We start from the raw sequence: 144,179 nt of genomic DNA on the forward strand, positions 1-144,179 counted from the left end.
TGAAGTCCTTAAATCACAATTAAAATACTTCAAGTTATGGAGTCAACCACTGATACTCTCTTAAACCGGCAAGTGACCCAGGCCCTATGCTGCAGAGGAAGGCAAAAAAACCCATGGTCTCTACTAGTGGAAAATTCCTTCCAGACCCCAAATATGGTGACCAGCTAGACCCTGAGCATGTGGACAAGACCCAGCAGCCAGACACCCAGGAAAGAATTTTCTGTAGTAATTCACAGACATCTTCATCGAGAGTCCCATCACCAGCCTTTGGAGATATTTGCTACTAGCAGTCGCATGCCATTGTCTCATCTACCTGTTATGTCTTATCTTGTAGATTGAACTATTTGGGCCAGGGACTGTCATTTACTATGTGTCTGGTGCGGTAGGGACCCGATTTGGTTAACTTCTAGGCACTCTCTCTTTCTCACTGTAAATAGATACATAGATTAATAGAGTTTAAGGCCAGAAGAAACCCTTAGATCATCTAGTCTGACCTCCTCTTGTTAATTAATAAATTGCAATCTTCAGGAAAAAGCAAATGTTTCTAAAATGTATGTTGCACCATCCTCTGCAGGATGCTGAAGGCTCCCTGAGCAGTTTGTGGAGTCTCACAGCCAATTACTGTATTAATAACCCTGGTGGAAAATATTCTGTGGCACTCTGTCTGCGTAATGCTTTTGTTGCCCCAACCATTCAGAATCTGACCTGCCTGTTTTCACCAGCTCACTGCATGATGGAGCAGACAATAAAGGATTCATGATGTAACATGACGCCTGCCCTGCCTTACTTGAGAACATAGGAACTGCCATCCCGCTAGCCTAATATTCTGTCTGCAATGGGGTCAGTCCCAGATTTTTCAGAGTGACGTGCAACCCTGCCACAAGATACCTGGTTGTACCATATTATGCCATGGGGGCAGGGAAGGGGTGTATGTGTGCAGAATAGCGACTAGTATGGTTGACTACAGAATCTGTCTGTTATTTACAGGCATATGCTGCTGAATGATCAAAATAAGGAAACAGAAGAAGCTGCTTTCTTTTTATTAGAGATGGGGTGAACCAAAGCCCCAGCGCTGAATGCCCACAGGAAACCAGATCCCAATTTGAATTTTGTGCTTAGGCCCCATTTTTGACTTTTAACTTCCAAGACTAAGGGAAGAGCCCATTGAAACAATGCTAATTTTAGGGACAACTCTTGGCTACAAATAAATATGCTCAAGTCTGTTTGCGCCACATTCCTGTTAGCGCTGGAGTGGTTTTACAAACGTCACTGGGAACATGTCTCATGTTCCTCCCAGTATTGCTGCTGCTGCTGGTTTTTAAAGTATTTTAAATATTTGATCATCCTAATTTCTACTCCAAAAGCAATCTGGCTCCACCCTAAGGACCTGGCCATATCTACACATTGTGTTCTTTTTATGATCAGGCCCGACTGACTTTTGCTAGTCAAGCAAGTTTGACAGCAATCCTTAACGGCCATCTCTCAACACCTGTGATCCTCTCCCACATAGACAGAAAGGAAGTCCTGTTGCAAAACCCTGCTTTCAATTGACTCTCCTTTCAATTGATTCTGCTTCTGGGGGGTTGTACAGCCCGGGAATGTGCTCTGAGGTCTGCAGACTCAGAAATCTAGATCCCAACACCCTGAACCTGTGGGAAGTTTGGCTTTAAATCCAGACCCATCCCTGTGTCGGGTTCCTTTCATTGCTATTACTAGGGCTTTGGGTAGCACAAGCTGCTCTTCTTCTTATCCCAGAGGCTATCATCTGTCTGGATTTCCCCCTCATTTTCCAATGAAGCTGCACTTCTCCCCCTATGTGCTGACTATAAGGTGGGAGTGGGGGTGGGAGGGGTAAGAGGTGCTGCTGAGTTTCAAGCCAGCGGGCTTGGGAAGGCAAGATATTTGGCTGCGGACGTAGCACCTCGAGCTGCGCTCTCAGCAGATCTCATACACAAATCACAGCTGGGCTAGGTCCCTACCTGAATGGGAAGTGTTTAGAGAAAACTCAGGAATTAGTGCCTGATGCTCTATCTCCTTGCACCCAGTGAAGATCATTTACATGGGCAAAATCAAAATGCAGTCACCCTGAGCTGGCAGTGTACAGGTGTAAACAATGATACAGCATCGGAGCCAGTACCTAACCAGTGCTCCAGCATGGTGATGGCGCCACCTTCCGGTGGACACGTAAAACCCTATGGTGTCACTAAAGTTCCCACTGCACTATTTTCAGGAATAGGAACATTCACCGCTATGTCCTGGCCAATTTTCAGTCGCATTCTGCTACTCTCAATTCCCTCCTGCAGTTTGAGACAGATACGTTATTCTTCACTTCTCCTAAACACTGTTGCTTTCTGAGGATGGTGAAGAATGGCGGCCAGGGTCCACCCCAGGAGTGGGTGTATTTCCGTCCTAGCATGTTAGGATTCTTTGAGATAGAAGGCTCTGCTCCGCCATCATGTGATTCAAAACACACACTGCAGTGGAAACCCAGCTCTGTGTCTGATGCACAGGAAATGTCATCATTAATTTTGATCTACCTTACCCAGTACCTTTACACACTGAGAGAAGCAGTGTCATGTCTATCTTGTGAGGGCAATTCAAATAAATGACTGTAGCAAATTATTGATTGCATCTCTGCTAAGGCAGATGGCACTATGCCTGCCAACTTGCCTCAAAGTACCAGCACATAGTGGATGTACCTGGCACCACTCCATGAAGTCCACTAGGGACTTTGCAACTGTTATTGATTTTACACAGAAGGCACCCAGATATTACAGTAATGAGTGGCAGTATAAAGCCCTAAGGTTTTATAGATAGAACTTTCAACTGCAGGACAGGTGTCTAATTTCTTGCGTGTTCCAGATAGGAAATATCTTGGATGTTTTATCATTCTTGCCTCCCACAAACTAAGCACTCCATTGTAAATGTGCAAGACACACAGAGACAGAGCAAAGTCCAATGCCCCTGATCTGAACACTCCCGAATTGGAGTGGTTTGGAATCTGGCTCTGAATTTTGCATCTCAACCTCACGTCTAAATACAAATCAATGAAACAATATTCTAGAAACAAGCACTGAATCTCAAATGCCTGATCCGTGAAGAACGAGTGCTGTTGTAGCCATGTCAGTCCCAGGGCATTAGAAACACAAGGTGGGTGAGGTAATATCTTTTAGTGGACCAACTTCTGTTGGTAAGAGAGGCAAGCTTTCAAACTTCAAACACAGAGAGGAGGAGAAGAAGGACCTTTAAAAATCTGCTCCCCATTAAGGGTGCTGTACCCTTTGGGGGGAAGAAAAAAAAAATCTAGCTCCAAGTGTACTTATTCACTGTAAACAACTGCATCTTAGCCTCCTTTTCTCCATGCCGCATAGACCAAAATTGTTTATTAATGACAATTCAAGATGGAGCTGAGTCAAAGCTTGGCTCCAGACCCAGAGGTCACCAATGTGCGCGTGTGGAAGGGGTAGGGGCACCAAATCCAGTCCAGTCTAAGATTAATTAGACTTCATTAATATTTATTTCTTATCTTTACAAAGACCCACTCATCCTGAAGAATTCTGCAGTGCTTTACAATCTTTTATTATTCACTAAGCTCCTGCAATGTGTGGCCTCCACAGTCCATAAAGGAACATGGCCTCTGCCCCCAAAGGCTTGCACTGCAGTCTAACATGCAGCACCACAGGAACGAACCCGTCTAGTCAAAGACCTTCCCCTTGCAGTCAGAAGGAATTTTCAAGGGCCAGGACACTCGTTCTGAAGTCGGTCAGAGCATTGACACAGTCTCTCTCTGCAGTTTTTCACAGCTCCGTTCTGCCAGCTTTGGAGGTGTGCCAGCAGGTGCAGATGATCCCTCATTGCCCCAGGCAGAATTCAGTCAGGGGGCAAAATAGCAGCTTTGTTACTTAAAAACAGCTCATTTCCATCACTGACCTAACAGGCCCCTCCTGACAGAGTCAAGCTCTGACCCTAGAATCTATTACTGTTCACTAGGTCTTTACCCCTGAGGGTGCTCTATCAATAGTAACAACATCCATCCTCTCGTGTCCTTACTAGGCGTGCACAGATTCCCTTTGGTCAGAGGATGGTTTACTGGCACCGGTCAGGGCATTTATGATGCAGTGAAGAGCTCTGGGAAGAAGTGTCTCTTTCTTGGGCCAGAGGGTGGCAGTGTTGTTCCACAATTGAAACTGTCCAAAGGACAACGCTTAGCATGGCTCAAGCAGCCACTTGGAACCCCACAGACCTGTGCAGAACTCGCTTGTACTGATGGACTCCTACATGTGCCTGCAGACCTGTACACATGTGCTGCATCTCTGGCTCGCTGTATTAGGAGTTCCTTGTGGAAACAGGAAGGGAAGGCAAGTGGTCTTCAAACAGCCAGTTCTGGGATCTTCAAAAACAACAAGGAGTCTGGTGGCACCTTAAAGACTAACAGATATTCTGGGATCTTGTCACTTCCTTTGGGAAACTATTCCACACTCCAATAGATATGATTTTTTTCTGCCCACAGTACAATTCAGCCTACATTTGCCTTTGCTCCCGTTATTTCTGCATTTGCTGGCTACACTGACCAAGTTCCGTGTTGTGAGGACGGATCCTTAATTTCAAAGTTCCTGGTTTTGGTCTGTCTCATTCAGACCCAGGGTTACTTCTATGTATTTTTTTGGTATTGGTTACAGATAGTTTAAGCTTTGAATCATGCAGTAAATCTTAGTTAGGAATGTCCTCTAGGCTGGTTGTTCAGCTTCTGTCTAGATGTTTCCAGCTAAACCTTCAACTAAAGATGATCACAGCTAGAGGGGAAAGTGCAGCAAGAGCAGGTAGCCAGCAGAGGACACAAGTCTGCTTTCACCACCTCTTGCTTAGAAACTGCTACTTGATTAAACAAAATGGTGTTGTCTAATCTGAAAACTAAGACATAAAGGCTGATGAGACAGATGATATTTTAGAAGCCAGGGCCCCTGCCCTGTTTTGCATCTGTTGTTCCAAATTGATCATGCCTTGACCCTATTTCTTGGCTCAGGACAAATAAAGTATACCTGCTGGCCACAAGGGTCCCCAGAACAGTGTCCTATATGAATGTAAAAAGCCTATGCTTGGAACAGAGACAGGCCTAGGCTGACTTAGGGAGCACATCCCAAATGGAACATGTGCAGGGCTTTGGCTTACTTGCCAGCAGGGACTGGCAACAGAGCGATACTGATGCTTGATGCTACAGAGATCAGCAAGGGACAGAATCAGATAGAGAAGAGAGAGTCCGGTGCTTTAAATGTTTAAATATTCTCTGACTCGAGTTGTGGGGTGTCAGCCACTCAGAAGTCTTGGAAACCCTAGCTGTGAAGAGGTCAGTTCTGCAAATGGCGTTGCTAGCAGGCCATTTCCAGTTAAACATACAGAGTGAGGGTGGCCTGGGGATAAAAGGAAGGGGCAGTTGGATACTGGCAGTGTCAACCTGTGGAACTCCTTGCCTGAGGAGGTTGTGAAGGCTAGGACTATAACAGGGTTTAAAAGAGAACTAGATACATTCATGGAGGTTAAGTCCATTGATGGCTGTTAGCCAGGATGGGTGAGGAATGGTGTCCCTAGCCTCTGTTTGTCAGAGGGTGGAGATGGATGGCAGGAGAGAGATCACTTGATCATTACCTGTTGTGTTCATTCCCTCTGGGGCACCTGACATTGGCCACTGTCAGTAGACAGGTTACTGGGTTGGAGGGGCCTTTGGTCTGACCCAGTATGGCCATTCTTATGTGAACAGGACTCTCTGCCTGTGCTAAAACCAGCTGCTCAGATGCAGGAGCAGAACCACCACCCAAATCCAGCCAATTACTCCCAAAGCTAATACCAGCCCTATCACCACCTTGTGGAGGGCATTTCCTTTGGAGTTACACCACCAATGAGGACAACAGGCCATTAAGTGAGAGGATGGGAGAAGTGGGGGGTATTGCACCTTTTGAACAGAAACTTCCCTGTTTGCTTCACACAGCTGCAATGAAAAGCCTATGCCCACGTGGAGGCAGCCTGCTTTCCCCTGGCCCATGCTGCACCTGTTCCATGGATGGCGACAGGACGTCACCCCAGCAGCGTTCCAGCTCTAAATTCAGTCCAATCATTTAAGAATGGAGAAGCACTAGAAGGGGAAGCCTGGCTGCTAGTTTGGCATCCCAATGAAAGTGAACTATTAACAGTATCGAAGAAATAATTAGGCTTTGCTTTATTGGAGGCAGTAAGAGAATTATGATAGCAACCTTTGAGCATATCCAATACTCCCCAAGAGGAGTAAATAATAAGGAAAAAGAACAAAGGAGTCCGGTTTGTCAGCAGGTCTCTATGATGTGTCACGGAGGCCAAAGGCTGTTAATTGTAGCTTGGCACTTATCTGTGACATGTACATGCCCCCCGTTTCTGTAATATCTTGCACCTCATGATGGTGAATGTATTCATCCTCACGGCACCCCTGCGAGGTAGAGGAATGCTGTTTATTATGGCCACTTGCACAGGGGGAACTGAAGCACAGAGATGCTACGTGACTTGTCCAAGATCATGCCAGCAGTCTGTGACAGCAGGGAATTGTACCCACATCTCTGGCTAACACCCAACTCACTGCACCATCCCCCCCAGTGTGACTCGTTGGGGGCTCTGGTGAGAATAATGAATTGGTCACAAGTTACAGTCTGTTGAGGGAGCAAACTCACATGTGCTCTGCAGGACAGGCTGGAAACAGGGTGGGACAAGGAAGTTAGAAAGATTTCCCCAGTGGCTCAGTGCCATATGAGGGGTATCATGGGAAGGCTGGAAATGGGACAAAACAACAGGTGTCACAACATGACATCTCTCAGCAACACCAAAAACCAGCTTTCAACTGACTGGGCCTTTGGACACTTCACTCCCATCTCACCACGGGAGCCCATCTCCCCTAGGGGCTATGTTGAGGCACATTAGCAGACATGAGGTAAGCTCCCCCAGCTGTACCCCTTGGGTGGATAAAGACCACAATTCGTGCAGGCACAGAGATGAGGAGCAAATTGTGGCGCCACTACCCTAGGGCCACACTTGGCTGCAAGATGCAATCCTCAAGCGTGCTCTACCCAGGCTGCAGTGGCCTCTAAGGGCCGTCATGAGCATTATTCCTTGTATTTGTATTATCAGAGCTCCCAGGAACCCCAGTCATAGAACAGAACCCTAGTGTGCACGGCGCTGTACACACAGAACAAAAAGACAATTTTGATCCACTTCAGAATATCCAGGGCATAGGAACAACTTCACCCCCACCTCACCCACTCCCCACACCAGCATGCCTCTGGTTCAGGACTGTCAGTCCATTCTTTGGGTTAAGAATTGCTAGGTGCACAAGACAACCATACTCCACCCCTCTCCCTGTTTGCAAGGCCACATTGTTCATTTTAGGCCCAAATTCACCTCCATCCCCACACAGAACTGGTATTATCTGTAAATTATTGACACCAGAAATGCTAAGTCATGAAACTGAAGTGAAAAGGAATCTTTGTGCGTATTAAAGAAAGGAACCACATATTGTCCCCAGCTTCCTCTTCTGCATTGTGCTGTGGGGTCTCATTGGGAGGTTTAATCACATATTTCAGGCTCAGCACTATGACTCCCAACGGCAAAATGCAGAAATGACCCTCAGAAGAAATGAAATCTTTGCATCGGTCTTCACTACAGAAGATATGAGGGAGAATCCCACACCTGAGCCATTCTTTTTAGGTGACAAATTTGAAGAACTGTTCCAGATTGAGGTGTCAGTAGCGGAGGTTTGGGAACAAACTGATAAACTTAATAGTAAAAAGTCACCAGGATCAGCTGGTATTCACCCAAGAGTTATGAAGGAACTCAGATATGAAATTGCAGAACTACGAACTGTGGTATGTAACCTATCATCACTTAAATCAGCCTCTAGTAGCAGGTGACTAGTGGACATAGATAATACAACACTGATTTTTTTTTTTAAAAGGCTCCAAAGGCATTCCTGGCAATTACAGGCCGGTAAGCCTAATTCCAGTATCAGGCAAATTAATCAAAACTCCGATAAAGAACAGAATTATTGGATGTAGATAAACCCAATATGTTGGGGGAGAGTCAACGCAGCTTTTGTAAAGGGAAATCGTGTCTCACTGATCTATTAGAATTCTTTGAAGGGATCAACCAACATGTGGACTAGGGTGAAACAGGGTATATATTGTGCTTGGACTTTCAGTAAGCCTTTGACAAGGTCCATCACCAAAGGCTCTTAATCAAAGTAGGCATGGGATAAGAGGGAAGGTCATCTCATGGGTCAGTAACTGGTTAAAAGATGGGAAACAAAGGGTAGGAATAAGTTATCAGTTTTCAGAATGGAGAGAGGTAAATAGCAGGGTCCCCCAAGGATCTGTACTGGGACCTGTGCTATACAACATATTCATAAATGAACTAGCAAAAGGGGTAAACAGTGAGGTGGCAAAGTTTGCAGATGATACAAAATTACTCAAGCTAGTTAAGTCCAAAGCCGACTGCAAAGAGTTACAAGGGGATCTCACAAAACTGGGTGACTGGGCAACAAAATGGCAGATGAAATTCAATGTTGATAAGTACACAGTAATGCACATTGGAAAATATAATCCCAACTAAGGTAAGTAATGTAATGTAATGGGTTCTAAATTAGCGGTTATCACTCAAGAAAGAGACCCCGGAGTCCTTGTGGATAGTTCACTGAAAACATCAGCTCCTTGTGCAGCATCAATCAAAAAAGCTAACAGAATGTTTGGCACCATTAGGAAAGGGATAGATAATAAGACAGAAAATATCGTAATGCCACTATATAAATCCATGGTACGCCCACATTGCATGAAAACTGCAGGAAGTTCAAGTCACTCCATCTCAAAAAAAATAAAAAATTAGAATCGGAGAAAGTACAGGGAGGGGCAACAAAAATGATGAGGGGTAAGGAACAGCTACCATGTGAGGAGAAAGAAAAGAGACTGGGCCTATTCAGGTTAGAAAAGAAATGGAGAAGAGGGGATATGATAGAGATCTAGAAAATCACATCACTGGGTTCGTGCCACTCACTGTTGTGTCGCCTCCTGGGGATTAGCTCAGCGCTGGTTTGATGCCTCCTCAAGTGGTTTCTCGGCCTCTTGTCCCAAACTCTCACTTGGCAGCCTCTCACACACACCACACGCTGCGGCGCTTCCTCTTCATAGCTTGGCCCTTTGACCAGGTCACTATAGTTTCCTCCTTTTGGACCTCAGGCAGTCTTCAAAGTTCACTTCCCTGTCTGTGCCACTTTCCCAGGCCCATCCCTTACACTGGGTTCCAGCCTGGAGACCCTGTACTCAGCAGCTAAGGTCCACGCAGTCTCACCCTTGCTGCTGTTTTCTCTAGGCTTCTTCCTACTCATTTTTTTTCAGCTTTGAGAATGACTGCAGACTCCTGCCCCCTGAAACCCCCTGCTGCTCTTCTCTCCCTGACTTTATAGAAGCCCTTCCTTCTCCTGCCCAGCTGGGCTTCAGGTGCAATTAGGGCTGTATCTCTAACCTTCACCTCACCCAGGTGCAGCCCATCCTATCCAGTAGTCCTTTCTGAGCCATTTTAACCCATTCAGGGATGGTGTGGGGTGAACATCCCATCACAAATCGTGAATGGAGTGGAGAAAGTGAATAGGGGAGTGTTATTTACCCCTTCACACAAACACAAGAACCAGGGGTCACCCAATTAAATTAACAGGCAGCAGGTTTAAAACAAACAAAAGGAAGTATCTCTTCACACAACGCACAGTTTACCCTGTGGAATTCATTGCCAGGGGATGTTGTGAAGGCCAAAAATATAACTAGTTTCAGACAACAATTAAGTAAGTTCATGAAGGATAGGGCCATCAATGGGTATTAGCCAAGATGGTCAGGAATCCAATCCCATGCTCTGGGTGTCCCAAAACATCTGACTGCCAGCAGCTGGGATTGGATGACAGGGGATGGATCATGTGATAAATTGCCCTGTTCTGTTCATCTGACATCAGCCACTGTCAGAAGACAGGATCCTGGGGTAGATGGACCATTGATCTGACCCAATATGGCCAATCTTACATTCAGCTCCCAGCTGCTCTCTGTGTCTGTTTCAGGGCATTGATAGCCCATGGAAAGCCATCCACAGATTGTTGGCTAGTTCACCGATAGGATGTATTTATATCTCATGTGATTAGTCAGAACCAAGAACTAGAGGTCACCAAATTAAATTAATAGGCAGCACGTTTAAAACAAATAAAAGGAAGTTCTTCTTCACACAGCACACAGTCAACTTGTGGAACTCCTTACCTGAGGAGGTTGTGAAGGCTAGGACTATAAAAGCATTTAAATGAGAACTGGATAAATTCATGGAGGTTAAGTCCATTAATGGCTATTAGCCACAATGGGTAAGGAATGGTGTCCCTAGCCCGTTTGTCAGAGGGTGGAGATGGATGGCAGGAGAGAGAGAACTTGATCATTACCTGTTAGGTTCACTCCCTCTGGGGCACCTGGCATTGGCCACTGTTGGTAGACAGGATGCTGGGCTAGATGGACCTTTGGTCTGACCCAGTACGGCCGTTCTTATGTTCTTATAACCCAAGAATTCCAAATTTCAGAAGTTACTACCGATTTTGGTAGCCCAACTTGAGACCTTAAAGCGGCTTCATTTTCAGAGGGTGGATGCTCCACACTGGGGAAAAGCAATCCCCTTTAAAGTGGGCACAGAAACAGAGACATTCAAAATCTCTGGGCGCATTTGAAAATTTAGGCCTGTATATATGATAAGAGCTTACACACGAAGGTATAAACCCCAAGGTGAGAGGGAACTGCTTATCATCCCACAGGATACAGCTAGGAGTAATGGAGTGAAATTAAGAAAAAAAAATTCAAGCTGAATACCGGGACATAATCCCTAGAATTTGAGGAAATTCCTCAGCATGCAGAGAGCTAGTACAAAGCACAGGCCCCACTTAAACCCTCAAAATAGGGCTTAAATGTTGCTTACGTTCTTCTGCATGGGGCAAATCTTACTCTGAGAGATCTGTTAGACTGTGGAAGATATTCCTAAGGAAAGTGATAGAAGCCCCAACTCTACAGCAATTTAAAACCAGATTGAGCAAAAATCAAAATATCTATTACAAGGCACATTCTGCACGCCCAGAGTGTGGTTGAGAAGTGAACTGAGCTCTGGTTTGCATCTCTAATTTCAGTGGGGGCAAACTGCTCAGCTGCTTACGCGCTCAGTCAAGGCTTCAATTGAAGATTCAGGAGTTTGCCAGTCAGGACCAAGGGAGAATTGAGGCAGTGGCTCAAGGATTTGGCCCTTTGGTTCAATGTTTGATTATCCATTTAGCAAATCCCCTCCCCTCACAGATGCTTTCCCCTCCCTTCTGGGTTACTTGCCTGTGCTGCAACAGCTGCAGGGAGAGATAGGGAACTTCACTCTTTAGGGCTGTCAACTCAGCACTAATTTAAGAAGGGAATAGTCTGTGCTTGATTCTCCTTTCAGATACACTGGTTTAATTCCATTGACTTCCAGTGACCTCAGCGGGACATCTCCTTATTTGCACTAGTGGAAGGCACCCCGTGCACATAATGAAATGGTATCTGTGGAGTGCTAGGACTGAAAAGTATTGCTGTAGAAAGAGAGCTGTTGGCCTGGGGAACTCAAAGACCTGCATGTTCCCCATCCAGCCACCATGTTGGGTTCCCTACAGGTGTGTTGGAAGAAGCTCCCAAAATGGATAGCATGACTAGGTGGGTCCTACAGAGCCCTGTCAAACGCCTGTGGTTTGTTCGGTGTGTATGCCACACTAAGGACTGTACTAGGGTTGCCAATTTTGGTTGGATGTATTCCTGGAGATTTAATCACATCACACAATCCTTAATTAAAGATTAATCTTTAATTCCTGGAGACTCCAGGCCAATCCTGGAGGGCTGGCAACCCTAGACTGTACATAGAACATGATGGGGAACAGTGGGTCAATCTCTATTGTCTCTTATTGCTCCACAATTTATGGAGCAATAAATTGTTTGAGGGTGAATAGTTGCTGAGCTGTTTAATCAATTTCGAAAGCTGTTTATTGTGCAGATCCAGCACAGAGCAATAGAGATTATTGCCGCGGTAGAACTAATCATAACATGATAAAGAGTGCAGATCTGCTTAATGAAGATTTGCCTTCATCGATCAGGGTTCCAAAGATCTTCATAGACTGACTTGCAAACAATGTGGACTCAATTTTCAATGGGCCTCCAAAATGAGAAATGCAAGATCAGGACCTTTAAAACCCTTTTACCACTTGAAAAAAAAAAAAAAAAGAACAAGCCCTCTAATAGATAAATCATGTTAACTCTTCCATGTGTCTCATGAATGAGAATTCTGGGCCATTTCTGACATCACTGTTGCTACACACCTCATGAAAATACAAAGTGTCAGGGCCACATTTTACTCTGGAGCAGTCTCAACAATACGTCTGATTGACTTTTTCTATTCCCACATTTTCCCTTGAAGAAATCACAGCTGAAAATCTCCAGGGAAAGAATCTCCTGTGCACACACACACATTTTAGCTACTTTCCCCTTCTTATTTAAGGCAATGTATTTAGAGCTAATCTGAAATTATGTGGGTATGAATGACTAGTTCTTAATTCTCTCTCCAATTCCCAGTAGGAAATGAGTATTATCATTACTCTAGCTGCAACCACACATTAAAATTTACCTATCAAAACCGAATTGCAGTAGTAACCATGTTAACCCTGGCATTATAAATGTCTGAACTTTGTCACTGCAGAGCAGTAGCAGTCACCTTGGTTTTAATTTTCTTTGCATGGCACCTTTTTACAATGTGAACCCATCCCACAAAACAACATTAAAGCCACCAAACAAGCAACATATAAAATGCACCATGATAAAAATTACATGAATAATTCAAACTCAGTTACTGAGCCAGGCAAAAGATATTTTCAAATGAAGTCCAGGGCACTTTGGGATTATGCTCTTTGCTTCCCTTGTTTCTTAACCCTGTCTTCTAGCAATTGGTTCAGTTGGGCTATGTTTCAATGCTCTAATATGATTTTATTTCATTAGCATGTCTGTAACTGACTAGTCTGGAATGCACAAGTCTTCCCCACCTGCTATGGGATGGCTGCAGGCAATTGTCTCATGTTGTTGAGATTGTGTGGCTTGCACTTCCCATAATAAATAGAAGTGACTGAGGAACGTTGATTGTCTCATATGATTCGCCATCAGTCTCTGTCCATCGCCAAACATTCCTGGGGGTTTCTTTGGTGGCTGCTTGGCTGAGTTAAATGGTTATTTTAATGCTGCTGGGAGTTTATTGTATTATTAATGATGTGATAGGGCACCTGGACCCTTGGATAGAGGTCTTTTAAAATTATTATTTAAATCTGAACAAATCTGGAGGTGGGTTACGTTCTCCCTGGAGATGCCCTTGGAATGCTGACTAAAATCACAGAAATGAGATGGAAAAGACCTGCTACATCATCTTTTTCATCCCTCTGATATTGCAGGATTGTTCCTTATAGCATTTTATCAATTATTTTATTTTAAATTACTCAAAGACGGGGGCTTCCTTTGGGAGACTATTCTACAGTCTAACAGATCTCACTGTTAGAAAAAAATTTGGTGACGTATTGACTGAATTTTACTTTGCTTAATTTCATCCAATAATAAAAAAATAACACTTAGCTCCTCTATTGTGCTTTTCATCAATAGCTCTCAAAGCACTTCATAGTCTTTAATGTATTTATCAAAGGTCCATCCAGGGACAGCTCCAAGCACCAGTGTAGCAAGTTGGTGCCTGGGGCGGCCAATGAAGAGGGGGACGGCACGTCTGGCCATTCGGTGGCAATTCGGCTGCGGGGCCGTCACTCCTTCTCGAAGCGAAGGACCTACTGCCGAATTGCCGCCGTAGAATGAAGCGGCAGTACAGCTGCCGCCGATCGGGGCTTTTTTTTTGCTGCTTGGGATGGCAAAAATGCTAGAGCCGGCCCTGGGTCCATCAATAGCTAATAGTCAGCATGGGAAGGAATGGTGTCCCTAGCCTCTGTTTGCCAGAAGCTGGGAATGAGCGACAGGGGATGGATCACTTGATGATTCCCTGTTCTGTTCACTCCCTCTGAAGCACCTTGCATTGGCCACTGTCACAGACAGGATAGTGGGCTAGATGGACCTTTGGTCTGACCCAGTAAGGCCGTTCTTATGTTCTTATCCCCACAACACCCTGGGGAGATAGGTCTAGTACCTTCGTATCTAGTATTTACAGATGAGGAACTGTTAGTCCAGGGACTTCATCCTATGATTCCCCTGGACCTCTCTAAATAATTTTTCTGTCTCCTTGGTATTTAGACAATGCAATTGCTGACTCCCTGTGAGCAGATGGCAGCTCTGCAGAGGGACTAGCAGCACAGGGGGAGGGGGAATGGTTTTTACCAGTAGTACAAGCACTGGTTGTACATGAATCTAATAGTCAATACTTATACTACTGCATGGATTACATGTCAAGGGGGACAAAGAGTCCTGTGGCACTTTATAGACTAACAGAAGTATTGGAGCATAAGCTTTCGTGGGTGAATACCCACTTTGTTTGATGCATCTGACGAAGTGGGTATTCACCCATGAAAGCTTATGCTCCAATACTTCTGCTAGTCTATAAGGTGCCACAGGACTCTTTGTCGTTTTTTACAGATCCAGACTAACAAGGCTACCCCTCTGATACTTAATGTCAAGGGGATGTCCTCTTGTTGGGTAAGACTGACATGCTAAACCCTAATCGCCCATTGGTTTCAATTTAAGGATTTCACTCAATATTCTTCTGGGTGCGCATTAAAATTCCTTTAGAGATTACTCACCAGGAGATCACATGAATTTACCTGGAATTTCAGTTTTGATCTGCGGGGCATTTGCATTTGGTTTAGATTGGAAACCTGCACTTGGATGCTAGACATGCTTAAAAATAGGCTCAAATTGCTCAGTAAAAGGGATTGTTTCCAGGTAATTGTGTTTGTTATGCAGCATCTGTGATATCAAGAGGCAATATTCATGCTGCGCTCTCAATGTAGTAGTCACTCTACTTAGATTGTGAGCTCTTTGGGGCAGGGACCATCTTTTTGTGCTGTGTTTGTACAGCACCTAGCACAGTGGAATCCTGGTCCACGAATAGGGCTCCTAAGTGCTACCACAATAACAATAATAATGGTGCACTTTAGGAAGTTAATATGTTCTCTTTAATTTGAACTGCAAATTTGAGGAAGGGGGGCAGAGAAAAGATGCTAAAAGGTTCCATTAAAAGAAGTTAATGAATGAATTCACATTAGAATCTTGGTTGGTAACATATCATCAGATCTAAAAGGATATTAGACTTACTTTAACTCTGTGCTATGGAGAAGACCAGGCTGCTTCATGTTAAAACGTTTGCTAGTCGCCCAGAAAGCAGGGGAATTCCTCTCCTTCATCCTAGCTGTTTCTGATCATAACTTCTCTTTTTTTTTTAAATTTATTACCTCATTAACACTTGTGAACAAAGGGAGCTGAATACATAAGAAGAAGTTTGGGGTTCCATATTCCATGCGCGGATGGCACTTCTCGCATTCCTGTCAAGTTCTTCGATCACTTCTGATACCTTCTTGGTGTCAAATCTGTGACAGCAGCCTGGAAAGGAAACTATTCCAGAGGCCTGAATGTGAGAAGAAGAAAAGCTTAATAGGGCCATATGTAAGTTTTGGACATTTATAAAAAATTGGAATAAACATCAAGATCTGAACACATACTAACCGGGCTGCCAGGTGGGAGAGCCCTCAGGTGTCTAAAGCCAGCCTGGGATGTGGCATAGGAGAAAGTCTACAGTAAAGATTCATCGTAACTTAAGGTAGGTAAAATCATTTTACTCTTGGAGCAAAGTGTTAATCTACTGCCAATCTGTATAGAAGAGCGTTTCCTTAGGGTAGAATGTTAGGTGCTGTCTACTGTATTCAATGCACCATTATTTCTAGCTGCCACTATAAATTGGCACTCCACGTGTCACTTTCACCTACACATGTTTGGGTCTTACCAGCCATCACTAACTGTAATTATACAGTATGAAACAGATATGAAACTAATGATGATACTGCAGTGATGTGTACAATATAGAGAGAAATATAAATAGACAGATAGATCATTGTAAACTCCAGTAATGGCACTATAGTGATTTTTAATGCAGTTTGCTCCATTTTGCTAAAAATTACCCTGAAACAGGGCCGGCTCCAGGCACCAGCTAAGGAAGCAGGTGCTTGGGGCAGCCAATACAAAGGGGCGGCACTCCATCTGCTATTGGGGCGGCATGTCCGCTGCCGAAGTGCTGCCGGTCGGCTTTTTCCCCCCCCCCTCTGCTGCTTGGGGTGGCGGACAACCTGGAGCTGGCCCTGCCCTGATACTGGAAGTGCTTGTGCAAAGCATCCTACAGAATTACTAAATGTCACTGGTGCTGTGCAACAAAAAGAAGACATGGCTTATTTTGGATGGTAACATGATTCCCATTTTGTCAGGAAGACTAAGTAGGGTGTCTCTCTCTCTGCCTGTAAACTCATCCCTTTACTTCCTCTCTTGGTAAAGGACCGTCACCCTTTCCGGACCCCAAGACTGGTGATCATCATGACGTGGGATAAAAGTCATACTTTTGATTAATTAGCTGGCTATTCCTGTAGCAAGGGGTTTCCGACTATTATGATTTTTTCCCAGTCACCCATTTTGCTGAGCCGTACTAGTTTAAACTTGTTTATTTATAAGCCAGTTGTGAGGTGCCCAGCTACCATGGCAATAGGCACCAAATCAGAACTTTAATAAACAGACAATGCCAATATGTGATAGCTTCATCAACATGAACAAAATAACAGTGGCTACTCTCATGAGATTTTGCAGCAAATCTCAACAGATCTTCAGCTGCAGTTGGGCCCAAACCAGAACCTTGCATCTGAACCTGCTGAACTTTGGGTGCCTTTGAAATCTGGATATGAATTGGGTGTCCTTGGTCTGTCTCTATTAGCAATACACTTTGTGGTAACGACCAAGTGACTCCTGCAGCGATGCTGCCAGACCAGGTTTGCAATGTCCAGTGTTAGGGACCAGGGGCTAACGTCTGGTCCTGTTGAAGTCAATGTGAGTTGACACCCGTGGGACCACAGTTTGGCCCATGGTGTTTTATACATGGCTCAGGCTTACTCACGAAACAGCCTTTTGATGTTGGTTGGTATCATAGATTTCAATATCAGAAGGCACCATTATCATCATCTGCTTTGACTTCCTGCTTAACGCAGGCCAAAGAACCTCACCGAGTCGGATTCATTTCTATTAAAATTGGTGCACCCTTCCCCCGCAGGCTACTATGAACTTGGACTTTGAGGCTGTTGAATAACTTGGGCAGCCGCGTAATTTTGTTTGGATGAAAATGAGATTGATTTTGCCTCATGTACTGAAAGCTCCCCGGGGCTATTTACCTTTGTACTGAAGGCAGTACTGGCCCAGGAGAGAAACAGAGAGAGATGAAATGAAATGAAGAAATAGGTGGCCAGTGGAGCTGTATTTGGTGTCTCATGAACTGCGAACCAGGGGTTAAGTAAGGATGATTCCTACTCCCTGTGCCAGCTGCCTCATCACAACCAATTCAGCATGTGGCCTAAAAAGAGAAGAACACATTTCCCCAGCCCCATTGCACATGGTTCATTGGTTTATTACAGTGTAGCAAGAGGTAAGTTCACATGACTGAGCAGGAGCAACGTGCATGCCAAGCAGCACTTATTGCTGATGGCAATATAGGAGCTGCGTGGCTTGGTGGGGACATGCATCCTACCCTCCAGACCATGTGGCATAGAATATGGAAACTGGTGCCTCAGACTGGCCCAGCCCCTTGCATTCTCCTATAGACCCAGGACCCTGCTCCGCTGCTTTTATGCGGGGTCAGACTCCCTATAGTATGTCCCTTCCCACGTCTTGTTGCCATTATAGGGAGGGACTTGGATTGGGCCCTGGCACAGCAGAGGACAGGACTGAGCCCACAACGTCATAAGAGAAGAAAACAAGACACAAACATCTCATCTGGGTTTTCAAAGTTCAGTGGTGTTCAGACCCAGAGTTTTGGCTGAGTCACATCTTTATCTGTAATACTCCTTCATCATCACCACCACCACCCATTCTGCAATCTTTTTGAACCTGCCTAAGGATCTCAGAAGAGGAAGAGGTTAATTTTGCTGTTGTATTCTACCTGAATTTTTAGCTAAGTGAAGCTAACTGATAAATATTTTTAATCTGCCTGCATTCTAACAACTTGCACCCTCTCTATCAGTAGTGGTTGCAGGAAATTCCATGGGCAAAGAGGCAGCAAAGTCTAATGGTTAGAGCATAGACTTGGGAGTCAGAATTCCTGGGTTCTATTCTCCATTCGGCAACAGGCTCTAGGCAAGTCACCTTACTTCTCTGTGCCTCAGTTTCCCCCTTTGTAAACGGGCATGATAATACTTAGCCACTTCACTGCTGTGTTCCAGTCCTGTACTGGAACATGTGATGGAGTTCCTTTATGGCACTGATATTCTATTCATGTTTCAAAGAGACATGCCTAGAACACAGCAGATACCTGCCATGAACAATCAGAAGATCCATGAGCCTTTAGAACTTTTCGTGACAATTGCTTTACAGAAGTGGCTAAATAGTTTTGCAGTAGCCCAAACCCATGGTTGGTTTCAACTATGGATTTAACAACTTTTTCATTTCCCTTTTCTTGCCTCCAGAAATGCTTTGAGGTGACCCAACTAACCTCACAACTACAAATGTGCACCTTCATTGTGCACCTGTAGGAAGCGGTGTTTTTAACCGCACTGATTGAGCAACTCCTGAGCCAAGAACTGTAACAAAGCCTGTTCAGAACGAAACACCACCAAGTGAATTTTTAACTCAAGTGGGGAAGTAACTCCAAACGCTGTCTGCCCCAAAGCGGGGAGTTGGATTCATGAACAGTGTCTTGATTCAGAGCTAAAAGTGGCAGCAAAGCTGTCCAAAAAATTCCAACAAGAAGTGAAGGGGAGGAAGAAAGTCATTTTTTGCAGATCATAAATAAAAGACAGTCTCCCCTTCGTAGGGAACTTTTGGGGAATCCCAAAGCACCACCTGCTGTTTCTGCTGGAATTTGCTGAGCTGATAAAAATCTTTAATTTCTTCTCTACCGCTTTGGCTGCTCGTGGACTCAGAAAGGCCAGTTAGAGCCCTTGTTTAGGCAGATTTGTGCTTCCCTGAGAAACTGAACATCACTCAATGCCAGGATCATACAAGTTCAACCTGTTTGTCTCTCGCTGTTCCAGGGCTGCCCGGGGAAGTGGGGGGCAAGTGGGGATAATTTGCCTCAGGCCCCAAGGGCCCCCCACGAGAATATAATATTCTATAGTATTGCAGCTTTTTTTTATGGAAGGGGCCCCTGAAATTGCTTTGCCCCAGGCCCCCTGAATCCTCTGGGAAGACCTGCACTGTTCTCTCTTCCTGTCCTAAAACAGCCTCCCATCCCAAGGTGGTCTAGTGGTTACACCACTGGACTGAGACTCATGAGATCTGGGGGCTAGTCCTGGCTCTACCACTGATCTGCTGGATGATGCCCTCTTGTGCCTCAGTATCCCCATCTGGAAAATGGGGATAATGATACCTTGGTCACTCTCTGGATGAAAAGCATTGTATAAGAGCTAGGTATTATTATTGTTCAATATTCACCAGGCCTCAACTGTCCCCTTCAGAACAATACTGAAAGCTCTCTGATTCTATACCGCTATGCTGCATTTGTTCAGTATGTGTGGTACTGTGAAAGGCAGTACCAGCTCTTACCCTCACTTTGTAAATCCTCCGCCATGGGTTTAGCTCCTGGTTGGTGTCGTTTGCCTATTGTCCACGTCCATCACCGTACAAATAATAAAAGTTGTTTATTTTCTGAACTGAGCATGCAATAAGACTTAGAATCTGGTCTAGGGATTACAGCACTGGTCTCTGTCAGGATCCCAGCTACTGGGGCACAGGTCAAGGCCAGGGCCTGGGTTGGAGAGGACTTGAGAATGGGGTCCAAATTCAGTCTAGAGGGTCAAGGCCAGACGCAGCAATACATATCAATCTCAGGTCTGAGTTGAGGTCGATGAGCTGGGTCAGAGCCATGTGAGCTTGCCGAAGCTGGGTTAGTGGAACAGAGAGACGGTGAGGGGTCAGGTGCAGAGCAAGGGACCGGGGTCCGAGGCTAGGTATCAGGAACCAGGAGCAAGGCAAGGGATCAGGAACATGCAGTAAGGTCTGTTGCAGCTGCAAACCAGGGAGCCCACTAGCTGCACAGACAGTCTCCAGGTGTTTTCCCTAAACCTAAAATAGTGTGTCAGGGCCCAACAGAGAACACAGTAGGCTCCACCAGTCATGACTGCCATGGTGAGATAGCTGGTGGTGCTTGAAACTGTAGGGCTCATAGGCTGATGTTCCCTATTTCACTGCAGGTGGCTGTGTGGACACGCAGCTGTCCAGGAGCTAGCAGACCCATGGAGCCTCAGAGACTGGCATGCAAGTTCTAGTCCCAGATCTGCAACTGGCTCATGGTGTGACTTTGGGCAAGTTGCTTCTCTAGGCAAAAGGCTTGAGATCCTTGCAGCCAAGTGCGAAAGCATTATCATCTTCAACAAACGTCCTCCCATTGGGTCTGTGACATTTCACACTGGCTCGTATTTTCAGATCCCTATCGGGGAGTTAGATGTCTGGCTCCCGTTGAAATTTCAGTGCAGTTTGGGTGCCTCACTTCCATACAGTCCCTGGAAAATCCCAGTAACACTTTTATCTGTTTTTCCTTACGGTTGATGACAGGTAAAAGGAAAAAGTCAGGACTTCAGATTTCCACCTGAATCTGAAAGGACATCTTGAGTTAAACATCCAGAGTCAAATTCAAATGTCTGCCTTGTGAACGCTTTTTGGAGATTAAACATGGCTGTCTTCATTGTTTTATTAACTTTGCTACAAGGTGAGTAGCTGGGAACTACATTCCTGATGCAAATCACCATAATAAAAGTGAGAGAACACCACACTTGCAGGGGACAAAGGTAAATCTGGCTTTAAAATGAGGGAACATTAAGCCTTACGCAGGGCTGCTGGAGTCATATGTCCCCATTGCACAATGGATAAAAGACACACCTACCTGTCCAACAGGGGTGTTGAATGCAGTGTTGTTGAAGCTGTGTCATTCCCAGGATATTAGAGAGACAGGCTGGGTGAGGTAATAGCTTTTCCTGGACCAACTGCTGTTGGTGAGAGAGAGACAAGCTTTTGAGTTACACATATCTCTGGAGAAGAAGTTGGTCCAATACAAGATATTACCTCACCCACCTTTTCTCTCTAACAGTGGTGTTGTGAAAATTAGTTAATTGTAAAGTGCTTTCAGGATTAAATGCCTGATTCTCCACTGCCCTGCACCTCGTGCAGCCGTTAATATCAGTGCAAAGTGAGTGCAGAGGGGTATGAAAAGGTTTCAGATCAGAAGGATAGGGTTTTACAATTGGTGTAAATGACTACATGAGATGTGGGGTAACCGGGCAGCAAGCCCTGTATCTCCATTTGAGGCCTGACCAAAAGCCCACAAGACAATGGAAAGATACATTTGCAAAGTAGGTGTAAAATGCTACTACTGCCATGAATGGAGAATTCAGATTTGGAAGCATTTTATACAGATGTCAATGACAACACAGGCTGCAAGGCAGGGACACAACAGGCCTTGTAAATACTAACTATTTATGATTATTTTGGGATTTGCTCACCACTAATATAGCCCATCATCTGTATGGCCAAAATACTGCATGCATCACTCAGCTTTTAACTCAGGGAAAATTCCTGTTGGCATTAATAGGAGTTTTACCTGGCTAAAGACTGTGCAATATTTGAGTAGGAGCTCAGTGTTTTTGGCTATGTGCTGATACGCAATGCAAACAAGGGGTTTTATCCAACCTTTTATCCTCTAAAGCAAAGTTTAATAAACAGGAGATTTGAGAGACCTGGATCTGATCTACAGTAACATACATTATCCAGAATAACTATTACACTTTCTGGGTCAGATCGTCAACGGGTGAAAATCAGTAAGACTCCACTGACTTCCATGCTGTCTTACACCAGCTGAGGCTCTGGCCCTCTAATTGGCTAATGCATGTTCTACATTTTTTTTTTAACAACAGTTTCAAGTGCCTTATATGGACCAAAGTTTTTGACAGGTGAGGTTGGAGGATCAATCACTATCAAATGCGTCTATCCACCCATTAAAGCCAACAGATATGACAGAAAATATTGGTGTAAAATATCAGGAACCAGAAGAATTTGCAACACCATCATTTCCACCAACAATTTCATCTCGAAAGACTACAAAGGCAGAGCATCCATCACCGACTTCCCTAAGAATGGCACGTTCACAATACAAATGACACAGCTGAAGCAGAATGACGCTGGGGCTTACAGATATGGCATCGGCAACAACAATAAAGCCTTATTCGTCAGCATGAATCTAACAGTTTTGGAAAGTACAGTAGCTGGGGACCTTCACAACAGGCTGATTGCAAAAGGTACAGACCCAAATCTCTCTTCTGAGTCTGCAACACCAGACTTGAAATATTCTGGTGCCACATTTACAGAGTCGTTTGGCTCCACTGTCCTAAGTGTTGACTCATGAGCATTTCAACCTAAGACAGTGGTTGTTGCACCAACTTTGACTTCTTATTCATACCTTCCTATCCCCTTGTTAAGACCCTGTTATTTACCTGTAGGATTAGAACTTTTTTTTTCTACAAAGCACTCTGATTTTACTGAAACAGCTGTTAAGAAATTTAAAATGAAGAAAAAGGGAAATTGTTCCACATGAAATAGGAGTTGCATTAAGATGTTTTGGTATGTTCTATTCAAACAGGTTCTAATGTCTCTGAATCACCAGAGCTTGTGCTTGGGAAGCTCAGAGGGTCAGTGACAATACAATGCCAACCTGAAAATGTCAAAGGCAGTGGAAAGAAATTCTGGTGCAAACTGGGAAAAACTGGCTGTTCTGTCATAGTGGACTCTGATGGTTATGTGGCCACGAATTACGAGGGAAGGATCTCTATTAACCCTGAAGAAAGCTCTGGTACTTTCAAAATCTTGATAAACAGACTAAAAAAAGAGGACTCTGGACTGTATAAGTGTGGGAGGGCCATGCCTGATGACTCTGAAAGTGCAAGAACCATAGATCTACAAGTGACTGAAGGTAAGTCTAGAAAGAAAGACCAATTCATTTTTAGAAGGTGCTGTACACAGAGATTTGCTAGCAGCACTGTATTTGCATTCAAGGTCCCCAAAACCAACCTGTGTTTGTTGGAAATTCACAGCAGTATCAGTTAAAGAGTCTGTAAGGCTAACCCAGTATATTCTCAACCTGTAGAGTCAACCCTTCCCAGGGAACCCAGGCTCCTGAATGGATCTGAAGGAGGGCTGGTGTCTGCCAAGTGCCACTATGATCCACAACGGAATTATGAGATGAAATACTGGTGCAGCTGGAAGGAAGCGGGATGCTCCCTTTTGTCGAATACCAGTGGATTTGTACAGGATGCATTTGAAGGAAGAATTCGGATAATCAGTGATAACCAGGACAATGGGACTTTCACAGTAGTGATGAGCCCTCTGGAAGAAATGGATGCAGGATGGTACTGGTGTGGGGCTAAAGATGGAGACACAGAGCAAACATCCTCCATGAAGTTACACGTTCAAAACGGTATGTGATTTGAGGGGCTTTGCCCATGGGGATTAATACCTCCTTCTTTCTCTCTCTTTTATTCTCGCCTATCATAGCCCATGTGTCCCTCCCAGCCACAGGTGATAAGAAAAGTCATCACACTGATTAATAAGCTTTGCTCAGCTTAATTCTTATCCTGTTGCTGATCAAAGAATAGCAGCCTAATGATAGACAATTAATGGACAGAAATGGAGATGTTTAGTAAAGTCAAGACTAAGGGGGAGATTTTCAAATGCACAGATTGGAGTTTGGTGCCCAATTCCCACTGGCTTCAATGGAAGTTGGATGTTTATCTATACTTGATGCCTTTGAAAAGCTCTCCCTAAAGAGAAATCATATTAAATATTGTTATTATTTACTTCTTATATTATTGTAGTGCCCTGTCATGATCAGGGTTCCACTGTGGTAGGTGCCAGAGAAACACAGACATAGACACAGCTCTTGCTTCGAAGATCACCTGACAAACTTATTTCTCAACCTCAATTTTTTAATAATTCCCCTATTGGATCAGTGAGTTAGTTTTTTTCACCTCCACACCCCCAGTTTAAGGCACAAATAATATAAGTTTTGTCGGAAAAATATTTTTCAGTCTTTAGACCCTCAATGAGAAAAAAGATAGCGATGTTTCCCAGCCTTTGGATATTGGATCCTACAGTAAAAAAAACCCCCAAAACAACCAGTAACTGAGGTCACTACTTCAGCAATAGGGATGCTGTATCCATTTTACATTTCTACATAACAAATGGTGTCTTTATGCAGTCTCCAGAGTTTAAAAGGTAGAAATAGCGACCATTGGCAAAAGTGTCTGACTTGCCAAAAGTGATCATGGATTTCATTAATACTTATACGTAATATTCTGTACAGTCAAAGGCTACAGTGAAAAAGACGTGGTCCCTTTTGTGCTGCATGTTTGTCCATGACACAGATTGAAAGGTGAAATGAAAGGGGTGGAAAAATGTTACCAGGAAGAATGCACTGTGCCTTTCACAGGTAAAAAATGTCAGACGTGCAAAGGGTAAATATTCAAGCCCTGAAATTATCTATTTTCTTTGTTAGAATCATTCTCTTCACTAGCTCCAGTACCATCTGCATCTGTGAGGCCAGTATCACCAACGTCTGCTCTCCACAGCATCCCCAGTCATGTAAATGTCATAAGTCAGACATATCCCACGAGCAGAGTCACGGAGGGACTATTGGAAAAAACAACCCCTGAAGACAGATTTATAACCTTTAGCAATGCAATCTATGAAAGGTAAGTTAAAGAACGTGTTTCTTACCCCAATCAACATGGACAATGTCAACTTACACCAAGTCTATTCAGATTCTTTGGATTCACTTCATTTAAAATACTTTTGTCAACATCTGCTCTCCACAGCATCCCCAGTCATGTAAATGTCGTAAGTCAGACATATCCCACGAGCAGAGTGACGGAGGGAATATTGGAAAAAACAACCCCTGAAGACAGATTTGTAACCTTTAGCAATGCAGTTTATGAAAGGTAAGGTAATGAACATGTTTCTTACCCCAATCAACATTGACAATGTCAACTTAAACCAAGTCTATTCAGATTCTTTGGATTCACTTCATTTAAAATACTTTATATGAAGAAAATAGAAAAATATTTGATCCTGCAGCAATTCCACCTTGTGCTAGGAGATCTGATGGGATAAGAAACTAAGCAGGACTGGACTGGAAAAGAAATGACTAATAAGGGATATGATAAAAGTCTATAAAATAATAAATGGTCAGAGGAGGTTGATGGGGAGAGCTTCTAGTCTCCCTGTCTCAGAACACAAGAACCAGGGGACCTTCAATGAAACTAAAAGGTGGCAAATTCAAAATTGATAAAAGGAGACACACATTGTGTGAAAAAGTAATTAGACTGTGGCATGTCTCACCACAGGATGTTGTTAAGGCCAAATAAGTTAGCAAGATGTAAAAAAGGGATTGGACATTTATACAGATAATATAATATAATTAATGCGAACCAATTTTAAAAGAGATATAAAACCTCATACTTGAGGGCCTAAACCAATCTCTATAATGGATTAAGAGGAGACCTAATATGGGAAGCAGATTATCCCATGTCCTTCGACTGCAAGGTTCTTGCATCTTCCTCTGAAACATCTGCAGAGGACCAGAGACAGGACAGTGGATCGGATGGACCACAGGTCAGATCCAGTCTGGCCATTCTTATGTTCCTGTGATTAGTACTGGGAGAGGAAATCTGCAGGGAAACTTCAGTGCTGCAGGAAGTGATGTGGGTGATTCAGTAGGTGCCACGCCTCCCTTTGAGTGAGCAGCCAATCAATACCCCACTGGGGTGCTGGAGGAGGCTGTGTTGTGGCAAGCACTGGTTTTGGAGGCGGGGCCACTGTGGTCAGCAATGAGTCCATGTCACTTTTCTGCAGTTGCTAAGACCAGTGCCCAGGCTAAGTTTCTGCTTCCTTATATCCTCCCAATCATTTTAACTGGGTGCAAATATTTTGCTTCACTTCCTGTCCCAAACTGTATATGTAATGTTGCTGTGAGCAGCTGTTACATTTCGGTGGTGGGTGAATGGATTTCCCTCCTGTACTTTGTTTATCTGTTTGTAAGGAGCTTTGGGGATTCACCAGGGAGAAAATATATAGTAGCATTACATGCGCAGTACCCAAAAGGATTGAGGCAAGACCACATTGTATAATAAAATGTAACACAGACAGAGCCTCTCACCACAGCTCCTGCTTCCCCTAGAGCTGAATACAAGCAGCACCATCTTCCAAAAGAACACTCTTTCCATTCCCATACCCCCTGTGTGATTGGGGGTAGTCCATTATCATCTATAGGCAAGATGTCATTCTGATGGATTGAAGTCCCAGATTTCTATTTAGTAGCAAATGTAATTTACTCTGTGCATATGGAGCTCTTGAGATTTCCAGTCTGACTGTACCTCTATAGATTTTGCACGGAGACGGTAGTCAGGGGCTGTCTGATACCATGATGATGGGAACTGTGTAAGAACCTATAAAGAGAGAGCTGTAACCAAACCTGGGAACTTGTAAAACAGGAGCCGTGAGATTGCATTCTGCAGGATGTAATTCAGCCAGCACTATAAATTCCATTGAGTGGGGCACAGCCATGAGTAGCTACAGATAGGACTTGCTCAGAATCGAACGCCAGATCTAATGGCTTATTTGCCACTTGGCCTTGTTGACTGTTCTCCTTCGATTCGGGTTGAGTGTTTACCACTTTTTTGGTTCACGTTTCCGCCTGCAGCAAGCAGCTGTGCTACATGCAAACCCAGCCAATGTTAAGGCACCTTAATGCGCACAACCCCTGTCACTAAATCGCATTTAATCCTGGTACTTTATCTTTCCAGCTCATCAACAAGTGAACTGCAACTGCTTCCAGTTGTGATCCCAGCCCTCATTGTGCTGCTGCTTCTTGTTGCTATTATTACTCTTATATTTATTAAAGTCAAGCTTCACAAGAAGAAGGGTAAGTCAGAGCGGCAACCTTCTGCTGATGGTTTTTGTGTTGTGTTTAGCCATGTGCCTTGGTTTTGTGAGTGCAACACTTCTAAATCTCTCAAAACTGCCCTCTGCAGAAACCAGCATTTTGTATTCAGCTCAATGCAGCCTGTCACAGCAGACACATACACAGTGAACTCTCCCAAGGAGACTTCACTTTTGTTCTTTCTTGCTTTTAATCGAAAGTAAAGATCATTCAAAACGGAAAGCAAAGCCTGCTCTTCATGCAGGGAACAAACATCACAGCTTTATTGTTCCATTGTCATTTGGGAAATTAGGAGTATAAAGAGCTCGATCCTTCACTTATAGGAGTCAATGACAAAAGCTCCCATTAAAGACATTTAATGGTGCAGGATAAGGGGCACACCGCTTGCTCTTTGATACAAACCCATAGCATAGCAGCTCCTTTCCCAATGGTGCAAAGATTTACTAGAATAATCATTACCTTCACCAGGACACGAAAATGCTGTTAAATCTCACTGAAGAATCTATTGTCTTATAAGAGATGAATTTAGAAACTGAAAGAGAACTTTAATGAATGCAGCGTCTGGCAGCTATTTCTTATTCAGTCACAAGGAACACAACAACAAGAAACTATAGGCCTGAACATATGTCTACTGAAGCCAACAGGCATCTTTGTATCTCTTTTTAGAGATGAACGGAAGTTCTGTGAGAAACCTCGAAGCAAAAGTAACCTTGACTGATTTAAAGTGCTTAGAAGAGCAAATGATGGAGGAAACCATGGATCCAGCAAAGCAATATGAACCTGTGTGGGGCCATGACAAAGGTAGACACATATTCTGGATTCTGTGCTCAAATATCCTCTCCCTGGTTAGAGGACAGTTAAAAACAAAGCTAAAGTCTGTGCAAAAGACACAGTCATTGAGAGTCAGGGAGAGCTGGTCAAAAAAATGCAGAAACATTGTCACATACACGCACTCGTGCACACGCGTACACAAACACAAGACCACAAACCCACCCACAAAACTTTTCAGGAAATTTTTCATTGAAATTTCAGTTTTTTTTTAAAATGCGGACCACTCCATAAGTGAGTTGAAAAAAAAAAAAAAAAAAAACAAACAAAAAAAAAAACCTAAACAAATTTTTTCTTGCAAAAGTTTTTATTGAAATATCAAAAGCTTAACATTTTTTACCACCTTGAGTATCTTGGAATTTATTCTACTTTTTGCCTGATCATATTTGCCTGATTCCACTTCTGATTATTGATATTTTAATTTATCCCCACGTTTACCGGTTAGGCTGAGATTTTTTTTTTTTTTAAGGACCCTACAGGCACTCAAATCCCATTAATTTCAGTGGGAGCTAAATGAAATCACTTGAACTCTTTCCCCCAACCTTAGTATCTGTCTAGCTATTTTAGGATTTTCTGTAGCACTGGGTATGTGGTGTCCCATACTATATTGTGGGTGTTTTCCCCGGTTTATAGACAAGAAATATATCCAAGGGTAAAATTCTCCTGGAAGTGTAGGAGTAATGGGAGTTCCATGCTGAGGGTTTGCCGGATTAGACCTTAATTGAATATCCTATATTTGTACTCATACAGAATACAGGTTTCAGAGTAGCAGCCGTGTTAGTCTGTATCCGCAAAAAGAACAGGAGTACTTGTGGCACCTTAGAGACTAACAACTTTATTAGAGCATAAGCTTTTGTGGACTACAGCCCACTTCTTCGGGCTGTAGTCCACGAAAGCTTATGCTCTAATAAAGTTGTTAGTCTCTAAGGTGCCACAAGTACTCCTGTTCTTCATACAGAATAGTCAGTAGATGTCTACATACAGCAGGTAGAGTGCTGGTCAAGGAATGTAATTTTGTATCCTGAATAGAACAAAAAAGACTTCCTCATTTCTTTGCCTAATTATATGGCTTTAAGCCATCGACTTTAACAGGCTTTGGAACAGGCTGCTTGTTAAGATTATAAATGTATTGCTGGATTGCTTACTCAAAGCCAGTGAGTTCCCTGTTTTCCTGTTTGCAGTCAATTAAAAATATTTGATTGCTCATGACCTATCACAGGGCTACACAGAAACCTTTTTTGTTCATTATGTTGCAATCATTCCAACTCTTCTGTTCCGTGTGCGCAGAACATGCTTCACGACTGTTGAAAGATCCGGGTGACCCAGATGAAATCTCTAAGTTTTTCTAACAAGGTAACAAACGGTGGGGTTCTCTCAGAATGTTAGCTGAGACAATTGAAAAACCTTAAGAGATCCCCATTTTGTGGCATTTGATATCAGTAAAATTTAATCTTCTCCACTGAGGAATGGTCAAAACAGGAAGAAAGTTATAGTGATTTGATGACATTTTGTGAAAATATATAGGGCCCAATTCCATACTAGTGTAAATGGGTGAAACACCAAAAGAGTTGTACCATTTATACCAGCAGAAAATTTGGCCCAGAGAGTGCAAAATTTCATTAGACTGACCCAACCATAGATTTCAGGCAAACAATAGAGTTCATGTTTGCACTTCCAATGAAGCCAATAGCAAAACTTCCACTGACTTCAATAGAAGTAGGTAGCAGATCTTCTACTGATGTATGCCAAGATTTTCAAAGCTGTTTAGGGAGTCTGGAGACATAATTCCTATTCCTTTCAGTGGGAATTAGCCATCCAAATCCTTTGAAAATGGCTTTGCAAAATGTCAGTCATGATGTCGGAAATCTAGAAAATAATGCAAATGGTAACAGAAACCTGAACAAAAATGTACAAATTACAATAGTTTGTGGGCCCTTATTTTAGAATAATATAGTATTTTTTACAAGGGATTTTTATTCAACCTAATGTTTTTAGGTTTCTGATATATAAAAGAGAGAATTTGTTTGCTTAAAATCTAGGGCTTGGGGGGGGAAGCAATCAGTAGCAAAAGCAATGATCACATTTTACACTTTGAGAGTCCAAAAAAGTATGAACAGAGGCCAAGAATTTCAAAAGTTCTCATTGATTTTGGGTGCCCATCTTGCAATAACTTAAAAGGGCCTGAGTTTTAGAGGGTGGGTGCTTAGCACTTTCTGAAAAATCAGGCCCCATAATACCCAGCTCTTGTACAAGTGCTTTTTAAAAGGTATCTCAGGTTGGGCACTACAAATAGAAGCACACAAAATCTTTTCTGAAAATATTAGCCAGAGACGATAGCAGCTAATATTTTTTCCTCTGTTTTTGCAGGGATCCAATGGAAAATGTTGCTGTTGCTCTCCCAATGACATCTGCTGGCTACACACAATGAAGTACCAGTTGCTGAAGTCTCAAGGGAAATAGGGCAGGATTCCCTATCTTCCAAATCAGGGTATTCACAAACTCAGTAGCTGACTTACAAGATAGACATCGCTATAAATTGAAGATCGCTCAGCTCAACCCTTAGCTTATTCCCATCCGCAACAGTATGCATTTCATTTAACTGCACATTATATAAAGTGCAGAAGAACTACAGACTGCACATTTAGTTGAATTGTTTGCTAAACAGAGAATAAAATGTCTATTTTACAGCCAAGATATTTATGTAACTCTTATAGACTCATAGACATTAAGGTCAGAAGGGACCATTATGATCATCTGGTCTGACCCCCTGCATGCTGCAGGCCGCAAGACCCTTCCCTGTACTCTACCGTTGAAGTCCCCAGTCCTGTGTTTTAGTGACTTCAATCGGCTGAGACCCTCCTGCTAGTGATCCCTGCCCCATGCTGCGGAGGAAGGCGAAAAACCTCCAGAGGCTCGGCCAATCTACCCTGGAGGAAAATTCCTTCCCGACCCCAAATATGGCGATCAGTAATACCCCGAGCATATAGGCAAGAGTCTCTAGCCTGACCCTTGTTGGCCATTATGTTGTTCATGTACCATTGCTTGGTTTTCCTTGGCTACTATGTTTTATCATTAAACCATTCCCTCCATAAACTTATCCAACTTAATCTTAAAACCAGACAGGTCCGTCGCCCCCACCGTTTCCCTCGGAAGGCCGTTCCAATATTTCACCCCTCTGATGGTCAGAAACCTTCGTCTAATTTCTAGCCTAAACTTTCCCCCGGCCAGTTTGTATCCATTCGTTCTCGTGTCCACATTAGTACTAAACTGGAATAATTCCTCTCCCTCCCTTGTATTAACCCCTCTGATATATTTAAAGATAGCAATCATATCCCCCCTCAGCCTTCGCTTTGTCAGACTAAACAACCCAAGCTCCTCTAATCTCTTTTCATACGACAGGTTTTCCATTCCTCTGATCATCTTAGTCGCCCTTCTCTGCACCCGTTCCAGTTTGAGTTCATCTTTTTTAAACATTGGAGACCAGAACTGCACACAGTACTCCAAATGAGGTCTCACCAGCGCCTTATACAACGGAAGCAGGACCTCCCTATCTCTACTAGATATACCTCGCCTAATACATCCCAAGACCGCATTGGCTTTTTTCACCGCCACGTCACATTGCCGACTCATAGTCATCCTGCGGTCCACAAGGACCCCTAGGTCCTTCTCCTCTTCCGTTACTTCTAACCAATGCGTCCCCATCTTGTAACTAAAATTGTTATTATTCGTCCCCAATTCGTCTTATTGAGCAACATGTCTCTTTTATATGTATACTACAGGCAAAACATTAACGACTGAAGGCTATATGTAGGGACTGCAAGGGGAACACAGAAGCAGCCATGTGGCACACTAGCCATAATGAATGTGTACAGGTAGCAAGCCTGAATGAACGTCAGACCGAAACACTGTTTATTTATCTTGGAGATGGGCAAAAACTGAGGAGTGGTTTGGGCTTTTGAAAATCCTCACCCATCAGGTTTTGTATTGCAAAACTAAAACCAGAGGCGGTTGAGATCTGAGACTCATATCTAAGTGCAGGGGATCTGGATGACTGGCCCTGGTTTTAATCCATCTCTACCTCAGAGCTACCCATTATCAAACTATTTTAGCCTGACTTTAGCTCAGATCCAAATAATGTCCTTGGTTCTAATGGGTGAACTAGGTGCTATGTTATACACCATACTTGGGACTGAGAAGTAACAGCTAAGGTTTGTTGTCTGAGAAACCAGAATGCATTGGAAGCCTGTAGTTTGGCAGGAGGACGCTTCCTTGTCAGTTAAAGCCATGTAAATATGCTCATGTAATTCCAGCTCATTTACAGTCACCGGGCCAGTTTCTGGGTTAGTTTTCCAGCAACAACCCTTTCATACCCCCCGCTGTGTGCATTGCATTCATTTTGCACACTCTTCAAATGCCAAACTGGTGCCAGTTACAAACTATTCAGTCACAGATGCTCTTAAAAACTCTATTCCTCAGGGCAAACAACGACGAGAAGGAAAGACAGCATAGGGCAATGGCACGTAGACATCCAAAACAAAAGAGATTGATTGGAAATGTCTACAGAGAAATAATGAGTCCAGATTTTGGTAAGACTGAAACCAAACAAGATGGCCTAGATGTTGTTTAAAAATTAAACAGTGCTCCCCTTGTGTGGTGACAATTCCTCTGCTACATCTGGGCAACTTTCTGCTTATAGCTCTCTGGAAATGAATAGTGAAAGTTTAGGGTTGTATTTCAGCTTAAAGGAAATCATGGTTTAAAAACAATTAGTTCATACCGAGAGCAAATTAATGATTGATCCCTCACAAAGGGATACTTTATCATTTTAGTTTGCCATGTGGTCGGGTTTCCAATGGCACCTTACTTAACAAGAGATCTTTGCCTAATCCCTCCCTCTCATGGAGGAGCAGTAAAGACTCCATAGTTAAGATGGCAGAAGAGTTTTTGTTTATTTCTTTTCAGTTGTTAAACGCTCACAAGGTGCTCATCACTGATACACTGCAAGTAAGGACAATCTCTGTCTGCCTATGGGCTATGTGGGTGGGTAGCCTTGCACCCCTGCAGAGCCTTGCTGATTTGGAAGGGCGATCTACACGGGTCTTCTTGGAAAAGACTGAAAGACATTGTTTTCTGAGGAGCTGAAAAACTTGATCCCTAGCAAATGTAGATCTCCTAATTTTCTCAGCACTGAGCAGTGGGGCTGGAAATGACCAAAGGTGACTAAGCAGTATGAGTTCCATCAAGTGCACTTCATATAAACTGCTGGTAACTTGTCTTCATGAAAAAAATAACGTGCTGGCACAGGTTAATTCCCCCCTTCTCTTCTTCCCTGTCTCTCTCCCCTCTATTTCCATCTCATCTTGTTATTCTTTGAGGCTGCTCTGCCACCAGCTCCCCTCTTTGCTGAATGACAGCACCATGACACCAAAAGTGAGTCATGAAGATCTCAGCTCTATGAGTTTCCACACAGTACACGAGGGCTGAGGTGTGAGGGTGCAAGTTATTTGGATGCAGAGCGGGAAATGTATGTGATTGAACCGCTAGCAGCGCATCAGTTCAGGACTGCACTGCCCCCATCTCCAGAAGGGCCTGTGTTGTAAAGATGTGTGACATTGCAAATACCAAGGCCCACCAGGACGAGGGGACTGGTTGCTTCCCAAAATTGGAATAAAAGAGCACTGTACCATTGAGCTGATCCAGCTCCCATAGAAGTCTTTGGGAATCTCTGTACCTAGGATTTCAACTGAGCCTTTTAGGACCTGATCTTTAGATCAGGGAATCTCAGACTTTTTTCATAGCATGAGCCACTATGGAAAGACTGATCCATGGACACATCCTATCCCATTCATGATGAGGAATCCACTTGCCTTCCCATGGCTAATCAATTAACAGGCCCCTGGGAACTTCAGCAGTTGCTTACATGTGACTAACATTAGGAAAATACATAAGTACTTTTAAAAAAGGCTCCAAAGGTGATCCTGGCAATTATAGGATGGTAAGCCTAATTTCTGTACCAGGCAAATTGGTTGAAACTATAGTAAAGAACAGAATTTTCAGACACAGATGAACACAATTTGTTGGGAAAGAGTCAACATGGCTTTTGTAAAGGGAAATCATGTCTCACCAATTTGTTAGAACTCTCTGAGGGGAACAATAAATATGTGGACAAGGGTGATCCATTTGATATAGTGTACTTGGATTTTCAGAAAGCCTTTGACAAGGTCCCTTACCAAAGGCTCTTAAGAAAGGTAGGCAATCATGGGGTAAGAGGGAAGGTCCTTTCATGGATCAGTAAAGGGTTAAAAGACAGAAAACAGAAGGTAGTAATAAATGGCCAGTTTTCAGAATGGAGAGAAGTAAATAGCAGTGTCCCCCAGTGACCTCTCTGGGTTTAAGGGCACTGGTTAGATCTTGGCAAGTTCAGGTGCTCAGGTTTTGAACATGGAAGGGGGATGGAAAGATAGCCATTGATGGACCGATTAGCCAAGATGGTCAGGGATGCAACCCCATGCTTGGAGTATCCCTAGCTTCTTATTGCTAGAAACTGGGAATGGGCGATAGGGGATGGATCATCTGATGATTCCCTGTTCTGTTCAGTCCCTCTGAAGCTCCAGGCATTGGTCACTGTCGGAACACAGGATACTGGGTTAGATGGACCTTTGGTCTGACCAGCTATGGCCGTTCTTATGTTCTTAATGTATTTTTAAGCTTATTTTAATCCAGTTTAGCAGCTTGAAATGAGAAAGAGGAACCACACACACCATGTGGTCAGTCAGCTCTCTGCAGGCCACCAGCATGTGCTCCATGGGCCCCCATTTGGGAACTCTAGTGGCAGATGAAAGAAGGCAAGCCATTTTCCTGCAGCTGGCCCAGAAAAGCCTGCACCTATGGGGGAAAGAAGGTGGCTGGACATTGTTGTGTGGGTGGCCCAGTTAAGTCCACGCTTTGGGAGCCTATCCAGCAAGCAGCGAGCAAGAGGAGAGGCCTAGGAATTTCTTTAAGTCTGGCTCAAAAACCACTCCAAGATTCTTTCCCCTGATCATGGGCGTCAAGAGAGGGCTGGTCACAAACATGCACTCTCCCACACCTGGAGTAATCACATAGTCCAATAATAACTGCATTGCCACCAGAGTACTATTGCACCATTTAATCAAAAAGTAAACGACAATGTAAATAAACAAACACATCAGCAAAACTAAAATGAGACTTGAACAGTCACATGGGATATTCCTACCTGCCTGCATTTTTAGAGGATATTCCTTTAAGAAGGCTCAACAGGTAGAAGTTCAGGGCTAGAGTTAAGAGGAGTATTTAAATCACTTTCAATTCTTACAGAATTCAGTGTCCTGTTGACTGCACAGAGGGAGGCAGGACATACCCACACACACAGGATCCTCAGAGGTCCGGTTGCTGAGATGGAAGCAGAGTTAAAGTGACCAGACTGACAGAGAAAAGAAGTCACCCAAATAGTCTGCAGAACCAACAGTGAGTGTGAGTAATGTTTATTATTTGTCTCCCTAAAATATGAAATCCCTTGTAAGCTACATGTGGGGCATGGAGAAGCAGAATAATTTACAGCATGATTTCCAGTGTGAATAAATTCAGGGAGCCTTATTCATATATAAATCTAGATAGACAGACAGAGACACTGTGGATTTCAATGGGGTTTTTTGGTTTGTTTTACAGAAGTCAGGACTGCAGGATTGGCCCCAAGATTTTTATTGTTTCTTATCTGCAGGGAAATGTACAAAATACTTCTTTATTTAAAAAGTGCTATTGTATTCTACAGTAATGATCTAAAACATTGTAGATCGATCATTATCAGATTATTAAAGCATTTTGGATCATTAGTGTAGAAAGGGCCAAGATTTTAAAGCCAACTAGGGAGTTTAGTTATCCAGCTCTTGCTAATTACAGTGGGAGTTGTGTAGCTAATTCCCTTGGTGGGCTCTAAAAATCAATCATGTTTTCACAATAGGCAGAGATATGGGAAGTGGTGGAAACAGTCAATGGATGGGTAATACATTATTATCCCTAAGCCATGAAAATAGAAAGTTTACTGCATCCTCTACCATCATATATCCCATTTATACCACATCAGAGAAGGGCTTTTTCTGCACAACAACATTTTGACTTTGCCCAGCAAATATGCTAATAAAATTATTAGTCCGCGTTATCATTTAGAGTATGTAGAAACAGCATCTACCTTTATTTAATCCTAAAATATTTGCACTGGTGCAATAGCTACTTTTGTCAACCTTTATATTGTGCAATCAGTAGCAACACAGCAAGTATTTTTGGATTAAAAGAACTTCTTGCTTTACATTTTAATGGCATTCAACTATCATTCTATTCCCTTTGCAAGTAAGGCAGCTCAAATACAATGAACAGAAAACTAGAGACATGTGAACTGTAAGAATCCTGAATATCTGAGACATGGCAAAATGGTATATTGCAGTGTGACACATTTTAGATTAAACACGAGACCAAATCATCTGAGAGCTTGCCCTCCTGGTACTGTGAATTTCAGTCTTTGTCTGACGTTAGTCACTTGATATTCTATGGTGAAAATCTTCTGAGTGTAATTCCTAAAACATGCTATGATGATTATACATGTTACAATATTCCAAACATTTGGATGTGTATTTTAGCACACAGTGTGTAGATACTAAGGTCCTGGGTGCTATAGAAAACCCTAAGACAGGCAAATAGTCAATTTTAGCATAAATCCTGGGACACTTTCTGTTTAGTGCATCACAATTTCATGATGATTATTTATTTTCTATTCATTCAACACCATAAAGGGACATATTCAGAACCTGAAGTATTTCCTCGTTTCTAAAGGTGCTCAGGATGGCTGTGATTGCTCAGGATGGCAATGATGAATTGCTCACTCAGAGTGCCATAAAATGCATTAGAAATGTTCTATCTCTGTGGACTTGCTGCATTTCCTTTTCCAGCCAATAAAAGTTAATCATTCTAAATGCATATGGTGGTGATCCCACTGAAATATCTGCTACATTAATATCTGATTTACATTAATACAGTACATTAATTACATTAATACATTAATATCTGCTACATTAATAGCTGAATATTGCCAATGCAGCCTATTGGCTGAATTCTCACAACCTAAGAATGTATCATTGCATGGGATGTGGTCTAGTAATTATAATCCAGAAACGGGAGTCAAGCTTCTTGGGTGATCTACCAGTGGCTTCCAATGCGACCATGAAAAAGTTACTACCACTTTGTGCTTCAGTTTTCCTATCTGTAAAATGGCTGTAATATTTACCTTCAAAGGGGTGCAGATATTCTCCATGTGTGCATAAGAAACCCGTTGAGATCCTCCGAAGAAAAGGCACTACCAAATACAGAAGTGCTAGACGTTAGTCACATTGTAAAAGGAGACAGAATGAAATGCAGCTCTTGCTTTACCGGGTTCTCATTGTCTTGTTTCTGCTTACAGCTTTACCGTCTCACCATCAGCAAACTTACCCTCCTACTCTCTTCATGCCACTGATTCTCCTGACCCCGAGTTCCCGTCTTATTTAGTCAGTTTTTTCATTATCTCTTCTGGAATACTCTAATTCTTAGTAAATTCAAGGGAACCACTAAATCTTACAGTTGTTACTAAGGCAAAATCCCATTGACTTCAATGAATGTTTTACCTAAGTGAACTCTGCTAAGGTGTGACTAAGGCATTCAGCATTTGGTTCTGGGTTTTTAGCCCCTATTCTCCTGTAGGGTGGACAAATGTGAGTCTTCGATAGTCAGTTATTTGTTATAAATCCATTGTAAGAGCAAAATTTTGTTTGCTAAATATAAAATTAAACTTGTGGTGAAGTCAAAGCCTCTCTCGGAGGCTGATTTGGGTCAAGAATGTTCCCTTATCGCACTTCAATCTTCTTTTTAGTTTGCTTGCAAACAGATCAGTTGTATCCACTGAATTTGGCTACTCACCCAAGTAAAATCTACTTGGGCTAGTAAAGATTTGCAGGGTCAGACCCTCGGCTTGGGTTTTCTTCCTTAGTTATCATCCTGCTTCCTTTTTTCTTTTGCAGCAAAAGGACTCTACAAGGCAGCTAAGTAATCAGAATCCTTCTGTACACAAGAGAAGTCTAGATCTGCACCCTTCTGGTGACTTTGCATGGGCAAAGTGAAGAGCCTGTGGCAACTTTCAAAAAAGGGTAGGGAATAGCCCCTCAATATCCCTACTCATTGACTAAGGTTACGATTTTGTCACGGAGGTCGCGGAAGTCACGGCATCTGTGATTTTCAGAGACCTCCGCAGCTCCCCATTGGATATTTTGAGTAAAAGTTAGGGACAGGTCACGGGCTTCTGTGAATTTTTCTTTATTGCCCATGACTTTTCCTAAAAATACCCCTGACAAAATCTTAGTCTTACTCATGATATAACCTCTGAGGATGCATATAGACCGTGGCTCAGCAAAAGAGGTCACTATCTGTGTCTGTACCAGGCAACTACATTGCTGTGTCTTACTCATTGCTTTGTGGTACACATTGGTTTAAAAGGCAGTGTGGGTGGGGGGAAGGGGGAGAAACATTCTTATTCTATTGTATCTCTGTTATCTCAACCATTTTGAGTTATGTTGAAGGAGCCTACAAACTCAAGAATGTCTAGAAGTAGCATTATCCATATTTATAAAATCACATTAGACTGACTTTGTCTGGAACAGGTCTTGCTTTGGAAAAAAGAGTGAAAGACCAACGGATGCTACTACTTTGTGATGCACCCAAAAATTCATTTTTCCTCATACTCTTTCAAGGTGCAATACAGCCCAACTTCCATTTTCACCTGAGGCAAAAGTGAGGGAAGAGAAACAGTCTGATTTAGAAAACGCTCACAAAATTCAGCAAAACGCGATGAACTTTGCCACTAATAATTTTTAAAAACTCAGGAAAGTTGCCACCATCATGATTAGCTACTCAATGGTGGGACGCTTTGCTGCAGCCATTAATGCCTCCTTCCAACTCACGCACCTCAATACTTTAGAGCAGATACAAAAAGTCCATTCCAAATGGACAATAAAGAAAACCCTTCCTCTACACGGAGGTGACTAATTCTGGTCATGTTTCTGGTGAATGTGACCAGCTTGAGAGCAGCAATTTTTTTTAAAAAAAGTGCATTTGGTAAAATTACAAACTGTACACTGTATTTTTACTGCTTTGATGATCAAGTAATGTTCCCTTGACATTAGCCATTGTTAAGAGCAATAGTTAATGACTAATGGATTAGACTGCTGGCCTCAGGCTATCTGTACTGCTAGCATATACCAGTTCCTTAGGGTTCATTCACAGAGCTGAGTCAATGGAATTTGGAAGGAGCTCTGGCACTTTCCTCTGCAGCAAGAGCAGCTGATTACCAGTTCTTAAGAAATCCTGGGGCTAGATCTTGATCTCAGTTGCACCAGTGCAATCTGGAGCATCTCCAATGGTGTCAATGGAGTAATAATGGTATAACTGAGATCAGATCAACCCTGGGAGCAACTTTTTAAAAAGATTTCTTACTGTTTTACTTGAGCAAGAAGAAAAATACAAAGATAGAAAGGACAACAAAGTTAAAATCAAAGAAAGATTCATATTCCCACTTCTACAGTATTTTTAAACTGAGAATCTGAAAGCACTTAAAAATATTAGTGAATTCAGACTTGCAACATGCCTTGAGGGAAGGTAGTCTATTCTTAGCCAGCCCTTTCAGATTCTTATACTACCTACATCAAGTATGCATTACTGTTCCCATGTTACAGATGAGGAAACTGAGGGACACAGATGTATCCACAGTTGCACACAAAGGCAGTGGCAGAACTGAGAAAAGACAGGAGTCCTGACACCCAATCCCTTGCTCTAACCACAGAAACACACTCTTCCTAAATCTCTAATCAGATCTAATGAGCAGGGCTACCTTCCATGCAGCTCTTCTTTCCAGTTAAAAGCTGCACTGTTGCTTTCCAGGTGATGCCTTCACATTTTTCTTTCATCCAGTTTTCTCCACTGGCTACATTTATTGTATTGTGCCCTGGAAGAGGTGACATAAAAACATAAGAATCAAAGGGCCATCTAGCCAAGTATCCTGTCTTCCGACAGTGGCCAATGCCAGGTGCCAGAGAGGGAATGAACAGAACAGATAATCATCAAGTGATCCATCCCCTGTCACCCATTCCCAGTTTCAGACATGTCTATTTCTCCTGACTGCGGCCCAGAAATCTGCCACATAGGGGAAGTGGGCCTAAAGCAATTGTAGCATTCTTGGGATCATGGAGACCTCACTCGCCACAAAGATTCCAGGAATGGTACAGCTGAACTGTGGGCAGTAGACCATCTCAGTTGCTTTAAATGCACCTGCAATTCAAAAGATACAAACTTGGGGGGAGGGGGTTCTGAAAAGTGGCATATCACACTCAGAGACCTTGAGTCACACATCAGGTTGCTAGTAAATATTTATGTCCCACTGGTACTAAAAAAGCCTTGAAGATAGTGCTTCTAATAGTGCTGCTGATAGAACCTATAATTTTAGTGGTACTAATGTTTTAATGAGGGAATTAGCCTTTTTTTGGCTAATAGATTAATGAGCGGTTTTAATGCAAACACATATCTAGAGGCTGTTCTCACAGGTGATCAGCATCTACAAGGATGGACACCCTACAAGAGCCTAGATAGATTAATTCTTTATCAGCAGTAGTAGTGAAATCCCTGAGTTTCACGCAAGGCTGGTTTAATATGGGGGTGGGGGTGGGGGTGGGGGGGTTGATTAGGTCCCAGGCCTACACAGGGATTGTCTTTTTGTTCCGTGTTTGGGGAGCTGGTCCATCAATGGGCTCGGACACACTAATGCAATATAAATAATAATTAACAAGCAGAACATGGACAATAACCGGAAACAAAGATTTTCAGATGATTAATATATGTTTCATGCAAATGTAAATTTCATTTTGGCTAAGGGGGAATTCAGTGACAGATTCTCCCAGGTGAACAATCATTGGAAGGTAGAAGTACACAGTGTGCAGGTCCAAATGTACACCATGAGAACCCCATGGAAGGTAACAAAATCCTTCACAAAAACTGCTCTTGTATCTCCACGTACATGGATAATGCACTTTTCAATATTAAGAAACTGTCTGGACTGGAGTCCAAATTCTTGCCCTTAACCAGGAAGAGATCAGAAAGTTTTGTATGCAAATATCTAATCGGCTTTTTGCCTTCTTGCAGAGTAGAATAAACTTCAGTCTAATCCAAGTAAAACAGTGCAAAGAGGTATTTTACAGGCCATTATAATCATTATAACTATTGGCTCACATCAATGGTCTAGTCTGTTTAACAAGAGTGACTCATTCTCCTTATGATAGCATTTATGTGTCCTTGGTGAGGTCTATATTGGCTGGCCATGGGGGTGAAGCTGTTAACATTCTTGTTTGCCTTTTTGCTTGATTTCCTCTGGAGATCTCAGGATGGTGACAATTAGAACTCATCCCAGAGCATTAAGAAAAGGATAATGGAGGACGAATATCAGAATAAATCTATTACCGTGTGGAACAGAGGCATATTAGAAGCCCTTTCCAAAAGAGGTGGTGGAGAGGTCATTGCTTGGTGTGTTTAAAACTAGATTGGTCAAAGCAATAGAAAATACACTGTCAGGAACAATCCTGCACTGGCCAGGAGGGTGAGCGGGACGGACTAGATGACCCAACGGTCTGATTCTTGTTATTAATATTACAATAATGTCCAGAGCCTCAATCAGGATCAGAGCCTCATTGTGCTGGGTGCTTTACATACACATATGAAGAAATAGTGCCTACCTCATCCTGTTGCATGAATCCAAAGCTTTGGTATTTTGGACTTGGAAAAGGCACAGTTCTGGGGTGGTGCCATGGTTGTAATGCAATTAACTCGTTAAAATAAAAGCACAATCAGATTCCCCCCTCCACCTTCATAGCAAAACACAAGCCGTATCCTTTAATAAAAATTATGGGCCACATCTTTAGCTGATGTAAATGAGTAGATGATTTACTTCAATGAAGCTTTGTCAATTTAGATCAGCTGAGGATTTTGACCTTTGAATTTTGCAGAGGGGAATTTACAGACAGGGCCAGCACACACCTGTGCCTTGCTAGATAAAACAAGCCTACCCATATGTTTTTTCCCATGCCAGTTATTTGCAGAGAGGCAAAGAGTATCGGTGGGAACTGGCACAGCTTGTTTTTTCTTCAAACGTTTTGCTTTCTGTTTATATAGAGAGATAGAGAGAGAGAGCAGCTTCAGTCCGCTGCACATCCAGGCAGTGCAAACCAGAAGAAAACACTAGAGAATGCGGACAGACCTGCAGGAGAGCAGCCCCGGAGCTGACGCTTTCTGCACCACAGCTTCCTCCTGCTGCATTGTGCATATATTGGTGGCATTTCCCTGCACAGTGGCAGCCCTGCTGTCTCCTACCACAGTGGGGATACAAGAGCTTTTCATTTCATCCCTTCCTTACCAGCCTCTTTCTAGGATTACCATACGTCTGGATTTTCCTGGACATGTCCGGCTTTTTGGGCTTCAAATCCCCATTTGGGGGGATATCCCAAAAAGCCGGACATGTCCGGGAAAATCGGGACATGAGGGGCCGGCGGTGCTAGGCCGGGGGCTGGGGCTGGGCCGGCAGTGCTGAGCCGGGGGCTGGGGCCGGGCCGGGGGCGCTGAGCCGGGACCGGGCCGGTGGTGCTGGGCCGGGGCCGGCAGTGCTGGGCTGGCGGTGCTGGGCCGGGGGCCGGCGGTGCTGGGCACCCCAGGGCCTGAGCCGAGCCAGGCTGGAGACGCCGGGGGAGCCAGACTGGGCCGCGCTTCCTCCCCCCACCCCTCTTACCTGCTTCAGGCTTCCCACGAATCAAATGTTTGCTGGAAGCAGGGGAGGGGGCAGGGCTGGGGGGCATGGGCGGGGCTGGGGCGGGACCAGGGCCCCGTGGAGTGTCCTCTTTTTGGACACTCAAAATATGGTAACCCTATCTTTCACTCCCTCCACGCAGATTCTCTCTGTGGTTTTAATATTTCTACTTTTAAGTGCATTTTGACAAGTGATTTTTAATGCTGGTGGAAGATTCTTGGATTGGCAGCCCTGGAGCCCGATATCCTCAATCCGTATGCATAGATACAGCACAAGCAGTGGCAGTCCAAGCTTCCCCCCAACATACCACCCCCCTGACATTTCTCACACCTGGCCTAGAGTGAGCCCATCAGTGGGAGACAGCACAGTCCAGCCTCCAGGGTCCATTCAATCCTGGGCCTCTTCACTGAAACGGTCCACAAAGGGGGCAGGTATGGCAGGTGGGCTGCAGGCTTTTCTCCACCAATAACTGGACTGAGCCCCTCCCCAGCTCATTGCACATGAACCACCAAACTTTTGGCCAGTCTCAGCCTAAGATGTATTTGACCTGATGACCCATGGGTGAAGGGGTCTATCCCATTCACAATTCCTTGGGCCACCCTGATCTGCCAAGAAGTGCTCTTCCTTATCTGAGAAAGATCAGAATCCCTCTGGAGAAGTGGTCTGTCTGGACAGGGGTGTTATCTCTAAGGAGGAGCTGGGGTAAGAATGAGAAAAATAAAGGGCTATCCCATTTAATTACACAGCACCGGCCTATTGCAACTAAACTCACATGAAATGTCAATAGACATAATTGAAGTTTGCAGAGTGCCTTGAGACCTTTGGATCAAAGTGCAAAGTAGAGTTGTTAATTATACGTATAACCATTTCCAAATCTCAGCACAATCAAGGTCATCTTTCACCAGAAACATTTGGAAGGGATATAAGCCCTCATGCTTCAGGGCATAGACCAACCTCTAATGAGGGGTTAGGCAGAAACTTCCCCTGTGGGCACGTGATCCCATCCCTGCCTACTGCAGGGTTTCTTGCTCCTGCCTCTGAAGCAGCTGATGGTGGCGACTGTCAGAGACAGGATATTGGACTAGATGGGTCCTCGGTCTGATCCAGTCTGACAATTCCTATGTTCACAACAGAGGTGCAGATGACACTATTTTGGAGACGTGGCGTGAAATCCTGGCTCTAATGAAGTCAATGGGCATTTTACTATTGACTTGAGCGGGGCCAAGATTTCATCCTGACACGTACTATCAAGGAAAGACTATTTTTCTCCTCTTGTACTCCTGAAAACCCATGATAAAAACCTTTACGAGATACCTATGCACAGACTGGGCACAAACAAACATCTCACTAGACAGAAACCAGTCTCAGTACTCTACCACCATGTTCATTAGGCTTAGTCGAGTGTTCAAGTTGGTGCACTTCTCAATAGACGTCAAATTTATGTAAGTGCTGCAGCAGCAGCAAGAACAAACGTTTAGAGCATACTCATTGTTCTAAACCAAACACGCACCATGGATGTTATAAACCCTCTTCATCAGAATGCAATATATATGGCATATCACTTTGCTTTTAGTCCTCTGAAGTCCCTTTGACAGTGCCCGGCAAACAGTCACTGATTGCTTCATCTTCTGACCCTCTCTCCCCTTCAAGTGCCTCTTGTCTGCACAAGCAGTAAAGTTTAGTGAATTTCAATGGTACTTACTTGCATTCTCCTTCACACCAGTACTATATTAATTTCCCTTCTGCGGGTGGCCTGATGTTCAGTCTCACACTGTACTGCAAATCCAGCAGCAAATGGTCTTCGGAAGCAACATGAAGGAAGAGCCCTGTCAGCAACAAAGGTTTGATAAAATTCTCTTCCAGCATCTTGGATAGCGCCTGGGTCTTGTAGACATAGCAGCAAAGCTGGTTTGTGCCATTTGTCTGTACCTGGGAAATGGCATTCTTCCTGGGCGCAGTGCATAATATGCAGCAGGAAAAAAGGGGGTTTCCAGTGAGATTAACCTCAGACCTATCTTTACTCTTGCCATGGAGGTACCAGACAAAGAGCAATTTACGCAACAGCTGATTGTACTTGCTGGGGCTTGTTCCTTGGGGGAAATTTTCTCCATAAATGCCATGTTTGCAGTGAAGGAATCAAACTAAGACTCTAATAGGATTTGACTGCCAGTAACCCAGTGGATGATTTCAGTGATCACAACTGTGTTTGCCTACACATGTGAATAGTTGTGCTCACACAGGAAGGCACACACGTGCACTTGTGTTGATATGGACGCATGGATGCTTGCATGATCTTATGCATACATATGCAATTTAACACACATGCACAAACCAGAATATGCTCCTACATTCTAGCTGTCCTTGAACAAGGCTACAGCTGTGTTCCAATTTGCTCACAGACCACAGCTGATGTTCCTTTGTTACCTAACAACAAATATTGACCATAAAGAACCACAGAATGATTGACTATTTGCAATGAACCCAGCCTAACTTCTGACTCCACAGAGGTTTTTCACCTCTCTCATTACCTCTCCCTTGGGCTGTTTAATCTTCTTGTAAAAGGAGGAGGAGGAAGGGTGAGGGGTCCTGGCCTTTCCTCACCTCTCCTAGGCTGGAAAGGCCAGCTCCAATAAAACACAGTCACTGTTGCAAAAAGCAGGGCCCATTTTTGTGTTGAGTTGGTTTTCTGCAGCTGAGTGGGTCATGTTTATCTTACCAACTTCTTCTGGGGGTGGCTAGTTAAGGACATTTTTCATGCTCCAGGAGTTAATTATTAGTTACAGAGAAGTAGCCATTGAGCAATTAGATATCACAGCAAGAGAAAGAAAGCAAAACAGAACACCTTTTATCTGAAGGAGGAAATAAAACCCTCTCTTTGCTGGGAAAAACCCCTTATAAAATAAAGCCTGTCACCTGATGCCCAGAAAATAAACCAGTTTGGCTATTTGCACAAACTTTTCTTGGCACCCATCATATTCTTGGTAACTGAACAATGAAACACGACAGGTACCTGGATTAGTTGATGGGTCATTGATCATGCATTGCCTGTGCGCCACACACACACACAAATTCAGTGATAGGCAAGCTGGTTTAAAATATTAAGAACCCCAGTTCCCTCCAGCCCATCACTCAAAAGCCCATCCAAACCATTAAAGGTTTGGGACATATGAAGGTTTGAGAAACATATGAATTATAGACAGACTCAGATTAAGATGTGCACAGTTTGATTAGGAGCGTTTTAATGTCCCGATGTTTGGCATTTTGATCCTTGACACCTGGTTTCATTTTTGGGGCCCTACTCTGTCTTCCCCTGGCTGGATGCTATGTAACAGTGGACACAGTATGGTAGATGGGGTGTGACCAGTACTCTGCAGTTTAAACCTAATTCTCAGAAATGTTGAGTACCTGCATCTCCCGTTGACTCATCAGAAGTTGAGGAGGAAGGGGTGGGGGAAAAAAAGGACAATTTTGCTTAGATCTGCACCTGTGATTGAAAAAGGAAGAAGACCAATGGTCAGAAATCCAATATAGTCTTACGGGAGCTATGGAAGCAGGTTTTTAAGGCACGGATTTGGCAACCAACGTGATGCCAAGTGAACAATCTTTCTTCCTGCTGGGAGAATAATGTTAAAAAGCAGAAGGGAGAAACTGAGGCACCAAACTCTTGAAAAGGGGCTTTGTTCCAAAATGGGCCCAAGTTGAAGAGTTTGGATCCAGATCCCAGTCGGGCTTCCCTACTCTCGCCTTCTCCCGCCCCTTCAAAATTCAGAGGTGTTTGGATCTAGGTTTGCGTTCAGCCCAAATAAGGCTAGGAGCCATCTGAAAAGTGTGGGTCCAGATTTTGCTTTGGATTTTAAAACCTAAAACATGGGGGTGGGGGTTAGATCTGGCCCATTTGTCCTTTGGAGAAAACTGAGTCCTGGTATGCCCTACCCCGATGTTGGTATAAGTCAGTCGGTGAGGGGTGTGGAAAATAGAAATCCCTGAGCAATGCAGTTATCCTGACTCAACTCCTGCTCTGGTCAGTGCTATGTGGACAGGAGAGCTTCTCCTGTTGATATAGCTACTGCCTCTCAGGGAGGTGGAATACTTGTGCTGATAGGTGAAGCTCTCTCATTGGTGTAGGTAACATCTCCACAAAGTGCTACAGCTGTAACGCTGTAAGTGTCAACAACCCCTAATTCTTTGCTCTGAGCAGTGGTTTAGCATAATGATGTCTATACACACACACACAGGAGGTTTGAGGTGATCTTCATAACAAAAGAACTAAGAGGGGTAGAAGGGAACATGAAGCAAGGTAATTCCATATCAGAGGGGTAGCTGTGTTAGTCTGGATCTGTAAAAAGCAACAGAGAGTCCTGTGGCACCTTTAAGACTAACAGATGTATTGGAGCATAAGCTTTCGTGGGTGAATGCCCACTTCGTTGGATGCATGTCTAAGTGGGCATTCACCCACGAAAGCTTATGATCCAATACATCTGTTAGTCTTAAAGGTGCCACAGGACTCTCTGTTGGTAATTCCATAGTGCAGGCTGCCATCCTGAATACAAGACTAGGCCTTACAAATACTGAACTGTTGTAGAAAAGTATTGGCTTTTACAGACTGTTTGGGGTTACAGAATCCAGGTGTCTCACTCATTCTCTGTACAGAGAGTGTCTCCAGAACAGAACACACCACCAGATGAATCCATTCTCCAAACAAAGATTGTACCAAGAGTCAAAAATAATTAACATCACATTGTGGAATGCTGTGGTCCAAGCCTTGTCCTCCAGAGTAAATTATCCATGGGAACCTTCAGCTGGGCAGAGATCTACAGTACATTTATTCTCATAGAAACTCATGTGCTAACACTGCCCAGACTGGATTGTTTTAGAATGCCATTGCACCGTAGATAGGAATATACACTAGACGGTACTTTCTGTATGATACCACTGCCCTCTAATGGATGGAAGTCAGACCTTTGCAAGCAATCTTTCTTGTAGCAGGCCTACAAACGATAGTGACTTTTATGCAAAGATAATAAAGAATTTAACACATTAAATCATTTAGCATAGCAATACCCACAGGAGGCAGGTAAATATGATTATCCCCATATGACTCTAAGAACATCCTGATGCCAAATGGCTAGAGGCCTAATGGTATCAGGCTAGGTGTTTCAGCTGGCCTGATCAATTCAGTGTACCCCGACTCAACCATGATTGCAATCTGTATCTAAAATGGTGTCAGGTAAGGTATCATTGGAAAACCAATAACGCACTGAGCATTAATATTCTTGGCATGATGTATACACAGGGTTTGTGCAAAATGTTATGAATATGTGCTAAAATTATATTCTTAAAATGTGTGTGGCTAGCAATGCATAAGTACTGTGTACCTTAGACAAAGGAATGGCCACTTGATTCTCTGACCAGCCCTGTCTTCAGGCAGAGACAATGAAGGCCCATTTTTACATATCAGTTTGTGATGGGGCACTCCACTCACCACAGGTCTGGCACCTCCTCCTGGCTGTTCTGGGGAATAGCTCGCCAAGTCAATGCTACTTCCTCGGTTGTATGCCGTCATTCTCTCTCTCAATCTGGTCTGTAGCCCCTTTCTTGCTCTCCGTGACTCGGCCCTCCAGCCAGGTCACTTGGTGTTCTCCCCTTCCAGGAGCAGGGCTGGCGCTTCCATTTAGGCGACCTAGGCGATCGCCTAGGGCACCAGGATTTGGGGGGGGCGGCATTTTGCCGCCCTCGGCAGCAATTCGGCAGCGGGGGGGTCCTTCCGCGCTCTGGGTCTTCGGCAGCAATTCTGCGGTGGGTCCTTCACTCGCTCTGGGACCCGCCGCCAAAGTGCCCCGAAGACCGGGAGTGTGGAAGGACCCCGCCCCCCAAGACCGGGAGTGTGGAAGGACCACCCCCCACCGCCGCAGAATTGCCAACAACCAGGAGCACGGAAGGACCCCCACCTAGGGTGCCAAAAACCCCGGCGCCGCTCCTGTCCAGGAGATAGTTCTTCAAAGTCTCTGTCACTCACAAAGTGACCCAGGCAGTCTTCCATTCACTGCCCCACCAGTGCCACTTCCCCAGTGGCGGGTAAGGGAACCCAGGCCCACCCTCTACTCCGGGTCCCAGCCCAGGGATCCTACTACACACAACCAAGGTCAGTTCAGTCCCCAACCTTGCCGCTTACTCACTAGGCTGCTTCTTACCCCGGCACTCCCCTATCTCTGGGGTTTACCAGCCTCTCTATTCCCTCCTCCTAGGGAGTCACCATTGGCTACTTGTCTCTATAACCCCCAAATCCAAGGGAGTGACAATAGACTACCTCCCTACAGTCCCCTGCCTTCTCTCAGCTCCCTGGCTTTATAGAAACCCCTCCTGTTCCTGCACAGGTGAGCTTCCCCTAATTAGAGCTTTCCTCTCGGCCTTCAGCCTAATAGGTTAATTGGCCTATCTGGCCTCCATTAACCCCTTCAGGGCACGTGTGTGTGTGGGGGGGGGGAACGACACCCCATCACACAGATAAACAAAGCTACCAAGCAGGCAAGGACATAGCAGAACATCTATGCCCACCCCCAGCAGGAGAGAGAAGCTTGGTCTGGGTTTTTACTTTCCAGAGATTACATTGTGAAGGTTCACTGGTCTATAAAGATGGGGGGTGGGGGTGAACCTCAAGTGATAAGCCACTGAATCAACTGATGGTATACAATATTATTGTATTATTAAAGTGTATCAAGTAGGTGTTTATGAAAACTAATGACACACTGGTGTTTAATATCATCATAAAATGTATGTATTAAAACTATATAAGGAATTATGGATACTCATTGATATAAGGCTTTACAGTCTATGTCCAAACAAAGGGAGAAACAGGTCTCTCCTGGACAGGAGGGAACGTAATAACTATTTATCTATTTCCTATGAAAAGTATACTTGGTGGAATCAAGACAATGGAAGTTCTGTTTACATACAGGGAGATGGAAAGCCCATAGGAAGGGAAGAATGAAGTCATCCTGTCTCTTGAAGCAAAGTCATTATATTTTGGGAGATATAAGCAGAGATATGCAGACAAAAGGGAACAGAGCTCTTGCGAACTGAGAAGGATGGGTCCTTCAACCAGGGTGGGTTGAAGTCTCTAGGAACTGAATTCCACTTAGGCAAAGATCTTTCAGCTAGGAAGACAAGGGAAGCCAGCCTCTTGTACTTCTGTGGAAGGTCCTGATAGAGGAAAAAACAGCCTTGGCTGGGAAGGAGAATGATTGGTGAGACAAAACATTTTAAACAAAGCCTATACCTTGGTAGATTAAGTTTGTCTTTTAGCTATGTGTTTTTTCACTTGTGTTTGTTGGTAACCCTTTCTAACTTTATTCCTTTTACTTGGCATCACTTAACCTATGGCCTATTGTTAATACAGTTGGGTTTTTTTTTACTATAAACTAACTCAGTGCTGTGTTTAAATGGAAGGGTGTATTTGCCCCAGTGAAGTTAATAAGCTATGATATTCTTTTGTGACTTTAGAGGGAAAAAATAAACATTGTTTTTTCTGAACTGCCCAGGAGAGGACTGGACATTACAGAGCACATGATTTTGGAAAATTCAGGACTGGGAGTGTGCTGGGGTCACTCTACAAGTAGCAACCAAGGCTGACAGAGACCAGGAGTGTGACTGGTGTGTTGCTGGCAGACTGCTGGGTTCAAGTTGCTGGATCAGAGCTGCCATTAGAGAGACACTCAGGGTGTGACCTGCATGTTTGCTGCTCACTGTGAACGTCCCAGGCATGGAGTTACAGTAGCATAGCATTTGAGGCACCTACAATTACAGGGCAGGTAGTGACTCAACCCCTCACTGATCTGGATTGCCCCCCCACACAACCTGACACCCCATTTTACTAAGAAGGAAACTAGGATCCGGGGATATTAGGTGACTTATTTCTAGTCAACGGTAGAGCCAAGAACACAAGTACCCTGAGTTCCAGTTGCCTGCTGTGAACCCGAGATCATACTGTTTTTCCTTTAGTACAAATGGCTATAGGTCTAAGTTTCTGGTAACACTCCGTGCACGTGCCTTAACTCACGACTCAAAGTGTTTGTATCATGGATCAGTTCAATGGGTGGTTTTAAAAAAAATTTAAATATCCAACTAAATAAATAATGTGACCTTCCGAATGTGGTTATTTACAGATTTCAGGAGATTGGGGAACCAGGCATTTGAAAGGAAAATGACTTTCTTGGTGTTCATCTTCTTGCTCTCCTTCCTCCAAGCTGAGTCTGCAAGAGGTAAGTATCTAATAGTGACTAAGTTAAGAGTGCGAGACATGCCGACATTTAGCACAGTCAGTGTAAGCTCATCTTATATAGCCGATATCAGTGAAGACATAGTTATGACCAAATAGATGAATGTTCTTTATAGCCCTTGCTGATCTCTTGAGACCATTCGGATTAGAGGCAAATCAGCTGATATATCCGATTTCCTGGCTTTCCCATTCCTTGGTCTCTCTCTCTTTGGTGTGGTATTTGGTCTGAAATCTCCTGGGAACAAGAGCTGTGTGATGCACTGCAGTTTTTGTCCATGGGGGGCTCACAGAAACCTTTCTACCATTGTGTGGTTTGGATTCCACACCCCAAGTTTCACTTTGAGTTTGGGGTTCAAGTGGACCTAAAATTTCAATTTAAAACTTAGCCCAATCAATTTGCCGGAGTTTGGCCCAAAATAATATAATACCCATCGTGTTTAGCATTGTTTCTTTTAAAAGATAAAATCAGCCCTGGGAATCTCTGCAAATTCAGCTCCTCCCCCGACCCCTCAAAGGTTCTTGAACCTCAGTGAAACTATGGGCAAAACCTGAGTTTTGGGTTTGCAACAAAACTAGCAGATGAAACCATCATTAAGGAAGAGTTGCCTAGCTCTGACAGGGACCCACTGCTTTGTAAGATTTCAGATATATGCTGCTTTGAGCCATTATGGAATAATCAGAGCAGTGACTATTTTCACAACTATTTAGTATTTCTGCCTATGATTGAAATCCAAGGTTGCAAGAAAATTAAAAGAACGTTAAAAAGCCAAGTCAGCTAAAACAGTGAGGTTCATTTCAAGTTTGGCATGAAGGTTTGAATTGGTTCTTACTTCATCCAAACCAGTTTAATCATCACTAGTAACTACCACTCTATATTGCCACAGAAATTTCACAGCACTTTCAGAAACAAAGAGGGGTTTGTGGCTAAGGTACTAGATGGAACACAGGAGATTAATTTTTGGCTCTGCCATAGACTCCTTGTGTGACCTTGGGCAAGTCATTTAATTTTTCTTTTGTCTGTCCTGGTTATTTTGACTGAAATCTCTTTGGGGCAGGGATTGTCTCTTACTTTGTGTTTGTAGCTATGTGCCTAGCTCAGTGAAGCCCCTATCTCCATTGGGGCCTGACGGTGCTAGTGTAATAATGACTTGACTTGTGTGAATAACATGAAACATGTTTCCTCTTGCCAGTTTCAAGTTCAAGCCCCATATTCGGACCGAGGCAGGTGACCGGTTTGCTGGAAGGATCAGTTACTGTGAAATGCTTCTACCCTCGCACCAGTGTGAACCGACATGACAGAAAGTACTGGTGCAAGGAATCAACACGGCAATGTGTGACCGTCATTTCTTCCAGTGGCTACACTGCTCAAGACTTCGCTGGCAGAGCGACAATCACAGACTTCCCAGAGCAAGGCATCTTCACCATTGAGATCTCAAAGCTAGTGGAAAAGGACATCGGCTTTTATAAATGTGGCATTGGTCTCGTAAATAGAGGCCTTTCCTTCAGAGTCAAGCTGGATGTTTCCAAAGGTAGCTACAGCCTGGGGGCTTCTTATATTATTATTACAAAAGAAAAATAATTGTATTTGGGAAATCTATCCATCGACAATATCCAAGAGAGCAAGGTGATTGGTACCTTGAGTAATAACCAAGATCTCTGCATTTCTAGCACCCCCATCACTGTAATGTAAAGGTACCATATAAAAATGGAGATGTACACTAATTCTGTTCAAGGCAGCCAAAATTCCTTGATTTATCTACTCTCCTGAGTGGAAAGTGTTAACTCAGCAAAAACAAAGGTTGTAATTTACAACACCATATGCGATCATGTGGTGCAGCATAGCATAGTACAGGACACTACAATATGGTCTACTGTAGTATGGGAGAGTAAACAGTGCCATATGACATAGTGTAGAAGCATATGATATGGTGCACAGAAGCATGGTGCATTAAGATATCCTGCAATGCAGTGCACATGGGGTGGCCTGGTACCAAATAATGCAGGGTTGAAAAGTATGGGAATGTGGATAGAGATATGGTACAGTAGGGTATACCTTACTGGAGTAGACTCTGGTACAGTCTGGGGAAGTATAGAAGAGTAGGATTACTGCAGTGGTATAGAAGAGTGTTGTAAACCGCAATACAGTCTGGGTTCTGGATACTGACTTGGACTATCATTCACACAGGTCCAAACGTGCCCGAAGAAGCCGAACTCTATTACATCGAGCTGGGAGGTTCTGTGACCATCAACTGCGCGTTTGGCACGGAATACGGTAGCGAGAGGAAGTACCTGTGCAAAATGGGGAAAATCGGCTGCTCTAATGTCATCGATACCTACGGGAATGTTAACGAAAACTACAAAGGGAGAGTTTTGCTGAGCCCTCAGGAGCTTGCTGGGTCATTCAGCCTCTATATAACCCAGATGAGGAAAGAAGATTCAGGTGTCTATTTGTGTGGGGTTGGGGCTTACGGAGAGAAAGGAGAATCCAAAGAACTGGATGTGCATGTCTACCAAGGTGAGCGAAGGGCAGGGTGTGTAGATTTCAGCCATTCCAACAGTCTGAAGAGATTAATATTTTATTTCCTAAGGGTCTGAGTTTCCCTTGAAAATCTCACTGATACTCTTAATTTTATCTAGAGAGAATAAGAATTGTGCTTGTTGTTCTTTTATGTTTTCATCTATTTAGCTACCAACAGTGTCCTATGTGCGTCACAGACAAATAAGAAGACAAAAGTCCCTTTCCTAAAGACTCTATGTTGCAATCTCCATTGTGTGTTGACAGCAGGGGTTTAAACCCAAGTCTTCATCAGAAAAGCCATCGCTTGAGTTGAAGAAGTAACTCCATTAGTAGGTAGCAGTGATAGGCTGTAATCCTCTCTGTGAACCAGCCTTTAGAGAAGGTCATGATGGCCCATGCAAAAGGCAAATTCTCTTTACAAATTTGGGATGAGCAAACTCCTGCTTGACCCATTTAACTGGCTTATCTTAAATGCAGACTGTAGAAGAAAAAAAAACCCAGACACATTTTCCTAACCAGTAGACTGCCCTGCCTAAGCAATTTTTAGAAATAGTGATCCAATATGAAGAGAAAGAACTACAGAATTTAGAAAAGGTTAGAGCCCATACAGTTTACCCCCTCAGTCATCCCAGGATCGCTCCCTACAATCTATTCTCCAGTCTAGTTTTAAATGTCTCCCACGATGGGGCTTCCACCACTTTCTTTGGGAGACTACTGCATGTTGGAATAGATCTCCCTTTGCATAATCTGCCTGCTGCAAATTAGCCTCATTGCTTCATTCTGGATTAGTTTCCGAAGCACAAGTGCAAAGAGTAGATGCTATAGGCAATAAGCCAAAGATATTTCTATGCTCAGTTGGATGCACTAACAGTCTTAGGGCAGGTCTACATTACCGCTTAAGTTGATCTAACTTACGACGCTCAGGGGTGTGAAAAAGTCCCCACCCCACCCTCCGAGTGATGCAAGTTTTGCACTGTTCACACCAGCGGTATGTCAGCAGGAGACACTCTCCTGCCAACATAGTTTACGCCACTCGCCAGGGTGGAGTAATTATGCCAATGGGAGAGCGCGTCTTCTGTCTTCACTTGACATGCTACAGCGGCGCAGCTGCACCGATGCAGAGCTTGTATAGACTTGCCTTTAGTGGCTGCTGTTCCTCTTGAGATATGTGTGGCTCTTATTGCTCCACTTGTGTTTGGGTTCCCGGATGTTTGTAGAAGACATTGTTTGGCCTGATGCCATGCCACTGTGCCCCGGGTTTCTCCACAGGTTCCAAGTGAAGGGGACACCAAAACTTCTCATGAACCAGTCATGCTAAACCTTAATCAACAAGGAAATGCCCATTATCGTTGGTGTCCTTGCTGGCTCTCTTGACAGAACGACAGGTCTGTGGAGGACTGAACTACTCTCTGGCTTCTAGGGGGGTCCCTCCAGTTCAGGATTGAGGCACAAGGGCCAGATCCAAAGTCCACGGAAGTCAGGGGAAAGACTCTCATTATTCCACTGGGGGCTGGCAGGAGGCAGTGTCTGAGGGAAACTTGAGCTCTCACTGGCCAGGCTGTGACTATTCTGTTCTGCAGTCACCAGCGTTATCAGTCTGTTATACCCCTCTACCCTGATATAACGCGACCTGATATAATACGAATTCGAATATAACGCAGTAAAACAGTGCTCCGGGGGGGGGGGGGGGGGGGGGGGGGGGGCGCCCCCCGGGGGATCAAAGCAAGTTCGATATAAAACGGTTTCACCTATAACGCGGTAAGATTTTTTGGCTCCCGAGGACAGCGTTATATCGAGGTAGAGGTGTATTTCATCCCTGCAATTAACTTTACTTTAAAATGTTTTTTTTATAAGGAACAGACCTACCAAACAACCACATGAGGCACATGCAGCATGCATGTTATCACCGCATGAAATGTGTGAGAGGAGTCTAACAGAACGTGTTCCATTTTGTATCTCCAGAGACATCTGTCCCCCAGGGACCACACGTAATAAATGGAGTCATAGGAGGTTCAGTATCTGTCGAATGCCGCTATGATCCACGGGGGAATTACACTATCAAGTACTGGTGCAAATGGAGGAAGAATGGATGCAATCAGTTAATAACCAACCTTGCGAGTATGATAGATTCGTATGAAGGAAGGATAGTCCTGCATGATAACCCGGAAAACGGAACATTCACGGTAATAATGAACCAGCTGACAGCAGGGGATGCAGGATATTACTGGTGTATGACGGATGGAGATATGGAAAGGAAATCTACGAAGGAGCTGAAGATTATAGATGGTATGAAAGCGCATGTAGAGATTAGTGTCTCTGCCAGCACAAGCAATTATCTTTGTTCCTCCCAAAGCAGCATCAAAGAGCAGAGCTTTGTTTTCCTGAGAACTATTTTCTAATTCTTAGCTTCATAATCTTAATGGGTAAAGCTTGACATTTCAAGGCACAAATTAGAGCTGGTGGAAATTTTCAAAAAAGTACAAGATTTCAACAGAAACTTTTTTTGGACAACGTTTGAAATTTTTTGGCAAAGTTTTCACTAATTTCCCACCAAACATTTTCACTGTTTTTCAAGCTTTTCTGACACAAATGCTATTTAAATGCCATATATACACTATAAAGTACATAGGGATATATGTATCCAAACACATATATAGTACATTTAAGTGTTACGAAAGCAATATAAGGTGCATTTACCCTCATAGATACACTCCGTACCATGTAGTTACATAGTAATTATATATTCCTGTTAACACCTTGTTGATAACAGTACTTCTGCATATTAATTGTTCAAGTCATTAATATCAGCCTCACTGTTTTGTTTCCCTTCTAACAGGGCAACCTGGTTTAACAGGACCGAAAAAGATTGATGCAGTCATTGGTACACAGGTCACTATATCATGCTCTTATCCATGCAAATATTATTCTTACCAGAAATATTGGTGCAAGTGGCGTAATACTGGCTGCCAAACTCTCATCTCCTCTGAGCAAAACCAAACCGGCCTGGTTGTCAACTGTGACAAGGAGAAGAGGACGCTCTACCTAACTTTTGACCAAGTAATACAGACAGACCAAGGGTGGTATTGGTGTGGAGTGAGCCATTCTGGTCACTATGGGGAAACCATGGCAGTGTTTCTGACAGTAAATGGAGGTGAGCTTCAGGATTTATTGCAGGACAAAACAGGCAAGGTTTTCTCTGTAGCCACGATGCTCACCCATAATGGGTGTCATTCCATTGAGAGGCACGATCTCGAAACAACAACCAAGTGGTGGCATTTGAGAACATCATAATCTCCTCTGCCTAGGACAGACCACACTTTCTGTTTCACTAAGGATCTCACAGTATTCACAACGTTTATCACTGTAACTCTCATTCACACATTGGTTACAACATTCTTCCATTTTCCAATCACTGTAACAAGTCTGGAAAAAGAATTGAGTCTGCACCACTTTTACATTTGAGCCCCCTATTATTTATTAATTATTATTATTATTTATATTTCAGCAGCACTGAGAAGGCTTGGCCAAGACCAGGGTCCCTTTGAGCTCATAAGAGAGACTCCCTGCCCCAAAAAGCTTACAGTTTACATAGAGAAGAGCACAGGGAACAAGAAAAAAAGGACTATTGTGCTATTTAATAGATGGGGAACTCGATTGCTCAACTCCATCTTAGTACATTTAAAATAAAGATGATTTTTTCTTGGGATAGAGGGTTGGAGGAAGTTGGGGGCAAACACAATCATGTGGTTTTGGAAACCTAAACCCAATATCCTTCTGTTAACTAATGCATGAGAACCAGGAAGAGCAACTGGCTAGAAATGAAAGGGAAGCAGTGTCCTTGCTGAGTGAAATGCAAAAAGTAACATGCAATATAAATGGTGATACGCATATCAAATATTTGAATCGTATTCTGGAGCATACTATTAACACAGCTAGGGATTAAAAATAATCTTTTTAATACATGGCTAGGAAGACCACTCAAGATTTTCTTATGAGGTCATTTGGTAAAAGTGACTCCTGTTTTAAAAAGTCACTTAGGAATCAAAGTCTCATTGAAAATCAATGGGAACATTTTGAAAAAGAGATTTAGGCACTTTTGAAAATGGTCTTATTTATGAATCAAGTACTGACAATATATTGGTTTCTCTCTCTCTCTCTCTCTCTTTGCTGTGATGCTGGATGCAAATAACCCACCACTCCCATCTACTACTGTTTGAAACTAAAGATGCAATCTCTCCCAATGCAAAATCTGAAGATGCTACTATTTCCAACACAGACTCTGAAAATAGTAATGATCTCCAAAACAGAGGCGGGGTCATAGATAACAACTCTTTACCAAGGTCAGTCCATCGAAGACTTTGTTCCAAAGTGGTTTGGAAAAGAATAAGAATTCCCCTGCACCATCCAACCTGTCCATTTTTACAACCAAACTTTTTTTTATAGTTCTCATGTATTCTGATATGTTCAATTCCAATGAGTACTAATTACTGTCAGAAACTGTCCGTTCATGTTTCCCAGCAAAATTTTGCCCATATCAAAATTTTGGCTCAGCTTTGGGTAACCATCCAAACTCTGAATGTTTATCCACTCTGAACTCCAATTTTTTGACTTTTGTCCATCATTTCTCATAATGTCATTTGGCAAATACTCATTCTTCTAAGGCTTCTGTTGGTACAAAGGTTGCAATATGTTCTAGTAGCTAGAACAGCACACTGGGGTCCAGGAACCTGGAACGCTCATTCCCTTTGGGATCAGGAGAAGCCAATTCACCCATCCCAAAATGGGGATAAAGATATTTATCTGCCTCATTGGGATGTCAAGATGCTTTATTAATTGTTTATTAATAGCTCTGACATCTGTAGATGAATATCACTATGTGAATGCAATGATGATTTTGTTCTAAAAAATCCCACTTGATTCTGAATTTTGAATTCAGCCATCCATGATTTTGCCATTGTGAAGCATTTCTGCATACATAACTGTGCACAAGCTTTCTATATAGATCTTCTAGGCTATGCTGGTTCATCTGTGTTATACAGCCCTGTATAGAGCAATATAAAGTCACAAGGATCACAAATGTATATTGCTCAATTGCTCCCTTTCCAGCTCTGAGGAACATGACAGCTCTAAGGTGATTCTCTCAGTCCTGCTCCCCATTGCTGCTGTGTGTCTGCTCCTTGCTACAGTCTTTGTGGTTGTTAAATTTAGGCTCCTGAAGCGCACAGGTGAGTCCTAACTTTCTTTATTGGCCTTCCAGGGGGCTTAGGGAATACTGTAGATTTGGAGGTAGAGGGTGTATGACATGTACAACAATCTCTGTACTGGTATGGGCTGCTCCTATGAGCCTTCCCCTGTCAGAGCACTCATATAGGAATGGTGGGAACAGCATCCCAGCCTTTTGCCCCAGAACAAAGCAATGCCATATAAAACATTGTTGGCAAAGTATATGTATGGCTGGACTCAATAATATTTTTGTACCTCAGAGCACTTTACATCTAGCTGATTGACCCTCCCACCATCCCATTTTATAGACAGGGAAAATGAGGCTATAACGGGAGCCGTATCTTCCTGGCATTAGAACATCCGCTCCGCCAGCCCTGTGCTCAGATCTACTGCCTTCTCTCTCTAAAAATCAGGCAGTAGCAGAAAGCTTGAAGAAAGCCTGTCCTCCTGAGACATCTAGCCTGGTTTCTATACCAAAGAGGCTCAGATAAATATCTGAGTGCTACTAGCATCAGAATCTTTTGCAGGTCATCCAGTGCTAATAGATGTGTGCGTGGCTGGGGAGGGAGAGAGTATGGCTACTAGTGAGACATTTACCTTGAGAGTATAAAACAAAAGAGCTCATTGTATTAAATAATGTCGTGTGCGTATGTCTGCTCCCTGCCTCCCTTTTAACAGATTTGGTTTCAGTTGGAAGCTACAGAACAAACATTAGCCTGTCAGAATTTGAGAATTCCAGAGATTATGGAGCGAAGGACAACGTGGGCATACGTGGTGCTCAGGAGACCCAGCTAGGAGGAGTGGATGGTAAGTTCCATATTTACCACCCATAACGTATCTTGAGGTAAAGAAATGACTGGCCTAGGGGATAGTACATATAAAGAGGAGTCTGCATTGAGGCTGCTGGCTACAGAAAAGATACTGGGATCTTTTCTCACTTTGTTGTGCAAAAGCAAAACTTTAAAAAAAATGTATCTAGCAAGCAACTGCAAACTGGATGGTTTCTACAATGGACTACAAGTATTGCATATAAAACAGATTCTCCCAGAAGTGCTTACAATATTAAATGCAAAGTAATGCATATTGGAAAAAATAATCTCAACGACACACACAAAACTAGCTAAATTAGCTGCTAATACTCAAGAAAGAGATCTTGCACTCATCATGGATAGTTCTCTGAAAACGTCTGCTTTTTTTGACTGCAGTGGCAGTCAAAAAAAAAAAGCTAACAGAATGCTAGGAACCATTAGAAAAGGAATAGATAGTAAAAAAGAAAATATCTTAATGCCACTATACACATGCTTGGTACGCCCACACCTTGAATACAATGGACAGTTCTGCTTGAATAAGGATGTGTTATTTACCCCTTCACATAACACACTAGAATTAAGGGTCACCCAATTAAATTAATAACAGGGTTAAAACAAACCAAAAGAAGAACGTAGTCACACAATACATAGTCAGCCTGGGCAACTTGTTGACATGGGATGTGGTGAAGGCCAAAAGTATAATTAGGTTCAAAAGAGAATTAGTTAAGTTCATGGAGGATAGGGTCATCAAAGGCTATTAGCCAAGATGGTCAGGGATGCAACCTCATGCTCCAGGTGTCCCTAAACCTCCAACGGCCAGAAGCCGGGATGACAGAGTGCATCACTTGAAATTACCCTGTTCTGTTCATTCGCTCTGAAGCCTCTGGCACCAGCCACTGTCAGAAGACAGGATACTGGGCTAGATGGACCATTTGTCTGACCCCCTATAGCCATTCTTATATAAAAGCACAAATAGGAACAATAGAGACTTGGTCTCTGATCTCAGCATCTTTCACAAGTACTAAAGTCACAAGAAACAGTTAAAATCTCTTTTATCTTTTTGGTAGTTGGGGTTATTGTTTGAATGACAAGCCTAAAAGTTCCAGTACCTCGACCGTCAAACTCAGTGTGTGGGCAATAGAGTCACTGGTGATTGTCATCTTTGGAAACAGAAAATAAAACTTTTTTAAAGAAACATCAAAGATGTTTGTTCTCCCCTAGAAATCTAGAGGCTTCCCTGGCTCAATACACAGGGGTGCTTAGCACGTAATGCAGGTGCAGCACAGTTGGTTCATGGGAAAGGCGGTGTCGAGGGTGCATTTGCAAAAGCTTTACAGTGCTAGTGCTTCAGCCTGACATCCCTCCCAGAGAAGAAGTTGTACCCTGAACATCAGCAGCAGTTTAGTGCATGTAGGAGCTACTGAATAAGTGGGGCTTGGCTTACACTGCATGATCTCCCATGCAGAGTACCCTAACATCTCCTATGCTTTTCAGAATTTATAACTACCCAGGGCAATGCTGAAGGTGCAGAAGAACCACCGAAGGTGAAAAGGGTAAGAACTGCTAGAATATATAACCCAAGGTGCTGCATGCAGCCTAGTCTTTCTTTCCGGCAGTAGAGCAGCAGCAGCAAAAGCTCCTCTTTCCCCCTGTATGCCCTATTTCTGGTCAACTATTTCTCAATTAGCAGCCTATTAAGAATCACACCTGCAGCCTCTCCACTGGAGTTTCTAACCCTTTACTGCACCTACATCATTTGAGCATAGAACTTAACAGCAGTCACTTAGCTTTGATTCGTGGTTTCAGTTCAGCTGGAAATATTAGCAGGTGTTATTGTTCTGGAAGCCTGAGTCTAGCTGAGGAGACTGATAAATCCAAAACTGTCAGATTTACTGGATCAATGGAAGCTGTGAGCCTGCCACAGGGATCCAGCTGCTTTCGAGTTCTTCCCTGTTAAACCAGGTAGTTCTCTAACGCCGGGAAGGAGTGCTGTATGGTCAGGGCCGGCTCCAGGCACCAGCTTCTCAAGCAGCTGCTTGGGGCGGCCGCTCCGGAGAGGGGCGGCAGGTCCAGGTATTCGGCGGCAATTCGGCGGGCGGTCCCTCACTCCGCCTGGGAGTGAAGGCCTCCCGCCGAATTGCCGTGGCAGATCGCGATCACGGCTTTTTTTTTGTTTTTTTGTTTTGTTTTGTTTTGGCTGCTTGGGGCAGCCAAAACCCTGGAGCCGGCCCTGTGTATGGTGGTTTTAGTAGGAGAACTAGAAGCCTGGATTCCTGTGTCTTTTTGCAAAGTCTACTGCTGACTATGTGTGTGATTGCAGGCAAGTCACTTTAACCAACTGTAAAATGAAATAAAGGTACTCTCACCTCCCGCCTGAGTGCTGTAAGGCTTACTTACAGATTAGTGTTCCTCAAGCTGTCAACAACTATTAAAAAAAACTCCACAACAAACAGTTCTAGGTGCCCTAACAATTAATGGTGCCAGGAGCCCAACCAGCAAATCAAAGCATCAGAAAAGCCCCTTACACCTTTAGGAACTTGCCCCCCAAATCATTAGAGAATAAATAGGCTTTTGCAGCATTGCCAGAAAGCCACATTTGGGCTATTTTGGACCAAGAAGGTGAGAATAGGGAACAAGTTCCAAAGTTCTCATGAAGAATGCCCTTCTAGTATCTTTGAATTCTCTGGTTTGTAAATTTCTTTGAGATCCTTAGCTGAAAGTCACTCGGGAAGTGCAAAGTGTCTTTATGATATGAGAACATTTTGGAAATATAGCAGCTTATGACACTTCCTTTAGAACAGGCAAATCTTATGCCAGTTTCAACAGAACTAAAACAGGCTGCAGTGAAGGGCACATTGCAAAGAATTCCAGGTTTCCGAAACTTGGGACACTTCTCTGAAGTTGATCCAAAGGACCTGAACCTCTTGAGTAGGCAACAGTATGACAAAAGGATTCTCTCAGTGGTAGCAATGTTGGGTACCTTGTTCGCATTGGATACATTGGTCTCTTTACACATTGGCTCTGCATAGCACCTTCAGTGTCTGTAGGGTGACCAGACAGCAAGTGTGAAAAATTGGGATGGGGGTAGGAGGTAACTGGCATCTATATAAGAAAAAGCCCCAAATATCAGGACTGTCCCTATAAAATTGGGACATCTGGTCACCCTAAGTGTCTGCTGCCTCCTTGGTTCTTCTGGGGAAGGCTGAATAATGTGATTCCTCTTCTTTTACTCAGGGCTCCAAGGAGGAAGCCGATATTGCTTACAGCACATTCCTGCTTCAAGCTAACAAAGTAGCCCAGGGAGAGGCTTAGCAAGTTCCTCGACTGTCCCAGTACAATCGCTTCTGAAGATGGTACAAGGAAAAAGCAATAATGATTGAAAACACTCCTGTGTTCTGAATCAGTGAACAACAGATCTGCAAGTTGCACTATTTCTTACTGTCAAGCAAACATGTTAATGCATCTAGATCTTTCAGTTCCTCAAAGATTTTTAATGAGGTTGTGAGTGGTGATATAATAAGAATCTTCTGGCCAAAAATAAGTTACCTTGGGGAAGTTGAACCCTCAGAAGTTTGATTTTTTTCTTTTTTTAGGGCAAAGGATCTCGTTTCAAGCAGATTTGAGGTGAAATATCAATAAAGCTCTAATGCCTTTGCTTTCCTGCAGGCTGAGCTCACACCTTTTGGAGTTCACCAAGCCCCAAGGATGGCAATGACCTAAGGATGCATTTAAGATTCACATCTCATTTGATTTTAAAGCACCAGGAGATATTTTAGAACAATGTGAGTCTCTCTTTTGATTCCTGTGAGCTTTTTAATCTATAAGGTAGTAGCTGTAGGGAAGACAAGTAGCCTGAAATTGTTTTTTCTTCACAGCCAATAAAGAATCTGATTGTATTTTAGCAAATCAGTAATTCTGTTCAATTTCTGATACCACATGGAGTGAATGCCATGGGAAGAGGCACATTTTTGCAAGGGGCTGGCCAGGGATAAAAAAACACTTGGGATTTGGGGTTATCTCCTAGTTTTTGTCACTCAATACCAGAAACCTCTGGAGATACCAGGTACATTTATGCCATACTGTAACACATCCAGTTAGGGCTAGATTCTCTCCTGTGCTGGGATCTGCTCATTATAGTGAAGTAAGAATGTGGGTTGTCTGGGAGCCAGTCAAGATCTCAGGGTAAATTACAGCAGCACAGGGGGATTAGAAAAATTGGCATCTAACTCTTATCTCTTGCTGGTCCATCTTCTAGGTGCCAAGATCACTCATAACAAGCCCTTCTATGTTCCTCCCAGGGTCTGCACTAACATAACTAGTCCTCAAGGAACCGTACACCAACTGAGAATTGGTAGAGCACAACTGTGCTCAGCTGCCCATCCTCTCCTGTCTTCCAGCACTTCCCCTACACCAGGGATGAGTGATTACTGGCACAGGAAATGGAGGTGCCTGGCTTTTCACCAAGGGGGTTCTCATCTGGCCCGATTCTGGCTTCTTCATGCCCCTTGCGCGGTGCAAAGGAGCTGGTTTGAGGAAGAAAATCTGACCCAGATTAAATCCTTATCTCTTGCCATCCTGACTTCTAGGTGCCAGGATCCCCTCTGGTTGGGCCTTCTCGTCTCCCTTCTGAGATCATCAGGGTAACAGGCCACCGGCACTGACTGTCAATTGAACTCCAGTGGCTATCTCAGATATGGAGATGGGCTAAAGCAGAGGGAATAAACAGCTTCACACTCGCTATCAATAGAATCCTTCATCCAGAGAACCAAAAGATCTGGTTAGGATCTTGAGGTAGGGATACTGACCTTCCTCATTCCATAGCATTTGGTACAGAAAACACACCTGACCAGCCAGCAATCTATTGACACAGGCTCCGGTCTCATCTCAGTGAAGGGCAGCTGGGGCGGCAGCAAGTTTAGGGCAAAAAGACCTTGTTTTTGGGACATTTTGAATTATTTCATGCTCACTGCAGCATCTGGGGCCCTGTGTGCTGGTTTCTGTGCTGCTTCTGAGACTTGGAAAAGCCATGGGAGACATTAATAAAAAAATAGCACAACGTACAAACAAGTCTGAGTCCTTTGGTTAGTGCCCGATCCTTGTACTTCTATAACCAACCTGATCTCTTGCTGCCTTATTTGTGAACTATTAAAAGTTTTATACATTAACTATTATTTCTATGACAGTACTCCTAGGGACCACAGTCATGGGTCAGGTCCCTCAAAGAGCTTACGATCTGAGTATAAGAGGAGAGACAAGAGGTGGAGACAGACAGGGGAACAAAGTAACAACGAGACAAAACTGGTCAGCACGAAAAGCAGGTGATCTCAGCCAATCAGCTGCCTAAGCACTGTCCTTACCCAGAGCAGTGAATGAACACATTTCACTTTGCTGAAGACATTAGATAGGGCCTTTGCCGTAATGAGGTTCCAACCAAACATAGACAAATACAAAACATGGGACGGTGGTTCACACGTGAGCGGGTACAAGGGAAAACGTTGGAAAGTTTCATGGAGGGTTTTCAGAAGGGGGGTGCTTGACACGTGGAAAGCGGGAGGCTGTTTCAGGGAGAGGAGGCATGAGACAGAGTGGGAGAAAAAGGAGAAGTGAAGAGTTTTAAACCCCACTCAGACGTTTAGAACATGGGTCCTGATCCAAAGTCCATTGGAGTCAATGGCAGTCTTTCCAATGACTTTGATGGGCTTTGATTCAGGTCTAGTGGGTCTGACTCTCCTCTCAGTAACACCAGTATAAACAAGGGGACGTCACTGCCCTGAAGTCAGTGGCATTGCCATGATGTGAAACTGGTGTAAACAGGAAGAAAATCAGGCCCATAGTCTTCATGTTAAAGAAAATGTTCTGACAAGTTCTCGGTTCCACAGGGTTCCATGACGACACCCACAGTGCAGGCAGTGTTATTTCCTGACCTCGCCACCCGCCTACTTCAGAGAAAGCCATTGTGGTTTGTCAGAGCTGGGAGGAAGCATGAGAGCTTTGCTAGGAGGGGACGATGCTAGCGATAACACTGAAACTAGCAAAAGGGGCAGACCCTGCCTCACACCACCTGCTCGGAGATGCATGAACGCTTCCTATATTACTGTACCACACACTATAAGCAAAAATAGGCTGGGGTTTTTTTTTTTTAAGTGACACTGACGGGGTTCTCACAACCTCTAAAAGGGATATAAATACATATTGGCCAAAGGAAGGGTTTGCCTGCTATGGGCCACTCATGTATCACCCTATTATAGGGTGACCAGATAGCAAGGGTGAAAATTTGGGACAGGGGTTGCGGGGGGTAATAGGCATCTATATAAGACAAAGCCCCAAATATCAGGACTGTCCCTATAAAATCGGGACATCTGGTCACCCTACCCTATTAATTCCTTCAGTGAAAGCACTGATTGGAGATCAGTGATGCTACATGTCTTTATTTTAATAATGTGCGGCTGAAAGGTACCAGGCAGACAGCCCTGGAGACCGGGAACCATGGAAGAGTTCCAAGAAGGACAGCAGGAAAGCGAGGCTGCCTCCCTCCACAAGCCCTATGCACCTCAGCTCGAAGGACCAGGGGAGAGAGAGAGAGTTTGCTCTCTGTATCTAGGCTCCTTCCCTTTGTTTTTTCACCCTCCCTCGCTGTCTTCCCCAGCTTTACTCATTGTTTTTTCCCACCGGATTGTCTCTCTCACTTCCCCTTGGTGCTCCCTTTCCCACACTCTTGCTCAAGCAGAACATGAAAGCAGGAACATCCAAGATCAGCCTGAACTCTGGGCCTCCGGTAGTTCAAATAGGGTTGAAATAACCTCATGCCATATTGGTTATGCTAAGCATAATAGGCCTGACTCTACGGGCATGTCTACACTGCAGAGGTGTCACTGCAGCATGTGTAGACATACCCAAAATAGATATCTAGCTAGCGCCAAAAACGATAGCCGTGAAGCCATGGCAGCACAGGGTGCACCTTGGGCTAGTCACTCGTATACATATCCAGAGTCCTGGATGGGCTTTCGCAGCCCATGCTGCCACCCGTGCTTTTGTGGGTGTTACTGGAGCAAGCTAGATCAAAGCTAGCTCAGGTATGTCTACACATGCTGCAGCTTCCTTTGACTCAGAGTGCCTTTGTGTGCATTAGCTTAACTTTGGGTGTGCTGAGGGCACTGTTTGTTTTGTGGGTTTTTTGTGAAAAACTGATCTTTATTTTCCAGAAATATACAAGCTTATTCTCTCACTTCTCCATCTTCTTCTTCTACTCCTCTGATGCACAGGACGTGGTTACAGCTTATCAAAACTTCACCCAGGTGTCCTGACAATGCACCACCTATGTATTCTTCTGTGTTTGCAAGCTGCATGTTCGTGTAGCCATCGACAGACACCCGGTAGCCCTTGTACTCCATCCCCCACTTCAGCTTCACCATCACCGGCTTCCCCTGCAGCCCATTCAGGAAGGGCTTGCGGTTTAGGGGCAAGCTCATGGTAACGCGGCCTGGCACAAGGCAGCGGTAAAAACAAAAATTACTCGCAGCACTGTTAGCAGGCAGGCAGAGCATCCACACAGAGTAGCTAGTGAACTCTAGCTAGTGCACAGCAGCTACTCTGGGCTTTTCCCCCGTGTAGACAAGCCCAGGGTGTAAAGGAAGGTTTACGCTGCATTGATCACAGGACTGATGATCAGATGACATACGTTAAGAGGAACAAGTGCCGCTGCTTTGGGTTGGTTTTTACTTTGCATCTCCTGTGTTTTTAACTGTACGTCTAAAGCACCCAGAGCTTTGGATGGTGGGGGCGGCGTGCCCTTTGATGTGGGGCTCAGATCAGACGGAAATCTAAAGAAAGAAAGAAAATCATTCAGTCCAGGTGCAACCTCACAACAGGGTTACACCTGGGATGAATTTGGTCCAATATGTTTTGAAGCCTCCTATAAAACTTCCTTTATGGTTTGCATACCATTTGTATTTGTAGCGCGAGAAAGGATCTGATACAGGACCTCAAGCATAGCGAGTTCTTTTTGTTGCTTTCCTCCTTTCTGTTATTGGAAATACGTGCCACAGGAAGCAAGCAGCCATCACTGAGTGTGCTCTAACTCCTGTTTTACAAAGGGAGAAGATGGAGTTCATCAGTATGTTACTTTTCTTGCTGCAAGGTAAGAGTTGTATAGATTAAAAAAGCGCGTCACGGAGTCCAAATGGAGATAGCAGGTAAGAACAAAGAAGATGTTTGAGCTTTGTTTTTAGACTTGGGGCATCTACAGTTAAACAGTTTACTGGGCCTGTTTGCTTTTATCATAAATTGCAGAGGGTTTTTACCCTCCAAGAACGTCCAATGTGATTTGTAAAACTGAGGGGGGGGGAATGAAGGGTCTGGCAGGTGAGTAAACCTGAAATGTCAGGAATTGTTCGACGCTGGACCATGAAATATTTCTGTGGCTTTCCAAGAACATTGAATAGCTGGAGATGCTTTAATTCTGCAGAACAAAAGAACATTTTCATTTTAGAGATGTTTATCATGTGAGCCTTGTTTCTAATCCAGAGTGATTTACAAACCTAAGTTAGTTAATTGGGCACACAACGTTAACTTAATGTTAGCTAAATTGGGATACTGGGCACCTAAAAGCTTTCAAGTGAACTCATGTTTGTAAATTGGATCCAGTATGTTAAAGATATAGGGGTGAAATCCTGAATCCATTGAAGTCAATGAGAGTTTTGGTATTGACTTCAAAGAAGCCAGGATTTTACCCAGAGGGTCAAGTCCAGCCAGCCATCCTTACTCAAGCAAAACTCATATTGCAATCAAGTTTTCCATCTGGAAGCAACTCCTTCCCATACTGCATCAGAGACTGCTGGATTTTGTGCATAATTATAAGCACTCCTACAGCATGTTGTTTTGTGGTTAGCAAGCCATTAGCTTCCTCACTGTAGTAATGTCTGCTATTTTTACCAAGCTAGGCCCTGGAAAATAGATCACAGCAAGGGATTACTGCACAGATAGATGGATGGATGGGGAACCCTGCCCATACCCAGATGTTTTACTTTACTGAATTATTGATTGATTTATAAACTGTGCCCTCCCTTCCTTAGCTCAGGACACATGAATAACATGCAATAAAAACATGGAGCCTGATCTTACATGAAGCCTGTTGGGTCTTTGTGCTCCAGAAAATCAGTCTTCACTCCCCAAAAGCCAACAGAAAAGGGCATTACCCAACCAGAAAACAATTCCCGCCCATTCAGATCAACCCTCCCTCAGACAAACATTGAACAGAAGGTCACTGCGGTATATGCTGAAGGTCGACAGACCTGGGCACTGTTACACTAGAGGGGGATTGAATTCCAGAGCTGGGAACCTTCATGTTTAAATACAAGGAGAATTCAAACAGATGCCCTAGCGGAACTCAGACGTTGCAGTGACAAACAGGATGGAAGGATCAGGACCCTAGCCATTCGGAGACGTATAATGTTGATCAAGTGAATACTGCGAACCGCAGCCACTCGGAGCTGTGGGCGACCATGCCTGCGGATGGTCAATGTAAATAAACTGTCTCACAACCCACCAGCGGATTACCCTGACGGGCCGCAGGTTGCCCACCACGATTGTAGAGTCTCTGTCATTGGAGGTTTTTAAGAACAGCCGTTAGACAAACACCTGTCAGGAATGGTCTGGTTATTTTGTAGTCCTGCCTTGAGCGCAGGGGACTGGACTAGCTGACCTACTGAGGTCCCTTCCAGTCCTACACGTCTATGATTCTATAAAGGGGCCTAAGGCCTTGTCTTCACTCATATTTTACCTTGTGTGAGTTATTACATGGTCAGGACCCACCTTTTTGCCTAGTGAAGACAGTGCCTTTGTGTGACGCCCCTTTAGCATAAATGTGACTCAGGCCCTGGGACTTCTTTCTCTGTGTCATCAGTTTCAGGTGCAGCAAGACGACGCATTCAAGTGACTGGTGAGGTTGGAGGATCCATCACCATAAAGTGTCCTGTGAAGGACATTTCCAGTCGAAAATTCTGGTGCAGGGAGCTCGAGACAGGGGCCTGTGGCACCATCATCTCCACCACTCCATACATCAGTGAGAATTACAGGAATAGAATATCCATCACCGAGGCGCCTCAGGAAGAAATATTTCAAATTACAATCACAAGGCTGGAAGAGGAGGACACGGGGCTGTACATGTGTGGGACAGGATTTGTAAATGACAAAGGCAGTGGAAGGTCCCTCCAAGTGGAGCTGAAGGTTTCTAATGGTACGGGATCACTCCATAGTTACTCTGTACAGTATCTCTCTCTCTCTCTCTCTACAGTGCAGTACCATGTCACTGATGCTACAGTATCACTCTGACGGAATGGTGTCACTGCTAATCCAATATCACTCTGTACAGTATCACTGCAGACACAGTGCCACTGAGGCTATGTGATCACTCTGTACAGGATCATTCCGGTTGTACAGTGTCACTGGTGATGCATGATCACTCTGTGCAGTATCTCTTACAGTCTAGCTTTAGTAATGAACATTGGATCGTGACTTTTTAGCATGTGCTCTAGGAACACATCTGGTTCTGTTCCATGCAGGGAATGCTCCCCCCAGAATGGGCCTGTTGTCTGCTGAACCCCTGAGACGTGACAGACCTATTGTGGTACCAACAGAGTCTGGCAACAAAGGTGCTGACACTCAAGGTGAGGTTTGCTGCATCCCTCTCTATAGCCTCTCAGGAGGAGAGGGAAGGGAATTGGCACTAACTGGTCCCCATCTCTCCCTTAGAGTGGGGGAGATCTCTCAAGTTCACACTAATGAGGTGATGCACGTGGGAATCGTATGCCACAGCTGCCCGGGCTGTGCCTGTTAGATAGCTTTCAGGGCACCTTTCACCAGCACTGGATTCACTAATGTATAATTGTCTATCTAATCTAGGAATTTATCTGCTTCCCCCTCATCACTGTGGTATCAGAGCGCCTCACAATTGTTAATGGGTTTTATCCTCACAGCCTCCCTGGGAGGTGGAAGTATCCTCCCTACTTGACAGATGGGGATCTGAGCCCCAAGGTAGTCTAAGTGACTTGCCCACGCTCACACAGGAAGGCTGTGGCAGACTCAAATCTCCTGAGGCCCCAGTCTGCTGATTTCCCTGTGAGATTTTCTTTCCTCTCTAAAAGAAAATCATCAACCAATCCTAAATACTGGGGCATTTAATTTTGAATGTTCCCATCAAGATTAAGCCTCTTAGGACTCAACAAGTTGTTGTAGTTTTTTGTTACCCTCTCTGACTAAATTTATAAACACGTGGCAGTTGTCGCTGCTAATATATTCAGAATACCCGGCTCCTGGATCTTAGTTAATAGGGCTTTAGATCTTCCCTTGTATGAGTGCACAGGCACGAAGGCCAGACCATGCTGTGTACCACACATCCCTTCTTCTCGTTCTTTTAGGACTGGGGCTTGTTTCCTCCATTCCTTTTTCCCTGGGGCTGTTGGCTTGTATTGCCAGAACTAGGACAATATGGACCTGGCTGTGCTGTAATGGTTATATTCAGTGTGAGTCTTGATTTGGCTCTCAGTTAGACTGGAGTGTGGAGTGACTGCATTAAAATCAATGAAGTCATATTTGTGGACAATGGGTGTAAGGGAGAGGCAGTGCGGCCTAATGAATAGGGCATTGGATTGGGGCTCTGGAAACTTGAGGCAGGTCTTCAGCTGGTGCATAATAATTTATGCCCGCTGTAGATCTGCCGCTCTGGTTCTCTTCCCAGCTCCACCACAGGTTTGCTGGGTGACTTTGGACAAGTCACTTCATCTGTGCCTCAACTTACCCAGCTGTAAAATGGGGATAATAATACTGACTTCTTTTCTAACATGTTCTCAGCTCTAAAGAATGTACATTTTTAATGAGGTAGGTATGTTAATTATTATTAATTATCCCTCCATATTAACAATGGGGATGGTTGTTTTTTAAACAAACAGCTTTCAAAACATAAAAGATCTTTAAGCTTAAAAGGGGAAAGCTGCTGTCTAAAATTTATCCCCAGGAGTCATAATAAATCCTGACCACAAACTGACTCTGTTGGCTTGAGTAGTCAGGAGTTTTGTGAAACTTTCTGCAGAATTCCTGCATTTTAGGTGCTCAGATGCACTGGTTCTCCTATGACTTGCCTTAAAATTCTCACAGTGCCTAAGAGTGCTGACTTCTGGAGGTCACCGATCGGGATGTATTGTATTCCTAATGTATTCCTGAGCTGCTCATTCATACCCTGAGGAATTGCTCCAATAATCCCTGGGATTGTCTTTGTTCTAGTTTTCCATAATCATTCCACTTCATGGGAAAGTTCTTCAAACCTCTCTATCTTCTCGTCTTGTTTCTTTTTTTATGTTTTTTTGCTGGTAGGACCATATCAATTATCATCGCCTTATTTGTCTTCTTTTCTACAACACCTACGTTCAGCCCGTTTGCCTGCTCTATTCTGTCTGTGCCAGTGGCCCGAGTCCATAAAATCTTAGCCTCTTCATTCTCTAGAGGGTTTTCAATTTGGTAGTCATAATACTACGTAAGGTGTTTAAATCTGTACTTGCCACAGAGGCTCCAATGCAGACACTTGGCAAGGTCATTGTGTCTGTCCATATATTCTCTCCCAGCCAGACTCCAGCCTATTATATTATTAATTAATGATGAATGATTAATTACTCTTATACGAGAGCAGAACCATGTTCGCTGTGTTCAAGAATCTAGATCTTTTGCAGTAAATGTCTATTTATCATGGATCATCAGTAATATCCTTCAAAGATAGTGACTGGCTCCAGTCCTACAATTAGCATCTTTGATCCTCAAGGGCAAACAAAGACTAAATCCTAACCTCAGCTATGCCCACCTACTGAATACAGTCTGAGGAAATGAGAGCAGAATATTGCTCAAGAACTTTACAGTGTAAAAAAACAAAAAGCCCGTGCCAAATTTGGGTCTCACTCGTACTGGTGTAAATCAATGATTCTCACACTTTTGTACTGGTGACCCCTTTCACACAGCAAGTCTCTGACCGTGACTCCCCCTTTATGAATGAAAAACACTTTTAAATATATTTAACACCATTATCAATGCTGGAGGCAAAGCGGGATTTGGGGTGGAAGCTGCCAGCTCATGACCCCCCCACATAACCATCTCATGACCCCCTGAGGAGTCCCGACCCCCAGTTTGAGAACCCCTGGTGTAAATCCATGTAACTCCACTGAAGTCAATGGAGTGTCTCCAGATCGATATAGGTGTGAGATCAGCATTTGCCCCTCGCACCCATCCCTAGTTTTGACTTTGAAACTTGCTTTATTGGAAAAGATACACGTGTTCAAGAATGGGAAATGTAGCAACAGTTCATTTTAATATGCTTTCCCCCCAGGAGTCACACAACCACAGATGACTAATGGAGCACGGGCAAAATATACTTCCTATGCTGCACCTGGCATCAAATTCCCTGAAAATACCATAATTACGCCTGCAGACGTCATTGGCACCACTGTTACCAATGCAGCGTCTGAAAGTATAACAAAGGGGATTCCAAAGACTTCCAGGACAATCGGCTATGCACATCCCAGGTATACAAAGCGGTGAGTTCCACAAACTTTCCCCCATCTGTGATTTTCCAGCATGAACTCTCCCCTAGCTTATTTCATTTCCTCTCAAGCTTACAAATATTACCGGGTCAACCACGCTGTTCGTGTGAGGAGTGGATCTGCATGTCAGAACTGGCAGTAAAACCACTTCCCCCTTTGACTCAATATTTTCCAGCCTCTTGAGAAGCAATTATGGGAATGATGTCTTTCAAATCCTGATACCAATTCTCCTGATAATGCTGCTGCTTGTGGCTTCTGTGATAATTGTTAGAAAACAGCTACGAGGGAAGAAAGGTAAGAGAAAGGTCACCTACTTCTTATACCAGTCTGTGGTACCTGCCACTCTGTGGTAAAAAGAAAGGACAAGATAGTTTCCACAGTCGGAGAACTATAAGTTCTCTTTGAAAAGGATTGATTTCTGCTTTGGATAAATTCACATAATTCCTTGCCTCTTGCAGAAAACAATGTTTTTATTTTTCACTATGAAAACTGCAGGTAGCTGCAAAAGCAAAACGGTAAAGTGGATCAAATTCACGAATACTCGTGAAAATAGCTGATGTTTGCACAGATAGTTTATTCTATTCTATTTTGGTTCTTGTGCCATACCCACCACACTTGCACCTATCACATCAAGGGAAAAATTACCAGTCAGCTGGCTTCATTGCTAGGGAAAAAACCAAACAAACCAAACAGCTAGATAGGCAATAAAACAATTTCAGCTGAAACGTAAAACCTACGTTGTGAACATCCATATCTGACGACTGAGTGTTAGTTGCCATGTCCCGGCCAAATTCTAATTTGACTAATTACATTCTGCCTGCATAAAATTGCCCTATAGTTTCAATTCACGCTTTTTCGTTTACTTAACCTGTTTCATTTGCTCTCCTGAATTGTTGTGTTATGTGGCTATACGCCTGCCTTCCATCCCAGAGGAGGCTGCATTTCAGTGAAGACAGTGTAAGCAACTTGTCATCCATTTTGTAAAGTCTGGTGCACAGAATCTTTGGCTGTAAGTTGATATAGAAACACCATTATTATAACTCCTTTAGAGTCTGATTGACAGAGGTGCTAACAAGGCACATTTCCACTGGTGGGAGGTGCATACGCTCAGCACTCTCAAAATCCAGCCATTAGTTTATTTCAGGGCGACTATAACAAATCCCGCATGTTAAATGTATTGAGCCTGTAGACCTGCTGACTGCCGTTGGTTTATAGGCATTACAATCTACATGTTTGGATGTTTTGGAGAAGCAGCTTCCAGTGAAACCTATGGAATAAATCAGAGGTTGAGTGCGCTCGAACATGGCCAAGGGCACATTCCAATGGAAAATATCTACAGCGTGTTACCCCGCAGGCTCGAGGGAGCTGACAGGAACAGTAAGTTCACCCACAACTATTCAATCCCTAATTCTCCACCTATGGTCTTTCCAATCTACAGCAGATGCTCGCTAATGTCAGAGGGCAAGATTCTACTCTCATTTATAACAGTCTAATGTTAGCGTAAACCCACTGAAGTCCCTTAACTTACTTTGGATTTTTACTTTGCACTATTCTATTCTATGCAGGTTCTCATACTGGGCTAATCTGGGTGCTTCCCAGTAGTGCATTAAACATCATGACCAACATCTGTCACCTGTTGTTTGTTCTGTCACCCTCTCCCCAGCGGGAGAAGCATATGCAGCGCAGTGTCTTGTTTTGGTAGGGTTTTAAGTTTGTTTGTTGTTTGTTTTTAAACATACCCGTTGCTGTGAATTTATGTTAGAGAAAGCGAGGTCAAAGAAACACACTTTGCACTTGGAGTGAAAAGTGATGAGGTTTGTGAAGGCCCTTAGTTCCCGGAGGAGTTTATTCCACAGTATTGGACCAGTCCCCAAGAAAGTTCCGTCTCCCACACGGCCCAGCTTTACCCTTATCGTGCTAAAAGCACAATTGACCTCATTGTCTAATGTTACTCATGTTACATGCACCACTGACTGAGGCTAGTTCCGTAATCATATCCTGAAAGCTCTCAGCCCACACGCCCATCAGACACCCCTGACAATCCCATTCCCTTTGGCTTATGTAACACACACCTCCATTGTGCTAGTAACGCACTTGGCTGCAGTGCAAGATGCTCCCAGGTTCAGCCTGAGCCTTGTGAATCCTGTCTTGCTCCTTCCCTTCCCTGCGTTTTGTTTGCCGGGGCGGGGGATGGATTTACAAAAATTACTGGAGTAAAGTTGCGCAGCTGGACAAACAAGCATCGGTGCAGTGCTAAGGAAAATGAAAGTGGCAAGTCTAGTGATACCGATGTGTTTCTACAGACTGCAGGAACATCTCAAATGGTGGGTTGGGACCCCAAAGTGGGTCATGACCCTGGTTTAATGGGGTCGCCAGGGCAGAAGTTAGACTTCCTGGGACCCGGGGATGAAGCCAAAGCCAAAGCCTGAGCTTCACCATCCCTAGCCAAAGCCCAAGCGCTTCAGCACTGGGTGGCGGGGCTCAGGTTACAGGCTCCCCACCTCCTTGCTGATGCTTTTGGGTTTTGGCCCCCCACCCCTGCCCTGGATAGTGAGACTCAGGTGTTGCCCCCTCCCATTTGGAGCAGTGGGGTTTGGGCTTTGGCTTTGTCCCCTCGCCCCCAGGTGACGGGGCTCAGTCAGGCTCAGGCTTCGGTCCCCCCTCCTGGGGTCGTGTAGTCATTTTTGTTGTCAGCTTACCCAGGCAGTGTAACCGTGCAGAGCACAAACAATTCGGATACAGGATCAGCCTCTGCAACAGATGCAAATCCAAAGGGCCTCTGTGGGGTAATCCTGGGAAACGAAGCCTGGTCTCCTGCATGTTAGGGCAGAGCATTAACCAATAGGCGACTGCAGCCCAGGATGTTGATCTTAAATTAATTTAGGGGGCACATGTATACCGTGTTCACTAGCAATACACAGGCTAACCAACACAGACCCAGACTGACTTCTGCTCCTTCTTACATTACCTAATCACTTCCTTAGGCAAAGCCCTATGCAAACAGACAAACCTTGCATCAGGCTCTGAAGGGCAGCAAACTCAGGCTCTGTTTGATCAACAGAGGGAATAAATTCCAGGACTCACCACTGAGAATTTCAGATCTGGGGGCTGACAGTAAAAGCATCCCAGCTAATGTTACCTGTCTGGATGACGCACAGGGAGGCAGGCTGTTAGCCAGGTAGGCAAATCATCTTCATAGCTCAGTTACAGCAGTTGGAAACACACTGGAATCCAGTGAAGTCTTGGTAGAGCTGGGCTAATGTGTTCCAAATGGCACACTACTATGGAACTGGGCAGACTTGGTCTGCACCAGCCATGGCTTGTGTGCACAGGCTAGACATGGGTGAGCAAGAGACCATCCAGGGCTGGCCCTAGGGAAAATGGCACCCTGGTCAAACTTGTATTTTGGTGCCCCTGACTCCCTACCCATTGCTCCCAGGCCCAACTGTCTCCTCTCACACATTGCTCCAAGCTCCCATCTGTAGCTTTGCATCCCAGGCCTGCCTCACTCCTTGCTTCTTGACCATGGCATTTCCCTGACCGCAGCGTTCACCCGTAAGGCCAGCCCTGAGACCATCAAACATTCCTGATGGGACCCTATTGCGGCAGCAATCTGGATGAGACAACCTTGTGGTGATGGCCCAAACTAAAAACCTTGGGTGGTCATATTGACTGAAAGAGCTGTTGGTGGGGGTGAAAAGGGAAACAGAGTGAAATGTGTTAGCAGTCAGGTTGGACTCTCAACTCTGAGTCATTATAGCAAGTTGCTGCTTACTACATGGTTGCTTTGTTCAGCAGGACTTCAGTACTGAGCCTCATACTTGAGTTGAGAACTATCACGAAAGGACTATGGGCATGAGGTGCTAGGAAATCCAGTTATTAGATAGCTGAATTTAGATCACCAAGCCATTTCCCTTGACCGACCCACCCACCACAAGAAAGAAATAATATGGACACTGCAGTAGGTGTATAAATAGGTGAGCTGTCTATTTTAAGGCCTTTCTCTCTCTACCACTCCTTCTCCTCTCAGTAGGAATTTCTCTCTGATATATAATTAGGCTGATAAAATCATCCACAATTACCTGAGCTGTCAGTTCAAGCTGCCTGATGATATCCAGATGTTTTGGCCTTTCATCAAAGCCGTTCCCATGTCTGAAGCTTTTCCAACAAGGCATGCCGCAGTTTCTGCATTGCATCACCCACACTGTTCCTTCAGATGAGAATGACATTTCATCGCGAAGCTCAGAAGCTACAGAGATGTCAGCAACCTGGCAACCCTTTCCACGCATAAAAGAAGTTGGAATGAAGGACACTGCAGTCTGCTATCACTGCAGCAGCTATTCCATTCCATCCAGGGAGATGGAGATTAGAGCTACAGAAGTTGCCATGCATTATGGGACTTTGCATGGTGAATCAGACAGCAAATTCACAGAGAACAGAGTCCTGGCTTAATCAAGTGAAACTCCATTGATTTCAGTGAAGTTATAGCCACTTATACTGGCTCTGGATTTGGTCCCAGATATCCAATTAACTGGGAGTCAACTTAACAAACCATTCACAGGGCTAAAAATACAGCTCATCCGATTGACTATGTCCAACCTCTTGTTAGCCAAAGTGTATATTACATTTTTCATACTTTGGGCCCAATCCATCCCTGATGTAACTCCACTGAAGTTACACTAGAGGTGAATTTGATCCAACAATGCTAAATTAACAATGAGTTGAAAAAGTTGGGTTAATTTTATTCCCCCACACCTCTCCCTTTAATTTTCATGTCCTCTCCTGCCTCTGCACTGATTCCAACTGGAGGCAGCAATGGAAGAGCTGAAATACAGCATGAGATTCTTGTGAGATTTCTAGCCCTGATTTCCAGTCCCAAAACGTTTGGCCACTTATCCAAATGGAATCTGCAAACATTTTGGGGTTCACCCAACAGTACTTGCAACTTAAATCCACACCTATTAACCCCACCTTTTAATACTGCTGTCAAGATTACGTCCACCTGCAGCAGACAATGATTAACTCCTGAGGATGCCTTCTGAGGACATGTCTGCTTAATAAAGGGGATAAACAAGAACACTTTGCATTCATATATCCAGGACCCAGTGATATAAAAGCCAGTTACATAAGACTCCCCTCTCAGTGCTTGTTATTAGCCCCTTTTTGCAGCTGGAGAACCCGGAGCACAGGGAGATGGAATGATTTGCCCAAGAGCACACAGAGCTCAATGGCAGCGTTCAGAATAGAATCTAGGGGTGAGATTCGGTGCTGTGCCGCTAAGAAGCACCGCACAGAACTCCCAGGCCAGAGGGAAGTGGGGCTAAGGAAGCTTTTGGCAGCTTTAGTACCTTGCCAGGCTGCTCTGAGGGCTGGAGAGGCCTGTCTAGGTTACAGCAACCTCCCCAGGCTGCCCTATGAGCTGCAGCGCTGTCCCAAATCTCCCGCTGCAACATACCCCTCCGGCCCTCTGCATGTCCCCTACAATAGGGCTTATGATGGGGTCCTCAGAAGGCAGGCTTATGGCTGTGTGCTGCAATGCTGCCTGTCCTGGAGCAAGTATATGTCTATGGGTATCAAGGCTTTTAGAACTGCTTTCCATTATACCTAGCATGAAGGGGCTGGAGAGACCGTTAGGCTCTAATTCCAGATCCTTTTTTCCAGGCGGTAACCACCACATACGTTCCCTCTTGTTGAGGTGCTAGGGTTAATCTGTATTTCAGGCCCATGGAGAGGGTGCAAGAGAGGGAGAAACAAAGAGACAAAACCACTCAAAGGGCACTTTCTTTCCTTTACTACTGCAAACGACCCATTAGTAATTCCAACTGCGCCTTCCCCTCACCAGCCATCTCGGTGCAACCAGCCCCACATATCTAAGACCTAACAAATCTCATCTCTCGGCAGTAACAGAAGGGAAGCCAGGTTCATGCTTATACCTCCTTCCTCTCTAGGGGATGACTAGTTCCATTATCCTCTTCTAGAGAAAAGTTCACCAGTCATCAACAACAACAACAAAAGAGAGATAATTTTGGCATGATATATGGCTTCCCAGTGGTGAGTTCAGCTTACGCAATAAACGGCAACACTAGGAAGTAACTTGCAAGACTTGACTTAACTCTTTATTTTTGTCTATTTTGTCTTTATAATGCTGCCATTTTTCAGGCTGCTAGTCAGAGCAATGTCTCAGTGGGTATAATACCTAGCCCTTACATAGGGCTTTTCATCTGTAGATCTCAATGCACTTTACAAAGGAACTCAGTGGGGAAACTGAGGCACAGATCTGTATCATGGAAATTAGGGATGGCTTGGTTACCTAGTTCTGGCACAGGATACTTATTGGCTAGCATAGGGTACATTTTTAAAGAATTTTTCTAGTCTTGTTTAAATATCCCCAATGACAAGAATGTTATCTTTTCTTAAGCTATTCCACTGCCTAATAGATCTCCCAGTGAGGCCATTTTTCCGATACTCAGACTCAGTTTCTCTTTTTAAATGTCATCCTCTTCATATAGCCCCTTGGAATGCCCAAAGTAGGCGTCCGTGTGTGGCAAACTATTAAATAGCAAAGCTAGAAAATTGTAATAAAATAATGACCTCAATTAATATAACTGACCCATAAATATAGGAGTGCTACGTTAGCGCTGAAAGACATAGTGGCATGGATAGATGATGATCACCATAAAGATTGTGATCATGGATATTTTCAATGTTAGGTTACAGGCAGGGATATAATAGTCCCTACTTAACAGGGCAGGCTCAACAGGGCAGACACACCCTATTCCTTTATTCTTTTGTCCCAGTCAAGCTGGATACATGTTCAGGTAGCGATGCTATGAGCAGACACAGCAGGAAATGCTTTCATTTGGGAAATGCACAGCACTTGCATAATGTACAAGACTCAGCATTTTTTTGCTGGCAATAATTGAAAGAAGGTGCCAGATAACTGGATGTTCAACGAGGCTTTTTAGGCATTGATGAAACAGGTGAGAGACCTGCCTTTTCAGAAAATTGTGAAGCAAGCTGGAAAAATGCAGTTAAATTTGCTTGGGGAGTTGTAATTTGTGTCGTCATTTTTTTTCTTTGCAGGCTTGGCTATTCAGACATCAGTGGATATTTCCAAATTTGCAAAACCCTGTAATAGTTACATCATCTTGGCAGGGAGGCAATGTGCCTATGGGTTAGAGCACTGGACTGGGATACAGGAGACTTCTGTTCTATTCCCAGCTCTGTCACTGGTCTACTGGGTGACCTTGGGCAAGTCGCTTCTTCTCTCTGTGCCTCAGTTGCCCCAGATGTAAACAGGGAGAATGAGTAACCTCGTTTGTAAAGTGCTTTGAGCTCTACTGTTGAAAAATGCTGTATAAACATTATGATGCTCCGGCTGCTGCTAATTACGTCTTTCCAACCGCCAAGGCACACTAGTGCCAGGAATCTTTACTGAGAGCCAAGAGTTGCTTCAGATTAACTCATTAGACTGTGTTCCCACTACAATAGACAGTTGTCCTGGCTCTCTCAGACCACTTTAAAAAACAACAACTAGGGAATAAGCTCAGGCTCCATCAACCCTAAAGGCAGGATTTTCAGAAGCACCTAGGTCACTTGGGCACACTGGTTCCGCTGGATGTCAGTGGGATTTTGTGAGGAAGAGTTTCAAAGTCACACATGGCAGTAAGATGAGCTCCCTCGTAATGCCTTTTAAAATAGTCAGTGGCCATCTCTGCCTGTGGTCCTAAGTCACGAAGGCCTGTGCTACACTTACACGTTTTATGACATAACTACATTGACGAGAGGTGTGATTTTTTTTTTTTTTTTGGCCAAAATAGTTTTACCTCTATAACCCCTCTCAGGGGCAGTGGAAACTGGCAGGGATCCATTCCTGCGTAAACTCACCCCCAGAGAGGGGCACAGAGATCAGAGCAGGACCCAGAGGGGCTGGAGCATCTGCCTTGGGGCCTGGGATTGGGCTGGGAAGAAGGGCGTGCGATCCAAAGAAGCTGGAGCAGTACCTTGGCACCTGGGATCAGTCCAGGGAGGAACCCCCAGGATTCTCCTGCCCATCCTGGAGCACCCTGTCCCACTGAATCTCAGTACCTTCCCTCACCCCCGCTTCTGTCCATGCAACCCCTTTTGTGGTGACTTTACCAGTATAACCCTGCCCTGCTTACAGGAGTCTGCAGTACAAAAGGCTGAGAATCTATTCCACTACCTCTAGTCATAACGGAGCTGAGTAGGTAGTCACAGTATTCCTCCCTGCCTCCTACCACTGCATTACCCTAGACCCATTGCTAGATGTAATATTTGTAAAAAAAAAAGACACTTGTTTCATTACCACCTACTGTCTGTGGTTTTTTCCTAGGTTCTCATGTACCTCATGACTCATATCACTGCAGAGTTGACTTATAAGAGCTGCTGTGACATCACATCGGTCACCAGGCACAGTTGAGGAAGGACTTGAGGCACACACAAAGCCGCCTCCAATCAGCACCTGAACCCTACATGTCAAAGCATTACTTTGATGCTGTGACCACGCTGCTCTGCAGAAGCTGTTCTACATGCTTTCTCCACACAAAGTGCTAATGCTAAGTTTACAAAGGTACAATGGATTTGCTGTGGTTGTTTAAATGTGATTTTTCTAGTTTGCTCTGCAGATCGTGGTCTTGCTTTGCAGAGCTTGGTCTGTACAGATGGTTGCCAAAACACGCAGGTTCAGGTAAACATTAAAAGCAGAGGTAAACTTTTCCCCTCAATATTTATTGACTGTGGATGAAGATTTCTCCTATGCAGAAGGCCCGTGCAGGACCGAAGCACCACTTAAATCCTCAAATTAGGTTAATAGACTGAAGTGTTGTCTCAGTTTTGTGCTCTTTGCACAAGAATGGATTTCACCCTATAAGCTCATTGGCATTTTGATATAGCATTAAAGTTCATCTTCATTGTCAGCTTGAACTAGGTGAGTATAGTTGGTAATCCAGTGCCCAGAAAAAGAAGAAGGAGAATTGTTTTGCAACAATTTCTCGTGTTTCATCAAGTGTATTTTTGGTGCTAAATTTCTGATCAGCTATGAAACTGGATGGAAAACAGAGTTTGTTTTTTTTCCCTTTCCAAATACTTTATACACGTTTTTCATTCAAATAAATAAAAATGTTTTGGAGAAATGTTTAGGGAGTGCTTATTGTTATTGAGACTCCGGGCCTGATCCCAATTTAACACTGATGTAAATCCATTGACATTAGTGAAGTTATGTTTAATTCCAACGCATTACCCTTTCTGCTTAACAATCTGTCCCAATTTATATTCAGTTCCAACACTCCGCTTCCTTCCCCAGGTCTAAAGAAGAACTCTGTGTAGCTTGTACCTTCTACCAGCAGAAATTGGTCCAACAGAAGATATTACCTCACTCAGGGGAGTGTCATTTTTAATTTATATCAGTATAAGTGAAATCAGATTCAGACCCTAAACTAACATCACAGGCCTAGAGAGGTCCCCCCGTGTATACTCCTACTAGTGTCGTGTGGTGGGGGAGCTTATACTGCTACGGTCCAGGCAGAAGGTATCATCCCAGACTACTTCACAGTGACCTTCACAGTGATACTGGATCCTGTTCTCTAGTCACCATTCCCTTCCCATGACTTGGGACTCCTGGCCAGGACTAAGTATGACCCCCACGTGGGTACACTGGACAGAATGAGCTGTGTTAGTCTGGGAGCGAAAGACAACCACAGGGCCCATCTGTGTCCGGTAGCGTCAATAAGTAATCCTCCTTATATTTCTCATGGCTAAGTCCTGTCTGTTCTGAAGACAGGAGGACAATACAGGCCCTCTCCCACTTCTCAGATGCTGCCCTTTCCCTAACATCTGTAAGAAAGAAATGAACTACATCTGTTTTGAAATGAACTATTAAATTTTTATTAGCTGCGAAAAAGCAAAGAACTTTGACCATACATCTTAAATACAGTTAGACATTTAAAATATTGCAAGAACAAATATTGTTATTACATCTGATGTCAGTTTCTCAATGACATTATTCACTGCTAGTAGCTTGTACAATATGTACATACTGAAAAACAGACAATACGATCATGCCATATTAGTTATATAAGAACAGATACACCTTAAATACGTTTTATTATAAATACATCTTAAATAAAACAGATTATTTAAATAGAGATTACTTAAAATAAATAACATTTGGAACTTGCAAAACACTTTCATTAGAGATCTCAAATGAGTGTTATGATGGCAATGTAGTTTTAGTTCTAAGATATTTTATAAGTTAGTGTCTGATAAGCTCTTGTCACTTATACCTGTGCGTAATGTGATGTGGGAATCTCAAAAGGTTCCGCTTTTGGTGAATACTTATCTAAGTTTATCTAAACCTCTTGGGACTAATTCTCATCTCACTGACACCAGAAGTGAAGTCCTGGCCCCTTTCAAAGCCAATGGCAAAACTCCCATTTGACTTCAGTACAGCCAGGATTTCACCCCAGATATATAGATACACATTCAATCTACTACCATGGGGTTTCTCCTGACCTACATGGATGTAAGTGAAAGGAGAATAAGGCCACTTGAGCTGGAAAGTGTGGTGCCTGATTTTGTACTCAGAGAAACAGTCTCATTCAAATTAACAGGACCATTCAGGGGAGTAAGGGTTACAGTTTTGAGGACGACCTTCAGATGGAAAGAAAAGGGGCTCTTGTGAGTTTTCTGGTACCTCCTCCTTCCAGATAGGCTGGAAATGCTTTTGGAAGAGTGTTTCTCACAGTACTCAGGTGCGTCCATTTCTAGCCCTGATTGGGACTAAGCAGTACAGAGGCAAAGAACAATTTAAAAAATTGTCTATCGAAGCGGTGAGTGAAGATTCTGGCTTCTTAATGTAACTGGTGCAACAATATGGCTGAAAGAGATGCTCCTGAACTGATTTAGATCCAGCGTTTGGTTCAGGCCCATCGTTAATAGAAAGTACCAGACAAGTAGTGATATAATGTTGTTGGGCCCTGTGAAATGGAAACAACATCAGTTTGTTCCTGATGTGACATCTCCACTCCACTCCCACGGCCTGGGGCTGAGACGCAGTGAGTGCTCACAATTCCAGGATCAGGCAATCGGCTTTAGCTGTGCAACTAAAATGAAAAGTAGCTCACAGCCTACATCACCAGATCCCTTGAAATTCTAAAGATCAGGATCTTGGGGAATTTCTCCTTGAGCCATGCAGACATCTGCCTTTTTCAGTCACAAACCATTAACATACACAGGACCATCGTCACCTAATGTACACTGTCAGACCTCCCTGGGCTTCCATGGAACTACATCAGTTTACTCTGTATTACCGAAAGCAAAAACAACATGAAGATTTGTAAATAATTTTGAAATAAATAAATTATTGAAATAAAAAATAGGCTGTGTTCTTGATTTTCTCCGTGTTCTTAGTTCTTAATCCCTTCCATCCAGACGAAGAGAACATCCAGCTCACCCAGTGCTTTGTTTGCTGCAACGTTTCTATCCAGCTAAAGAAATAAAACAAAAGTCATGCTGTTAGTGCCTTCATAAAAAGCTGTAGATAAAATTAAAGGTTGATCATAGTGATTTGGTTTTGTATATACCCGTTTGACTTATGTAATCAATGTTATCTCGCAGGACTTTACTAAAGGAGCTCATTTTAATTTTTTTAACTGATTTTCTCTTAATCTTATAAATTGAAGACTGGAGACTGAAATGGTAGCCATTGTCAAAATTCATGATTTAGCCAATAGGCATCATACAATTACCACAGTTAATTTCTAAGTAAAATCTGGAGGAAAACTGGTATCTTAGACATCAGTATGTGGCAACTATTTGCAAATTCTGATTCTTAAAAACAATGGGCAAAATTTTCAAAAAAACCTAAGGGTACGTCTACACTACCCGCCGGATCAGCAGGTAGAGATCGATCTATCGGGGATCGATTTATCGCATGTAGTGTAGACGAGATAAATCGACCCCCGATCGCTCTCCCATCGACTGCTGAACTCCAGCTTGGCGAGAGACGGAAGCAAAGTCAACGGGGGAGCCGTGGCCATCGATCCCGCGCCGCAAGGACGCTAAGTAAGAAATTCTAAGTTGATCTAAGATACGCCGACTTCAGCTACGCTACTCTCATAGCCGAAGTTACGTATCTTAGATCAATTCCCACCCCCCCCCCCAGTGTAGACCAGGCCTAAGAGTTGTAGGAGCCTAATTCCCATTTTCAAAAATGACTTGGGCAACAGTGATGGGATTTAGACTCCTAAAGTGCCTAGATCCTTTTTAAAAATGAGATTTAGGCTCCTAAATCAGTTAGATGTTGCAACACCGAGTACAACACCACTTGAATACCTTTCAAAATCTGGACCTAAGCTTTGTGGGGCAGGGACTGTCTTGCCCTGTGTGTCTGTGTAACGTCAAGTACAATGGGGTCCTGATCTTGGTTGCAGCCTCCAGGTGCTACTATAATACAAATTACTAATAATGAGCTGGTGTGCTGTTTGTTCCCTCTCCCCCACCCCCACAGAGACAGAAATCAATTGTGCAATGGATGATGGGAGAATCCCCCAAGTTACCTTTTCATATTCCTCTCTGATGAGTTGAAATCTACTGTTTGACTCTTCCCCACAGGAACACTTCCTCTGATCATGCTATGTAAAAGAAAACAAATACATTGTTAGAACTATTGGGCAAAGCAAGCAAATTTGCTTATTGCCTATTTTTGGGAACAGCTTAGAAGCAGCCCTGGAGACTGACATCCGTGCTCTGGAGCTAAGCAGGCTACCTTATATTGCCCCCACCCTGGCTTGCAGAAGAGAAAGCTTGCTCAATCTCCACGGCCCAGTCAGCCCTTTCCTACTTTGCTTAGACTGCAAAAGAATGGGAACTAGCACCAGTTATGATGCTGTTTTTCTCAGCAATGTCCACTAGGAGCTAGACAGAGATCCACCCACTCATTTCAGAAAAGCTGTCAAACCCATGGTCAGTGTTTACCAATAGGTAGCCTAGAGGTGAAAAGCTTTATGGCCCAGATCCTTAAAGGTATTTAGGCACTTAACTCCTATTAAAATCAATGAGACTTTAGGTATCTAAGTACCTTTGAGAATCTGGGCCTATTGTCCCATTTCTAATTCCAGAATCATTCAGTCACCCAGCAGGTAGGTGTTATTCGAACAGACAGCACAGGCTTCGCTAGCTTATTTTATTCAAGGTTTTATTTTTTAAAACATATTTCACACACTGTTCTTATAACTACTGGACCCAAGGCTCCATCTTTTCGTGATGTTATTGGCCCCTGTTTCATGGCATTAAAGAAACCTGATATAGGCTCCATGCTTACACAGTATTTCAGTTTCCCCTTAATGCTGAGGAAGGAGTTAGACAGCCTACTGGTTCTTCTGCGAAGTAGGGAGCTTGTTGCTTCATGGTGCTTGAAAACGCTTTCAATGTAGAACCTCAACAGATGGCGGAGTAAGCAGCAGCTCTCTGAAATCTAAGGCAAGAGGAGAGGACATGAGGCTCATCGCAGTGTCCAAATATCCTATGTCTCTTATTCATTTGCTTGCAAAGTCTCTTGTTATATGCATTAACTTAAATGAAAGATACACACGTATATTTGCAAAGTAAATCTTGAAATCATAGGCCATTCAGCACAATGCTCGAGCAGTTGAACTCCATAAAGTGGTTCCTCTGTCCACACTGAGCCCTGGGTGCCAGGCCCGTTTTCCAAGATTATTTTCCATTGTATTCACTCTCATGTTTCATCTAGCAAGCTCTCAGCAGGCTTTTGTCCATGAGATCATTGCAACGTAAGCTGGGCAAAATGCTTCTCTCTGAGCTCAGCTTTGGCTCTATTGTGACTAACAGGGGTATCGGATCTGTAGTCTCATGCCAGACATGCACACTCCAATGGAGGCCAATGGAAGTTCTGTACAAAGCAGGAGAGCAGAATAGGAAATAGATTCCACTTGAAGAGGAGGATATCTGCTCTTTATACTGTATTCTTCATAGAATGCATGAAGGGGAAACACTCAGAAGGCTAAACTGCAGAGGCAGCTCTTAGAGTGAGATCTTTAGATTACAAATGACACAGGGTCTTGGAGAGAAGGGCTTTAGGTGTAGACAGAGTTGCAGAAATGAAAAGACCACATTCAGATGTGAAGAGTCACAGGCACAGGGCAGGACATTCTGGAGGAAGAGGGAAAGCAGGTGTGGGAGTGTCTTTTAGACACATGACCTGTGTAAGGCAGATGTTTGGGATGAAAAATGACTCCAAGATTTCCGGTCTTGAGGGCAAAGTAAGAGGCGAAGGACAAGGAGAAGAGGCTGGTGTGAAAGGAATAGAGGGTGATGGAATCTTGAAGGCCTCCTTCGGGGAAGGGACAAGAGGAAGATATGAAAAGCGCCACTAGAAATGAAAAAAAGCTTGTGTGTGTGAAGGTGAATTCAAACCAGGAGGAGAGAGGGCATGAAATTTCCCTACTCTGAGCATCAGGATTTATTGACAAATTACAGCATTTACCGGGACTCCTTGCAGAGCAACTCTCTTCAGCAATACAACGTCAGTCATGCGGTCTTCGGTTTGCTGCAATTACAAAAAGAAGAGACATCATTTGAATGAAGGTAGGGTGATCAGATGCTAAGTGGAAAATATCAGGACCGCCGCAGGGGGCACCCTTTTAATTGTTACACTCACCCATCTGGGTCTTCGGCGGCAGTTCGGTGGAGGGTCCTTCAATGGCTGATGGTCTTCAGCGGTGGGTAATAACCCTTGTGCGAAAGGCAGAAGCATCCGCCGCCGAAATGCCGCCAAAGACGGTCAGCGACTGAAGGACCCTCCGCTGAATTGTCGTCGAAGACCCGGACAGGTGAGTGTAAAAAAAAAAAAACAAGCCCGAAACAAAATATTGGGACGCAGGTCAAAATCGGGACAGTCCCGATTTTATCAGGACGTCTGGTCACCCTAAGTGAAGGGATGAAAAGGGGAAATCAGTTTCCATTATTTTTGGCTTAAAATTATAGTCAGCCACCTGCGAGTTTTGCTCGGGGTCACTGTTTCTTTGTTACATTGGTTTCAAATGACATTGAACGGGGCATTTGTTCCAACCTAATGACTACTATAAATGGTAAAGAAAGCAGAACGTTGGTTCCAAATTCCTTTCATTTTCTATAGGAATAAGTCAATGTGGTGTTCAGTTCATCTGAGCCTGCAGCTGTTCTGCCTCTGAATTTGCTTCTAGATGTCATGTTAGCCAATGCTCTGATTGGTCTCCTTTAATTCAGACTTCTCAATATGCACTTGTGATTTCCTGTGAACAGATTGGAAGCCAACAAGCATTTCCAGGTGGTACTTACGGTGGCTCCTCTGATTGCACCAAAGTAGTCCCTTAGTTCCTGGAAAGACACACCACTCAGTTCACAGTCACCAAAGCGGAGCCTTCCTCCTTCCACCGTTAGAATCTCACCAAAGAAAAATGGAAGCAAAACCAGGCAGCAGAAACGCCTCATCGTCATCATCATTCTACAAAACAGAAAGGCCAAACTGCCCCTGTTAAAAAGAAATGGGGGTTGCAATGTTACATTCATGTTGAGACTGATTTTCAGAGGTGTTGAGCACCTGCTGCTCCCACTGACTTCAACTGGAGTTACGGGTGATTGGCACCTCTGAAACCAAGTCTTTTGTTAGCATAATTAGCTGTTTATACAAGTATGATTCAATGTGTTCTCCACTTGATCCTTTCTCTCTGTAATGCCTTCCAAATGTATCCCACTTTGCAATTTTCAATTGTCATTAGAAATGAATGACACAATTTCTTTCAAGTATGCAGTGTTGTTGTAGCCTCACCCACCTTCTCTCTCAATTTCTTTCCTTATCTTCTCATCTTTCTTTTGATAGTTTCTTCAGCCTATTGACTCAATGGGACAGAGCCTAATCTAGTAGAAGTCAGCATAGTATTATATAAGATACTTAAACACTTGGCTGAATAGTGATGGAGTAATATATGTGCTTATGGGCTTTGTTGAATCACAGTCTTAAGTCAAGTGATGGGACTTCTATTGGTTCCCTGGAGCAACTGTGCCATTCATTTTGCTCACCAAGTCTAAAACTCTTAAATGTTATTAAATGCCAGGTATGTTGTTTATGGAAAACATGAACAAAAGTGACCATGCTACCAACAAGAGTGAGTTTGTTTAATTTTAAGAGTAATGGGCCAAATTCACCCTTGACACCACCATTTTCATTCCATTTTACTTGGGTTCTGAAGCTTCTATAATCCAGAGGGACATGAATTTATTCTGTAATAATACTTATCCCTTCCTGAGCACTTTATATACCAGGATCTCAAAGCACTTTATAAACATAAATGAATGTGCCCTTAAAACACCTCTGAAAGGTATGTAAGAATTCTACATGTGGGGAAACAGAGGCACAGAGGTTTACTGACTTTCTGAACAGGCTGTTTGTGGCAGAACTGGGAAATAGAACCAGAAGTTTCATAGATTTCAAGGCCAGAAGGGATCAGCTAGTCTATCGTCCTGTATATCACAGGCCATAGAACTTCCCCAAAGTAATTCCTAGAGCAGAGCTTTTAGAAAAACATCCCATCTTGATTTAAAAATTATCAGTGATGGAGACTCCGCTCTGACCCTTGGTAAATTGTTCCAATGGTTAATTACTCTCACTGTTAAAAATTTACACCTTATTTCCAGACTGAGTTTGTCTAGCTTCAACTTCCAACTATTGAATCGTGTTAGACCTTTCTCTGCTAGATCGAAGAGACCATTATTAAATATTTGTTTCCCATGTAGGTATTTAAAGACTGTAATCAAGTCACCCCTTGAAGTCCTGATTCCCAATCCTCTCACTTGACCACAAGATCATCCTTCCTACTTTCATATTAAATATAAGAGAACAATGGGATCTCATGCATAGTCCACATGAATAGCAAACCCTCCAAGTAATCAGTGTCATTATTAATGACCTACTAATTATTCTAAAGGTTATTTGAAATGACCTTTCTAGGCTCTTTGTACGTGATTTCATATAGGAAAATAACATTTAGATGTCATTCTAATTCTTCCCTGTGTATAAATGGTCAACTGTAGAATCTAGATTGTGCCGGGGCAAAAATATGATCAGTCACAAAATTTGATTTCATGTTCAAGAAGGCGGGTTTTTTGCCGGTTTTTCAAGCATAGTTTAAAATTGTTTTTGTTGCTACAGAAAGTGTTCATAGACTTAAGTGAAATAATTTAATTCCTCTAGAGTCTAGACTGTAGACAATCCATGTTCAATGTCTAAACCTATTTAAAATAAACAACAAGAAATCTTCTGCTATTATATAGCTCTTTTCATCCAGATATCTCAAAGTACTTTACAAAGATACATCAGTAACATCACCATTTCACAGATGGGAAAATGGAGGCATAGAGAAATGGAAGACACTTTCCCACCATCACGTGGCAAGTCAACAGTAGTTGGGAATAAAACCCAGGTTTCTTGAATCTTTATCCCATACTCTAACCACTAGACCATGCTGGTTTTTAATATACAGTTCATTAAAAATATAGCATCATTATTTTTATGTTAGCATAAAGCAGAATACTCAGTTCCATTTCTTACCTGAATTCCTTGGAGACTGTAGCTTGGTGTTTATGGATTTCTGCTTCTAACTGTAGGTTTCTGGTCCTTTTTATACAAGTGAAAGGAAATTTCCTGCAAACCCTTTCAGCTGTTAGGTACACTCGCGCGGGGGTGGCTTCTCCTACCTTCCTGTCTAGGCTTCATTTGCATATTTCAACAGTTTCACAAAAGCACCCCCCAAAAAAATACCCTAGTCATGAGTAATTAGAAAGTGACTTCATGCACTTGCAGCTTTATAATGATTTTGAAATTGAAGAGGAGGTGGGTTCAGGACCTACTTCCTTTGCAATAATGCAGTGTCTAAGTTTCACGCCATTGTTCCTTTTAACAAAAGACTGTAACTAAACAGATATTTTACTAAGTTTTTATTAAAGATAAACAGAATTGCTGACAGTAGAAGTTAGTTTTTTATGTGGGTGCTGAAAGAGAGGGTGAGAATAAAAATGGACAACAGTAATTGACAAGAAGATTAACTTATTCCAGAGTAAATAACTGGAAATGATCTTCAGAGTTCATTGGAAAGTTTCCTGCAACATCAGAAATTCAAAGTGAGCAAACCAATCTGAAACCTCCACCATGGTAAGAAGACAACAATGGACATACTTAGGACATGTTTTAAAGATGCCACCAACACCATTTTCACAGCAAGTGATAATATGGACACCACTTGAAAAGAGGGTGACCTAGAGAAACATGATGCAGAACTAAAGAGAAAGAAGCCAAATCTATCAACATGTGTCTCAGAAGCCTCAACAGACCAGCACAAGACCAAAATAAATGCTGGAAACTGGTGGATGCCCTGTGCACCTGAGTATGCAGGAGGGTAATGAAAGATAAAGACGAAATATTTACCTTAGAAAGAGGTTCCAAGAGCATAGCATATAGTTTATACTGATGTGTAAATGGATTAGGTATAAGATGATTATCTCTATCTAAATGACACAGAGGCCAAGAAGGTGAGTTGGTTTGTTTCATTTTTAAAAATGTCTGCAGACCAAGACCTTGATTCAGAAAAGTTCTTAAGAACATGCTTAAGTCCATCCCTATTAGAGAAACACTTAAGCATGTACTTTAGTCCTGTTGAAGAAAATGTTGACCCAGGGCCCAAGCTAGGGAAAAAGGTGATATAATCTACTATTCCTTGTGCAGTACACGGAAAGGAACCACAATAAAAGTCAAAAGAATAATCAAAATTGCCATAAAGGCTTTAGTAAAGCTGCAGAAAAATGGATTTTTTGGTTCACTGACAATCCTGAACAATAAAAAAAATTGTTTTGGGGTGAAATCAAAAATAATTTTTTCCACATTTTCAGCAAATCAAAATGTACAAAAATTTTTTTTGTAATTTGACCCAAACCAAAATATTTCTTGTTCAGGATTGTCAGTGAACCAAAAAATCCATCCGTTTTTAACATTTCCAACTATACTTATAAAATGATGGGGTCTAAATTAGCTGTTACCACTCAAGAAGGAGATCTTGGAGTCATTGTGGATAGTATCAGAGGGGTAGCCGTGTTAGTCTGGATCTGTAAAAAGCGACAAAGAGTCCTGTGGCACCTTATAGACTAACAGACGTATTGGAGCATAAACTTTCGTGGGTGAAAACATCTACTCAATGTGCAGTGGCAGTCAAAAAAGAGAACAGAATGCTGGGAATAATTAAGAAAGGGATAGCTAATAGGACAGAAAATATCATGTTGCCTCTATATAAATCCATGGTATGCCCACAGCTTGAATACTGTGTGTAGATGTGGTCACCCCATCTCAAAAACAATATATTGGAATTGGAAACGGTTCAGAAAAGGGCAACAAAAATTATTGGGGGTATGGAATGGCTTCTGTATGAGGAGAGATTAATAAGACTGGGACTTTTCAGCTTGGAAAAGAGACAGCTAAGGGGAGCTATGATTGAGGTCTATAAAATCATGACTGGTGTAGAGAAAGTAGATAAGGAATTGTTGTTTACTACTTCTCATAACACAAGAACTAAAGGTCACCAAATGAAATTAATAGGCAGCAGGTTTAAAACAAATAAAAGGAAGTATTTCTTCACACAACGCACAGTCAACCTGTGGAACTCCTTGCCAGAGGATGTTGTTAAGGCCAAGACCATAACAGGGTTCAAAAAAGAACTAGATAAATTCATGGAGGATAGGTCCATCAATGGCTATTAGCCAGGATGGGCAGGAATGGTGTCCCTATCCTCTGTTTGCCAGAAGCCTGGAAATTGGGTGACATCATTGGGATGGATCATTTGATGATTCCCTGTTCTGTTCATTCCCTCTGGGGAACCTGGCACTGTCCACTGTCGGAAGACAGGATACTGGGCTAGATGGACTCAGTAGGGCCATTCTTATGTTCTTAAGCAATTAAATTTTGAAACAATAAATTGTTTCAAATCAGAATATTGGAAACATTTGATTTTTTCCCAATTTTCCCCCCAAAAATGATCAATTTGGCAAAAATCGACACAAATTCACAACATTTGTTTCAGTGTGGCTGAACCTGCAATTTTCACAGAAAAAAGTTGTGGTCAAAAAATTTCACCCAGTTCTAGTCTTGAGCCCAGCCGCTACAGGAGACTAACTAAAGCCTCCCTTAAGAGCTCCCCAGGCTAGCCTGACATTCTCATAAGGTTTCTTATATTCCAACAGTGTCCTACAGGTTCTGAGTGATTCCCAGTATGCTGCACCTGCGACTTAGTCAAGGAGGAACAAATCAGCCCCATTAGCAACTGGGCAGCCACCAGCACCCAGACTCCTTATTTATTTATTTAGACGTAAAATTATTAACAAAAATTGCCTCTCCAAGGCTCTAGGCACCTGAACACCTCCTTAATTATACTACGTAATGAAATCCCAGCAGCAATGAAATAATCATTTCACCAGAAACTCAGTCAGCCAGACACCTATAGAAACTCATTTCCACTCCATTATCATTATGGGAAATTACTCAGGAATATTTATTTACATATTAGGGCAAGATTTTCAGATGTGCTTAGCACCCCGTAGTTTTCCTTGTGACACTTACAGCCAGATTTTCGAAAGAGCTCAACTTCAGCACTTTGGGTCTTGAGTGTTTCTAAAAATCTGACCTTTAGTGTATCAAGCATGTGTTGCTTTAGTGCAGAGGTAGTCAATCAGCTGTCCATGGGCCAAATCCAGACCGCCAGATGCTTTTGAACAGACCACAACATCTTTTTATTTACTTATTATCATTATTATTATTGTTTTTGTATTATATTCTCTGGAGTCTGGACCTTGACAATACCTTGACCAAGAAATGTGGACCTTGACAAACAATAATTGATTAGCCCTGCTTTTGTGCAGTTCCACAATCTAATTTAGGGCAGTTCCACATTCTAATCTCTTTTCTTGACCCCAGGTGGTGCTGAAGTTCTGAGACACCAAAAACCATTAAAAATACAAGTGATTCTCATAACTCCTGTCCTGGCCTTACATCGAAAAAGGGTAGGGAGGCATGAAGAAGCAATTTATCAATGCATGGGTTTAAAAATAGCTGTGTTTACACTATTATCTTGTCAATGAGATGGTGGGGTAGATAGACAGAATGGTCTGTAGATAACGCAAGTTAGGAAATAGTCCTGATGAAATAGTTTCAACAAAGCTGGGACGTAAGTTTCTCTGGGATGCAAGTTTTTCAGTTTATGTTTCTAGAACAAGTGGGAGGTTGCCGAGTCTGATCCGCTGGTGAAAGTTTGGTGGAGATGTCAAACAAGGGGCAGAGGTGTTTGAGCAGTAGGATAAAAAGAAATTCATATTCCCATATCCCACTGGACTCACTCTGTCTTTATGATGTATACATCTGACAGACTATGAGGGGGTAAACTAAAGAGAATAGGGTACGTCTAGACATTCTCTGGAATTATTTTTTAAAATAATCTGTTAAGCGTTTTACGTGAATGGTACCCTCTCTAAGTGTATTATAAAATGTTATGGAGACTGTTGGACTTTTAATTCTGTGTCTATGTGTGTGTGTGTTTGTGTGTATATTTACACACAGGAGAGAGAGTGTGTGTGCATATATATACAATATGTGTATAGATATCGACACAAACACTTATAAGCACATGCACATTGAGATGTTAGTAAAAGAAAAGAAAGAAAAAGAAATTCAGCCACTGATGATTTGTCCGCTGTTTTCTTCCAAAGAGTCAGGGTGGGTGCGGTAATATCTTTTACTGGACCAACTTGAGTTTGGTGAGAAAACAGAAGTTGGTCCAATAAAAAAATGTTACCTCACCCACCTCGTCTCTCTAATATCCTGGGACTGACATGGCTACAACAATACTGCATACAACAATGGAAGATATTTGTTTCTAAAGTCAGGGTTCTGGGATTTCAGCATTAAGACCCACATGTGGAGCCTTCCTTGAGAGTGGAAGTCAGAGCCAAATTCATTCCTGAGTTTACACCTCTGGCTTCACACCTGAGAGGAGTCTGGCCCATACTGAATAGGACTGTAGGGATTTAACTCTCTTCTTTGAAAATAGTTTGAATGTTAATTGTGTGTTTTCCCTGTACCAGCCCTTCCCTTGTGGCCTCAGGGCAGCTTTACATCACAGTTGCGTTAGTTGTCCCCTAAGCTTATCAATGCAGCCATTTGTAAGGTCTAGTAACATCCAGGAATAAAGAATATAGGTCATACTTATAGGATGGGGGACTCTATCCTAGGTAGCAGCGATTCTAAAAAAGACTTTCGGAGTGATGGTGGATAATCTCCGTGCGATGCTGTGGCCAAAAGGGCTAATGTGATCCTCGGTAATATGAACGGGGGACTCTCAAGTAGGAATAGGGAGGTTATATTACCTCTTTATTTGGCACTGGTGCAACTGCTACTGGAATACTGTGTCCAGTTCTGGTAGGGTGACCAGACAGCAAGTGTGAAAAATCGGGATGGGGGTGAGGGGGGTAATAGGAGCCTATATAAGAAAAAGACCCAAAAATCGGGACTGTCCCTATAAAATCGGGACATCTGGTCACCCTAAGTTCTGGTGTCCGCACTTCAAGAAGGATGTTGAAAAATTGGAGAGAGTTCAGGGAAGAGCCATAAGAATAAATAAAGGATTTGAAAACATGCTGACAGTGAAGGACTCAGGGAGCTCAATCTATTTAGCTTATCAACCAGAAGGTTCAAAGAGTTATACAGGGATTAATTTGTCCCATTCCTTATGGAAAAGTCCTATAGAATTTAACAAAAACTTAAATCCCTTCTATAACATTCCCCAAAATCTACTGAATGGTTAGCATTTTCTATTGAAATCTATAGAAGTTTAGAGTCATTTCTGTAAAACTCTGCTGGTTTCATCCCTATTGAATTAATATTAGATTAACTCTAATTTCTATAGAACTCTGTTGTTTTCACCCTATAAAATCCTATCGATCTGCCATGAAGCCAACCTCTTCAATTTCTATTAAATACTACTGTTCCTGAATGTAGCTTAAAAAAAAAAGTCACAATACTTAATCTTTTCAATAGAAAAATTATATATAAAATCTATATTCCCTATACTTCTCCACAAGGAGAGACTGCTGCTTGGACCGGTTTCTCTCGTATCACTATGTTTTCACTTGTTGTAAAAGGACCTAATGGACTAAGTACTTAGATACAGAAAGGAATGAGTGGGGTGACAGGCCCAAGCCTGCACAGAGTTGCTGGAAATGAGCAAATGGCTCTGGTGCAACGGAAAAAGGTGTGTACATGGAGAGTGTCCCCCGGGGAGTGGCAAGCAAGGAAGCTGGAGGGAAGTGCTTAAAGTTGGGAATTTCCTGAGAAGGAAAAAAAAAAAAAAGTCGTCTCCATCCTCAGCCCACCTGGAAACATCCCCCTCTCTGCCCTGTTCTTGCCCACACTCCTGTGTTGTGTCACTCTGCAAAAAAGAGCGTGAACTTTGCCAATACACCTCATCCCTGACAAGCAGCATTAGGGTTATCAGACAGCAAGTGTGAAAAATGGGGACATGGGGTGGGGGGTAATAGGAGCCTATATAAGAAAAAGCCCCAAATATTGGGACTGTCCCTATAAAATCAGGACATCTGGTCACCCTAAACAGCATGCTCTGCTAGTCCAATCCTGAGTCTCCAACACACAGCTCGGCCATTGCAACAATCCACATTAAATGATTGACATCTCAGTTTGCCATCTCATCGGAAACATGGCACATTACCTAGCCCTAAGTTCGGTCATTGACTTAGCATGGACTCAAAAGAAGAAAGTGCCAGTTACTGAACCACTAGCAGAACTTCCTTCTAAGTCTCCATTAAATTACTCACCTTGCTTATCTATTGCCTAGCATTTGACATACGATGGGAGCAGAACACCAAAGATACTGCAGGCAAATAAAACTCAGGCAATTACACTGCAAGCAAAGGGGAATTATAGTAGCAGATAGCGCAGTTCTCTAGAGAACTGTGTGAATTTTTTTGGTTGAATGGTAAAGTCCCAAAAAACGCAATTTTGGGGCAACAGAAACTATTCACAAATATGGGTCAAAATTGATGAATAATTTCAGCCAAATGAAAGAGAAGGATTTTTTTTTGAAAAAGCCAAAACAGTTTGTTTCTATGTTTTCTAAATGAACTCTTTTGACATTTCACTTCCAAACAGTTTCATTTTGAAATGTCGTTTTGAAACCACACTGAATACATTTTGTTCAGCCCTAATGAAAATTGCTTGATTGTTTTGTTTCAGCAAGAAAAAAAAAATCAGCATAGGTTCAAAATGAAATGAAAACAACACATATTTGGGTTGTCCCTCCCAAATCAAACAATCAATTATTCACTCAGCTCTGTTTGACACTGCTTTAACACCTAACACATGTACTTTATGAATGGGAGTTTATTACTTTTCCCAGCATCCCAGGGAAGTAAGGTTTTTTTTTTTTTTTTTCAGATGGGTGAAACTGATGCACACGAAAATGTACAAGTCATTTCCACAAAGTATCACAGGAACACGTCAACAGAGCCCAGGAATCCTGTCTTCAAATCCCTCCATCTAAAACTTGGACTCACTCACTGATTGTGCATGTGTCCAAATATATTTAGTGTGATCTCATTACAGATGATAAAAAGGCATATGACACTACACAATCTTTTAAACAATAGTTTAACATTTCAATCTCTACCTAGGGCTTCTAAAACTCTTAGAGCTGCCCAGGGAACAACAGTTCTGTTGTGTGACAAGTTTCTAACTTTGTTTTTGTTCTGCATTGGAATGAAAACACAAGGACATGTGATCTGTAAACTGATGGGGTTAGAGTACCGACCTGGGCTGTAGCAGAGCCAGGTTCAAGTCCCTGCTCTGTCTGAATCAGACCAGAGCTTTTCATCCCAGATCACTCCAAGCCATGTAGAACAGGGATTTGAACCTGCTTCTCCCACATCCCAGCCACTACCCAAGCTGCCCAGTTTTAGGGTATGTCTACACTTCAGCTGGAGATACTATTCCCAGCTCAAGGACATATACCTGCGCTAGCTGTGATCAAGCTAGTATGTTAAAAATAGAGTGTAGCCGTGACAGCACAAACGGCGGGACAGGTTAGCCACCCCAAGGAGGTGCCTAGCATCTCAGATGGGCACATTCTCCCATTGTTCCCACTGCCGTGGCTATACACTATTTTTAACTTGTTAACTCGATGAGAGCTCATGTGAGTACGTCTCTTCCAGCTGAGAATCACACCCCCAGCTCCAAGTGTAGACCTACCCTTTGAGAGACTCTCCCTCTCCCCCACGCTGGCTAGACCTAAAAGCCTTCTCAACAAAACTTTTGTGGAAACCAATAAGTCTCCACAAAACGGTTCAGCTTCACTGAAACACCATATTCCAACCAGCTCTATCCCTACCTGCGTCTCTCAAGGCCTGTTACCAACATTAGTGGGGCAAGCCTCACAACCCCTCCCCCATCCGTGGTTGGGGAGAAATACAATCCCCATTTCACAGAGGGAGAAACTGAGGCACAGAGGGAGGAGGTGACCTGTCCCAAGGAGGCCTGAGACCAGGAATTGAAGCCAGATCTGCTGATTCCCAGATTTGTGTGTCTGCCCCAATACCAACAAGGAGTCCGGTGGCACTTTAAAGACTAACAGATTTATTTGGGCACAAGTGGTTTGTGCCCAAATAAATCTGTTAGTCTTTAAGGTGCCACCAGACTCCTTGTTGTTTTTGTGTATACAGACTAACACGGCTACACCCCCTGATACTTGCCCCAAGACCATCCTTCTTCCCAATGGATTAAATCAATTTAATCTGGTGAATGATATTAATGCAAAAATATTGGAATTAAGTGTATTGGACCCTGAGAGGAAATCAGTCCGGACTATGAATGTGTGGCCCGCCAAGATGCGAGGCCCAATCCTGCAGTCCTTGCTTAGCTGATCCAAAGCCCACTGAAGTCAATGGAAAGACTTTCACTTTCCATTGGATCAGGCCAATACAGAAGCAGTCCCATTGCTTTCATTGGAACTGTTCTCAGGAATCAAGAACCTGATCTGGATTTATTCTGTGGCAAGCAGCTTTCCCTGAAGATGAAGTGGTTAAGTCACCACCCCATTCATGTTTTGTTGCTCTGACTTGAAAACAGGAAACATGTAACGACTATAATCGTATAAGCTGCCCTCAGGCACCGCAATGCTGAACACCGACTCTGGGAAGTGATCTCAAAGCACATGGGGGTGAACCCACCCATTCTGGATTGAGACACTATTGTACAGTACGTTGACAGTGAGACAAGTGGAAGAAAAAATACATAGACCTGTTTGTGACAAGACAGATTACACACAGCATCAGAGGAGGTAACCCCAGGCAGGGTCCAGTTTGGTATAGGAAACTATTTGAAGAAGAAAAAGAGTAGTTTAGGAGAGCAGAAATTCAGATTTAATGCTTATATATGAAGAAATCTAGCTAGCTACCTAGATATTAAATGAATTTTTGTGTTAATTTAGTGCTGGCAAATGATGCTAGGCCACTAGCTCCTGAGAGTGAAGTCTTCTGCTTATCTCCAGGGTGGAACCAGCATAGGCAGTGGCCATGCAAACTTCTTCCACCACTATCCCTGACCAATGTTTCGCAAATCTGCCCTGGTTGTACAAATCTACACTTTCATACCTGCTCTCACCTGATATCCTCTGGTCCATGACACACCTTTCTGTTCATTTGTATGCTGTATGATAATAGGAAAAGAATCAGAAGTAAACTCCTGACCTGCAACATATTGCAAACAAAATCTGTAGTTAAAAGAAATGCATAATTACTGCGAGACAAAGCCTATGCTATGTACAGTAAGGGCCAGATTTTCAAAGGTATTTAGGCACCTAAAGATGCAGATAGGCATCTATTGGGATTTTCAAAAGCACCTAAGCAGCTTAGGTACCGAACTCCAATTGATTTCAATAAGGCATCTCTTTGTAGTTTACCATTGTAGTGTATTTGGTGAGCAACAAAAATCATATCTGCTGTTCCATGTCCCAAGCAAAAGCCACAATGTTAGTGGTTTGAGCATTGGCCTGCTAAACCCAGGGTTCTGAGTTCAATCCTTGAGGGGGCCACTTAGGGATCTGGGGCAAACTCAGTACTTGGTCCTGCTAGTAAAGGCAGGGGGCTGGACTAGATGACCTTTTGGGATCCCTTCCAGCTCTATGAGATAGGTATATCTCCATATATATTATTTAACCAACTTAGGAGCTTTTGAAAATCCCAATAGTTGCTTATCTGTATCTTTAAATGCCTAAATACCTTGGCAAATCTAGCCTGAAGCTCTGTAAAGCAGGGTTTACAGGCCAGATCCTGTTTTCAATTACACCAGCGATAAGCTGAAAATCCATGGAGTTACAATGGTGGAAAAGGAAGCAATGTTTGGACTCATGTTCCCTTCTGAGCGCACAATCTGCACTCAACTAATCTTTTCAATTTCAATTATTGCAACATCAGGATTGCCATTAGATGGCAGCATTGTATGATTTCTTTTAAGTATTTTTATATCCTTTCTTTAACTTTTGACTAACTTCAGAGATAATGACCACAACGCCAGCAATGTCTAGTACAAAATAATGGCCCATCCTGCAACCCTTATTCATATGGATAGTTTTTAGTCAACTACATAGTCCCAATGAAGTCAACACAAGTCAATGGGGCTACTCACACAAGTAAGAATTATTTTGTGTGAGTAAGGGCTGTTGAACTGGACCCCATGTGTGAACAGCAAGGTTATATAAAAACAAGGAGTCTGGTGGCACCTTAAAGACTAACAGATTTATTTGGGCATAAGCTTTCGTGAGTAAAAACCTCAAGGTTATATAGAGTCTATATACCACAGTGGGGGAATGGGGTGGGATATGGTGGATAGAAATGCTGACTTAGCCAGAATAATTACGGGAACTTTTAATCTAAAAGAGAACGGGGAGTTTTCGAGGCAAATTATGACCACATGCTTCCTTAAAATGATCAAAAATATCTTGCATGTTGTGTTTCATTTCCAATTTAGACATAAGGACATTTCAAATAGGATTTTAATAGTTATAATCATACATCTATCTATCTATCCACCTTAACATCTTGCGCTGTTTATATTGCAGGAGCTCTGGGCAGGTTGTCCTGCGTGCTGTACAAACCCAGAACAAAGAGATGGTCCCTGCTCCATCTTCCTGAGCTTCCAAAAGGACTTGGTCTCAGGTTCGGAATGTCTTTGCTTTAAGCTTTTCCTTTTTAAAACGAATCAGAGTAAAGCCCGGTTAGCGTGACGTGCGTTCACACAAACACTTATGAGTAGCAAAGGCATCCTTAGAAATCGGAGTCAGTTTGAAAACAGAAAAAAAAGAGCCTTCTTTGCAGCAAACGATTCAGTTGGCTCCAGTTAAAAATCTAACTGCACCTGCTACAAGGACCCAACACGTATGTGGAGAGGCAGTGCAGCCTAGATGCACACAGGATGGATGAGGTCTTTGCTGGACTCTCTTGGGATTGGGCTGACAGTGATGAAATCACAAGCATTAGGCAACTTCTGTTTAATGACATGGGAAGCTTATTTCCATATGGCATGGATAGAATTACACAACTCTGTAAAATAGAGTCTTCCCTGCAGGAGCAGTGAGGAGGATAAGAAACCACTTGAGGAAGAGCCCCTGAAAACCACCTCTATGGCCTCACTAGAGACTGCCTTTGCCAGCAGCAGGCCAACCAATGGAGCAGCGGAGGTGGGGAAGACTTTGGTGACTAGGGTTATCCTCTGGTTTGGAAGATACTTTATCGGCCCATGAAGTGTGAGGCATTGTGGGAAGAGAGGGGCAAGGCGTGAAAAGGAGGCTCACATGAACCTCAGCACTTTAATGGTAGGAACTGACAATGTTATTAATGGTGCTGACTGCAGTCCCTGAGGCCAGTGCGGGGCACTGAGCCCTTTCCAAAGGCTTCAGTATCTGGGGGTATTAACTGGTAAAGTCCTGTCTCAGTGCTCCTGTGCTTGGGTGTGTAGGGTCTCTTAACAAACAGTGTTGCCAACCCCAAATGTTCAAAAATCCCAGTTGAGTCCAGTCCCCCAAAATCATGTGAGTTTAAAAATGAGGTTTTTCCCCCCTCCAATAAATATTGGGGTCTTTTTATTTGTCTTCTGACTTCTCAGCTGCGAGGTTGAACTTGCTTTATTTTTCCAGTTGTTTTTTTTTTCCTCTCCCACTCAGGCAAGATTATTTTTTTTTTAATTAAAGCTGAGAATCTCATGCAATAGCATAATTCCAGCAGCTGGGGCTTTAAGAGAAACACTAAAAAAAAAAAAAGTGATAATCGATATAAACTCATGAGAATCACAATAAAATCACAGAAGTTGGCCACACTGAATAGAAACACAAACTCACTCAGTTATACAAATGTCTAGGGGCAGGTCTTCACTACAGGGGGGGGTCGATTTAAGATACGCAAATTCAGCTACACGAATAGCGTAGCTGAATTCGACCTATCGGATCCGACTTACCGACTGTGAGGACGGCGGCAAAATCGACCTCCGTGGCTCCCCGTTGACGGCGCTTACTCCCACCTCCACTGGTGGAGTAAGAGCATCGATTCGGGGATCGATTGTCGCGTCCCAACGAGACGCGATAATTCGATCCCTGAGAGATCGATTTCTACCTGCCGATTCAGGTGGGTAGTGTAGACCTAGCCTAGGACTGTCCTCTTATGCTGATAAAAATATGGTGTCCTTTCCCTCAAATTCCTTCCTCCGGGGCTTGGTGACCATTCGAGTATACTGGCCAGTTACCCAGAGAAAAGGAGACACTGCAAAATGCAAGCCTCCATCTCATGAGGGTATGTGCAATGCTGAAGTGAATCTGATGGATGACTGTTTAGCTGCTGGAACCAGGGCCGGCTCCAGGCACCAGCCTGGCAAGCAGGTGCTTGGGATGGCCGCTCTGGAGGGGGGCGGCACATCCAGGTATTCGGCGGCAATTCGGCGGATGGTCCCTCACTCCCTCTTGAAGCAAAGGACCTCCCGCTGAATTGCCGCCGCAGATCGCGATCATGGCTTTTTTTTTTTTTTTTTTTTTGGCTGCTTGGGGCGGCCAAAACCCTGGGGCCGGCCCTGGCTGGAACCATCCTAGTCACTGTGCCATCCAGCAGTCTCTGAAAACTGAGAGGCAAGGAAAGATCGTTCTCTTCCTGTCCCAGGAAAAGCAGCCTAGCCTTTTGGTATAAGAGGCATGTCTTATTCTAGATGGTTTTTGACGTGAGCTTTTCCTCTGCAGAACTAAATGGGCCAAACCCAAACTCCGGATGCTGCTCCCACCCCTGAGCTGAACTTTCCAGCATGGGACAAGTTCAGTAGGGGGAATTTCAACATCCTAAACTACAGTGATACCAGGAACATCAATTACATGAGTGCTCTGGCAAAATGCCCGTGCTAATCTGTTACACACACTTACCACAGGCCTGAAACCACAAAATGCCTATGGGCCGCATAGGAAGCATGCTCTCATGGATGCCCTAAATAAATGAAACTGGGTTCATCTTGACTCATTTATTAATGCATTATAGCAGGAAGGCACTCCAATACCAGGGTGATGAAAGTGGTATGAATGCCTACCCAGATGAGAGATGTCAGTGCTATTTCTTCAGGCAGCCACTTTTTGATTGGTTAGATAAGGACATGAGTGGAGACATTTGGGGGACACTAGCGGATGAGCTTATGTTTAAAACAATGGATGAAAGTTAGGACACCTGGGTTCTTTTTCCAGCACTGCCAGAACCTTCTTGTTTGACTTTAAACAGTCACTTCACTCCTCTGCCTCTACTTCCTCACCTGTAAATAGTGGATAATCTTACCTTGCCTAAACGGGCTCTTGGGATGCTTAGTTCATTTATGTTTGTAAAGTGCTTTGACCTCTTTGAATGGATGGTTCTATATAATCACAGGCTGTTATTAATCGCTGTATTATTGTTTGGGGTTTGGCTAAGGGACATTTTCACACGCAGGCTAGGCACAATATCATCATTCCAGTACTTTTTATTTCAGAAAAGCGGGAGGGGTTCGTACAATACGCACCTGTCCGATGCCCCACAAATGTAACACAAATGGGGAGCACACCACGCTTGCTGGCTTTAACAATAAGTTAAAGGTACATTGTACATAAATTTAGCCCAGAACAACACTAAGCTGGAGGGCCAATAAATAAAATTAATACAAATTAATTAATTAATTATTAAATCATAAAAACTGGGGGGGGGGAAATCTGCATTGTAGAAAATATTTTTCTATCATAAGAAATTATAAAAGCCAATTGCATGGCATGATAAAAACGAGGTAAAACAAGGACTGGGTCACGCAGCTTAATTAGACCTGAGGGTTACACCTGGGCTGAACTGGGCCCACAGGCCCCCATCCTGCTGAACACTTAAGCAGGAGCACAGAGGTCTTCCCTAGGACTATTCACATGCTTCAAGTTACACAGCTGCGTTTGTTGGACTGGAGCCACAGAGGTTCTGGGTGTGATCATGTAGGGTGCTGAGTGCCTTCTCCTGTGAGGTGCTGGGCACCCTTAGCTCTGCCGATGAAAGGCCTGATCCTGTTCCTACTGAGGTTCACAGTTACTCTCCCATTGACTTCAATGGAAGCAGGAATTCAGGCCGTGAAAGAACTCTTTAGAGAGCCTGATTTAGGACCCAATCCTGTGTCTTACTCATGCTGTATTCAATGAGAGTTTTCCTAAGATAGCAAGATGGAGCCCTGCAGGATGGCAGTTCTAGATTTCCATCTAATCAGCCTAGTCCATCCAGTCCAATAGGATATCCAGCTCCCCAAGTGCCTTCAGACCTGCAGAGGCTACGTCCATCTGAAAGGGAACAGAGAGGATTGCTCGCTGAACACCTAGTTCAGTTATAACAACAGAGGCTCATTTTTAAAGGGCCATTTGGTTTCCCAACAAGGCCCTAGAACCAGTGTCTGCAACCAAGACAGCAATAAATATTCAGTTGCCACTCTGACAAACGGATGAAAATAACTCTCACACGTGCTCTCGTGCATGTGCTCACCCACGCCCTCCCCATCCTCACACTGAACCTCAGCTGCTTGTTTCCTCTTCTTCTCTTTTTTTATTTTAAAGTTAATTTTAGTGCTGGGGAAAGGTGCCAGCCTATTTGATGACTGGCTTTGGGAGGCAGAGCTCCACCAAAGCAACAAAGGTCTTCCCTACCCGGTGAGGGTGAGGCCACAGAACCCAGAAATCAACCAAGCCTGGGAAATCAACAACGAACAAACAAGGCTGAGAGTGAAGGTCGTAGGATCAGAACAAGGGATCCAGGAGGGGACACTGAGCAGAGAACCCCAGACAACACGCACTGCTCTGAAGAGTCTGTGGGTGCCACCTAGAGGAACTCAGCGCATTGACAGCTCTGAGGACTAATGGCTTTTTTACATAACACAGAATAGTTACAGCCTGGGCAGCCGCAGAGCAAGAGAGTCTCACAGGGCACTTTCCATCAGTGGTGCTCCAGAGAGGAAAGATAGAATCCCAAGTCAGCATCATTTCAGCTGTCATCTAATAAAGCCAGACTCCTGCTTCCAGCATGAGAAGCTCTCTGCACATGCATTAGCTACGTCAGAAAGCAAAGCGTGATTTACCTTTTCATACTGGCTCAGGATTTGTCCACATTTGTGCTTCACATCCTCTCCACAGTGGCACATGCTGACTTCATGCTGGACAGGGATAAAGGGAAGGTAATTAATGACAGATACGCAGGCATGAACAATACCTTATTGTAGAGCCAAGTTCTGCTACCCTTACTCACACTGAGTAGTACCATACTTCTCAAGTAATCCCATGGGATTCCTCCCAGAGTAAGGAGCTACTCAGGACAAGTAAAGGGGGTGGAATCTGGCCCATAATTAGAATTTATTCTATATATTATTGGCCAGATTTTCTACCTCAGTGTAAATCCAGAGTGATTCTATTCACTTCAGTGGCTTTACTCCAAGTTTGCACTGGTGTGGCTGTGAGCAGAATTTGGCCTAGTCCCTCTGACTTACACAGAGCCTCAGGTCCTTCTTGATGCTGAGAAAGGAGTTGGCTATGCTGCTGACCCTCCTGCTGGCGCGGGGACTGGATGCCTTGCAGTGGCTGAAAACGGTAGCCAGATAAAATCTTAACAAGTGACGAAGGAAACAACACCCGTTCATAGGCTAAAAAGAAAATCATCTCAGTACATAGGGCAAAAATCCTTGTTAAAACCAAGGAGTCATGTATTATGTAGCCATCTGTCTACATGATACCCAAGTATATGGATGGAATTCACCCTTGCTACACAGGGACTTAAATGTTGCATTGGTCTTATGCTAACCCTCTGCACATGTATGAATTTAACCCTCAGCAAACTGTGCCTCACTTCACTTCTAGTCCTAGACCCTCACTCATACAAGTAGTCCTTACTCAAATGGGTAGACCTTTGACATCAGTAGGACTACGTCTGTGAATAAGGTCACTACACCGCAAATGAGCACAGTACAGCACAATGTACAACAGGTGCTCTGTATTGTATCTTAGGGTTTTAAACTGCTGTCCTTCACCATAGTATCTGCGCACCTGACTCCTCTATGGTCACTCGGGCTGGATCCTCAATGAATTCTAGGCCGATTTTGGGGGGGAAGGGAGAGGTGCGGATAGATAGGGAGGTTTGAGCATCAAAGAAGGTGCAAATCAAGACTAAACAACAGGGTGTGGAGAAGAATCCAAGCCAGACCCTCTTTCAAGGGCTGTTACCCCTCAAATTCCATCTTCCCCCTCTCCAAACTCACCTGGCCAGTAGATAGAGATTGAACGTACCGCAGTGTCTTGCAAAGAATATGATTTGTGTAAGATTCTGATGTCAGAACGTTCATCTTTAGATTGCTGAAGAGGAGGGGGAAAGAAATAAAAAGCATCAGATAGACGTCATTGCGGGAAGGTTTGCTTTTACAAGTGATCTTTCAATAGCGCTGCTCAGCATGATTCTGAGCTACCGCTGCAGATGCATTTCCAAATAGTCCATACTCACAGTCATTTCTTTAATGGCTGCAAAGCTGTGCCTTATTTCATGGCTATTCACAGAGATCACACAGTGGCCCAAGTGGAGTTTTTTGAGGCTGGCGCTGAGTTTCAGACACAGCAGAAGTGCAGCAGAGTTGACCCAGAAGAGGCAAGAACTTTTCATTTCTCTGCAGGTTACAGAAACTCGCTTCTAGCCATGACAACTGTTCAGTAGGAAATAAAACATTGCTCATTGGGTTACATAGTCAAATCATTATTTTGCAATGTAGAAAACCGATGCTGTAAACACTGGGGTTCAAATTCAGAGTGGAGTCCTGTGTCTAGAGAGAGATTAAGTTACTGTAGACTAACCCATCTTCGTCCCTCCTTTCCTTCCAACATACATGTTACACCTGCTAAGACATTCTCTACATTTACATAGACTCACTTCAATCATCCATTTACCAATGTGCCACTGACATGCCCTTTTAGACATCACTTCTACATTTGTAACCCTGAACTTAGATAGACGGATGAATGGAAGGAAAGCCAGAGAGAAAGAGATGCAGGGACCATGGCAATTATTTCAAGGGGTGATAGAAATGTTTGGTTTATTGACTGTTTCTTGCTTGTATTTCAATATAAGTACCTCGATCTGAAATTAGGAGACTGCATAGAAATGAAGAGCTGGAAGGGACCTAGAGAGGTGTCTTATCCATCTCCCCCGTGCTGAGGCACCAAGTTTCTGTTGCTCCCCAGGAAGGAGAGTGAACACCTCAGAACCCCATAACAGTGTCATACAAGGAAATTTAACCTTATGGCACCAAATTCTCTAAGCACCTGTATGTGCTATCTATTTCAATGGGAGCAGGTCCCAAATGGAATGTGAGGAACAGCTAAACACTCAAAGCTATGAATGCATCCATTTTTATTTATTTATTTATTTTTTGGAGACATCATAAACCCCCTGAAAGCAGTTAGGGAATTTGTCACCATAAGGTTTTATTTCCTTGTATAACATTGTCACAGTTCATCCTCCTCCCTGGGAGGAACAAAAACTTGGTGAGTAAGTCACTGCCCCATGATTCATGGTGTAATGGAGATAGGCAAGTGGATGAGTTGATGGAATGAAGGTGAGATTCATCCCTCCTGGAGTACACCAGAATAAAGCCTTCCACCACTCCCGTGCTGTTTTGGTTTGGGGCCCTCTTCACAGGATTCCATTGCCTCTCATGCGGCTGAGTCATTTTTATTGACATTTTACACAAAGCATTAAGACTTTTAAAAATAAATGGTGAGGTGGATTCATTTAGAAGCCACCTCGTTCTGCAGGTACTTGGGGAGAAGGATTAGATGAGGAATGGAGAGGGTGCAAGATGCCAAAATAAAGCTGAGTCTATATTACAGAGCCCACTAGTTAAGGGCTACTCTACACCAGTGGTTTTCAACCTTTCCAGACTACTGTACCCCTTTCAGGAGTCTGATTTGCCTTACATACCCCCAAGTTTCACCTCACTTAAAATCTACTTGCTTACAAAATCAGACATAAAAATACAGATGTGTCACAGCACACTGTTGCTGAAAATTGCTGACTCATTTTAACATAGAATTATAAAAAATCAATTGAAATATAAATATTGTACTTACATTTCAGTGTATAGTACACAGAGAGCAGTATAAACAAGTCACTGTATGAAATGTTAGTTTGTACTGACTTCGCTAGTACTTTTTATGTAGCCTGTTGTAAAACTAGAAAACTATCTAGATGAGTTGATGTACCCCCGGAAGACCTCTGCGTACCCCTGGGGGTACATGTACACCTGGTTGAGAACCATTGGTCTACACTACACAGGCTTTGCCAATACAGCTATACTGGTATACTATATAGGCATAGCCCTTGAGTCCTTTGCAGAAGTTCTTCTGCTGACACCTCCCCGGAAGACATTGACTATGCTGACGGAAGCATTCTTCTGTCAGCATAGTTGCGTCTACATCAGGGCGTTTGCAGCATAGCTATGCTGGCTGGGAGCATGGTTTTTTCACACCCCGGACCAACATGGCTATACCAACAAAAATGCATAGGGTAGACCTTGATGTAGATAAGCCCTCATTCTCTCTGTTTACCATCTGTAAAATGGGAACAACAGCACTAGCCTACCCCACAGGGGCATTGTGACTGTTGTGAGATGCTACCGGTGTGGTGCTTCTGCTTTCTCCTGTTGATATCACTCGGCTGCGTGCGTGTGTTCCCTCTGTGTGCTGCCCCAGCTCTGCAGATAGCTGACACAGCAAACCGGACGAGAACCCCCAATAACCACAGAGTCTAGTAAGGTACAAAGGCACCTCGGCCAGGTTTATTGCGACCCTGACACAATTTCAGTTCCCCGTAGATTACTTAGTCTACCGGGCATACTGCTAGAAAGTGCCGCTCGGCAATGGACTCAGCTCAGTGGCGGGACTTTCCACTGCCCCCTCAGCCGGACAAAGACACCACCCCAGGGATACATTCTTATACACAGGTACAAACAAGTTACACATCACTCCTGACGTATTGAGGTGCAACCCCTCTACGTAGCAAGGTACGACCCCTCTACGTAGTAAGGTGCCGCCTCTCACCTTGTACATGTTGGTTCGATCAAAACAACTCTATCCATCATTTTACCCTTTTGCCCCTGTCATTGGGATGGGTCGGCCTGTTCCCTGTTATCTGTGGAATGTTCCGGTATAGTGTATCTTGGTACCATGTTTATACTGTAACTATGCTAAATGAATATATATTTATGCAACATCAGCCCTTTCCTTGCCAGCTTCTGTGAGCAGGGCCTGCCTCTGGCTCACAGCTTAGCTTTGCTTTATGTTAGCAAAGTCTTGACCATTACTTTGGTTCAGGCCTTAGGCCTCATACCGGGCCTCTGATACCAAGGTTTATATCTCAGGGCCTCCTCTTACTACAGTGACCATATGTATATAATACAAATTGTGAAGTGTTCAGTTACCATGGTGAGGAGGGCCATATAAGTACCGTAGATAGACAGTCATGTCTAGTCCTATATTCAGTGGAACAAATCCATCTGTTTTAACGCTACTGAAGGCACACCAAGGCTGAATTTGGCCTAGTGCATAAGTCTAATGCGTGTTTATACCTAACCGATGTGTTTATGGATAATTAATACATGAACTACACAGAGCTAGTAATGTAAAAGGATATATTGGAGAAAAATCTTTTACCTTGTTTTAAGATGGGTTCTATCTTGTCTTGTGATATACCGTCTCTCCGACGCTGCTTCCCATTTATATACAGATGAGAAAAGGAAATGAAATTAAAGATGGAATCCCCATGGGATTTCTGCTTTGCCTTTGACCATCCATTTCCTCACTTGGCTTACATTCAGTATCTTGGAAAGGTTCATATATTTTGCACCAACATATCAAGCACCTTAAGAAATGCCTGGGAAAACGTTTCGTGAGAGTGCCCATCTTCCCAGTCCTGCCCATTGGAGGCTAAAATGACTTGCTTCCCCATTCCCCTTAGAAGGAAAAACAACACATTGAGATACAGTGGCCACCATAGACTACAAATCAACAACAGCAAGCTGAAGCTAAACATTCCAGACATCTCATCAATATCTCCTTTGGGTTTCCAGATGGCAGCACCGGTGGCATGCACCTAAATGCCCTTACGTTCTTTGGAATCGCTTATTTCTTCTCTTCTACCAGTGACACCGGTATCATACGCAAGTGGCACTAACAGACCCTGGCCACTATTCCAGCCCCTAGAGGGAATAACAGCTGAAGGGAACTGCATGGTACCCTGGACCTAGGTTGGGACAGGGTGAATTCCATCTTCACAACCTCCCTGCACTCAGCCTGCACATAGACCCCAGATACTCAGGCTGTGTGTGGTTGGAATGAATCTGGCTCATCTACACATGTGTAATAAATACCCCCTGCACAGGACAGACATCAATAGTTAGCTATTTTGGTCACCTTTATAACCCCACCTGTCATCAGATCACTGTACCCACTCCCCCACTAGGAACTAGTAAGGATGAGTGAAATATTCATTTTTTCCATTGCGATCAGCATTACAGTAAAGGAGTACGAGCTGGTTTTTCTCTCAGGACGGGTAACATTTCATGGCCATTGTATAAAGCTGCAATGGACCATGCCATCCTCCAGGTATGCATCCCCCAGGAACAAATTCCCCCATTGCAAGTCAATGAATAATCCATGTGAAAACATACTGAGTGCATATACTGTAAGTTGCAGTGGGTGAATTTTTTCCCCAGGCAAAGCCCCAATGTAACCACAACAACCATCTGTGCACCATTTTAAGTCTCACCTAAATTCTACTCTGAGCACTTCCGTGGGACTCAAGAGCAGCAAAGCCCTAGGGCCAGCTCTGCACGAGCTGAATTTTACCTCATTTCTATGTGGGCTGCATCTGTGAAGGGAACAATACACAAGCCATCTGCAATGCATGGGACCTTATCATATGCACCATTGCTAACTCTTGTGACTTCATAGTAAGTCTTCTGATATTTGCAGTTGATTTTGTAATTCCAGCTCCTAAAATCATAATTATGAAAGACTCGGTTTTCATGTAAACAAAGTTTCTAGCCCTTATGACTGGAGTCAAAAGTTTAAAAAATGTGATACCTAAAGGCTCAAAACCCAGAAGGCAAATAAGAATCCAGCGTTCATTATTTTTCAAAGTGTCATGGCTTTAAAAACCAATCTCATTGGGACTGTGTGACAGGGTGCGCCACTCACCGCTAAGATGGCACCTCCTCCTGGTGACTAGCTTGTCAGATCAACACCCATTCCCACACCATCACTCTGTCATTCTCTCTGGTCTGCATCCCCTCTCTCCGTCCAGGAACCACAGCATCCTCTTCATGACTCAGCCCTCCAGCCAGGTCACTCAGTGTTCCCCCATCCACCTTCCGGGGTATATCAAAGTCTTTCTTTCAGCTGTCCTAGGCATTCTTCCCATTCACTGTCCCAGGCAGGGCTGGCTCCAGGCACCAGCACAGCAGGCAGGTGCTTGGGGTGGCTAACGAAAGGGGCAGCACGTCCAGCTGTTTGGCAGCAATTCAGCAGCGGGGCCCTCAGTCCCTCTCAGAGGGATGGACCTGCCCCCGAATTGCTGCTGAAGAATGAAGCAGTGGTAGTAGAGTTGCCGCTGAAGTGCTGCTGATCATGGCTTTTTTTGTTTTTTTTTTCCCCCTGCCACTTGGTGGCAAAAACCCTGGAATCAGTCCTGGCTGGTAGAGGAAACCAGGCCTCCCCTCTACTCCAGGTTCCAGTCCAGGGATCCTCAACCCAGCAGTTCTGGGCTTTACACTCCAAGCCCTCATTTCTCCTTCCCTGGACTGCTTCCTACCATTCCTGGTTCCCCCCATTCCTCTGGGAGTATCAGCTCCAAACCTGCCTCCCAGGGAGTGACTGCTACCCCTGTCTGTTGCTAGCTTCCTGACTTTATAGGCTGCCTCTGTTCCCGCCCAGCTGAGCCTGCTGTCAATCAATTCCCTGCTCCCAGGCTCTACTTGGCCATCTTAACCCCTTCCAAGTGTTGTGCGAGGTGGACACCCCGTCACAGACTTTGACTCAGAAATTTTGAATGGGTAGGGCTGGCAATAGTGAATGTGTATCAAAGAAAACAAATAAGTCAAACAAGTTTCACAAACACAGACCAGGCTGAATAGCATAATTTTGAATAGTGTTTATTTAAGATGAGTGCAATTGAGCAGTACAATATATACTTATTGAGTGTCTTGCAGATAATACATATGGGAAGAACAGTTCTGTTTGAGAATAAGTTATCTTACATAGAAAATGGTTTCACATGTAGAGACACAATGACACTAAGCATTATTTCAAGAGACAATAGTAATTCTTGTGGTTTAAAAAGAAAAAATAGGGGATTGTGATGAGGCAGCTGCCCCTCACTGGCTGGCAAAGGGTTAATAGCAGCCCTTGTAGCAACTGTGCAGAACCCAGCCAGCCAATCAGAGGAAGGCTTAGATGCAGCCAATACGGACCAGGCTGGGCCCTATAAGAAGGGCTGCAAGGAAAAGAGGAGCTCATTCTCTCCCTGGAGCTTGAGGGAGAAGGCCTGGTTGCCTGTAGAGAGAAGTACCTGGGACAAAGTAGTGCTGGGCAGGGTCAGGGGAGCAAGTGGAGCTCCAGTCTCGCTGGCTCCCAGACTGAGGCCTTGACACAGGGGCCGAGAAAGTGCTGGGGCTACAGGGAAGTGGCCCAGGGAACGCAGATAGCGGCACAAGGGAAGGAGAGGCTGTGAGCAGCTGCCAGCTATAGGGTCCCTGGGTTGGGCCTCCTCCCCTTTGCCCCACTAGCTACCAAGGGAAGTGGCCAGCCAAAGGACTGCAGTTTGCCCCTGAGCAAGAGAGTGAGACACCACCAGGGGGGCACCCTGCTGCTGGACAGAGCTAATTCCTGGAACAACCAGCAAGAGGCGCCATGGTGGTGAGCACAACCCGTTACAGGGACCAATCCTACAAGCCTTCCCAAGGCTGTACTCCTGTTAGCTTCAATGGGAGTTCACGACCTGAGGGGGTCTTGTAAGATTGAGCCCAAGGGTTGTAAGCATCCTTCTTTACTAATATCTAGATTGAAGTAGCTCCAAGGTGTGTTGTGTGCTTTCCAAAACACAGATGAAGATACAGTCCCTGTCCCAAAGAGCACACAATCTAACCAATTTCATTACATTGCTACAAGAGACTCATCTAACCACAACTAAAAAGAATTAAAAACTACCCTTAATAGCAGAGAAAGGGTTTCAAGGCTAATCAGGAATATAAGTGCTGTGATTTGAAAAACCACGTGAGCTTGAAATAATTCGTTCTTTATGCAAGACAATGTCTAAACATTTACATTGCCAATTCAAGTCAATAGGAAGATCGTCAAAGAAAGTTGGATTTAGACCTTATTCCACACTCATCACCATGGCAGCTGAACAATTTTAAAGGACCTTTAAAAATAGCATGTTGGTTATTGTATTCTGTTCTCTAATGAGCCTTTTCCATCCAGTCTAGTAGGATATCCAGCTCCCCAAGGGATTTCATTGCTGCAGAAGTGGTGTTCAGCTGGAAGTAGATTGAAAGAAATATTTGGTAAATAATGTCGGCAATTTGAAGTGAGCAAAAAGGAACCCGAGTCTTTGCATTAGCGAATAAAGTCTCAATTTACCTGTCCATAATTGCTGAGAATTTGTTTATATTTCTCTATTGCTTCCTCTCCACAATTGCACACATTTTGTTCATTCTAGAAAATGAAGACCAAATTCATTAGGCTTTTCTCTTTTAACAAGCTGTAGCTTTCTGATTAATATGGAGACGCTTATAGGCTAGCTCTTGCTAAACTGTGCAAAATACGTCATTCCCTTAAATCAGACTGCCTCATCTAAGGATGAAATTCACCCCTGTATCGAGGGCTAGCCCAAAATCCCAATTAAATACTATTTTGCAGATTCAAACAGGAGCTATGTGGTGCAAGGGTAAATCTCAAAGATTCCCAACGCTGAGTACATGTGAACAATTCTTTTCACGGTGTTTTGATGCTTCTGTTCCTTGTTGAAGCCCCTAGCGGTATGAACTCTCTTAAGCAAACTTTTTGGAACCTCAGGAAATGTTCTGGCTGATTTATTTAATCTATACCAAGTTTGTTCATATCCCTCATGTTAATGGATTTAACATACATTTTAGAGATAACTGGGATTTACTGAAACCTGACATACACATTGTCTGAATTTCTTCTTGACGCTGAGGAAAGAATTGGCTATGCTGCTGATTTTCCGGTTGACATGAGAATCCTCAGTCTCACAGTGTTTGAAGACCTTGTCCACGTAGAATCTTAAAAGGTGATGGATGATGCAACATCTATCTGCAGACTTAAGAGAAATAATATCTTTTCTTTTTAAGTGCTTTAGAAAGTGCTATTTAAAAAAAAAAAAAAAAAAACACAACACAACATACACCACACCTATAATCAGTGACCACTTCACCCATCACTAAAATGCAGCCATCTTTGGTGCTAAACATGGCAGTTGCATGGATAATATTTTTTTAAAATTCTGTTTGATACAATGTTTACACTGGATTTGGGATAGATTTTCAAAAGAACTCAGCTCCCAAGAGGACTGTCCTAGGGCAGCCCCTGCCTGGAGCGACTCTCCTGCAGCAGGCCACAGCAGGATAGTCACGCCTGCCTCAGTTTCCCCTTCAGTCTCTTCAGTGACTCTATGCAAGCTCTCTTGACACACATGTCCCCTCCTCAGGGCTGGTTTATAATCAGACATTGGGAACACCATCCAAACAAGTCCCAAACACATGTAGTTCATTTCTCACCCCAGTGCAAACAGTCATTAAGATCACCCGACATCTTGTCTCACGATGCCCCACGTATCACACACCAGCACCTCTGACCATGCCCAGACTCTTCAGCTGTCCTCGTACCAGGACAGCCACCCCAACCCTTCCTATTGGAGTGCAACTTCTACTCTTCCCAGTGGATACCTCCCAGCAGAGAGACTGTGGGGATCGTCTTTACCAGGGGAGCATCCCTCACTCCCCCAGCCCTCTCACAGCTCTTCTGGGTCCAGCTCTCTGATCCTGGAGACATCAGCAGGTAAGCTCCTCCCCTGCTCCCTTTCCTCGGTTCTGGCTCAGAGCCAGCAGGTAACTCCCTCTGCTGTTTCTCCTGCCTTCAGCCTTCTCCAGTCCTGCCTCTCTGGCTTTGGGACACCAACCTGCGAATGCCTCTTGCTGTCTCCTGCATTCAGCTTTCTCCCAGCTCCTAAGCTTACAGTGTCTGTGGCAGACCTCACCTGCCCCGCAGCTCTGATTCAGCATGTCTGGCTTATTGGGTCTCCCAGTCTCTGATTTGCCCTAGTTTTTTTAAATAGCCCCTAGGTGCTGCCTTGCCCTCCTAATTGGCCAATGGGATCACCTGTCCTGGCACAGGGGAACTAGACGGACTTCATTCATGAGGGATGGTGTGGAGGGGACATAGCCGCCCTGTGACAAGGGCCCATTAAGGCACCTAAACAAGTTGCCTGACTTTCAAAAGTGAACAATAAGAGCTGTTGGGTGCTGAGCCCTTTTGAAAATATGTCCCTTCGTTGCTGCAATGTGCCTGGAGCTTGGGGGAAACACAAACTTTAAAATCTCCCAGCAAGTGAAGAATACGACTGAAACTGGTAGGGAAATGTAAGTGTGAAGAAGGTTATTACTCAAGCTGGAATGTGATAAAGTTGCCAGGGTTATCATCCATACCTATTAGGAAAAGTTCTATAGGATTTTAATATCAACAAGCAGCCAAGAACTTGGCTATGTGTCTCTTCCAAAAGATGATACCTCCAGCTGTAACCACCTTCTAGTAGTCTGAGACTACTTACTATATTATCAGCACCAACACCTTCCTGCAGCACCTCTGAGTAGCCTCCCATCCCAAAGGCTGATCTAGCCTGAGGCTCCTTCACTTGTGGGAGCTGAAGAGAATCACACCCAAACAGATACAACTACAGGAATATACTGAGCAAAATGGGTTTGTCCCCTGTTCATTATCCAATACTATCAACATGAAATCTTGTTTTCAAAAGAGCTGGCTACAGAAAGAGGCAGTCATTTATCTTAATTCATGTAATCAGCCCATATTAGTCCACTTAGCTATGTGCTGTACATGTATTCATACTACAGCTGTGTGGGAACCAGAATTTCTGCTTCAAGGTAAATTCTGCAATTTTGAAATTTGTTTTCATTCTGAAGCAGAACAAAATGTTCATTTCTAAATTTCTTGTGAAACAAAAGTAAAAAAATTTGATTGTTTCAGGTCAATCAAAATGTTTCAAGTGAAACATTTTGATTTTATCCATTTCAACTTTTCTATTTTAAAATATTTTATAACAAAATATAAATTTTGAAATAAAAATACATTCTGAAACAAACAAAAATCAAAATATTCTGTTCCAAAAAGGTCACTTTGTTTTAATTTTTCTTTTTCCTAAACAAAATGTTGAAATCAACACAGTCCCATGGAAAATGTCTGAGTTGACAAAACACTAATTTTCTGATGGAAAGAGGTTCCCTTGGAACCTTTCAATCAGCACTAATTCACAACTCTGTGGAATTTTACAGTCAGCCTTGAGAAATGGCCCACTTAAAATTAGCTGTAAAGGATAAATTCAACAAAGAAAAATTGTACGGAGAGGCAATAATGGTACCTACATTGAAATTGTGCAGAGAGTATGGGTATGACAAAATGCTTATGGTTCGGATGGCGTCTTTGGCTTGCTAAACAGAAAGAGAAAAATACAGTGATGTTAATGCATATCAGCTACCGGGATGTTTAGACAGCTAATGCATACAGCATATAAACAGAGCTTTTCTTCTTAAAAACTGAAAGTGAATTACATGTTGGTGATTGATGATCTCTGGAGAGCGAAACCTGCTTGAAAAATCAGATTCAGCATGCTCATCCACACATCTCAACCCTGACTTGGAGGGACCAGTGGGGAGAGGAAGAGTTCAGTCTCCAAGGCTCGCTCTGTCCTTGGCCACTTTGCTGAGACTGTCCAATGAACTGTTTTGTTCTTGTCTGTGGTGTGTGGCTACTTTTGGTTTTTTAAACTCAAAAGGAACTGAACTGAGAACCACCAAAACTCATTTCACAAATAAAGCCCTTGAGACATCAGATGGCGACAACTTTGGGGGCCTGATTCTCCATTACCCTGCACCTCATGTTGGCATTTATACCAGTGTAAAGTGCTAACACAGCTGAACGGTAGCATTATACACCCACTTTGCACTCACGTGGTGATGTAAATGACTGCACAAGGTGTGGAGCAAGGAAGAATCCGTCCCCGGGTCACTACTAAAGCTCCATATTGCAATCTCCTGAGCCACCCAGTCCCCAGATAACTGATTTTAAAGAGCTATTGGTTGGTCAAACCATAACTGCCCAGGCCTTTCTACAGCTACAGCGCACAGGGCAATACTTACAATGGTTGCTTTGATCACTGTGAAGCTGGCTCTAATTTCATTAACGTTCATTGAAATCATGCAAGGTCCAAATTGGAAGATTTTGTTCCCAGTTGTTGGTGTCGAATACAACCAGCACATTGTAGAAAGGAGGCAGAGGGAAAGGCAGGAGATCTTCATATTGCTGCAGAATAAGGAACTTTGACTGGCTGGGATAGCTGATCAATGGGGAGAAAAATATTTCATCATTATCCTTCAGCTACACAATTTAAAATACACTCTCCGACTCTTCGGGTTTTGTACTAGGGTGAACACCTGCCCCTCTCACCCCCCAAGTCAACAACAAAACTCCCATTGGCATCTATGGGACAGGATTGCATCCCTGATCCCCCTTCAGCAGAATATCTGAACAGGAGCTTGCTTAGGAGTGATTTTTAATTTTAAAATCTACTTCCCTAAAAACAGTTAGCCAAGCCATTAGGCCTCATGAAGGCATATTCACGTGAACACTTCCAGTTTTCACATTTTTCAGTATTTAATTAATTAATTTTTAATTAATAATGGAGATATCCCATCTCCTAGAACTGGAAGGGACCTTGAAAGGTCATGGAGTCCAGCCCCCTGCCTTCACTAGCAGGACCAAGTACTGATTTTGCCCCAGATCCCTAAGTGTATCTACACACAAAAAAATATTTGGTGGACAGGAAAGGAAACACAAATGTATATTAGATAGATTCATGTTACATATTTATCATACAACATGAGTGCATATATGCGTGTAAGGGTTGCACAAACTCACCCCTGCGGTGCCTCCTGCTGGTCGTCTCAGGGAATTAGCTCTCCAGCTGTTGGAGCGCCCTCTGCAGGCGGGTGTCCCACTACCGCTTGGCCCCTGCGTCCCTCCCAGGACCCAGTGCCCCTTTATCTGGGAGGGGGGGGGGATGCTCCTCAGTAGTAAACCCTCTCTCTTTGGGTCTCCCCTCCCCAGGGAACCCCCCAACCCTCTATCCCCACCTTGCCTCAGTCCTGGGCTACTGCCAGTCACCAACTAGCCCCCATGCCTTGGGGTAGACTGCAGCATCAGCCACTCATCAGAGGCCAGGTTGGGTTTGGACCTGCTGCCTTTGCCTACCCCTGGGCTGCCCTCTGCAACCCCCAGTACCCATGGGCCCTCTGCTAGGCCACAGCCTGGGCTTTCCAGGCTGAAGCGTCCCCAGTTCCTCTGCCTTTCCCTAGCCCTGCTCTACTGAGGTACTCTGCAGCCAGGTCCTTCCCTCTCAGAAGCTAAAGGGAGTCTGTGTGGGGGCCTGGCTCACAGCCTTTTTTATACAGGCCAGCTGTGGCCTGATTGGGGCGTGGCCCAGCTGCAGCCACTTCCCAATCCGCCCAGTTTAGCAGCTCCCAGCCACAACCTTCCCCCAGGGCTGTTTTAAGCCCTTCAGGGCAGGAGCAAGGTAACTACCCCACTACAATGTGCAATATATATAGTATATTACATATAGCATAGATGTGAATATTTATAAATGCTATTTTTATATATCTATGTATATACACACACATATATACACACTGTTATATAGAGAGCTGGTTAAAAGTTTTTAATTAACAATTTTTTTTCAGTGAGAAATGGCTTTTCAAAGGCAATGACCATTTCTGTGGAAAAAAAAATCTTATAATTTTAAAAAATACTTTGATTAAATGAAAGTAAATTGAAATGTTCATTTCATTTATTTCAAAGTTGAAAATTTTTGTTTTGTTTTATTTGTTCGTTTGTGTTTCCTCCCTTTTCTTTGGTTTTCCCCCATTTCTTTCTTTTCCCCCCTGTAAGGGAGAGAAGGAAAACCAAAACTGAAATAAAACAAATTTTGATTTCAAATTTACCAAAACAAAAACCTTCCTTTTGATTTGTTCAGTCCAAAAATTGAAAAAATCCATAATTTATTTTGAATGGGAAAAAAAGTGTCTTCTCAAATAATATTTGTCATGGAAAAATTCATGTAGCCCTAATTACATATTTCAAACTGTTTTGAACTCAAAAGCAGCTGGATTGGAGGCAATTGCCAGAAAATTTCCCCAGACTGATAGTCGTGCTGAGACCAAGAATAGATACTTGCATCCAAAAGAGAATTTTTTTCCCCTCAGAAAATTAGGAGCAACTGAAAGCAAAAATAGTTCTGATACCTTAACTATTGTTTTGATACCACTGAAAATTAGCTTATTTATGAACAAAATCTCATAGCTATGTAGGCATATGTATGTATATACACATGGATATACATATATACCTATACAGAGCATGTGAATATAAATATATGAATTGTAGACAGGTACAACAGATGGCTGCATAGATAGACAAATATATTGGTGCCTTACCTTATTCTGTAATACGTATTCGCTTGCTTCTTGATGTGCTGTCTCACCTGGAGAGTGCTGATCATTTTTATGCAGGAGTAGGGAGGAAACACCTCTGGATCAACTTTTGGGATTCTTCCCACTTTTCTCATTTCTTGATTTCCCTTTGTAATTTTATGACTTAATTGGTTAATAAAAGGGGCCAAGTTTCTCTCCCACGGGGGGTGTTATTCCTGCACATGGGAGTGGAAAGTATTGGAGTTTCCTTTGTCCTTTGCGGGGGAGAGGCAGGGCTTTGCATAGGTGTTACGTCGATTAACCTGCAGATCGTAAGGGATCTGATGGAGTCCGGGGGCTGACAGCACCCATCCCTTTCCCCTTCCTGTGGCTTCCTCCTGTCTTGGAGGAATAGTGCTGCCAGGGGCTTTCTGAAAAAAGGCTGCCCCTGGACTCCTTTAGGGGACAAGGAGTTTGTGTGTGGGATGGAGACAGCAGAGCTGGAACTGCTGAAGGCTGGAGCTTCTGGTGTCATGGCGAGATTGGCTCCAGCTGAAATTGCGTGACTCATGAGACTCATGAATCATGAGAGTTGGCCATGCTGCTCCCAGCAACTGTTCATTTGGCTGTGTAGGTCACGGTGGTCGTATGATGTACAGGGGGGCCTTCACTCACTGCTGTAAGGGAGCCCTTGCCCTCAGGTTTGCAGGCCAAATGGACAGACAATGGGATGCCTGACAGCAGCTTCCTTGCCTCACTCAGAGGATGTCTACACTGAAGATGGAGGTGTCATTTCCAGCCTGGGTACATATAGCTGCACTAGTTCTGATCAAGCTAGTGTGCTACAAATAGCAGTGTGCTTGCAGCTGCCCGGGTGATGGGAGGGACTAGCTGTCCCCCAGGTAGGGTCTCAGATTGGATTGTGCTAAGGACGGCTACCTTGCTATTTTCAGTACACTAGCTCACGCAGAGCCAGCACAGGTATGACTACTCAAGCTGGAAATGACAGCTCCAGCATATACATACCCCTAGGATCCATTTGCATTTCGTTCTCACCCAGAGAGGGGAAATTTCCAGATCCACAGTGAGGCCAGAATTTTCAGAAGAACTCAGCTCCCCTTTAAGCACCGGAGTAAGTGATCCTATTTTCAGGCAAGCCAGCCCTTTGGGTGCATGCTCTGCACAACCCAAAAGGTTACCCACAGACGTGTAATTATTCCTGGGTCATCTTTTCACTAGTATCAGAGTTAGAGTTCTGGTCACATCAGCCAAGAGAAAATCCACCCACTTCTTAGAAAAGCTCCCAACCCAGCAGCATCAATGCAATTTTTGCCAAAAGCAGAGATTAATATGGTGACATCTGTCTTAAACAACCACCCAGTGGCAAATAGTGGCTGTCTTTCAGCGAGAATGATTTAGGGCCCTACCAAATTCACAGTCCATTTTGGTCAATTTCATGGTCATAGGATTTTAAAAATCGTAATTTTCATGATTTCAGTTATTTAAATCTGAAATGTTATGCTATTGTAATTGTAGGGGTCCTGATCCCAAAGGGAGCTGTGGGGTGGTCACAAGGTTATTGTAACAGGGGGTCTCGGTATTGTCACCCTTACTTCTGTACTGCTGCTGGTGGCGGTGCTGCCATCAGAGCTGGGAGGCCAGAGAACAGTGGCTGCTGGCTGGGAGCCCAGCTCTCTGCCAGCAGCAGCGCAGAAGTAAGAGTGGCACGGTATGGTATTGCCACCCTTACTTCTGTGCTACTGCCTTCAGAGCTGGGCTCCTGGCCAGCAGCCACCGCTCTCTCGCCACTCAGCTCTGAAGACAGCAGCGCAGAAGTAAGGGTGGCAATAACCTGACCCCCCTAGAATAACCTTGCAACCCCCTGCCACAAACCCCTTTTGGGTCAGGACCCCCAGTTTGAGAAACGCTGGTCTCCTCTGTGAAATCTGTATAGTATAGGATAAAAGTACAAAAAAGACCAGATTTCACGGGGGAGATCAGATTTCATGGTCTGTGACGTGTTATTCACCGCCGTGAATTGGTAGGGCCCTATTTGTATTTTAGAGAGTGCTGTCCTGTGGGAACTGAGCCTAAATACAGGTTTCACTGTATTCATTGGGAACCAAACCTTGACGTCCTTACTCAAGTTTGACTCAATCCTTAAATTTAGCAAGAGTTTTGACTGAGTGAAAGCTGAGTAAGCAGTTCTGTGTGGCCTTACATCAGGCAATTTATTAACTGCTATGGAAATCTAATTGTTCATCACTTTCTTGTAAGCCATTTGAATATTTGGCTTAGGTCCATGATGCAGGTGTAAAGAGACATGATGCAGGAAGCGCAGGACAGTTATAGACCTGGAAATATCCATTTGATCATCTGATTGAACATTCCATGATGTGGAAACACAGTGGCTCACGTAGGGTTTGCTGGGCACTCAGTACAGAACAAATGTCTTTGAAGGAGCAGAAATTCATACAATCAAAGGAGTTAGAAGCAGACAAGCCAGTTAGCTCACCCAGGCTGTTCCCCTAAGGGTCAGTGCACGATTCATCCCTATCCTGTAATCTACAGGACTCAGAGCTTTAAACATCTCAGAAGACGACCTTTCGCTTGGGAGATGTCATGCAATTAAAGCAGAAATAACACACTGTACAAGGCAGGACAATATCTAATCCACTGATTACTAATTTCCAGGGGGTGATTAAGGATTTGGTTCCTCCTATAAAGTCCTAAATGGTTTGGGACCTGCCTAACTTGAGACTGTTTCCTTCTGCCTTATTTAGAAGATAATAAAGGTCTCAGTAGTGACAGTGCGGGATTTGGGGAGGCAGCAAGTGCCATGGAGCTGAATCAAGCAAGGAATCCATGATCGAGAATGATGATTGTTACGACTAGGACCACTGGAAATGGACAATTCTCTTTCACTAGCCCTAGACATGCCCAGCCTCCTCTAAAGGTAGACCTACATAGCATCTTGCAGCCTGCAAGAGCGAACCTCCCAGCCCGGGTCGACACTCAGGCTCGCACTCTACACACCTATATCGACAGCAATTTGGTATTGCAGCTTGGGCTGGGGATCAGTTTATAGATTCATAGATTCCAAGGCCAGAAGGGGCCATTGTGATCATCTAGCCTGACCTCCGGTATGGCACAGGACCTGGGTGAGTAATTTTTTTTTGATGAGCAAGTTAAAGCTCTTCAGTATTTTCATCCACATGGTAGGATTATACAAGTAGATTTTGTGCCCAGGCTGGCAAATTCTCTTGACAAACGTACAAGGCTGACTTACACCCATTGTGATGTCAGGCACCCAAGTCTTCTTCCAAGTGCCCGGCACAAGCCTAGCTTACTCTTCTACCAAGTGCTGCTCAAGACCATGTTGATGGAAATGTGGAATAGGAGTTGCAGCTGAGATCCCCACCAATCCATAGAATCAATGCCTCTCACCATCCCTGTTATTCTGCATGATAAGGAAAAACAGTTAGTGCAACTAGAAGCGGAAATAAATCTGAAGCAGGTTGTGGTTTCCCCTTACCGAGGTGCTGGAAAGCTTCCCTGTAGCCTGCAGCATTGTTGCATAGTGCACTCCTCCCTGGGTTCCCGGCTGCTGCCTGGCAAATGCAATGGAAACATCTGTTCCACTCGGAGGAAGGGAACGGGCACTTGCTAGGTGCACTTGACCAAATCAGTTTCCCCATGCGCCCCCCAAGCTTTCCCAAACCACTCCCAAATCCCAGTAAGGAAATAAAGAGGGAAATTGTTACTCAGTGATTATGTAAATTGTGGATGAAAAGAAGGGAAATTTTAAAGCTGAATTGACTATTCAAAAAGCAATTAGGCCAAGTGCTAATAAAAGAAAAGCATTAGTGGGTCCACTAAACACTGGCCAGGCAAGCAGAGGAAGGACAGTCCAGTGATTAGAGCACTAACCTGGGACACTGGTGATCTGGATCCAATTCCCTGCTCCACTATAGACTTCCTTTGTGTCCTTGGGCAAGTCACTTAGTCTCTCTCTGCCTTAGTTCCCCATTTGTAAAATATCTCATCTCACAGACATGTTGTGACGGGTTAGATCACAGAACCCCCCTTGGGAGCTACCAACTGATGTGCCAAGACTACTTCTGCCCCTGCTTTTCTGCCCTGGCAGCTTAGGACTTCAGTGCCCTGCCTGGTTTGAGACAGACTCTCTAGCCTGCTGCAAACCCAGAACCAGGTCTGAACCACGTCCCCTAACAGCTGTAGGCTTAACTGAAAGCAGCTCACAGAGGTGTTCTTGACTTTAATACTCAGATGTCCAACTCCCAGTGGGGTGTAAACCCAAATAAATCCATTTTACCCTGTATAAAGCTTATACGGGGTAAACTCATAAATTGTTCACCCTCTATAACACCGATAGAGAGATATGCACAGCTGTTTGCTCCCCCAGGTATTAATACATACTCTGAGTTAATTAATAAGTAAAAAATGATTTTATTAAATACAGAAAGTAGGATTTAAGTGGTAGTAACAGACAGAACAAAGTAAGTCACCAAGCAAAATAAAATAAAACACGCAAATCTATGTCTAATCAAACTGAATACAGATAATCTCACCCTTAGAGGTGCTTCAGTAAGTTTTTTCCTCAGACTGGACACCTTCCAGGCCTGGGCACAATTCTTTCCCATGGTACAGCTCTTGTTCCAGCTCAGGTGGTAGCGAGGGGATTCTTCATGTTGGCTCTCTCTTTGTTCTGTTCCACCCACTTATATATCTTTTGCAAAAAGCGGGAATCCTTTGTCCTTCTAGGTAGCCACCCCTCCTCACTGGAAAAGCACCAAGTTAAAGATGGATTCCAGTTCAGGTGATATGATCACATGTCACTAAGACCCCAAGCCTTCATTCCTCCCAGCCTGACTCACAGGAAGGCTTGCCTGCAAACAGAGCCATCCACAGTCAATTGTCCTGGTTGATCGGAGCCATCAAGATTCCAAACCACCATTAATTGCCCACACTTTGCATAATTACAATAGGCCCTCAGATTTATATTTCTTATTTCTAGTTTTAGATACATTTATAGAAATAGGATGAACACACTTAGTAGATTATAAGCTTTGTAATGATACCTTACAAGATATCTTTTGCATGAAACATATTCCAGTTACATTATATTCACTCATTAGCATATTTTTAGAAAATTATATAGACTGCAACAGCACACATGTTATCATCAGCATAAATACATTACAAGACTGTATGGTGCTCAGATACTATGGTGAGGTGATGGGGGCCATAAAAGTACCTTAAATACAGACAGACACACAAAAAGATTGCTAATATTTCATTAAGAGTGGATAAATCAGATACAAATGTAAGAAATGTACAAGCAAAGATAACTGAGCCAGGCTCATCCCATGGGGTCTCACCATAGTAGAGACGGCTGCAATTTTTCAAATGCAACTTTTTTTTTTTTTTCAATCAAAAACAAAAAATGTATCAAAATATTTTCAGAGTTTAATGTTTGGCAAAAAAAAAAAAGTCATGGCTTTCTTCCAACATTTTAATACAAAACGTTATTGAAAGTGTTCTAAAAATGGTTATGAACATTTTTTCTTTACTGAAGACCAGGTTTCAGGCCAATGAAATTTTTGTAAAAAATTTTCAATTACATTATATAGAATATATAAACATTTTCAAAACAACGTCAAAAAACTGGAAAACGAGTCCATTTCAAACTCTTTGTAATGGAAAAAACTTCAAAATGTCAGCTTTTTTGGTGAGGAATAGGTTTTCATTTTTCACTCAGCTCTGCTAGTCCGCATTTAATAAACTCCTCAATGGATGTCCCAATAACCATGACAGCAAAAATCATCCACTTTCATCTGCAGCTGGCTGGATAATTGCTCCCTAACCTATCAGAGATACACCTTGCCTTGGTGAGCTATGCATTGGTGACATTCGAGGGCTTGGTTATTGCAACTCCTCAGATCGAGAAATCAACCCTGCCTGCCTGAAAAATGTACAGCTGGCAGAAAATGCAGCAGCAAGGGCTGGTCCTAAGATGCTGAGTATTTTCTGTGAAAAGTTTAGAATGAGGTTTTTCCTGGACATTTCATTTTGATGAAAAATCGAAAATTAAACAAAAAATCATTTCAATTTAATTTGAAGCAAATTAAAATTGTTCTGGCTTTCTTGTGGGTGGGAAAATGGAGGGAAGGGAAAAGGGGACTAAAAATCAAAAATATAATTGCATATAAACAAAAAATTTCAAAATAAAAATAGTTGTAGTTTGATGAAAAAAATTGTTTTTTAAAATATAATTTAGAAAGCCATTTTTGGTCCAAAATGTTGAAAAAAAGACTACCCATCTGCTTAGCAACACAGGTTGCTATGAATGCAGCCCTCAACTCCAGTTCTCTACTCTCGGCATTGGTTCCCCAATCCCCAGTGAGTGCAGAGTCCATTTCTAGGGTGCGTTCCTGATATTCAAAGCCCTGGTTACCTGAGATATGTCCTTTCCTCCACAGCTGTGACCTCCCATGACAGCTATATTCTGCTAGAACAATGAAACACTCAAGCTGGGAGGGCTGGTGAGTGCAGGAGACAGAACTTTCTCAGGTGTTGGACCTTGACTATGGAAGTCTCTTCGGCAAGAGATAGGAATGTTCATCACTTTCAGAACTAAGGCCTGGTCTACACTTAGACTACAGTTAGGTCAACATAAGCACATTAGGTCGATTTAATAATGTGTCTACACTACCGAGTCCCTTCCACTGACCTAAGTGGCCTGTACCGTCGACTTGTGTACTCCACCTTCATGAGAGGTGTTGTGTTTGACTCGACATCCACAGGTCGACATGGGGATAGTGTAGACACTGTGTTGTGTAGCTCGAATGCATTGGCCTCCAGGAGGTGTCCCACAGTGCTCCGCTGTGACTGCTCTGGAAAGTGCTTTCAACTCCCCTGCACGTAAACCAGGTACACAGGAAACAGCCACTCCCCTGTTAAAGCCCCAGGAACTTTTGAATTTTCATTTCCTGTTTGATCAGCGTGGAGAGCTCGCCAGCACAGCTGATCATGGAGACTCAAGGCCACAAACGCGCTCCAGCATGGAGTACATAGGAGGTGCTGGATCTTATTGCTATGTGGGGAGTTTGTGCAGGCAGAGCTCCGATCCAGCAGAAGAAATGCTGACATTTATGCCAAAATCACGCAGGCCAGAGGGGAGAAGGACTACCTCAGGGACACGCAGTAACGCCGCGTGAAAATAAAGGATCGTCGGCAAGCGTACCAGAAGACAAGGGAAGCGAACAGTTGTTCTGGTTCTGCTCCACAGACATGCCACTTTTATGAGGAGCTGCATGCGATTCTCGGCAGTGACCCCCACCACTACCCCAAAACGCTTGGTGGATACCTCCCAGGAGCCCCGAGTGACCTCGAGCAACAACAAGGAGGACATTGTTGATGAGGAAGAGGAGGAGAAGGGGGAGGAGGAGGAGAATGTGAAGCAGGCAAGCGGAGGATCCATTCTCCCCAACAGCCAAGAACTAGTTTTTACCCGGGAGCTAATCCCTTCACAGGACCAATTGCTGGTGCAGCATGATGCTGGGGAAGGCATTTCTGGTGAGTACACATTTCCAGTCAAACCGTAGGGGTTACATGCTATTATTTTTATTGTTTAATCTGAACAAAAAGGTAGGTGTAATGGGTATAGGTGGCCACTCCAGCTATGCAGAGGGTGCTCTCTGAAAAAGACTATTCATGTGCACGGGGATGGCCCAGGAATCCTCCATGGAGATCTTTAGGAAGCTTTCATGGAGGTACTCTGCAATCCTTTGCAGAAGGTTTCTGGGAAGGGGGCTTTATTTCATCTACCACGGTAGGACACTTTCCCAAGTCACTCCTGTATTAACTCATCTGGCATCATTGCAGCACACAGCATTGCAGCATAAAGACCAGGTTTGTACCCAGACGCTTGCAGCATCTGCTCCCTTTCCACCTCTGTTACCCTCAGGAGAGTGATATCGCATATGGCCACCGAGGGGAAACGGGGGGAGTTTTCAATGCTAGCCCTTAAACTGCAAACAATTCAACAAGTAATCCGCCCGTTTGGTGAAATCTGGGACACACAACCACGATTTCCCAAACGTGCCGTGGTTGTGATTGGAAGGGATCACCGAGCATTGCAAACAGCCTTTTTTTTTTTTTTTTTTTTTTTTTTTTTTAAAGGGGCGGGGGTGGCTTTCTGTTTGTCTCCCTCTTCCCTCTCCCCCCCACCCCCTGCCAATCCCATGCTGCTTTTGTAAAAATCAAACTATTTGTAGGGCTTTACCATGGTGCCTATCCTCAAGCATCATGCAGGTTGCAGAGAAAAGAGGTCTTTTCTCAAGTTCCAACCAGTGATCTCAAGGATGTCTTCACAAAAACAGCACCACAAGACCTCTCGCCCATGCCGCGTGGCCTTACCCACCATGGCTGGAGCAGCAAACTGTTGTGCCTTGCAGGGAAGTGCAGTGGGGGGGTGTTTTTGTTTTTTATAAAAAGCATTAACCTTGCACTAGAAATATATGCACTGTCAGTGCTACTCTTCTGCTTTGTATTCATAGAATATCTGGGTTGGAACGGACCTCAGGAGGTCATCTAGTCCAACCCTCTGCTCAAAGCAGGACCAATCCCCAACTAAATCATCCCAGCCAGGGCTTTGTCAAGCCTGACCTTAAAAACCTCTAAGGAAGGAGATTCCACCACTTCCCTAGGTAACCCATTCCAGTGCTTCACCACCCTCCTAGTGAAAACGTTTTTCCTAATATCCAACCTAAACCTCCCCCACTGCAACTAGAGACCATTGCTCTTTGTTCTGTCATCTGCTACCACTGAGAACAGTTTAGATCCATCCTCTTTGGAACCCCCTTTCAGGTAGTTGAAAGCAGCTATCAAATCCCCCCTCATTCTTCTCTTCTGCAGACTAAATAATCCCAGTTCCCTCAGCCTCTCCTCATAAGTCATGTGCTCCAGCCCCTTAATCATTTTTGTTGCCCTCTGCTGGACTCTAATTTTTCCACCCCCTTCTTGTAGTGTGGAGCCCAAAACTGGACATAATACTCCAGATGAGGCCTCAACAATGCTGAATAGAGGGTAAGGAACATGTCCCTCAATCTGCTGGCAATTCTCCTACTTATACAGCCCAAAATGCCATTAGCCTTCTTGGCAACAAGGGCACACTGTTGGCTCATATCCAGCTTCTCGTCCAATGTAACCCCTAGGTTCTTTTCTGCAGAACAGCTGCCTAGCCACTCGGTCCCCAGCCTGTAGCAGTGCATGGGATTCTTCCGTCCTAAGTGCAGGACTCAGCACTTGTCCTTGTTGAACCTCAGCAGATTTCTTTTGACCCAATCCTCTAATTTGTCTAGGTCCCTCTGTATCCTATCCCTACCTTCCAGCGTATCTACCTCTCCTCCCAGTTTAGTGTCATCTGCAAACTTGCTGAGGGTGCAATCCACGCCATCCTCCAGATCATTAATGAAGATATTGAACAAAACCGGCCCCAAGACCAACCCTTGGGACACTCTGCTTGATACTGGCTGCCAACTAGACATGGAGCCAGTGATCACTACCCATTGAGCCCGATCTAGCCAGCTTTCTATCCACCTTATAGTCCATTCATCCAGCCCATACTTCTTTAACTTGCTGGCAAGAATACTGTCAAGGAAGACCTTATCAAAAGCTTTGCTAAAGTCAAGGAATAACACATCCACTGCTTTCCCCTCATCCACAGAGCCAGTTATCTCATCATAGAAAGCAATTAGGTTAATCAGGCTTGACTTGCCCTTGGTGAATCCATGCTGACTGTTCCTGATCATTTTCCCTACCCCACTAGAAACTTTTCTCCCTTTGTTTCACAGATATTATGGAGCATCCAGCAGGTAGCAATAACAATGCGGATTTTGCTTTCACTGAGGTCTATCCTAGTAAGCAAACAACTCCAGTGACCTTTTAAATGTCCAAAGGCACATTCTATCACCATTCCACACTTGCTCAGCCTATGGTTGAACCCATCCTTACTGCTGTCTAGGCTGCCGGTGTACGGCTTCATGAGCATGGGAGCAAGGGGTAGGCTGGGTCTCCCAGGACCATGATTGGCATTTCAACATCACCAATAGTTAGTCTGTAGTCTGGAAAGAAAGTCCCTGCTTGCAGATTTCTAAACAGATCAGAGTTCCTAAAGATGCACACATCATGCACCTTTCCTGAACATCCCACATTGATGTCGGTGAAACGGCCCCTGTGATCTACCAGCTCTTGCAACACCATTGAGAAGTATCCCTTTCAGTTTATGTACTCTTTGGCAAGGTGGTCTGGTGCCAAGATAGGTATATGCATTCTGTTTATAGCCCCACTGCAGTTAGGGAACCCCCTCATGGCAAAACCATCCATTATGTCCTGCATGTTGCTCAGAGTCACTACCCTTCTTAGCAAAAGTCTGTTGATTGCCCTGCAAACTCACAACAGATCCCATGGCAGATTTACCCACTCCAAATTGATTCCCCACTGACTGGTGGCAGTCTGGCATTGCAAGCTTCCACAGAGCTATCACCACTCGCTTCTCCGCTGTCAGAGCAGCTCTCGTTTTAGTAGTGCTGGGCTTTAGGGCTGGGGAAAGCTCTTCACACAGTTCCTGGAAAGTGGCCGTACGCATTTGAAAGTTCTGCAGCCACTGCTCATCATCCCATAGCTGCATAACGATGCGGTCCCACCAGTCAGTGCTTGTTTCCGGGGCCCAGAAGCGGCACTCAACTGTGTCAAGGTGATGTGTGACTGTCACCAGCAACTGCGAATTTCTCCGCTCTCTGTCTTCCAGCAGGGCGGCTTGCGTGGCATCACATTGTTCCGCACGCCGGCTCCTGTATCAGCTGTGTGACTACCACAGGATAAGGCGTGAGGTGTTTGTAATGTTCACAACAGTGTACAGCTAAGCGGGGGCCATGCTTACCTTGCTATGGCATCTGCGTGGGTAACCCAGGCTTATGAAAAAAGGTGCGAAAAAGGCTTGGTTTGTTTGCCATTGTTTTCAGGGAGGGAGGTAAGTGCATCATGGGAGGCTAACGCCATGTTCCCATAACCACCCGTGCAGGTCCCATAAGGCATTGCAAGCCCAACCCAAAATTCCACTCAGATACATGCACTGTGGGAGAGCTACCCACAGTGCGGCGCTCCGTGCATCGATGCAAGCCCTGCTAGTGAGGATCCACTCTGCTGCCACAATAAGCATAGTGGGGACATGCAAGATCGACTTGCTTAAATCGGAGGCTCGATGTCGACTTATGTAAAATTGACTTAACTTTGTAGTGTAGACATGGCCTAAGAGTCTGACCCAATGTCCACTAAAATAAATGGAAACGCACCCATTAATTGCAAAGAGCATTGGAGTGGGCCCAGAATTCAAAGCTCACACAGACTCAAAACAAAGACTTCCTGATCACGGACATAAAAACATAAAAAAATACCTCAAAAGAAACTTCTAAAGCCATTTCTCTCACAGGCTGGGAAGGAAGGGAAAAAAAATCCCAGATAATAGGCGTTCCTGGAACATGCTGGAATGACAATACATATAGAGCACTGAATGGTAAAATGGGAATTGGCACGCTGAGGCTAATGATAAAAGCACTTATGTATAGTAAATGGAGCAAATCAGCAAGCAAATTTTATGTTCCTCAGCAACATTCAGTATCGTGTTGAAATTCTCTCTCCCCCGTGACTGCTGTTTAGACTAGTCAGAACTAATTGGGGAAACTCCTCTATGAAGTCTTTATAATAAAAGTTGTGTTTCAGCCATGTGATGGGTAATTTCAGGATTGCAGTTTATTGAGCCCGGGGTCCATCGTGACTTCAAGATGTACTAGGCTGGCTGAAAAATCATTTCTCCTTAAAAGATGGGAGTAAACATTCTACAGTTCTCACAGGAGTCACACCAAAAATAGAGAACTTAATGAGAAAAAAAAATAATTTTATCTGCAGACAGATGTCAAGGGAGAGAGTTCATTCTGCACCCTGGGAACTGCAAAGGGGACTGCAAATACTGTGGCGGGATCCGTCACAGCTAGATGGTGTGAAAACATAAATACCCATCTGTGTGAGACTCCACCAGGGCCTACAATATTAAGGGCTTTCATCAGCGTGCGGGGGGGGGGATGGGAGGGGGTTCTTCATACAACAGAGTTTTTCTGGACACACGTGAATCAAAATAATTGTTCAAAAAATAGTTCCTGAATCCAATCCCACTAGGTAGCGCTAGAGGGCAATAAACTATCAACCATGGCTTGATAATTTAGGGCTCTGTTTTGTCTGAGACATGTCATGCACAGGGAAATTTGCATGCTTCCAATACAGCTGTGCTGCATCAATGCCAAAAGGGGCTTGCTCTTACACCACTGCAAATTCCCCTAATCTAGACAAACCCTAGGGGCCAGTTCCCAAGCCCAGTGCGTGCGTGCATGCGTGGGGGGGGAGTAATCCTCCTCCCATGCCAGGAGATTCCATCCCCGGTGATTAACGTCACCTCTCTGGCACTTACTTGTTCCCCCGTGGATTGGAGGATGGGAGGATCCATGAAGTGCATTTAGAATTAAGATGCCATGTATTAGTTTAAATAACTAAAAGAGAGTTTTGGTGACTTGCCCAAGATCGCACACAGAGTAGGTAACGGACAGAATTAGAAGTCAGGGGATCCTACTCTACGGTGCCCAGAATGTGAGACAACTCCCAGAGTCCCTGGCTCTGAGCCTCATGCTCAGGCCACAGGACTACAGCGCATCCCTGCTGCCCAGCAACTGAGCAGCAGAGAACATAACATGACAGCACTATGCAAAGCATCGAAAGCTGAAATGAAAGATTGAAATAAAACCACGAATATGATAGAGCACCTGAGTTCATTCCTCCCCCCCCGCACCGCACTCTCAGCTGCCTACACATGCACACGCAAAACTAGAGTGTCATTACTGAAATGTGGGCTCTTAGTTTCCCTTCTAACGCTGCGTCAGTCACAAACTCTCTTAGTGTAGTTTCCTTTGAAGTGTCCAGTGTTTCTTTCTTTTCCAGTGACATAAATGATGCATTCACCTTGCCAGCATATCCTTCCCTACATGATACTGTGAAGTGCTGTCGCCCTCTGGAAAACAACCTTTAGAGACTACTCCTGTTCCTGCACCCCACTTCCCTTACCTATCGATATCATCTCCACAGTCATCTCCGATTAGTGCGGTGACTAAAGTGTTTATCGTTAAGTGTCATCAGCACTCCAGAGCAAAACAGGCTGCTCAATTCACGTCACTGTGAAAATGGCAAAAGCAGCATCACAAGGATATCGACAAAAATAATTGCAGTCATTGTAGAAAAGGCTACAGTCATGCATGATGAATGACTGGATGAATGACTGAATGAGCCGAGGGTGAAGAACCAAGCAACCGTCTCCTGGGGAGCACAGTGGGAAAGCGAGACAGAAAGACACCTATGTTCAGGGAAATTCAATAATAAAGATTAACATAGATCCCAATCTGGCATTAATGTCAATGGGATTCTGCATAAGGGATCCATGCATGCAGAGTCCTTTGCACTAGTGGGGGTATAGTCATTACAACCCCCATACTATGCACTCCAAGTTAATCAAAATCTATTTTATCAAAAAACCTCCCTGGGAATAGCTGAGCTCATGCAAATTTTAGATTTCAGATACAATTTTCCAAAACACCTACATGATTTAGGAGCCACCCATTGACTTTCAATTATACTCCGGCTCCTAAGTCACTTTTTAAAATGGTGCTTTGACTCTTAAATCACTTCAGCATTTTTGAAAATTGTACACATCAGCTGCATTAGTATACTCTTTCATGGGATATTTGATTGATCGGCACTTCATATCAATTGCATTACATGGCAGTTTCACTCCAAACTACAGAAATGAAAACATTTTACTAAACATTTCTGGTTTGCAGGTTATTTCATGTTTCCCCAATTTTATAGAAAAGGTTTAGGGGTGTCCCTTCCCTGAGACCTATGTAAAATTAGGTAATGGTTTGCACTGGGATCTCTGGATAAGAAAACATTTATTATAAATATATTTTCATTAGTTTTAGTGGGACACAAGCAAAACCCAAATTGAATAATCTTAAGGAATTGTTTGCAAAATACTTCTGGCAAAGATCCACGAGAACCAGTGCAGATGCACTGTTAAGGAAAATTGGGAGAAAAAGATATCAAGCCTGAAGAACATACCATGTTCTAGTAAACCAGAAGTTTCATCTATTTACACTGCTCTTGGGAAAAAGATATAGGGTATCTTTCAGATCTTCCAGTATAAGTCAGAAGTAACTCCACTGAAGACAGTGGGAACTGCTGGGTACTCAGCATTTTCAAAAAAAATCAGTTCACTTATTTAGGTGCCTGACTATGGATTTAGGAGCCTAATTTTAGGCATTGGGGTTTGGAAGTCTTGGTCTAATTTACCTGTTTCAAGATGCAAATGTATTGGAATAACCCTAATCCAGTTTTTCTTCTTTTTGTTTTTCACGACCACACATATTTAACAACATTATCAATGACTCCCAGGTAACAAGCAACAAATCTCTTGGATTTGCCAAGAGATTTTAGTTCTGTGGGTTTATGGGAACTGCTTCCATTACACATTGGGGGATTAAAAGTAGAATTAATGACCTGATTCTTTTGTGCTTGCTTGTTTCCTTAAATCTGCCACAGAAATTAACAAACTATACTAGACTCATAATTATAACAGGTGCTTCCTTATGTTCAGTATTAATAATTCTTTCCCAGAATTACTGCTTGAATCTGAAGCTCTTAGTTCTGACGGCCTAAAAGTGGAGGTTTAATGGTCATGAAATTAATCATAAAAGAAAATTAGATCCAAAGTCCAATTCTGATCTCTCTTTATATCAGTGCAAATCAGGAGTAACTCTACTGAAGTCAATGAATTTACACTAGGGTCCATGAGATCAGAATCAAATCACTTTACATTTACTCCATCAATAAACTTCCATGCTGAAATTGCTCTATGTACAAGACGGAATCACATTTTTGGACTGCTGGTTCTTCTGCTCACTCCGGCCTTCAGAAAAATCTGGCTGCATTCTGTTCTCTTTTCCTTGGCACAGTATGTTATTAACAGCACCCAAGATTCTGTCATCAGAATACAGTTGCCAATCTTAACGCTCAAAGTAAGATATGGCTCACATACCCACAGCTCTGCAAGGCTGCTGACAGAAGGAGAAAATTGTTTTTCTCAGTAAACTGAGCAGATATGACTCAGAAGACACGCTGGGAGCTGATATGGGCTGATAGGTATGATACAAACAGTGCCGTCTTTGCAGTCACGTTTCTGACCATAACCACTTTATTAATTCTGAAAATCAAACATGACCCATTGCATTCTGGAGATTCACAAAGCTCACTCATGGCTAACCTTAAGAAAATACAACTCTTATTCAGCACAGGAACGGATATTCTAAAGAGCGAGAGATAAAAACAGCAGTTGAATCAGCTTACAAACCTGGAGGAGTCCTTCCTCAAAAGCTCTCTCACTGCTTTTCTACCCAGCATGGAAAAGCACGTGTTCCCTGAAAGCTAGGACCTTATTTACAAGAATGCTATAGACTGAAGGGTGCTCCAGAAGGAAGAATGCTACACTGGGATTTGGGCGAGTAGGGTTCAATTCCTAGCTCCACTACAGATGTAGTGTGTGACCTTGGGTAAACCAGGGGAGTTAGATGCCTAAATACCTTTAGAAATCTGGTGCTTTGTCTCTGTGTGCCTCAATTCCCCATCTGTATAATGAGGATAACAATGTCGACCTCATAAGTGTGTGGTGTGGGTAATTACATTAAAGATTGTGCCATGCTCGAGTACTGGGAAGACGGGGGAGGGCATATGAATACTTACGATTGATAGAGGGAAAACAGTCAGCTGGGATGAAATCCTGGCCTCGCTGAAGTTACTGGGAGCTTTGCCATTGACTTCACTGGGGCCAGAACTCCACCCCTGGTGTGCAATAGACTCAAAGATAATTAGCCCTTTAGTTATAGCCAAAATTCAGATGCTTATTTCAGACTTATGCAAAGTTTATAAAAGAACTCTTTTGAAAATCAAAAAATATTTCACGTTCTAGCTGAATATTGAACAAAATCTTAGTTTGCTTCTTTTTATTTCTTACATCCCAACCAAGATAAGGATATCACTGTGCACAGGACTATACAGACCCATAGCTCCTTCCCCCAAGAGCTTACAGCATAAATAAACAAGATGGACCAAAGGTGGGAGACAAAAAGTATTATTATCCCATTTTCCAGTTTGGAAACGGAGGCACAAAGAGGCGGAATCTGGAATGAGCTTGAAATTGAACTCAGATTTCCTGAGTCCTAGCCCAGGGGCTTAATCACTTCTCTACTTCTCATATCCACATCCATCTCTGCTAATTACTAATAATTAGTTTCCAACATATGCAAGCAACAGAGGCAAAAGGAGTCTGAAGTAGCTCTGATCTGGTTCAGCAGTGCTGCAAATCTGCCCAGGGCACCAGTCCCTCAGCTTGGCACAAAATAAAACACTGTTGGAAAAGTTATATTTGCGTTTAAGGCACATTATTCTACAGCTGTTAATCACAGCTCAGCAGGCATGGCAGAATGCGTGCGTTCAAATTCTACCTTACCGAGGAAAATGGATGGCCTGAGGAATAGGTGATGGGATTTAGAGTCTTTCAGTGCAAGGTCACTGGTCACCATTTCTACTAAGCTGCCCAAAAGCTGTCCCCATTGGTGGCCTATAGGAAATTATTCTGATGGCTCTCAGTCCAGGTCCTAAGTGGCCAGGTATCCACGTCACAAAAATCACCATCGCAATTGATTGACTTCCTCACAGAAGGTAATAGAGACATGCAGTGAAATCCTGATCCATCTTAATAGCCAAGTTCCCAGTGGGGTCAGGATTTCCTCTATGCAACAAGTTTAAATACTCCAACCCCTTGAAGATTTCCCCTTTGAGGAAGCTTCCATTGCCACTACTTGTGCTGTACCTGTTCTGTGGATAAACACAGGAATTGAGTCTTCAGGAAGGAAAAATAAAATTGAAGATGAAGTAATGGCTTCCACAGCGGTGCTAAAACTTGAGCTCATTATTCTGATAACCACAGCTGGCATCTTTCGCAAAGAGAAATGCATGTTGAATGTCTTTACAATTTAACCTTACATCACGTCAGGTGGTAAAAGGACATATTCATAGATTTCACCTGAAACATACATCACATGGACTGGAATAAGGACCCACTCTCTTTGTCAGGGTCCTGATCCAGCGAAGCACCTAAGCACATACTGAACTTTTAACAGGCAAGTAGTCCAACTGAAGTCAATGGGACTTCCTGTGTACTTCAAGTTAAACATGTGCTTAAGTGCTTTGCTGGATTGGGGCCCAAGATGAGGGAGTTCAATGAACTTCTGCTAATTTAAAGAGCTGGACGCATAAAATATTGTTTGGTCTTGTGAAATTTTCACACAAGAACTGCAACATTCCGGGAATTTTCCAAAGGGTTTAACTTTCACCCGACGGGGGTGAATTTCGCAGTTTGGCAATCATTTTCATGTAATTTCACAGGCTATGGATTTTGTTGTCACTTTTGATCATTTTAATTAAACTTGTCATTTCAGCAAAAACGAGGAAGAAAATGTGAAAAAATAACTGCTTTGTAATTGAATATGGTCAAAAGCTTTCTGATAAAAAGTGCAAAAAACCCCAATGACCTCAGATGCCGAGGTTTGCACTATTTGGCAAACACACATGCTCTGTAGAGTCTCTCTACTCCACTGGCAAGATCTTAGATACTAGCTTAATCACAAACATGTTTCAGTTTTCATAAAGTTTAGGAATTCTTTTGATGTGGGGATCTAACATTTTGGTATTTGGGCTTCTAAAGGTAAACAGCAGCGGTGGTGAATGAAAAATGAAAACCAGACAATTTTCAAAAAGGTTTGTGATCCTCAGGGTATCGTAAGTCCCAGAAAGTACCAGATCTTGGTTCAGCAAGATATCCAACTATTTAATAGAAAGGATAAAAACTTTCCTGGATGCCCTTTCTAGGAAAGAATGTTGCAGTCAATGAGTGAGAAGCTCATTTTGCATAGATGAATTTTAAGGTTCTTCAAAGCCCACAAAAGCCACCTACATACCATATATCCTTCCTTGGATGATTTACATTTGCTTACCAGCCAAGGCATGAATTTTGAATCCAGAACTTTGTCGCTTTCTCACAAGTAAAGCTAGATGTATAATTCATCAGAATTATTTATTTGTTAACTTACTTTCAGCAGGTCAGTGACAGAGCCAGGATTCAAAGGGAATAACTTATTCGAAGAATGTTGTTGCTTTTACTGCTCATATATTACCCACAGCCAGCTTGTGATATCTTCAAATTTATCCTCCATTTCTGAATTATTTGTTCAACAATTTGCAAATAACTCTGGGCCTATGGTTCATCTGCAAGCAGCTTGTTGCAAGTATTTGAGGTTCAGAATGTGAAGGGAATTCATTTAAGCATTTGATCCAATTCTCACAGAATGTTTATTTTACATCATTTGTCTGATTCTGCCCACAACAAACAGGTATTATGGGGAAAAAAATTAAGCAGTGAGTCATTTAAAAATGATTATAACTAATTATCTTATTCTGTATATATAATAAATAGGATCTGGGATTTTGAAAGAGGTTGGCGAGGGGCCCGCATTCACATTAAGCATCAAAATTAGCTGTGCCTTTATGAAATACAGTGAATTACATGTAATATCTAATGCTTCAGGCAGGCAATAACCTTGAAGGTCCTGTCTTTTAAAGTGATCAGTTGCATTCTCTGCCACTTTTTTTGTCTTAGGACAATGGTCAATGAATAAACATCAATGGCACTCCATTCAAATAGTCCTCAATCACTGCAGTACTTTCGGGTAGAATTTACAGCAAGCAAAGTTCTCCTGTGATGACAGGTAGAGTAGCAAGTATCCTTAGCAATAGGTGTAGATTGAAAAAGAATATTAGGTTTACAGTGAGTCAAGGCTTCAGTAATGAAACTGGGGATGCAACTGCAAATTGCAGAAAGCTCATCAAAAGATTATCTAACACAATCTTAGATATTTTTACACTACCAGTCAGTTGAATCTCAAGGGACTTGTTGAAATAGAGACCTATGTATTGGACAAAGAGTACAGCTGGGTATTCCCTCCGAACGCATTTCTGAGTGCCAGTGGAATTATCCACTCATTGCACTAACCACTCCTTGACCCGTCAGTTAAATTAGAATCTGCACGGTTTAAGATTGGATTTCATTCAAAATGGCCCATTTTCACTGCTAAAAGGGGCCATTTTCCAAGCCAAAAAAATTTGCATGAGCTGGTTGTTGTTTTCAGCAGAATAGACTCATTTCTGAGTCTGTAATGAAATGGAGAAAGTCGCCTTTTGAGAAGTTTTGCCTTTCTTGGCAATTATTTTGCATTTACCATCTACCTGATAGCCAGAGACTCCAAGCCCTTTAAAGTCTCCCTAGAGATACTCTACATTGCAACAACGTTCATCCTATTGAAAGCACTGATGTGGTTTCCATTTTGAAATCCCAGTAGGCAAAAACAGGTGTGTCATTTTTTGGCTCCAGGTGAAAAGCTCATTGGCTTCAACGGAATTGTACCCACTTACACCAACAGTGAACTATAACCCCAGTCATCTTAATTAACAAAATCATCATTACTTATTAATCATTATTATTATTAATTTGTATTGTGGTAGTGTCTAGGAGCCCCAGTCCCGGACCAGGATGCTGCTGTGTTAAGTGTTTATATATATGGAGATATACCTATCTCATAGAACTGGAAGGGACCTTGAAAGGTCATCGAGTCCAGTCCCCTGCCTTCACTAGCAAGACCAAGTACCATCCCTGACAGATTTTTGCCCCAGATCCCTAAATGCCCCCCTCAAGGATTGAACTCACAACCCTGGGTTTAGCAGCCAACGCTCAAACCACTGAGCTACTCCTCCCCCAACACAGAACAAAAAGATGGTCCCTGCCCCCGGAAGAGCTGACCACATAAGTAATCCACATCATTTGGACTCAAGGGATGAGGAAGAAAACGACAGTGACTTGGATAGCAATAGTATTTCAGGATATACATCGTAGACGCACAGACTTTAGAAGATCATAGTGGTCCCTTCTGACCTCAGGCTGACCTCCTGCACAGCGCAGGCCACAGAATCTCACCCACCCACTCCTGTAACAAACCCCTGACCTATGCTGAGCGATTGAAGTCCTCAACTTGTGGTTTAAAGATGTCAAGGTGCAGAGAATCCACCAGCAAGTGACCTGTTCCCCATGCTGCAGAGGAAGGCAAAAAATCCCCACGGCCTCTGCCAATCTGCCCTAGAGGAAAATTCTTCCCCGACCCCAAATATGGCGATCAGCTAAACCCTAAGCATGTGGGCAAGACTCACCAGCCAGTCAGGAGAGAATTCTCTGTAGTAACTCAGATCCCACCCTCTCTAGTGTCCCATCACAGGCCATTGGGCATATTTACCGCTAATAGTCAAAGATCAATTAATTGCCAAAATTAGGCTATCCCATCATACCATACCTGGGACTAGTCTGGTAAAATTCCCTTTCAACTCTGTTTCATGACTCTGGGCTCAGACTCAGTGATTTCTGCTCAGATGTGCAGTATATTGATCCAGTTGCCCAACAAAAAAGGGGTCAGAGCAGAATTTTCTGGGGGACAATTGTACTTTTGGGTGCACTGCCTAGCACAGATCATTGCTGGGATTAGCTAGCATCTCTTACATGATCCATCCCCTGGATCCTAGCACTGGTAGACCCTGAGGCTTCCTATCTTTTGTTTCAAAGTATCTGTGCTCTGGTCTCAGAGAATAGCTCACATGATGCCTTGGCCATATAAATGTCCAATCCTTCTTCAGATTCTGCTAGATTCTTGCCCTCTGTGATATCTTGTGGCAATGAGTTCCACAGTTTAACTATGAAGTATTACCAGCCCCAGACATTCAAAACTCATGAGATATCCCCCCAAAAATCTTGAAGTTGGCTTAAAAATTATGAGATTCTAAAAAATGAATACATATTACCATAACTCCAGGGCACAGCGAGTGCAAAGCGGGTGTAAAACCCTAGGATTCTGACTTGATACACTCACTTTGCACTGTCCCAAAGGATTGCACAAGGCACAGAGGAACAGAGAATCAGGCCCCAAACATACCATTATTACTGCATAGTCCAGCACAGTTAGCAGCTGTCTGAGCTCAGGAGAGGCTGAAAGAGAAAAGGTGCCCAGGGGAATTGAGATCTGCATGGGAAGACCACACACAAGACCCTGCTCAAACATGTCCCCCAGCAATCACTCTCCTCAAGCCACAGAGGGTCCTGTGGCACCTTTGAGACTAACAGAAGTACTGGGAGCATAAGCTTTCGTGGGTAAGAACCTCACTTCTTGCATCTGAAGAAGTGAGGTTCTTACCCACGAAAGCTTATGCTCCCAATACTTCTGTTAGGCCTTGTCTACACTACGAGAGTAGTTCGATTTTACTTAAATCGAATATTTGGAATCGATATTGCAAAGTCGAACGTGTGTGTCCACACTAAGGACAGTAATTCGACTTTGTGAGTCCACACTAACGGGGAAAGCNACCATGGAAAACTGTATAAAGTGGCCTGACCATAATAAGGGCTTGAATCTCTCCTATCCTTTTGGCTGAGGTTATGGCCAGTAGGAATGTGGTCTTCATAGAGAGGTGTTACAAAGAGCAAGTCAGCAAAGACTCAAAAGGGGGTCCCATTAAACCTGTTAGAACAATGGTGAGATCTCAGGAGGGTGGAGGGCCTCTTAGGAGGAGACAGACATGAATGAGACCTTGAGAAATCTAGTCAATGAACCTCACTTCTTCAGATGCAAGAAGTGAGGTTCTTACCCACGAAAGCTTATGCTCCCAGTACTTCTGTTAGTCTCAAAGGTGCCACAGGACCCTCTGTTGCTTTTTACAGATTCAGACTAACACGGCTACCCCTCTGATACTTGTCTCCTCAAGCCCTTAGCTCACAGTGCACGACAAGCAAATAAATAAATTAAATCCCCAAATGCAAAAATGAAGACTAGCAGAGGCGATGGGAATCACAACAGTCACACGCTGCTGATATTGTCTGAGGCTGCAGAAAACCTCGTTATGTGTTAAAATGACTGGGCCTTGGCTAACCGTGGAGAGTAAGAGCACACACTCTGGGCCCCATTAGTCATCTCTGTGGGTCTTCAAAGCCTGCTCCTACCAGTAAAGGACTAACACCAGCAATACAACCGTCTCTCCACAATGCAGCTTTCGTTTGCTTAAGAGGTTTGGAAAAAAATATGCTGATGATGCATACAATAAATGGTGCCTAATAGAGGGGAAACTGCCTGTTCACTGCTCTCTTGGCTTAATTTCTGAAATATCTCAGAAGTGAATGAATCATCCAATAGCCAGTCAGAGCCCTAATAGATTTAGCTTTCACCAAAACCAAAACTTACTGATTCAATCAGTTGCCTGCACATGCAGAATATAACTCAGCTCTCAAATATAAGTTTCAGTTTTGCTGGACAGAAATTGTCCTGAACCCATTTGAAATAATTGCTTGGATCAGTGCCAGTTTCACTAGAAGGGGCTGAAAACTGGTTTCACTGGTGCTGGATGTATAAGAATTAAAACGGAAGTGGTTTCAAAGGTGGGGGTGAGGAGTGTGGTTCATTCACTTCAAAGAACCTGGGAGGGGTACAGGAGTGAGAAAGGGAATGCAAAAGGGTTTTTTATGCAAGCAAGTCTTGGCTTTCCTGCTTCCTGAATTATCTGATAGGTGCAATAGCAGCCAACACAGGGTCCAGTCCTGAACCGCCCCAGAGTCAAATGGAGCCATACATAGAATAATTTGAAGATGCCTTCTTCTGCTTTCCCAATTGCTCCCTCTTATATAACTCAATACCTGGTAGACAATTGCCAGGTGAAGATAATTAGCCTCATCTGTTCTCACGTGTTACACTTGGGAAGCCTTGGCATGTCTAGCCAGTTCTATCCCAGACTTAGAAGGCTGCATTCCTTCCCCTAGGCAATTAACTCCTTTGCCTGCCAACCTTTCAAGTTATGACTTGCTTACCTGGAGGCAGCCTACACTGTTCCCTATGGAAAAGTCCTATAGAATTTGACAGGGATGAAACCATATGGTTCCATAGAAATCACGCTAAAACCCCG

At 43.6% G+C, this 144,179-nt stretch overlaps 5 protein-coding genes across 12 annotated transcripts; 3 read left to right on the forward strand and 2 right to left on the reverse strand.

Annotated features, from left to right (window-relative positions):
- Positions 1-14,640: 14,640 nt before the first annotated feature.
- Positions 14,641-30,797, forward strand: LOC117876669 (polymeric immunoglobulin receptor-like). Its single transcript, XM_034768959.1, has 11 exons — positions 14,641-14,759; positions 15,538-15,879; positions 20,859-21,012; positions 22,214-22,594; positions 22,936-23,265; positions 23,440-23,769; positions 24,847-25,288; positions 27,152-27,270; positions 27,955-28,089; positions 29,404-29,469; positions 30,484-30,797. Exons 3-7 carry the CDS (start codon positions 20,976-20,978, stop codon positions 25,044-25,046), a joined length of 1,278 nt encoding a protein of 425 aa, XP_034624850.1. The 5' UTR covers positions 14,641-14,759; positions 15,538-15,879; positions 20,859-20,975; the 3' UTR covers positions 25,047-25,288; positions 27,152-27,270; positions 27,955-28,089; positions 29,404-29,469; positions 30,484-30,797.
- Positions 30,798-35,306: 4,509 nt separating this feature from the next.
- PIGR (polymeric immunoglobulin receptor) lies at positions 35,307-63,723 on the forward strand. Of its 3 annotated transcripts, XM_034767119.1 has the most exons (12): positions 35,307-35,607; positions 38,181-38,306; positions 51,160-51,255; positions 52,463-52,801; positions 53,458-53,787; positions 55,753-56,076; positions 56,627-56,941; positions 58,016-58,130; positions 58,897-59,015; positions 59,692-59,820; positions 61,317-61,375; positions 63,057-63,723. In XM_034767119.1, exons 2-12 carry the CDS (start codon positions 38,267-38,269, stop codon positions 63,132-63,134), a joined length of 1,944 nt encoding a protein of 647 aa, XP_034623010.1. In that variant the 5' UTR covers positions 35,307-35,607; positions 38,181-38,266; the 3' UTR covers positions 63,135-63,723. The 3 variants fall into 3 exon arrangements, with proteins under 3 accessions (XP_034623010.1, XP_034623012.1, XP_034623011.1); XM_034767121.1 differs by lacking the exon at positions 38,181-38,306 and having other exon boundaries at positions 35,307-35,601; XM_034767120.1 differs by lacking the exon at positions 38,181-38,306 and having other exon boundaries at positions 35,308-35,607.
- Positions 63,724-67,036: 3,313 nt separating this feature from the next.
- On the reverse strand, positions 67,037-67,306 carry LOC117875762 (small nuclear ribonucleoprotein F-like). The gene has a single exon (XM_034767129.1). It carries the CDS (start codon positions 67,289-67,291, stop codon positions 67,037-67,039), a length of 255 nt encoding a protein of 84 aa, XP_034623020.1. The 5' UTR covers positions 67,292-67,306.
- Positions 67,307-67,353: 47 nt separating this feature from the next.
- FCMR (Fc fragment of IgM receptor) lies at positions 67,354-84,655 on the forward strand. Of its 6 annotated transcripts, none has more exons than XM_034767126.1 (8): positions 67,354-67,529; positions 67,916-67,959; positions 69,724-70,056; positions 70,382-70,486; positions 73,189-73,384; positions 73,578-73,696; positions 74,657-74,779; positions 81,756-84,655. In XM_034767126.1, exons 1-8 carry the CDS (start codon positions 67,492-67,494, stop codon positions 81,800-81,802), a joined length of 1,005 nt encoding a protein of 334 aa, XP_034623017.1. In that variant the 5' UTR covers positions 67,354-67,491; the 3' UTR covers positions 81,803-84,655. The 6 variants fall into 6 exon arrangements, with proteins under 6 accessions (XP_034623017.1, XP_034623014.1, XP_034623015.1 ...); XM_034767123.1 differs by having other exon boundaries at positions 74,618-74,779; positions 81,756-84,654; XM_034767124.1 differs by having other exon boundaries at positions 73,189-73,396; positions 74,654-74,779; positions 81,756-84,653.
- Positions 84,656-105,302: 20,647 nt separating this feature from the next.
- On the reverse strand, positions 105,303-118,747 carry LOC117876536 (interleukin-20-like). Its single transcript, XM_034768798.1, has 5 exons — positions 118,569-118,747; positions 107,365-107,430; positions 106,572-106,724; positions 106,167-106,241; positions 105,303-105,378 (listed from the first exon to the last, which is right to left on the reverse strand). The coding sequence occupies exons 1-5, from the start codon at positions 118,725-118,727 to the stop codon at positions 105,310-105,312; spliced, it is 522 nt and encodes a 173-aa protein (XP_034624689.1). The 5' UTR covers positions 118,728-118,747; the 3' UTR covers positions 105,303-105,309.
- Between the last annotated feature and the right edge of the window lie 25,432 nt (positions 118,748-144,179).

This window comes from Trachemys scripta, chromosome 4 (genome assembly GCF_013100865.1).
Source record: "Trachemys scripta elegans isolate TJP31775 chromosome 4, CAS_Tse_1.0, whole genome shotgun sequence".
In the NCBI taxonomy this organism is placed as follows: domain Eukaryota; kingdom Metazoa; phylum Chordata; order Testudines; family Emydidae; genus Trachemys; species Trachemys scripta.

Coding starts and splice junctions, on each gene's coding strand:
- LOC117876669 (XM_034768959.1), top strand. CDS start 20,976: ATGGCTGTCTTCATTGTTTTATTAACTTTGCTACAAG. Junction 21,013..22,213: donor TTTATTAACTTTGCTACAAG/GTGAGTAGCTGG, acceptor TTTTAACAACAG/TTTCAAGTGCCTTATATGGA. Junction 23,266..23,439: donor AGATCTACAAGTGACTGAAG/GTAAGTCTAGAA, acceptor CTCAACCTGTAG/AGTCAACCCTTCCCAGGGAA.
- PIGR (XM_034767119.1), top strand. CDS start 38,267: ATGGGCAAAGTGAAGAGCCTGTGGCAACTTTCAAAAAAGG. Junction 56,942..58,015: donor GTTTCTGACAGTAAATGGAG/GTGAGCTTCAGG, acceptor TTGAAACTAAAG/ATGCAATCTCTCCCAATGCA. Junction 59,821..61,316: donor CCAGCTAGGAGGAGTGGATG/GTAAGTTCCATA, acceptor TATGCTTTTCAG/AATTTATAACTACCCAGGGC.
- LOC117875762 (XM_034767129.1), bottom strand. CDS start 67,291: ATGAGCTTGCCCCTAAACCGCAAGCCCTTCCTGAATGGGCTGCAGGGG.
- FCMR (XM_034767122.1), top strand. CDS start 67,492: ATGACATACGTTAAGAGGAACAAGTGCCGCTGCTTTGG. Junction 67,530..67,915: donor AACAAGTGCCGCTGCTTTGG/GTTGGTTTTTAC, acceptor TGTTTTACAAAG/GGAGAAGATGGAGTTCATCA. Junction 70,487..73,188: donor CAAAGGTGCTGACACTCAAG/GTGAGGTTTGCT, acceptor CTTTCCCCCCAG/GAGTCACACAACCACAGATG.
- LOC117876536 (XM_034768798.1), bottom strand. CDS start 118,727: ATGAAGATCTCCTGCCTTTCCCTCTGCCTCCTTTCTACAATGTGCTGG. Junction 106,725..107,364: donor ATTCTTTGCAAGACACTGCG/GTACGTTCAATC, acceptor TTTTCTTTTTAG/CCTATGAACGGGTGTTGTTT. Junction 105,379..106,166: donor TCCTGAGCCAGTATGAAAAG/GTAAATCACGCT, acceptor GTTCCCTTTCAG/ATGGACGTAGCCTCTGCAGG.